Source organism: Anolis sagrei, chromosome Y (assembly GCF_037176765.1).
Source record: "Anolis sagrei isolate rAnoSag1 chromosome Y, rAnoSag1.mat, whole genome shotgun sequence".
Taxonomy (NCBI): domain Eukaryota; kingdom Metazoa; phylum Chordata; class Lepidosauria; order Squamata; family Dactyloidae; genus Anolis; species Anolis sagrei.
Window position 1 is genome coordinate 75,976,326 of NC_090035.1, and position 140,423 is coordinate 76,116,748.

The 140,423-nt window shown below is 43.6% G+C and overlaps 1 protein-coding gene and 1 long non-coding RNA gene across 4 annotated transcripts; both read right to left on the reverse strand.

Annotated features, from left to right (window-relative positions):
- Positions 1–5,263: 5,263 nt before the first annotated feature.
- Positions 5,264–13,531, reverse strand: LOC132780810 (uncharacterized). Its single transcript, XR_010908874.1, has 4 exons — positions 13,369–13,531; positions 11,860–11,893; positions 7,419–7,449; positions 5,264–5,418 (listed from the first exon to the last, which is right to left on the reverse strand). It is a non-coding gene; the product is annotated as an uncharacterized lncRNA (long non-coding RNA).
- Positions 13,532–51,857: 38,326 nt separating this feature from the next.
- LOC132782140 (RNA-binding protein Nova-2) lies at positions 51,858–120,753 on the reverse strand. 3 transcript variants are annotated; one of them, XM_060786846.2, is made up of 4 exons: positions 119,877–120,753; positions 91,232–91,375; positions 72,975–73,141; positions 51,858–62,227 (listed from the first exon to the last, which is right to left on the reverse strand). In XM_060786846.2, the coding sequence occupies exons 1-4, from the start codon at positions 120,115–120,117 to the stop codon at positions 61,211–61,213; spliced, it is 1,569 nt and encodes a 522-aa protein (XP_060642829.1). In that variant the 5' UTR covers positions 120,118–120,753; the 3' UTR covers positions 51,858–61,210. The 3 variants fall into 3 exon arrangements, with proteins under 3 accessions (XP_060642829.1, XP_060642831.1, XP_060642830.1); XM_060786848.2 differs by lacking the exon at positions 119,877–120,753 and adding an exon at positions 115,070–115,162; XM_060786847.2 differs by lacking the exon at positions 119,877–120,753 and adding an exon at positions 114,679–114,788.
- Positions 120,754–140,423: the final 19,670 nt, after the last annotated feature.

The window sequence follows — 140,423 nt, forward strand, 5'->3', positions numbered from 1 at the left end:
CTCCAGCTCCTCATGCGGGGACATGAGAGAAGCCTCCCACAAGGATGGTAAAAATAATAATAATGGGAGCCCCCAGTGGCACAGTGGGTTAAACCCCCGTGCCGGCAGGACTGAAGACCGATAGGTCACAGGTTCGAATCCGGGGAGAGCGCGGATGAGCTCCCTCTATCAGCTCCAGCTCCTCATGCGGGGACATGAGAGAAGCCTCCCACAAGGAGGGTAAAAATATCAAAACATCTGGGTGACCCCTGGGCTACGTCCTCACAGATGGCCAATTCTCTCACACCAGATGCAACTTGCAGTTTCTCAAGTCGCTCCTGACACGAAATAATAATAATAATAATAATAATAATAATAATACTGTAATGATGATGATGATGATGCAAAGGGATGGAAAATGTGGTGCTGACCATCCAAAAAGGAATTCTGCCCCAAAGGTACATTTTCCTCCAGTCTGCAAATTTCTAGCGTTTACATAACTTTTGTTTTCACAGCAGCGAAAGTGACCAGAGCAAATGCAAAAACACAAGACAGAAGAGATCTAAGTGTGAACAATTTTCAGTTTCACTCTCTGCAATGCTAGACATTTGGGGAACGAAATACAATTTTAGGGACAGAATGCCTTCTTTAGAGGAGAAATGACCTCAGTTCCATGTTGTGCTGTTGAAGGCTTTCATGGCCGGAATCTCTGGGTTGCTGTGAGTTTTCTGGGCTGTATGGCCATGGCCTCAGTTCCACCTTTTGCACACACTTTGCACATTATCTAGTTGAGATGCAATTGAGAACTAGCTAAGCTGCAGAAAATTCCAGGTTGTGAATGAAGGGAAACTGCCAAACTACAAGTCTTAGGATTCAATTGCATGGAGCATGCCAAGCTCAAGTGGTATGAAACTGCATCAATTCCTCAGTGTATATGCCCTCCTAATGCAGCACATCGCGATGCAAGATTGAAGCTGACTTACTGAGTGCAAGAGCTACGTTTTTGGAGTCATTGTTTGGAGAGGAGGAGTAGAATTTTGTATCAATTTCCAGGCTCCGTCTTGTCTTCTCCAAAAACGCCCTCCTTGGCTCGAATGGTAAACAGAGAACAGGGATCAATAGAAAAGATATGGAAAAGATACCTCTTTTCTCCCCCATGTTATACTTTGGAGCTGAAGAAAGTGAAGAAAAAACAGTTAAGTCAACAGGGAACACGACATTTAAAAAAACAACGTTTGCAAAACTAGGGCCAAGAGATAAGAATCTTTCCTCCCCAATTTGCTCTATCCAGACCTGTCATTCATGTGCAAACCTCCCTTGATATTGGAAGCATTATTGAATGGGTTAAAACATGGGCAGCCAGGGCAAAAGTTCATTCCACCCCATATATCATGTTTGAAAAGTGCCCAAACTATCTCTGAACTTCATTAACATGATTAGACATTACCCAGGAAGAACGACGCACATTCTCGGACTGGGCGCAGCAGTTTGCTTTTGCTTGAGCCAACTGGGAAGGAACCCATTCCCGTTAGCTGAGCATGGAGAGAACTGAATAATAATAATAATATTATAATAATAATAATAAACCTTTATTTGTACCCCGCTACCATCTCCCGAAGGACTCGGTGCGGCTTACAAGAGGTCGAACCCAAATACAACTGAATAGGGACGTTTTAAAACTGGGATGACAGGCAGGTAATGGGGACTATACTGGCCAAACTGGGAATGTTTAGGGCCTGCAGATTCCATGTTTACAGAGCAGGAGGTGTCATGATCATGATTCTGTAGCTTGTGAAACCATGATTCTATGACTTTTGGGACCATGAGCCAATGTTCTATGACTTCTGGGACCAAATTTATACGTATGACTTTTGGGACTAAGATCTGATGATTCGATAATTTTTGGGACCATTCGTGGGACATCTGGCTAGTATTCCAGGACAGTAAATATCACTTACAGTAGTTTTTTTTCCAACCTGGAGGTGGGTTGCAAGGCGGTTTCAGAGGGGTCACCAAAAACCATCAGGAAACACATATTTCTCATGGTGTTAGGAACTCCTTTGGCCAAGAAGGCTGAAGATCACTCTGCCTGTCCTTCTCTTCCTTTTTGGAAACAGATGGCAAATCCAACAGCCCTCCTCCGCTGTGAGTGGTAGGGGAGGGCTGTTTCTGAGACTCCCAAGTGAGGCGGGGAGAGCAGGCATGTTCAGCGCATTGCAGCATAGTGCACATCCGGGGATGAGGGAGCGCATGCACCACCAAGTCCCTTCAAGGCATGGGGGTTCTGCGTGGGAAGTTTGGCCCAATTCAGAATGCTCTTTGATTGTAGGTGAACTATAAATCCCAGCAACTACAATTCCTAAATGTCAAAGTCTATTTTCCCCAAACTCCACCAGTGTTCACATTTGGGCATATTGAGTATTCACTCCGAGTTTGGTCCAGATTCATCATTGTTTGAGTTCACAGTGCTCTGGATGCAGGCGAACTATAACTCCAAAACAGAAGGTCCTGACCTGAAACAATCAGGGCCAGCTAACACCTTCCAACAAAGGATTCCCCCAGGCAGGATGCAGCCGTGACTTGAAGCTGCAAGGCTATTAAATGCTAATCAAGGTAGCCACCTTCAATATTCAAACTTGCCACAAACAGACAAGAGTTCTTTCTCCCACCCTGGACATCATTCTACAGACCTCACAACCTCTGAGGATGCCTGCCATAGATGCAGGCAAAACGTCAGGAAAGAATGCTTCTGGAACATGGCCATACAGCCCGGAAAACACACAACAACCCAGTGGTTCAGGCCATGAAAGCCTTCGACAATACATTGAATAAGAAAGAGCTTGTGAGACTAGCATCGAGCCATGGCTGTCAAAGTGGTGTTAAACTGCATTCATTCTATACTGTATACACTGTAGACTTAATGCAGTTTAACACCACTTTGACAAATGCATACGCTTTCCCACTGCCAAGCAGCCAGAAGAGAAATGTAGCCATCCTATTAATGTAACCTTCTTGGATATTTCTTTTTCCTGGAAAAATCCTTTCCGGTTTATACTGCCGTGACTCAGCGCTATGCAGTCCTGGGATTTGCAGTTTGGCGAGGCGCAAACTCTCTTTGGTCTTGGAAAAAAAGTATAGTGGGTTGTTGTAGATTTTTTTTGGCTATATGGCCATGTTCTAGAGACATTCTCTCCTGATGTTTAGCCTGCATCTTTGGCAAGCATCCTCAGGAGAGAATGCCTCTAGAATATGGCCATATAGCCTGAAAAAACCTACAGCAACCCAGTGATTCCAGCCATGAAAGCCTTTGACAATATATAAAAAGTACAACTCCTAGGACCACATATCATTGAGCCATGGAGGTTCAAGTGGTGGCAAAGTGCATTCGTGCCACAGTACATGAAACCACTTAAGAACCAAAGAGGTTCTAGCACAGGCATGGGCAAACTTTATTTACCTGGATTTCAGGAAGGCCTTCAACAAGATCCCCCATGACCTTCTGGCAAACAAACTAGTCCAATGTGGGTTAGGTAAAATTACGGTGAGGTGGATCTGCAATTGGTTAAACGGTGATTCTCCCCAAGGCTTCCTCTTTTTCATCCTGGAAAGAAGTGATGAGCGGAGTGCCATCAACAGAGTTCCCTCCTGAGCCCGGTCCTGTTCAACATCTTTATAAATGGAGTGGTTCTCAACCTGGGGTCCCAAGATGTTTCTGGCCTACAACTCCCAGAAATCCCTGAGAACCACTGACTTAGATGAAGGGTTGGAAGGCAGGATCAACAAGTTTGCAGACGACACCAAATTGGGAGGGAGAGCCAATACTCCAGAAGACAGGAGCAGAATTCAAAACAATATTGACAAATTAGAGAGATGATAGGCCAAAACTAAGAAAATGAAGTTCAACAGGGACAAATGCAAGATACTCCACTTAGGCATAAAAAAGGAAATACAAAGAGACAGAATAGGGTAGAGCAGTACATGTGAAAAGGATCTTGGAGTCCTCGTGGGCAACAAGTTAAACATGAGCCAACAATGTGATGCGGCGGCAAAAAAAGCCAATGGGATTTTGACCTGCATCAATAGGAGCATAGTGTCTAGATCGAGGGAAGTCATGTTCCCCATGCTCTATTTTGCCTTGATTAGACCACACCTGGAATACTGTGTCCAATTCTGGGCACCGCAATTTAAGAGAGAGATTGACAAGCTGGAATGTGTCCAGAGGAGGGTCTGGAGAACAAGCCCTATGAGGAGCGGCTTAAAGAGCTAGGCATGTTTAGCCTGAAGAAGAGAAGGCTGAGAGGCTGAGAGGAGACATGACGAGTATAAATGTATAAATATGTGAGAGAGGAAGTCACAGGGAGGAGGGAGCAAGCTTGTTTTCTGCTTCCCTGGAGACTAGGACGTGGAACAGTGGCTTCAAACTACAAGAAAGTAGATTCCACCTGAACATTAGGAAGAACTTCCTGACTGTGAAAGCCATTCAGCAGTGGAACTCTCTGCCTCGGAGTGTGGTGGAGGCTCCTTCTTTGGAAGCTTTTAAACAGAGGCTGGATGGCCATCTGTCGAGGGTGGTTTGAATGCAATTTTCCTGCTTCTTGGAAGAAAGGGGTTGGACTGGATGGCCCATGAGGTCTCTTCCAACTCTATGATTCTATGAAACTTTGGTCATCCAGGTGTTTTGTACTTCAACTCCCACAATTCTTTACAGCCGGTAAGTTGGACCAGAGCCATTGAGAGCTTTATAGGCCAAAGCCACCACTTTGAATTGTGCTCGGTAGCAGATTGGCAGCCAGTGGAGCTGACACAACAGGGGGCTTGTATGCTCCGTATACATTGCTCCAGTGAGCAACCTGGTTGCCGCTCGTTGGACTATTTGAAGCTTCTGAACAGTCTTCAAAGTCAGCCCCATGTAGAGTGCATTGCAGTAGTCTATTCAAGATGCAACCAGAGCATGGATTACTGTGGCCAAGTCTGACTTTCCAAGGTATGGGCGCAACTGGAGCCCATAGTGTCCCAGGCTCAGCGACGAATTCAGCATCACTCCCAAGCTGCGAACCTGTGTCTTCAGGGGGAGCATTACCCCATCCAGCACAGGCTGTAACCTTATACCTTGTTCGGCCTTTCGACTGACCAGGAGTACCTCTGACTTGTTTGGATTCAATTTCAATTTGTTCTCCCTCATCCAGATCATCACAGCCGCCAAGCACCGGTTCAGGACCTGAATATGGACCTAAATAATATGAAAGGATTCCAGATCTTTAAAAAAAAAAGGGTAGCAAAAGGATTCTGGAGAAGGCAAAAGGGGCATTTATTCCAGATGCTGAAGCTTGGTGCTCTAGAGATCCCGAAGGCACTATCTTCCTCCAAAGGAGTGCTATTGATCTCTCATTTCATGGCTTCGATCCACTTTGCAGCGGGGTCGGCTCTATATTTTCTTTTCTAGGAAGGGAGAAATGAAAAGGAAGAGATAAACATCAAAGATGGAAGAATCCCATCCTTACATTCCTTTCCTGTCTGTTGCACCCGAGGGAGGAGAATTCGTACTTGTTAAGGTTGGATCTACACTGTCATATAACTCAGTTTGAGACTGTGTTATATGGTCAGGTGTTTTGGACTTCAACTCCCATCATTCCTAACAGTCTTGGGCCCTTTCCTTTTCCCCCTCAGCCGCTTAAGCGTGGACCCATATAATGCTGCTCAATGCCACTAAACTGCATTATATGGGTCTATAAGGTAAAGATATAAGGTAAAGCGCCATTACCTTTCCACCTATTGATCTACTCACATTTGCATGTTTTCGAACTGCTAGGTTGGCAGAAGCTAGGGCTGACAGCGGAAGCTTGCGCCGCTCCCTGGATTTGAACCTGAGACCTTTCGATCAACAAGTTTAGCAGGTCAAGGTTTAACCCACTGCGCCCACTCCTATATGGGCCTATACTGACTGTATAATATACTTTCAGCCCCAAAGTAGGTCCACCCAGAAGTAATAGGAACCTCAAAAGTCATGGACTGCTTTCACATTGTAGTTTGTTGAGTCACTAGAACTCTCTGGCTGAGATGCATACGTACTTTATGGAGCCGCACAAACCAAGATCCCATAGGATGTTAAAGTGGGATCATATGTTGCATCTGCATTGCATAATTAATGCAATTTGACATCACTGGAACTGCCCTGGTGCAATGCTATGGAATCCTGGGATTTGTAGTTTGGTGTGGCACCAGCAGAGAGAAAAAAAGGAAGATGTCGTGAATCTTCAGTTCTCACGTTTACATAGTATATGAACTGTTCAGCAGTGGAACTCTCTGCATGAACCAAGACAAGAGATTCCATCTGAACATGAGAAAGATCTTTCTGACTGTGAGAGATGTCCAGCAGTGGAACTCTGTACCTCGGAGTGTGGTGGAAACTCCTTCTTTGAAACAGAAGCTGGATGGCCATCTGTCAGGGGTGCTTTGAATGCGGTTTTCCTGCTTCTTGGCAGAATGGGGTTGGACTGGATAGTCCACGAGGTCTCTTCATAGAATCCTAGAGTTGGAAGAGATCTCATGGGCCATCCAGTCCAACCCCTTGCCAAGAATCAGGAAAATTGCATTAAAGCACCCCCGACAGATGGCCATCCAGCCTCTGCTTAAAAGCATCCAAAGAAGGAGCATCATAGAATCATAGAATCCTAGAGTTGGAAGAGACCTCATGTGCCATCCAGTCCAACCCCTTGCCAAGAAGCAGGAAAATTGCATTCAAAGCACTCCTGACAGATAGCCATCCAGCCTCTGTTTAAAAGCTTCCAAAGAAGGAGCCTCCACCACACTCTGGGGCAGAGAGTTCCACTGCTGAACAGCTCTCACAGTCAGGAAGTTCTTCCTCATGTTCAGGTGGAATCTCCTCTCTTGTAGTTTGAAGCCCTTGCTCTGCGTCCTATTCTCCAGGGAAGCAGAAAACAGGCTTGCTCCCTCCTCCCTGTGACTTCCCCTCACATATTTATACATGGCTATCATGTCTCCTTCTCTTCTTCAGGCTAAACATGCCCAGCCCTTTAAGCCGCTCCTCATAGGGCTTGTTCTCCAGACCCTTGATCATTTTAGTCGCCCTCCTCTGGACACATTCCAGCTTGTCAATATCTCTTCCAACTCTAGGATTCTATGATTGTAACTATATTGTTTGTATGTGTGTCGCACAGACGGAGTCGGAAACCTCTGAGCCTTTGTGAAATAGGTAATAAATATTATATTTTTAAAAACAGAAATGAAAAGTGTTCACGAAATATGTCGTGTTCCCACATATTTCGTTATTACAGTTTGTATCTCTTATACGGGGTTGGTTTTCACCTCTGTTTTGGTAGCAAAACCGTATGTATTGCAAAGTGTGTCACTACACAAAATGTTTGGAAAGTCCTGCTATATTGGATGCAGAGAAGAGAAAATTATTGGGAGCTGCTTACTTTTTGTTCTCTCCTTGGCAGGTACAGGCACCTGTAAACAAACAGCCAGAAAGGACAGAAGTCAAGAAAATATACCTTTTGCTGTATTTTTGGTGTATTCTTCCCAATGTCAACATCCAGAAATGTCACCTTGCTCGTATATGTGTGCAAAGACACATGCTCTGTGGTTTCGGACACGAAAACATGGCCACAATATATCAGAACGTCACCAAGACCGCAAAAGTTATTCCTAGGGAAGAGCACAGAAACTAGGAGAGTCTGCAGCAGTTTGTTATTGCCTTAGTCTCTTGGAAAGGGCAAATATTGGTTTTGGATCCTATCTGGAGCCAAGCTCTCCATTGAATAAATACAGAAATATTCATTATTATGAAAGGTATACATTTAACAGGACAACGGTGTGCATTTAATGAATAAATACATAAATAAACACCTTTGCGGAAGCATACGAGAAGCTCGGCCTGTCATTAAACATCGAGAAAACCAAAGTCCTCTTCCAGCAGTCACCTGCCAAAACCTCTCCAATGCCAGAGATACAGCTTAATGGTGTAACACTAGAAAATGTTGACCATTTCTGATCCCTTGGCAGCCACCTCTCCACAAAATTTATTATTATTTATTTACTGTATTTGTATACCACCTTTCTCAGCCAATTGGCGACTCAAGGCGGTTTCCAACAAATCAGTATACATAAAAGATAATAGACAAAAAACATTTAGTATAATACATCATAAAAGCGACATCATCAGCATCTCATTAGTCAACATTGACACTGAAATTCAACACTGCCTGAGCTCTGCGAGTGCAGCATTTTTCCGAATGAAGCAGAGAGTGTTTGAGGACCGGGACATCCGTAGGGATACCAAGGTGCTTGTTTATAGAGCTATTGTCCTCCCAACGCTGCTATACACTGCGAAACGTGGTCTGCCTACAGACGTCACATGCAACTTCTGGAACGATTCCATCAGCGCTGCCTCCGGGAAATCCTGCAAATCTCTTGGGAAGACAAGCGGACAAATGTCAGCGGGCTGGAAGAAGCAAAGACCACCAGCATTGAAGCTCCTCTGCCATCAACTCCGCTGGACCGGCCACATTGTCCGGATGCCCTACCACCGTCTCCCAAAGCAGTTGCTCTACTCCAAACTCAAGAACGGAAACCGGAATGTTGGAAGACAGGAAAAGAGGTTTAAAGATGGGCTCAAAGCCAACCTTAAAAACTCTGGCATAGACACTGAGAATTGGGAAGCCCTGGCCCTTGAGCGCTCCAGCTGGAGGTCGGCTGTGACCAGCAGTGCTGTAGAATTTGAAGAGGCACGAATAGGTGAAAGAGAGAAATGTGCCAAGAGGAAGGTGTGTCAAGCCAACCCTGACCGGGACTGCCTTCCATCTGGAAACTGATGCCCTCACTGTGGGAGAAGATGCAGATCAAGAATAGGGCTCCACAGCCACCTACGGACCCACTCCCAGGATACTACTCTTGGAGGACCATCATCCTCAGACTACGAAGGATCACCTAAGTAAGTAACATAAATAAATACTCTGCCCTCTCCTCACTCGTCCGCTCATACTGCAGGTGCATCTAATGCATATGGAATCCTGAAAGTTGTGGTTTTAGTCTTCTCTGCCTTACCAAACTACAACTCCCAGGACTCTATAGCATTGAGCTGAAAGTGGTACCAAGCTGCATTCATTCTGCAGTGTAGATGTGCCCTCCAAGTTAGTGGAGCGCAAATGAATTCAGGTTGCAGCAACAGAAGCAAATGGGGGACAAAGGTAGGAGGAGGAGAAAAAACCCGGGACGTTCTAAAAGCAGCTGGAAAAATGGGCAGCAATGGAATAATGAGGACTAGGTCTCTGCTAAATCAGAGCAGTTTAATGGTGTGGCGCTCACTGAGATATTCAAAAGCTTCAGACAAGATGCTCGTTGTTTTGGCTCATGTCGCTAGGCAGCTTTCCTTTGACTCCAGGGAGTTTTTACAGACACATATGTCTCCTTCTCTCTCCGTGTCTGTGCTCAGCACATGTTAACCCATGCATAAAGAAAGGAAGATCTTCAAGTCGCATGCAACTTCCCTTCCTCCCCTGAAGGCCTGGGTTGTGTTTACGGAAGCCGTGTCAGTCTGCATTAGATCCCCCAAACTAGGTCTTTTGAGGAGAAAACATTTTATAGCATTGCTGTTGAACTGTTTTAGAAATTAAGACGTAAGATTTTTCAGGCATCGGTTAATTTTTCCATCTTTTGCCAAGGAATCCCATTGAAACAAAAGGGAACTCTGTGCATGCCCTTGGAAATCATGGATCAGGTTTGCTCTTAGACAGAGGAATTTTCCCCATTGCTTAACAAGTCTGCTCTCAACACAATATTGAGGAAAAAGGAAAGAAGGAAGGAAGAGAAAGGGAAGGTGAAAAGTATGAGAAAAGGAAAGAGAGAGAAAGAGAAAGACAGGAAGAAGTAAGGGAGGGAAAGAAAGAGAAAGAAGGGAAGGGAAGGAAGGAAAACGAAGGAAGAGAAAGGAAAGATGGAAGGAAGAGAAAGGGAAGGTGAAAGGTATGAGAAAAGGAAAGAGAGAGAGAAAAACAGGAAGAAGTAAGGGAAGGAAAGAAAGAGAGAAGGGAATTTAAAGAAGGGAAGAAAGAAAGAAAGAAAGAAAGAAAGAAAGAAAGACAGGATGAAGAAAGAAGAAAATGAATGAAGAGAAAGGAAATATGGAAGGAGGAGAAAGAGGTGAAAGGGATGAGAACAGAGAGAAAGACGGGAAGAAGTAAGGGAAGGAAAGAAAGAGAGAAGGGAATTTAAAGAAGGGAAGAAAGAAAGAAAGAAAGAAAGAAAGAAAGAAAGAAAGAAAGAAGAAAATGAAGGAAGAGATAGGAAAGATGGAAGGAAGACAAAGGGAAGGTGAAAGGTATGAGAAGAGGGAAGAGAGAGAAAGAGAAAGATGGGAAGAAGTAACAGAAGGGAAAAAGAGAGAAAGAAGGGGAGAAAGAAAGAAGGAATGAAGAAAGAAGGAAACAAAGGAAGAGAAAGGAAATATGGAAGGAGGAGAAAGAGAAGGTGAAAGGTATGAGAAGAGAGAGAAAGACAGGAAGAAGTAAGGGAAGGGAAGAAAAAGAGAAGGGAAGGTAAGGAAGGGAAGAAAGAAATACATGATGAAGAAAGAGGAAAACAAATGAAGAGAAAGGAAAGATGGAAGGAAGAGAAAGGGAAGGTGAAAGGTATGAGAAAAGGAAAGAGAGAGAGAAAAACAGGAAGAAGTATGGGAGGAAAGAAAGAGAGAAGGGAATTTAAAGAAGGGAAGAAAGAAAGAAAGAAAGAAAGAAAGAAAGAAAGAAAGAAAGGAAAATGAAGGAAGAGAATGGTAAGATTGAAGGAAGAGAAAGGGAAGAGAAGGAAAGAGAAAGACGGGAAGAAGTAAGGGAGGGAAAGAAAGGGAAAGAAGGGAAGGGAAGGGGGAAAAGAAAGAAAGGATGAAGAAAGGAAAATGAAGGAAGAGAAAGGAAAGATCGAAGGAAGAGAAAGGAAGGTGAAAAGTATGAGAAAGGAGAAGAGAGAGAGAGAAAGACAGGAAGAAGTAAGGGAAGGAAAGAAAGAAGGGAAGGTAAAGAAGGGAAGGAAGGAAGATAGGATGAAGAAAGGAAAACGAAGAGAAAGGGAAGATGGAAGGAAGAAAAAGAGGTGGAAGGTATGAGAAACAGAAGACAGAGAAAGAGAAAGACGAGAAGAAGTAAGGGGAAAGAATGAGAGAAGGGAAGGTAAAGAAGGGAAGAAAGAAAGACAGGATGAAGAAAGAGGAAAACAGGAAGAGAAAGGAAATATGGAAGGAAGAGAAAGGAAGGTGAAAGTATGAGAAAAGAGAAAAGAGAGAAAGAGAAAGACAGGAAGAAGTAACAGAAGGAAAGAGAAAGAAGGGAAGGGGAGGGAGGAAAGAAACAAAGAAAGAAAGGATGAAGAAAGAGGAAAACGAAGGAAGAGAAAGATGGAAGGAAGAGAAAGGGAAGGAGAGAAAGAGAAATAAGGAAAGAGAAAAGGAGGGATGAAAGAAGGGATGAAGAAAGGGATAGAAGAAAAAAAGAAGAAAACACCAAGAAAGGAAGAGAAAGGAAAGAAGGGACAAGAAAAAAGGGAGGAAGGGAAGGGGAAAAAAGATAAAGAAGAGAGGGAATAAAAAGAACGGAAAGAGAAGAAAAAAGGAAGAAAGAAGAGGAGGAAAAACATATGAGGGAAAGCAAGGAAGAAAAGAGCAAGGAAAGAAAGAAAGAGCCACCAATATCCAGGCAATGCTGGTTTGAAATAAAACCCTCACCCAGTATGAAATGGTTATTTGGGAGAATAATTTCAAAACAGATTGAAAATAGTCATAACACAAATAGCAAATGGCGTCATGGAGAATTCTCCCTGTGTTTCGCACTCGTGCGGTCGCAAGCCAAAGGGTTTGGGGTGACTTACACAGCTGTTCTTCCAGAACGTAAATATCATCTTGCTGGAAGGAAAAGAGAGAGAAAGAAAGATGTTATTCGGGTAATTATAGACACTGGCATTTCCTAAACACCTTGGCAGAGACGGCGCCCATCTGGAGGAAAGGGCTGGTTTCAGCTAGCAAGGGGGGGCCAGGCCATTTCTTCATGTTTTCTCTACCCAAATGCCTGTAAAATCAGTTTAAAAAGGCAGCATATTTAGGCTCCCTGGTGGGTCTTTTTCCTTGCCAGATTGAAAACTAGGGGAAACTGAGTCGCTCGTAGTTTGGTAGACGATGACACTTCGGCCATTGTTCACCTTTTTACCTTTTTTGCACAGGAAGAAATGCCTGGTGCAATTACTTCTGTTGCAACACCACTGAAAATACAGGAGTCCTTTCATAGAACCCTAGAGTTGGAAGAGACCCCAAAGGCCATCTAGTCCAACCCCCTTTGGTCAGACAGGAAGGCATCATCCAAGTCCTCCTGACAGATGGCCAGCCACTCTCTAGTGAATCACAGAATCCTGAATCACAGAATCCTACAGTTGGATGAGACTCCAAAGGCCAACTAGTCCAGCCCCCTTTTGCCAGGCAGGAAGGCACCCCCAAGCCCTCCCAACAGATGGCCAGCCCGCCTCTACTGAATCATAGAACCCCGAAACACAAAATCCTAGAGTTGGAAGACACCCCAAGGGCATCTAGTCCAACCCCCTTTTGCCACACAGGAAGGCAACATCCAAGCCCTCCCGACAGATGGCCAGCCAGCCTCTACTGAATCATAGAACCCCGAATCACAAAATCCTAGAGTTGGAAGACACCCCAAGGGCCATCTAGTCCAACTCCCTTTTGCCAGACAGGAAGGTATATACCATCCAAGCCCTCTTGACAGATGGCCAGCCACACTCTAATGAATCACAGAATCCTGAATCACAGAATCCTACAGTTGGATGAGACACCAAAGGCCATCTCATCCAACCTCCTTTTTCTAGGCAGGAAGGCACCATCCAAGCCTTCCTGACAGATGGCCAGCCTGTCTCTACTGAATCATAGAATCCTGAATCACAAAATCCTACAGTTGGAAGAGACCCAAAAGGCCACCTAGATGAACCTCCTTATGCCAGGCAGGAAGACACCACCCAAGCCTTCCTGACAGATGGCCAGCCAGTCTCTACAGAATTGTAGAATCCTGAATCACAGAATCCTAGAGTTGGAAGAGACGCCAAAGGCCATCTAGTCCAACCCCCTTTTGCCAGACAGGAAGGGACCACCCAAGCCCTCCTGACAGATGGCTATCCAGTCTCTAGTGAATAATAGAATCCTGAATTGCAGAATCCTACAGTTGGAAGAGACCCCAAGGGCCATCTAATCCAACCCCCTTCTGTCTGATAGGTAGACCCCATCAAAGCCCTCCCAACAGATGGCCATCCTGCCTCTGCTTTTAAAATCTATGAGACAAGGGGACTCCAAGGCCATGTGTTCTACCATCACACGGCCCTTACCAACAGGAAGTTCTTCCTAAACTTTGGGTGGAATCCCTCGTGTGGCATTTGAAGCCATTACTCCCTTAAACCGCATGGAAACGAGCTTCCTCAATGTGACATCCTTCCCAAGATTTAAACATGGCTCTCATGTCCCTCTTCGCTTTCTCTTCTCCAAGCTGAACCCCCCTTATCTCCTTTAAGCCACTCCACAGAGGGCTCGGCTTCCACAACCTGGACCATTTTCATCATCCTTCTCTGGACATGTTCGAACTTGTCCATCTCCTCCTTGAATTGCTTTTCCCAGACTTGTTGTTGTTGTTCATTCGTTCAGTCGTCTCCGACTCTTCGTGACCTCATGGACCAGCCCACGCCAGAGCTCCCTGTCGGCCGTTACCACCCCCAGCTCCCTCAAGGTCAGTCCAGTCACTTCAAGGATGCCATCCATCCATCTTGCCCTTGGTCGGCCCCTCTTCCTTTTGCCTTCCACTTTCCCCAGCATAATTGTCTTCTCTAGGCTTTCCTGTCTCCTCATGATGTGGCCAAAGTACTTCAACTTTGTTTCTAGTATCTTTCCCTCCAGTGAGCAGTTGGGCTTTATTTCCTGGAGGATGGACTGGTTGGATCTTCTCGCAGTCCAAGGCACTCTCAGCACTTTCCTCCAACACCACAGCTCAAAAGCATCGATCTTCCTTCGCTCAGCCTTCCCTAAGGTCCAGCTCTCACATCCATAGGTTACTACAGGGAATACCATGGCTTTGACTAGGCGGATCTTTGTTGCCAGTCTGATGTCTCTACTCTTTACTATTTTATCGAGACTGGACATTGCTCTCCTCCCAAGAAGTAAGCGTCTTCTGATTTCCTGGCCACAGTCTGCATCTGCAGTAATCTTTGCACCTAGAAATACAAAGTCTGTCACGGCCTCCACGGTTTCTCCCTCTATTTTCCAGTTGTCAATCATTCTTGTTGCCATAATCTTGGTTTTTTTGACGTTTAGCTGCAATCCGGCTTTTGCGCTTTCTTCTTTCACCTTGATTAGAAGGCTCCTCAGCTCCTCCTCGCTTTCGGCCATCAGAGTGGTGTCATCTGCATATCTGAGGTTGTTAATGTTTCTTCCCGCAGTTTTCACCCCAGCTTTGCATTCATCCAGCCCCGCACATCGTATGATGTGTTCTGCATACAAGTTAAAAAGGTTGGGTGAGAGGATGCAGCCTTGCCGTACGCCTTTCCCAATCTTGAACCAGTCTGTTGTTCCGTGGTCAGTTCTGACTGTTGCTCCCAGACTTGGAGAGAGTCTTATTGCAAGCGACTAAAGCGGAATAGAGTGGCTTCAATCTGCCAAGCCTAAGCCAGAGAGCCTCCAAATGCCTTTATTGCAGTGATTGCATGGTCTCTTTTCTCTCCAGCATTGTGATACAATTTATAAATCTGTTTTTAAAAAGATAACTTCAAGGATACTATTACTCTGAGTTTTTTTTCTCTTTCAAAACCTCTCTAGATCTGACACTAGAGGATTTAGAGTGTATCAACATCTTTATTAATGACTTAGACGAAGGGTTAGAAGGCAGGATCATCAAGTTTGCAGACGACACCAAATTGGGAGGGAGAGCCAAGACTCCAGAGGACAGGAGCAGGATTCAAAACGATCTTGACAGATTAGAGAGATGAAGAGCCAAAACTAACAAAATGAAGTTCAACATGGACAAATGCAAGATACTCCACTTTGGCAGGAAAAACGAAATGCAAAGATACAGAATGGGGGACGACGCCTGGCTTGAGAGCAGTACGTGTGGAAAAGATCTTGGAGTCCTCGTGGACAACAAGTTAAACATGAGCCAACAATGTGATGTAGCGGCAAAAAAAGCCAATGGGATTTTGGCCTGCATTAATAGGAGCATAGTGTCTAGATCTAGGGAAGTCATGCTACCCCTCTATTCTGCCTTGGTTAGACCACACCTGGAATATTGTGTCCAATTCTGGGCACCACAATTCAAGAGAGATATTGACAAGCAGGAATATGTCCAGAAGAGGGCGACTAAAATGATCAAGGGTATGGTGAACAAGCTCTATGAGGAGCGGCTTAAAGAGCTGGGCATGTTTAGCCTGAAGAAGAGAAGGATGAGAGGAGATACGATAGCCATGTATAAATATGTGAAAGGAAGCCACAGGGAGGAGGGAGCAAGCTTGTTTTCTGCTTCTCTGGAGACTAGGACACCGAACAATGGCTTCAAACTACAAGAGAGAAGATTCCATCTGAACATGAGGAATCACAGAATCACAGAATCAAAGAGTTGGAAGAGACCTCATGGCCCATCCAGTCCAACCCCCTGCCAAAGCAGGAATGTTGCATTCAAATCACCCCTGACAGATGGCCATCCAGCCTCTGTTTAAAAGCTTCCAAAGAAGGAGCCTCCACCACACTCCAGGGCAGAGAGTTCCACTGCTGAAGAACTCTCACAGTCAGGAAGTTCTTCCTCATGTTCAGATGGAATCTCTTCTCTTGTAGTTTGAAGCCATTGTTCCGCGTCCTAGTCTCCAGGAAGAACTTCCTGACTGTGAGAGCTGTTCAGCAGTGGAACTCTCTGCCCCAGAGTGTGGTGGAGGCTCCTTCTTTGGAAGCTTTTAAACAGAGGCTGGATGGCCATCTGTCAGGGGTGGTTTGAATGCAATATTCCTGCTTCTTGCTAGAATGGGGTTGGACTGGATGGGCCATGAGGTCTCTTCCAACTCTTTGATTCTATGATTCTACACTGTAGAATTAATACAGTTTCACACCACTTGGACTACAGTGGCTCAAGATGACGGAATGATGGTCCCTAGCCTTAAACTCCCAGGTCGCATCTACATCTATATAAATAAAAATATAATGTTAGTTTGTCGGATTAACATAACTCAAAAACCACTGGATGAATTGCCACCAAATTTGGCCACAACACACCTACTAACCCAAGGAGTGACTATTCCGTCTCCCAGGAGCCTGGTTTGCCCTACCTTTCAGCTGTTTGAGGTTGCTTTCTCTTGCATTTTGTCCCAGGGCTGCTGCAGTTTGCAAGAGCCCTAAAGGTTAATAGTAGCAGGTTTGCAAGGCCAGTCTTCAGGCCTCCTTTGCAGTTATTGGCCCAGAGAGTAACTTTTGAGCCCACCCCTTTTACCAGGCCAGACCTCCATTTTGGAGTCCTCCCCGCCTGTTCAGTTCTGAAGAAGGAATCGGATGTGTTGGAGGAGGCCAGAAAGGTAGGTCTGACAAAACCACCGCAAAAACAATTGAGAACTATTGAAAACAATTGAGAATAAGCTTAATTGAGTTACAGATAGGAATTGAGAAGTTTATTGAGAAGAATTGAGCTATAGTTAGATAGAGTTATAGAGTGTAAAGAAGAATAGATATTGAGATTTGAGTTTTATAGTCTTATAGAGCGAGAGACTGCATTGCCTTATCTCCAAGGCTAATCTGGAACTTAGATAGATAGGGAAAGATTTGTTCTTTCTAAAAGACAACAGCTCTGGATTCGGGTGAAGGATTCCCGGATCCCTTTGCCACTTGGGGAAAGGCTGACTCAGTAACTGGTGGAGAAGAGAAAGAAGAAATATCTATTTGGTTTATCAATTGACCAAGGCAGAGACATCTCCAGATCATCCCCTGTTTGGGTATCAGCCAGCACGTCAACGACTTAAATCTAGACATAGTTTCTAAGATCTACAGAGACACTCGCTGGAACACCTCAGCAAGCGAGAGTCCAAAAGTGGCAGGCTCAAACCCAGAACCTCAACCAATGGCTGATACCAAATGACTCTCTGCTGGGCACACAGAGGACTGGGCGACTTGGAAGGTACTGAACAGACTGCGCTCTGGCACCACGAGATGCAGAACCAACCTTCAGAAATGGGGCTACAAAGTGGAATCCTCGACATGTGAATGTGGAGAGGAGCAAACCACTGACCACCTGCTGCAATGCAACCTGATCCCTGCCACATGCACAATGGAGGACCTTCTTTCACCAACACCAGAAGCACTCCAAGTGGCCAGATACTGGTCAAAGGTCATTTAAACTCACAAATTTTGTATTTTGTCTGTTTGCTTTGTTCTGTTAGAAATGTAATATAATTGACTGGTTGCCCTGACACGACAAATAAATCAATTGACTGATCTGTTTGCAACTTTCAGAAATAAATATCCTTTTTTGATATTCAGAACTTGTAATAGACTCAGTTACTGAGAATCTCAATCTTCTCAAGAAAAGCACCAGCAGTTCGCCCAGACATAGGGAACAGCACATCATAGTTTTGTTTTTATAAAAGTGTCTGGATGTAACGGCACAGTGACCATCATACACACAAAAAAATATTAAATTTGTCATTTGGGAGTTGTAGTTGCTGGGATTTATAGTTAACCTACAATCAAAGAGGATTCTGAACTCCACCAATGATGGAATTGAACCAAATATGGCACACAGGACACATGCTGATGACAATGTCATCTGTGCGCATTCAGAAGAAGATCTACAAGCCACTCTAAACACCTTCGCAGAAGCATACACGAAGCTTGGCCTGTCACTGAACATTGAGAAAGCCAAAGTGCTCCTCCAGCAGTCACCAGCCATCCCCTCCCCAATGCCAGAGATACAGCTTAATGGTGTAACATTAGAAAATGTTGACCATTTCCGCTCCCTTGGCAGCCACCTCTCCACCAAAGTCAACATCGACACCGAAATACAACACCGCCTGAGCTCTGCGAGTGCAGCATTTTCCCAAATGAAGCAGAGAGTGTTTGAGGACCGAGACATCCATAGGGATACCAAGGTGCATGTCTACAAAGCTATTGTCCTCCCAACCCTGCTCTACGCCTGTGAGACGTAGACTGTCTACAGACGTCACATGCAACTCCTGGAATGATTCCATCAGCGCTGCCTCCGGAAAATCCTGCAAATATCCTGGGAAGACAAGCGGACAAATGTCAGCGTGCTGGAAGAAGCAAAGACCACCAGCATTGAAGCGATGGTCCTCTGCCATCAACTCTGTTGGGCCGGCCACATTGTCCAGATGCCTGACCACCGTCTCCCAAAGCAGTTGCTCTACTTTCGACTTAAGAACAGAAAACGGAATGTTGGTGGACAGGAAAAGAGATTTAAAGATGGCCTCAAAGCCAACCTTAAAATCTCTGGCGTAGACACTGAGAACTGGGAAGCCCTGGCCCTTGAACGCTCCAGCTGGAGGTCAGCTGTGACCAGCAGTGCTACAGAATTCAAGGAGGCACGAGTGGAGGGCTAAAGAGAGAAACGTGCCAGGAGGAAGGCACGTCAAGCCAACCCCGACTGGGACCGCCTTCCACCTGGAAACCAATGCCTTCACTCTGGGAGAAGATGCGGGTCAAGAATAGGGCTCCACAGCCACCTACGCACCCACAAGGAAACGCATAATGGAAGACCATCTTACTCGTCCAACGAAGGATCGCCTAAGAAGAAGAATGAGTCCACAATAACATATAATCCAGTTCAAAGCAGATAATCTGGATTTTATATGGCAGTGTAGAAAGGGCCTCACAGTTCAAAGCAGATAATGTGGATTATCTGCTTTGATAATCTAGATTATATGGCAGTGCAGATCCAGCCTCAGGATCCCACAGAAATGAACCATGGCGGTTAAAATGGAATCAAGCTGCATTAATTTTGCTGTGTAAATGCACTCCAAAACTAGCTGCTGCCTCTGGAAAGAGATAGTTTTGGATTTTTTTCCATCCCAAAAGGAAAGGGAAACTCACCAGAGATTCTTGAAGTTCCTTCAGTTGATGGACTTTCTTCTTGATTTTGTCGTTGTCCCTAGAAATGCAAAAGATGGAGTTGTTCAATTCTGCTGCTTCCAAAGAATTTACATTAGTATTGTAAAAGGCTTTAATGGCCAGAATCACTGGGATGCTGTGAGTATTCCAGGCTGTCTGGCCATGTTCCAGAAGCATTCTCTCCTGATGTTTCACCCACATCTACGGCAGGCATCCTCAGAGGTTGTGAGGTCTGTTGGAAACTAAGGAAGTGAGGTTTATATATCTGTATATAAGAACTCTGGTCTGCTTGAGACAAGTGTGAATCTTGCAATTGGCCCCCTTGATCAGCATTGAATAGCCTTGCAGCTTCAAGGCTTGGTTGCTTCCTGCCTGGGGGAAGCAAGGCCATTAAATGCTAATCAAGGTGACCAGTTGCAACATTCACACCGGCCTCCAACAGACAAGAGATCTTCCTTTCTCCCACCCTGGACACCTCCTTTGTTGGGAGGTGTCAGCTGGCCTTGATCGTTTCCTGTCTGGAGTTCCCCTATTTTGGAGTGTTGTTCTTTATTTACTGTCACTTGGAACACTCAGAAAAAAGGGGAATTCCAGACAGGAAACAATTAGGACCAGCTGACACCTTTCAACAAAGGATCCCCCAGGCAGGAAGCAGCCAGGCCTTGAAGCTGCAAGGCCATTCAGTGCTAATCAAGGTGGCCAATTGCAACATTCACACTTGCCTCAAGGAGACAGGAGTTTTTTCTCCCACCCTGGACATTATTCCACAGATATATAAACCTCACTGGCTTAGCTTCCAACAGACCTCACAACCTCTGAGGATGCCTGCCATAGATGTGGGCGAAACGTCAGGTGAGAATGCTTCAGGTACATACAGCCATAATCCGGAAAACTCTCAGCAACCTAATTTACATTAGGATTGCCTTGTTCATGGTCACCAAGGGTGCATCCACACTGCAGAATTAATGCAGTTTGATACCACTTTGACTCAATACTATGGAACCACAAGATTAGTAGTTTATGGAGCTCCTATTAACCCCCCTTTAAAAGTATTGGATAAACTAACACATCGATGTTTTAAAAAGCCAGTTACCTAAGTAAGATTTCTTCTGTTGACTTGAAGACTGTTAAGGAGGAAAAGAGAGGGAGAAAATTGTGATTCTTTTTGGGGAAAGAAACAAAACAGGTGGCTGTTGAATGAAACTTTCACCTTGTGCTGGTTTGGGTTATAATGCCAGGTGGCAAAATATGTTATTTTTTATATTCTTTTAATATTTTTCTTATTTTAATTTTTTATTTTGTGTGCTTTATTTGTTAGCTGCATTGAGTCCTTAAGGAGCAGAAAGGCAGAGTAGAAATAAAGTTATGGTAATAATAATAATAATAATAATAATAATAAAATACATCACATAGTCCTAGACGCTTGGGAAGTGTTCAACTTGTGATTTTGTGATACAAAATCCAGCATATAGATCTCGTTTGCTGTGACATACTGTGCTTTTGGGTCAATAATAATAATAATAATAATAATAATAATAAGGCAACTAGTTGTGATCAGTAGTAGCAATGGGACTGTCAACATGAAATATGAGGTCTTTAGGACAGGTTTAAATCTAGTATGGGTTTGAGCATAGTATGGGTTTGAGTTTAAATCTAGTATGGGTTTGAAGTGTTGGGATTTTGGAAGTATTTTCCCAAGTAGAACAGTGTTTCTTAACGTGGGGGTCGGGATCACTGGGGAGAGGGTCACGAGGGGGTGTCAGAGGGGTCACCAAAGACCATCAGAAAACACAGTATTTTCTCATGGGGGTTCTGTGTGGGAAGTTTGGCCTAATTGCATTGTTGGTGAAGTTCAGAATGGTCTTTGATTGTAGGTGAACCATAAATCCCAGCAACTACAACTCCCAAATGTCAAGATCTGTTTTCCCCAAACTTCACCACTGTTCACATTTGGGCATGTTGAGTATCCGTGCCAGATCCGTCATTTGAGTACACAGTGCTCTCTGGAGGTAGGTGAGCTACAGCTCCCAAACTCAAGGTCAATGCCTACCAAACCCTTCCAGTATTTTCTGTTAGTCATGGGAGTCCTGTGTGCCAAGATTGGTTCAATTCCATCATTGGTGGAGTTCAGAATGCTCTTTGATTGTAGGTGAACTATAAATTCCAGCAACTCCCAAATGACTAAATCAATCACCTCCCCAACCCCACCAGTATTCAAGTTTGGCTGTATCACGTATTTGTGCTAAATTTGGTCCAGTGAATGAAAATACATCGCATATCAGATATTTATGTTACAATTCATAACAGTAGCAAAATTGCAGTTATGAAGTAGCAACAGAAATAATTTTAAGGTTGGGGGTCAACATAATATGAGGAACTGTATTAAGGGGTTGCGGCATTAGGAAGGTTGAGAACCACCACCCTAGGAATTGAAAGTTGGAGTAGAAATAAAGTTATAATAATAATAATAATAATAATAATAATGCAATAATAATAATAGTCCTAGACACTTGGGAAGTGTCCGATGTGTGATCTAATACAACAGCCAGCAGAATGTCTGCTGTGTACTCATCTTGTTGTGTTTCTAATAATAATAATAGGTTTTAAAGATGATAATAATAATAATAATATGAGGATTTAAAGATCGAACTGCAAAGACTCTAGCACAAGCCAGTAAAGGTGGTCCCAGTGGTGATCGGCACACTGGGTGCAGTGCCTGAAGACCCTGGCCTGCACTTGAACACAGTAAGCACTGACAAAATTACCACCTGCCAGCTGCAAAAGGCCACCTTACCGGGATCTGCATGGATTATTTGCCGATACATCACACAGTCCTAGATACTTGTGAAGTGTCCGACGTGTGATCCAATTCAACAGCCAGCAGAGTGATCTTGTCTGCTGTGGACTCATCTTTTTGTGTTTCAAATAATAATAATAATAATAATAATAATAATAATAATAATAATAATAATGGCTTTTAGTTGTGATCAGCAGTAGCAATGGTAACCCTTGACATGAAATATGAGATCTTTAGGACAGGCTTAAATCTAGTATGGGTTTGAGCATCCCTTATTCGAAGTGTTTGGAATTTGGGATTTGCCCCCAATTTGGGCAGGATCCGAGTAGTATAACCAGTTCAAGCTAAACTAGCAATCTTCCCAGTAACTGCAGTGTTTCCCACCTTCGTTTTCTTCCTTCAGCCTTGAATTCTGTGGAGACCAGCAAAAGATGGAACTAGATTAGACTATGAAGCAATGTTTGCTTATTTTTGCTACCCTTTTTTGGACTGTGAAGCTGCAACAAGTGGAAGAACTTATTGTGAAAGGCTTTCATGGCCGGAATCACTGGGTTGTTGTAGGTTTTTTTGGGCTATATGGCCATGGTCTAGAGGCATTCTCTCCTGACGTTTTCGCCTGCATCTATGGCAAGCATCCTCAGAGGTAGTGAGGTTCTCACTACCTCTGAGGATGCTTGCCATAGATGCAGGCGAAACGTCAGGAGAGAATGCCTCTAGACCATGGCCATATAGCCTGATAAAACCTACAACAACCCAAGTTGAAGAACGTCCATTACTAAATAGAGATTCTTGGTCTAAAGTTGCTTGGCTTTGTTCATTCCTGTTCTTCATTTAGTATAACTATGGCAATTTCCCATAAATTGGGGATTTCATTCGATCCTAGAATTGAGATAAATAACTCCCACATTAAACAATCAGGGCCAGTGAACAACTCCCAACAATGGATTCCCCCAGGCAGGAAGCAGTCAGGCTTTGAAAATGCAAGGCCATTCAATGCTAACCAAGGTGGCCAGTTGCAACACAATTGCTTCAAGCAGACAAGAATTTTTTCTCCCACCCTGGACATTATTCCACAGATACTTAACTAGTTTCCAACAGACCTCACAGCCTCTGAGAATGCCTGGCATAGATGTGGGTGAAGCGTCAGGAGAAAATGCTTCTGGAGCATGGCCAGACCACCCGGAAAACTCACAGGAATCCAGTGTGTTTTTCGGTGTTTTTATGAGTGATGGTCACTCGTTGGCTTGATAGGATAATCGTGTCCAAATCTGGTGTCAATTCGTTCAGTGGTTTTTGAGTTATGTCAATCCCACAAATTTTTATTTATATAGATATCACGTTGCCTTTGCCACCCAATTTCTTTTTTAAAAAACCAGGAGCGGAAAAGATATAATGTAGTCCAATACTTACCATTTGGCGTAAATTTGTATTCGCCTTCTGAAGCGATCTGATTTTCTCCATCTGAAAGGAAGAAAAAAGTTTATAGATGCCTGCAGAAAACACCAAGATCATGTGCTTGATAGGAGGTGTTTTAAAAACAGGTGGCACATAAGTACTTGGATTTATTCCATGTGTAGCCGAATGGCGTTGGATTGGATACACCTTGGAGTCTCTTCCAAAGCTATGATTGTGGGATTCTGACCAAAATACCCACTGATTTGTCACAGATGGTGGAATCTGAACTACTGAGGCGGTGAATCTTTTCCAGGTTTCATCCAGGCTTTAAATCAGTTCTTTGTACTTTACGAGGGTTGAATGAAAAGTAATGCCTACACCTTCGTTACTTGGGTTTGGATGAGAATATTTTAATAAATCAAACACAAAATAATCCTTAGAATGTGCTCTTTAACGACCACTATTCACTTTTCCACACAATCACCAGACAATTGGATACATTTCTGCCAACGATGAACAAGTTTTCTGAAGCCGTCACGAAAGAAGTCGAAACTGTTTCCACAACCAGTGTCTCACAATTATCTCATCCTGGGTACCCATCGTGCACAGATCTCCCGATAGCCAAACAGAGCAATAATGTGACCCACATGTTTTTGTGAAATGCCTATTATGCTTGAAATTTCTCTCTAAGTGATATGACGATTGTCCTGCCTCAATCTGTCAACCTGCTTGTGAAACGTGGTGGTTGCTGTCACAGGACGTCCAACTCTTTGTTTGTCACGCAAGTCAGATGTTTCCACCTCAACATCTTTAAACTTACTCATCCAACAACTCACAGTATTCACGTCAACACAATCACCATAACAGCTTGCATTTTCTGGTGAATCTCCTTTGGGTGACACCTGCTGTGATAATTGTTTTAACTATGGTTTTGTACATTATGTGTAATTTGTATAGGCATCGAATTGTGCCTTTTTTGTAAGCCACCCTGAGTCCCCCCCTTGGGGGTTGAGAAGGGCGGGGTAAAAGTACCCAAAATTAATAAATAAATAAATAAATAAATAAGAATTCAATGACTGCACATTGCTTAAGTCACATTGACCGACTGTTTGTGCTTGGTTCCATACTTTGCACTTTAACAACACAACCGTTCAATGCTAAGGCTTCCCACCAAAATGGAACTGTAGAGGAGAGTCTACTGAACAAGCCAGTACCTGCTGCATACCAGTACTGCCATCTGTTGAGGAGTTACAAAGGTGGAGGCATAACTTTTCATTCAACCCTCATATTGCTGAATCCTGTTCCTGCACACATTCCGCACCTTGGGGGATTAATTTAAAGGGAGACTGTGTCTTGAACATATTCGGTGCTCACTTTGGTTGGATCTACGCTGCCAAATAATGCAGTTTGAATTGCATTAGATGGTCAGTATACCAAGTATGGGCCAACTTCAGCCCTCCAGGTGTTTTGGACTTCCACAGTTCCACAAATAGGAATTGTGGGAGTTGAAGTCAAAAACACCCGGAGGGCCGAAGTTTGCCCATGCCTGATTGCGACGCTCAAATGCACTCACCAGAGTTTGATTCCGTTGTTCCAGCGAACGCAGCCTCCGCTCTCGTTCTGCCATGTTGGGCAGCTACACATACATAGAAAGGATTATGATGATGACAATGCTACTACGTTTCCCCACTTCTGCCCCAAATCCATACCATCTAAATGTCCCAATTTGGTCAGGAAGGGGCCCTATCCATCCCCTGACATCCTACTTGTCCAGTTGCCTTTGGCCCCTTCTACACTGCCATATAAAATGCTGATTATCTGCTTTGAACTGGATTATATGGCAGTGTAAACTCATATAATCCAGTTCGAAGCAGATAATGTGAGTTATCTGCTTTGCTAATCTGGGTTATATTGCAGTGTAGAAGTCATCCCTAAAACATTCAGTTTTCTCCCACCTTTGTCCTCAGGTTCCTTCAGTGGATGAAAACTGGAGTTCAAAGTGCTTTTAGGCCCCAACTACACTGTCTCATATCTGCTTTGAACTGGATTATATGGCAGTGTAGACATAGGCTGGATCTACACTGAATGATGCTCCACATGACCTTGGAGGTATCTACGGACAATGCCGGCTCTTTGGCTTAGAAATGTAGATGAGCACCCCCCCCCCCCCCCGAATCAGATACAATTAGACTTAACATCAACCCTAACCCTTTCCCTTTTTACACTGCCATATAATTCAGATTATAAAAGCAGATAATCAGGATCATCTGCTTTGAACTTGATTATATTAGGATGGATCTACACTGCCCTACATCCCAGGATATGATCTCAGTTCTTCTGCTTTGAACTGCCAGATAATCTGAGTCTTAATATACATTGCCATATAATCCAGATTATTAAATCAAATAATCCATATTATCTGCTTTCAATTGGATTATATTAGGATGGATCTACACTGTTCTACATCTCAGGATATGATCCCAGTTTTTCCAGCTTTGAAGTGGATTAGATGAAACTGCACTGCCATATAATCTGAGTCTTGATATACATTGCCATATAATCCAGATTATTAAATCAAATAATCCATACTATCTGCTTTCAATTGGATTATATTAGGATGGATCTACACTGTCCTACATCCCAGGATATGATCCCAGTTTTTCCTGCTTTGAACTGGATTATATGAAACTACACTGCCAGATAGTCCGAGTCTTGATCTACACTGCCATATAATCCAGATTATTACATCAAATAATCCATATTATCTGCGTCGAACTGGATTATATGGGTCTACATTGCCATATAATCCAGTTCAAAGCAGATAATCTGGTTTTTATATGGCAGTGTAGCTCCAGTCTGGGATAAACAGATAATCTGGGATCAGATCCTGGGCAGTATGGATCCATCCTGAGTCTACACTGCCATATAATCCAGTTCAAAGCAAATATTTTTATATGGCAGTGTAGATGGGGCCTCATATAGTCCAGTCCAAAACTGGTAATTTGGATTATCTACTTTGATAATTGGATTATCTGGCAGTGCAGATCCAGCCACTGCCATATAATCCAGTTCAAAGATAATCTGGATTTTATATGGCAGAGTAGACGGGGCCCCCAGTGGGTTCCCAGGCTGAGCTCTAAGTCTTTCAAAATCCTACTACATCACTCTACACAATTTATGACACCAGCCAACGATGTACCTCATTCAATCGCTGTTGTGGCTTCTGTTGTCTCCAATCCACTGTGGGTTCATTCAGCACCTGGTGTCCCCACACATCTTTCCTTATGGCATCAGCTATGACCTCACAGGGCACCTGTATTTGTATCCCTGCAGGACTTTAGCCAAAATACTGATAATATAAAATAAAAGGTTTGGAGAAGTTCAACAAAGTGCTCCTGGTGGGGAAGGTAAGGCAATGGTGACCATTTTCATTCCTTCTTTCCCCGTGGAGAGGCATAAAGAAAGTGATACCTGGTGCCAGGTATACATCTCAAGTTTTGGCTGTGGCCAGGGGAGCATTCACACAATTAAAACTTGGGAAGTCAAACTTGGCCACGGTGGTCCACACTCTTGTTACATCTTGCATAGACTACTGCAATGCATTCTACATGGGGTTGCCTTTGAAGACTGTTCAGAAGCTTAAAGTAGTCCAAGGGGCGGCAGCCAGATTTCTAACTGGAGCGACACACAGGGAGCATACATCCCCCTGTTCAGGTCCGTAGCCAGGATTTTGATTCGGGGGGTGCTGAGGAGCGGCACTCAGGGAGCATACTACTCCTCTGTTGCGCCAGCTCCACTGGCTGCCAGTTTGCTACCGGGCACAATTCAAAGTGCTGCCGTTAGCCTATAAAGCCCTAAACCAGCGTTTCTCAACCTGGGGGTTGGGACCCTCATGGGGGTCGCGAGGGGGTGTCAGAGGGGTCGCCAAAGCCCATCAGAAAACATAGTATTTTCTGTTGGTCATGGTGCTTCTGTGTGGAAAGTTTGGTCCAATTCTATCGGTGGGGTTCAGAATGCTATTTTATTGCGGGTGAACTATAAATCCCAACAATTACAACTCCCAAATGGCAAGGTCTATTTTCTCCAAACTCTACCAGTGTTCACATTTGGGCATATTGAGTATTTGTGCCAAGTTTGATCCAGATCCATCATTGCTTTAGTCCACAGTGTTCTCTGGATGTAGGTGAACTACAACTCCAAAAAACTCAAGGTCAATGTCCACCAGACCTTCCCAGTATTTTCTCTTGGTCATGGGGCTTCTGTGTGGAAAGTTTGGTCCAATTCTATCGGTAGGGTTCAGAATGCTATTTTATTGCGGGTGAACTATAAATCCCAACAATTACAACTCCCAAATGGCAAGGTGTATTTTCTCCAAACTCTACCAGTGTTCACATTTGGGCATATTGAGTATTTGTGCCAAGTTTGATCCAGATCCATCATTGCTTTAGTCCACAGTGTTCTCTGGATGTAGGTGAACTACAACTCCAAAAAACTCAAGGTCAATGTCCACCAGACCTTCCCAGTATTTTCTCTTGGTCATGGGAATTCTGTGTGCCCAGTTTGATTCAATTCCATCATTGGTGGAATTCAGAAGGGTCTTTGATTTTAGGTGAACTATAAATCCCAGCAACTCCAGCATTACCAAATGACAAAATCAATCACCCCCAACCTCACCAGTATTCAAATTTGGGAGTTTTGGGTATTTGTGCCAAATTTGAGAATACATCCTGCATATCAGATATTTAGATTACCATTCATAACAGTAGCAAAATTACAGTTGTGAAGTAGCAACGAAAATAATATTATGGTTGGGGGTCACCACAACATGAGGACCTGTACTAAGGGGTCGCGGCATTAGGAAGGTTGAGAACCACTGCCCTAAACGGTTCTGGCCCTACTTACCTCTCCGAACGCATCTCCTATGAACGGGCTAGGACACTAAAATGATCTGGGGAGGCCCTGCTCTCTGTCCCGCCTGCATCACAGGCGCGCTTTGTGGGGACGAGAGACAGGGTCTTCTCAGTGGTGGCCCCTCGTCTGTGGAACGCCCTGCCTGGAAATATCAGATCGGCCCCCTCCCTGCTGGCGTTTCGGAGGAACTGGCTGTTTGAACAAGCATTTGATTAAACAGTGTAATTGAACATAGGAATACGGAATAATGGATGATGAGACTGGATTCTGATTTTACTGTTGAGGCGCTAATGATTGTTATACGGATGTTGAATGATTTATGTTGCCATTGTTTTTAATTGCCCTACACTTGTCTCGTGATGTTTTGTATTGATGTTGTTCACCGCTTTGAGTCACCTGAGGGCTGAGAAAAAGCGGTATAGAAATAAAGTAAGTAAGTAAGTAAGTAAATAAATAATAAACAAAAGCAATAACAATAATCAATACAAAACAGTTAAAACTCAAAAAATACACAATAAGCCATAGACAATAACAATATCAAAACATACAGCATTTAAATAATAATGTTGTTGTTCATTCGTTCAGTCGTCTCCGACTCTTCGTGACCTCATGGACCAGCCCACGCCAGAGCTCCCTGTCGGCCGTCACCACCCCCAGCTCCTTCAAGGTCAGTCCAGTCACTTCAAGGATGCCATCCATCCATCTTGCCCTTGGTCGGCCCCTCTTCCTTTTGCCTTCCACTTTCCCCAGCATCATTCCCTTCTCTAGGCTTTGCTGTCTCCTCATGATGTGGCCAAAGGACTTCAAATAATAATAATAATAATAATAATAATAATAATTCTCATTAGGAGGCACCTAATTCCATTATAACAAAAATTAATCCTGTTTTTTTTAGTGGAAGGAGATAACACAGGTCCCATGATACTTATATTAAATGTATCGCAATATTCTATATATTTTGAGGGGAAGTTCTAGTATCCTTGAGGAAGGAGAAGCTTCTCAGGAATGGAAATAAAAGTTAACCCTCTTTAAAAAAAAAAATGGGGGGAAAAACTCAAGGAACAAAGGATTTGGAAAAAGGCCCAAAAAGGGGGCAGAGGCCATGTTTGCCTCTGGAAGGATGCTCCACGGTCACCATAGCAACCGCCTTTGCTCCTTGTTGCCATGGCAACAAGAAGGGCCTTCTTCGCCTCATGAGGAGAATTGGAAGTGTCTCCTTTGGTGGACGAAAAAGCGGGATGATAATAACATTAATAATAATAATAATAATAATAATAATGTATTGTCGAAGGCTTTCATGGCTGGAATCACTAGGTTTTTGTGGGTTTTTTCGGGCTATAGAACCATGTTCTAGAGGCATTTCTCCTGACGTTTCGCCTGCATCTATGGCAAGCATCCTCAGAGGTAGTGAGGTCTGACCTCACTACCTCTGAGGATGCTTGCCATAGATGCAGGCGAAACGTCAGGAGAAATGCCTCTAGAACATGGCTCTATAGCCCGAAAAAACCCACAAGAACCTAATAATAATAATAATAATAATAACAATAATAATTTATTTATCGTGTCATCAGCAACCATACCATTGTATTACAATTCTAACAGAGCAAAACAAACACACAGATTAAAAAGAAAAAGAAAAAGAAAACACACACAGATTTTGCAAATTTGGTATTTGGTTAGATGTCCTTTGACCAGTATCTGGCCATTTGGAGTGCCTCTGGGGTTGCCGCAAGAAGGTCCTCCCTTGTGCATGTGGCAGGGCTCAGGGTGCATCGCAGCAAATGGTCAGTGGTTTGCTCTTCTTCACACTCGCATGTCGAGGATTCCACCCTGTAGTCCCATTTCTTGAGGTTGGCTCTGCATCTCGTGGTGCCAGAGCGCAGTCTGTTCAGCGGCTTCCAAGTCGCCCCATCTTCTGTGTGCCCAGCGGGGAGTCTCTCATTTGGTATCAGCCATTGGTTGAGGTTCTGGGTTTGAGCCTGCCACTTTTGGACTCTCGCTTGCTGGGGTGTTCCAGCGAGTGTCTCTGTAGATCTAAGAAAACTATTTCTTGATTTAAGTCGTTGACTTGCTGGCTTATACCCAAACAAGGGATGAGCTGGAGATGTCTCTGCCTTGGTCGTTTCATTATTGGCTGCTACTTCCTGGCGGATGTCAGGTGGTGCAATACTGGCTAAACAGTGCAATTTCTCCAGTGGTGTAGGGCATAGACATCCCGTGATAATGCGGCATGTCTCATTAAGAGCCATATCTACTGTTTTAGCGTGGTGAGATGTGTTCCACACTGGACATGCATACTCAGCAGCAGAGTAGCATAGCGCAAGGGCAGATGTCTTCACTGTGTCTGGTTGTGATCCCCAGGTTGTGCCAGTCAGCTTTCGTATGATATTGTTTCTAGCACCCACTTTTTGCTTGATGTTCAGGCAGTGCTTCTTGTGGGTCAGAGCACGGTCCAGAGTGACTCCCAGGTATTTGGGTGCGCTGCAATGCTCCAGTGGGATTCCTTCCCAGGTGATCTTCAGAGCTCGGGATGCTTGTCTGTTCTTAAGGTGAAAGGCGCATGTCTGCGTTTTAGATGGATTAGGGATCAGCTGGTTTTCCCTGTAATAGGCAGTAAGAGCACCTAGAGCTTCGGAGAGCTTCTGTTCAACCACCTCAAAACTCCCTGCTTGAGTGGTGATGGCACGATCATCAGCATAGATGAAGCTCTCTGTCCCTTCTGGCAGTGGCGGTCATTTGTGTAAATGTTGGATGGAGCAAGCACGCTCTCCTGAGTCAGGCCGTTCTTCTGTTTCCGCCATCTGCTTCTCTGGCCCTGGAACTCAATAATGATGATGATGATGATGATGATGATGATGATGATAATTCAACAAGGCAACATGGCTTCATTTCCAATTCTCCAGGCCTTTTTTGAACTCTCGAAGGCAGAGAGTGTTTCCTTGTGCTGCCAAAGGCCTAGTGTTTTTGCGGGTTGTCGAAGGCCCACTGTTTTTGGGTTATTTTAAGTAGGTTTTAATAGCTTTCAGTACTCATTTTTAAAATAATTTAATTCTAGATTTCATTCTATTTTAATTGTTTATAGCCTTTAGGTTTTAAAGGGTGTTTTGTATTGTTTTTTTAATGTTCTTAGGAATGTTCACTGCTTTGAGATCCTATAAGAGAGGAAATTATATAATAATAATAATTATAATAATAATATTCTGGACTTTTTAATATTCTGGACTCAGATGAAGAAATTAATGTCAGTGGATTTCATACATAGTCAGTTCACTATAAGAGAGGAAAAAGTGGCATAATAATAATAATAATAATAATCTGGACTTTTAATATTCTGGACTCAGATGTGGATTTCATATATAGTTCTCTGTAAGAGAGAAAAAGTGGCATAATAATAATAATAATAATAATAATAATAATAATAAACCCTATAAGAGAGAAAATGACATAATAATAATAATAATATTCTGGACTTTTAATATTCTGGACTCAGATGTGGATTTCATATATAGTCAGTTCTCTATAAGAGAGAAAAAGTGGCATAATAATAATAATAATAATAATAATAATAATAATATATCCTATAAGAGACAAAATGACATAATAATAATAATAATAATAATAATAATAATAATAATATTCTGGACTTTTAATATTCTGGACTCAGATGTGGATTTCATATATTGTCAGTTTTTCATAAGAGAAAAAAAGTTGCATAATAATAATAATAATAATCTGGAGTTTTAATATTCTGGACTCAGAAGAAGAAATCAATGTCAGTGGATTTCATACATAGTCAGTTCTTCATAAGAGAGAAAAAGTGGCATATAAATAATAATAATAATAATAATAATAATAATATTATGCTGGGCTTAGGCATTAATGTCAATGGATTTGATATATCCATTGACATTAATGGATAAGAATGAAAAAGTGGCATATAAATAATAGTAATAATAATCAAACTTTATTTATACTCCGCTACCATCTCCCCATGGGACTCGGAGCGGCTTACATGAGGCCGAGCCCACAATACAATAATACAAGCAATACAAACAATAACAGATACAATACAAAGCAATTAAAATAAATCTCACACACAAAAAGCATAAACATTAAACAGAATACAGTGCACATTTAAAATCTATGGCTGGCCCAAATGTAATTAAAGTTTAAAAAATAGTGCTAGGCATGAACAAGATACAGGAGGTGGGGCGTTGATAGAAACATACAAGCAGTCTTAAATCGATATAAAGTGTTTTTTGGGGGGACATAATGCTAAGGGTTCGTTATTCTGGGAAGGCACACTGGAACAACCACATTTTCAAGCTCCTCCTGAAGACTGCCAGAGTTGGGGCATACCTGATGTCCTTAGGGAGCGAGTTCCAGAGTCGAGGGACCACCACCGAGAAGGCCCTCTCTCTCGTCCCCATCAATCATGCTTGTGATGCAGGTGAGTAAGACCTCTCCAGATGATCGAAGAGATCGTGTGGGTTTGTATACAGAAATGCGGTCACGCAGGTAGTCAGGTCCCAAACCGTTCAGGGCTTTTTAGGTAAGAACCTGCACCTTGAATTAGGTCCGGAAGATTAATGGTAGCCAGTGGAGCTCCTTAAACAGGAGGGTTGACCTCTCCCTGTAAGGAGCACCAGTTAACAACCAGGCTGCCGCCCGTTGGACCAATTGAAATTTCCAAGCCATTTTCAAGGGCAGCCCCACGTAGAGCGCATTACAGTAGTCCAATCTGGAGGTGACTAAGGCATGGACCACCCTGGCCAGATCCGCCTTCGTGAGGTATGGTCGCAGTTGGCGCACAAGTCTTAATTGTGCAAAGGCCCTCCTGGCCACCGCCGACGCCTGAGCCTCAAGCGTAAGTGATGAGTCCAGAAGGACACCCAAACTGTAGACCTGTGACTTTAGGGGGAGTGCAACCCCGTCCAACACAGGTTGCCACCCTATACCCCGATCCGGTTTACGATCGACCAGAAGAATCTCTGTCTTGTCGGAATTAATCTTCAGCCTGTTCCGGCTCATCCAGATAGCCACAGCGGCCAGACACTCGTCCAGCACCCAAGGGGCTTCCTTGGAGTTAGATCGGAAAGAGTAGTAGAGTTGCATGTCAGCTGCATAGAGATGGCACCCAACTCCAAAACTCTGGATGATCTCTCCTAGCGGTTTCATGTAGATGTTGAAAAGCATGGCAGACAGAATGGAACCTTGCGGGACCCCACGGGTCAAAGGCCAGGGGTCTGAGCAGGTGTCTCCCAGCTTTACCATCTGGGATCGACCAGGAAGGACTGGAGCCACGACAAAACCATGCCCCCAAGGCCCATAATAATAACTACAGATCCCTAGTGTAGACTCTGCAAGGAAGCAGACAAAATGATGGATCACATCTTCAGCTGCTGCAAGAAGATCGCACAGACGAACTACAAGCAGAGGCACAACACTGTTGCTCAGATGATTCTTTGTAGACGGTAGATTTTCTCACACCGGAAGTGACTTGCAGTAGAAATAATAATAATAATAATTATTATTATTATTATTATATGTAGAGTAAGATGTAGTCATTTCATATATATTCAGTCTCCATAAGAGAGAAAAAAGTGGCATATAAATGATAATAATCATTAATTGTTTTTGGGTTTAGACAGTCCTCCATAAGAGAGAAAAAGCAGCATATAAATAATAATAATAATAATAATAATAATAATAACAATAATAACAATAATAATAATTTGATGAGCATAGGGTAAAATGTAGCCATTATTGTCAATGGATTTCATATGTAGTTCTCTGTAAGAGAGAAAAAGTGGCATATTAATAATAATAATTTGCTGGAATTATATCCAATCACAGCCGCATTCAGTAGCCTATAATTATTGGGAATCTGGACCCAGAATGATCGACATTACACTCCATGGAGACTCCAACTATAATTCTATGTTCCTAAAATACAAAAATACAGCTTTCTGGCACTGTGTTGTTTTCTAGCAATACCACTAGAGAGCACTAAAACTCCTTAAACATGGGTGGAGTGATAGGGTAAAAGAGGCATGAAGGACGTTGATCTCAATGTCTTCTGCTTCTTTCTATGTTTCTTGTAAAAACATATGCCTAAATTTGGTATTTTAATCAATTCAAAGTTATTTTTATCATGACTATTCCATTATTCCTTTCTGGCAGGTCTTCCCAGGCAATATTAAGCTACATATGTTAAATTTACATTTTGTTAGTATTGGTGTTTTCATCTTTGTGTTGCTGTGTGTTTTCCAAGCTGTATGGCCATGTTCCAGAAGTATTCTCTCCTGACATTTCTCCCACATCAATGGCAAGCATCCTCAGAGGTTGTGAGGTCTGTTAGAAACTAGGCAAGTGAGGTTTATATATCTGTTGAATGTCCAAAGTGAGAGAAAGAACTCTTGTCTGCTTGAGGCAGGTGTGAATGTTGCACTTGGCCACCTTGCTTACCATTGAATGCCTTTGCAGCTTCAAAGACTGGCTGCTTCCTGCCTGGGGGAAGCAAGGCCATTCAGTGCTAATCAAGGTGACCAATTGCAACATTCACACCTGCTTCCAACAGACTTTCTCCCATCCTGGACATTATTCTATAGATATATAAACCCCATCTTACCCGCTTCATAGGAAATCTGCTACAAAACAGAAGCTTTTTTGTTGAGTTCCAGGGCCAGAGAAGCAGATGGCGAAAAGAGAAGAATGGCTTGCCTCAGGAAAGCATGCCTGCTCCATCAATGTTTAACATTTACACAAATGACCAGCCACTGCCAGAAGGGACAGGGAGTTTCATCTATGCTGATGATCGTGCCATCACCTCCCAAGCAGGGAGTTTTGAGATAGTTGAACATAAGTTCTCCGAAGGTTTAGGTGCTCTTACTGCCTACTCCAGGGAAAAAGCTGATTCTTAACCCATCAAAAACACAGACATGGGTTCTTCATCTTAAGAACAGACAAGCATCTCGAGCTCTGTGGATGACCTGGGAAGGAACCACACTGGAGCATTGCAGCACACCCAAATACCTGGGGGTTACCCTGAACCATTCTCTGGCCTACAAAAAGCACTGTTTGCATAACATGCAAAAAGTGGGTGCTAGAAACAATATCATACAAAAGCTAACTGGCACAACTTGCAGATCACAACCAGATACACTGAAGACATCTGCCCTTGCACTTTGCTACTCTGCTGCTGAGTCCACATGCCCAGTGTGGAACACATCGCACCATGCTAAAACAGTGGATGTGGCTCTTGAGACATGCTGCATTATCACACAATGTTTGCGCCCTACACCACTGGAAAAATTACTCTGTTTAGCAGTATTGCACCATCTGACATCCACTGGGAAGTAACAGCCAATAGTGAAAAGACCAAGGCAGTGACATCTCTGGCTCATCCTCTGTTCAGATATCAGCCAGCAGCCAACGCCTTAAATCAAGATCTACAAAGATACTCGCAGGAACACTTCAGCAAAAGAGAATCCAAAAGTGGCAGGATAAAACCCAGAACCTCAATCCATGGCTGATACCAGATGAGAATTCTAAATTTACATTTTGTTAGTATTGGTGTTTTCATCTACTGCTACTTCTGAATGGATGTTAGGTGGTGCAATACCGGCTAAACAGGATAATTTTTGTAATCCTCAGAGCTCGAGATGCTTGTCTGTTCTTAAGATGAAAACAACATGTCTGTATTTTAGATGGATTAGGAATCAGCTGGTTTTCCTTGTAATAGGCAGTAAGAGCACCTAAAGCTTCGGAGAGCTTCTGTTCAACCATTTCAAAGCTCCCTGCTTGAGCGGTGATGGCACCATCGTCAGCATAGATGAAACTCTCTGTCCCTTCTGGCAGTGGCTGGTCATTTGTGTAAATGTGAAACATTGATCATGCAACCTGGAACCCCAGGTCTCAGCGGTGACCAGGGGAGCATTCGCACAGTTAAAACTAGTGCGCCAGCTGCGCCCGTACCTTGGAAAGTTTGACTTGGCCACGGTAGTCCATGCTCTAGTCACATCCCATTTAGACTACTGCAACGCTCTCTACGTGGGGTTGCCTCTGAAGACTGCTCGGAAGCTTCAAATGGTCCAACGATTGGCAGCCAGGATGCTAACAGGAGCGGCACTCAGGGAGCATACCACTCCTCTGCTGTGCCAGCTCCACTGGCTGCCAATTTGCTACCGGGCACAATTCAAAGTGCTGGCTTTAGCCTTTAAAGCCCTAAACGGTTCTGGCCTGACCTACCTGTCCGAACGCGTCTCCTATGAACCAGTTAGGACATTAAAATCGTCTGGGGAGGCCCTGCTCTTGATCCCGCCGGCTTCACAAGCACACCTGGCTGGGACGAGAGACAGGGCCTTCTCAGTGGTGGCCCCTCGGCTGTGGAACGCCCTTCCTGCAGATATTAGATCGACCCCCTCCTTGCTGGCATTCCGGAGGAAAGTAAAGACCTGGCTGTTTGAACAGGCATTCGACTAAGCAGTGTGATTGATTGACTGTCTATTCAATGATTGATTGACTGTCTATTCTTCTCCAGGCACCCTTGCCTGCTCCGCTCTCCCGCCGGCCAGCAGAGGTGCGGAGCAAGCGAGGGCTCTTCGTTGCAGGTGAACTATAAATCCCAGCAACTGCATATCCCAAATGTCAAGGTCTATTTTCCCCAAACTCCACCAGTGTTCACATTGGGGCATATTGAGTATCTGTGCCAAGTGTGGTCCAGATCCATCATTGTGTGAGTCTGCAATGCTCTCTGGATGCAGGTGAACTACATCTCCCAAACTCAAGGTCCGTGCTCATCAGACCATTCCAGTATTTTTCGTTGGTTGTGGGAGTTCTGTGTGCCAGGTTTGGTCCAATTCCATCATTGGTGGAGTTCAAAATGCTCTTTAATTGTAGGTGAACTATAAATCCCAGCAACTACAACTCCCAAATGACATAATCAATTTTCCCTCCAACCCCACCAGTATTCAAATTTGGGCATATTGGATAACGTAAGGTAAAAGTTTTCCCCTGACATTAAGTCCAGTCGTGTCCAACTCTGGGAGTTGGTGCTCAATTTCTAGGCCAAAGAGCCGGTGTTGTTCATAGACACCTCCAAGGTCATGTGGCTGACATGACGGCATGGAGTGCTGTTTTTGGGTATTTGTGCCAAATTTGGTCCAGTGAATGAAAATACATCCTGCATTTCAGATTTTTACATTATGATTCATAACAGTAACACAATTATAATTAGGAAGTAGCAATAATAATAATTTTATGGTTGGGGGTCACCACAACGTCAGGCACTGTATTAAGGGGTCGCGGCATTACGAAGGTTGAGAACCAGTGGTCTATTGGAACACGGAATATCGGATAACGAGTTTGGATTCTGATTTCATTGACGAGACCTGATGGATTTGTTATATTGATGTAGTGATGTACTGATATTGATGTTTAATGATTTGTGATGCTATTGCTTTTAAATGCTTAATGATTTTGTATTGTGTATACCTAAATTGTTGTAAACCGCTCTGAGTTACCTAAGGGCTGAGAAGAGCGGTATACAAATAAAGTAAATAAATAATAAATAAATCTGGTTTTCCCTGTAATCGGCAGTAAGAGTGCCTAAAGCTTCAGAGAGCTTCTGTTCAACCATTTCAAAGCTCCCTGCTTGAGCGGTGATGGCATGATCGTCAGCATGGATGAAACTCTCAGTCTCTTCTGGCAATGGCTGATCATTTGTGTAAATGCTAAATATTGATGGAGCAAGCACGCTTCCCTGAGTCAGGCATCAAACTGTATTAATTCTACAGTGTGGATGCATTGTCTCCCCATGTTTTACCCTGTTCCCTCTCTAGCAAATTTGGGCTATTTTAGGGTTTCTTGGGGGAGGCAGGGAAGGGATATCATGAAGATTTTGATACAATGCAAACTGCACCTTGCTCCAATAGAACTAGCACTCGGATCAGGGGGAGAAGAGAATGAATAGAGCAAAACGCTTCAAAAAATGTTCCTTTATTAGGTCACTGTCAGGAAGAAAGCCGCAGAGAGGGGAAAGGGAGGGGGTTCCTGCCTCTCTGTTAAAAACGGCCCTATATTGTCTCATCCTAAATAGCCTCGGCATGAATCGGCACAGCTGCCTCTCTCTTTCTCTGTCTCGGCTTCCTTTCGCAGCAGCATCCCCCCGTCCAAAGCGATCCAGCCTGCATCCCGTCGCCATGGTAACGCGGTCCAGCTGAAAACCCTCCAGTCTCCTTGAAATCAAGGAACACTGCTGGAGTGTGAAGGAAGGTGAAGAAAGGAGAAAGGGAAGATGGAGGGGAAGAAGGGGGGAGGGTGGGGAAGAGGAAGAAAATGGGCATCATTGACCAATTTTACCCATCCGTTGACCACATCTGCTTGGTTCTATATGATGTCTAGCTTGGCCCTACTATGTAAAGGAGGCGATTGCTTCCGAGGATGGACTCTGGGTGTCTTTCAAGGGTGATAATTCAGGAATTTAGAGTTCATAGGATCCAATTTTATGTCATACCCTCCAACTGACCTTATTTGTCAGTTATGTGGTCCCAGCTGCTTTTAATATATCCAGCTAACTTGGGTACCCGGTGTTGCCCGGATTAATTGGAAAAGTTGGTTTTTCATTGTACAAAACTCATAAGGTTATGGGTGAACTGCAGCTCACATCATGCCATGTTAACCCTGAAAAACCCCTTCTACAATGCCATGTAATCCAGATTATCAAAGTAGATAATCCAGATTATTTGCTTTGAACTGGATTATATGAGTCTGTACTGCCATATAATCCAGTTCAAAGCAGATAATCTGGATTTTATACGAAAATGTAGACGAAGCCTTAGACCCCCTTCTACAATGACATGTAACCCAGATTATCAAAGTAGATAATCCAGATTATCTGCTTTGAACTGGATTATATGAGTCTGTACTGCCATATAATCCAGTTCAAAGCAGATAATCTGGATTTTATATGAAAATGTAGATGAAGCCTTAGACCCCCTTCTACAATGACATGTAACCCATATTATCAAAGTAGATAATCCAGATTATCTGCTTTGAACTGGATTATATGAGTCTGTACTGCCATATAATCCAGTTCAAAGCAGATAATCTGGATTTTATATGAAAATGTAGATGAAGCCTTAGACCCCCTTCTACAATGACATGTAACCCATATTATCAAAGTAGATAATCCACATTATCTGCTTTGAACTGGATTATATGAGTCTGTACTGCCATATAATCCAGTTCAAAGCAGATAATCTGGATTTTATATGAAAATGTAGATGAAGCCTTAGACCCCCTTCTACAATGACATGTAACCCAGATTATCAAAGTAGATAATCCACATTATCTGCTTTGAACTGGATTATATGAGTCTACACTGCCATATAATCCACTTCAGATAATCTGGATTTTATATGGCAGTGTAGAAAGGACCTTAGGGTGCATATACATTATGGAATTAATGTAGTTTGACACCATAGTTCAATGCTATGCAATCCCGAGAGCTGTAGTTTTATGGATTTGTTAGCTTTCTTTGCCTAAGAGGGTTGTGATGCCTCACCAAATTACAATTCCTAAAATCCCTCAGGATTAAACCATGGCAGTTAAAGTGGTGTCAAACTGCATTAATTCCGCAGTGCAGATGCACCCTTTGGTGTCTTTTGTCCTCTTTCTTCCCACCTTCCCATCAATGCCTTATCAGGTTTTCACCTCTTTCCTTCATCCATCTCTTGACAACTTTCCAATTAAGGTCTGATTCATATTTTCCCATTCCTTCCTATATTCCTCTCTTCCCAATTCCTATTAAAGTATGTCAAGATTTTGAAGTCTTTTGTCCTGTTGCTACCTTTCCCATTTTCCTATCAAGGCCACTTTCAGTTTTCAAGCCCTTCCTCCATCCATCTCCCAGTACATCCCAGCTTCCTTTGACAATGGGAAAAGAGAGAGAAATCTATACACATAATAAAAGTAAAATATGTATGTGTTTGTGGCTGGGGCGTCCACTTACACAGAAAAGCTCCTGCCTCCACGAACAGCTTTAGCTTCCACTATGGAATTGGACCATACAAAGCCCCCTTGACCAGCAAAAAATACTGGAGGTTTTTTTGGGGAAATTCACCTTGATTTGAAGGAGTTGTAGTTCACCTACATCCAGAGAGAACTGTAAACCCAAACACCAATGGATCTGGACCAAACTTGGCACACATATCTGATATGCCAAAATTTGGTGACCAGAGGGGTTTGAGGGGAACTGACCTTTTTCTTTCTGGGAGTTGTAGTTCACCCAAAACCAGAGAGCAGACTTAACCCTACCGATGATGCATCTAGAGCAAACTTACCCAACATAACAAACTTTAAGTACTGATGGAGTTTTTCAGATTATTGAAGCAGATAATCACCATTATCTGATTTTAACTGGATTATATGAGTCTACACTGCCATATAATCCAGTTCAAAGCAGATAATCTGGATTTTATATGAAAATGTAGATGGAGCCTTAGACCCATCTACTGGATTATCTACTTTGATAATCTGGATTACATGGCATTGTAGAAGGGGTCTAAGGCTCCATCTACATTTTCATATAAAATCCAGATTATCTGCTTTGAACTGGATTATATGGCAGTGTAGACTCATATAATCCAGTTAAAATCAGATAATGGTGATTATCTGCTTCAATAATCTGGATTATATGACAGTGTATAAGGGTCTAATTAGCCCAAAGGCACCAAATCATGGAAGGGTCAACATTGGCTAGTACTTGGATGGGAGACTGCTAATGAATATCAAGTGCCGTTGGCTATATTTCAGTGGAAGGAAGTGGCATAAACTACCTCTGAGGAAACTTAATGGCAAAATGTATTGGTAGTGTCAAAGGCTGTCATGGCTGGAATCACTGAGTCGTTGTGAATTTTCCGGGCTGTATGGCCATGTTCCAGAAGCATTCTCTCCTGGTGTTTCACCCTCATCGATGGCAGGCATCCCCAGAAGTTGTGAGGTCTGTTGGAACAACCTCTGGAACAACAGACCTCACAATGGGTTGTTGTAGGTTTTTTCGGGCTATATGGCCATGTTCTAGAGGCATTCTCTCCTGACGTTTTGCCTGCATCTATGGCAAGCATCCTCAGAGTAGTGAGGTCTGTTGGAACTAGGAAATAGACCTCACTACCTCTAAGGATGCTTGCCATAGATGCAGGCGAAACGTCAGGAGAAAATGCCTCTAGAACATGGCCATATAGCCCGAAAAAAACTATAACAACCCAGTGATTCTGGCCATGAAAACCTTCGACAATACATTAGACCTCACAACCTCTGTCAAAGATGCAGGCAAAGCATCAGGAGAGGATGCTTCTGGAACATGGCCATACAGCCCGGAAAACTCACAACAACCTGAAATGTATTGGGATGACATAATAAATCATCAGTCAACATACAAAAAGTTTGGTCAATGATCGGAGCAAATTGAATGGTGTGAAAGGCAGAAAGATGGGAAGAGGATAGAAATGGGAACGATTACTTCCACTCTCAGCAAGAAATATTTTTGAGTCCTGAGGAAGTGGAGCATTGCAGCAGGAAAATCTTGATGCTGTTTTGTTTTCACCCATTAATTTGTCTTTTATTTACCAGCTTGCCGTCACCAGCGCATGAGCCACTTTGCCGAGGTTGTTTCAACAATCAAAAGGATGCCAGCTGCAAAGCCGCTTCCTATATCTGGAGAAGTGAAAGGAAGTGCAAGAAGAGCCCTGGAAACAAAAGGATGAATGTAAGGGCTCAATGGTCTTTTTTTGGAAGTGATAACAGCTAACAGTCCAAGGCTGGCTCCATCAGCAATGTATCGGACACCTCCCACCATCCCCAGCTACTGTGTTGGAGCACATTTCTGGGAGTTAAAAGAGTCCAATCTATTTGAAAGAGGCCATAGAATTGGGAAATCTGGAGTAACGCCTTGCGTTTAATAGGGGAATTGGAGAATGGGGACAAGGCTCAGTGGAATAGAGATCGGGAAAGTGTTTTCGGCGTGAAGAGCAAGATGAGTAAGAACACGAATCAGGAAATGGTACGTGTGGGATATAGTTGAGGCAGCACGGGATCATGGTTATGATTCTGCTCCTCGTTCACAAATAATGTTTCCAGATTCGAATCCGGGGAGCAGGGTGAGCTCCCGCTGTTAGCCCCAGCTTCTGCCAACCCAGCAATTTGAAAACAGTAGATCATTAGGCACTGCTTCTGCAGGAAAGTAATGGTGCTTCATGCAGTCATGCTGGCCACATGACCTTGGAGGTGTCTACGGACAACGCCGGATTTTCGGCGTAGAAATGGAGAAGAGCACCACCTTCCAGAGTCCAGCATGACTAGACTTAATGTCAGGGGAAACCTCCACCTTTATATGTGTGTGTGTAATATGCTCGTACCACAAAAGCTCCTCTATGGCTTGATATATCTAGGTCAAGCCTGGCATACAGACCCTTCATTATCCAACTTGAAATAATTGAAGGATTTAAAGTTATTATTATTTTTTAAAACCCATCTCTTTCAGGCCCAAATTTGGCTGTTGCTAGGTGAAGTGGCCCTTTGTGATGTCACTGGGAGAGAAAGGGAATGAAGGGGATTGGTTTTTGCTAGATGACATGTATATGAGGGGAAGGGAGGAAAGAAGAGAAGGAAGAAAAGGAGGGAAGGAAGGAAGAAAGAGGAAAGGGGAGGAAAGAAAGAAGGAATGGAAGAGAAAGGAAAGGAAGAAGGGAGGGAGGGAGGGAGGAAAGAAGGAATGAAAGGAGGGAGGGAGAAAGAGGAAGGGAAGAAAGAAAAAGAAGGAAGAGAAAGGAAAGGAAGAAAGAAGGAACAAAGGAAGGAAGGAAGGAAGGAAGGAAGGAAGGAAGGAAGGAAGGAAAGGATGGAGGGAGGGAGGGGAAAGGAAGGAAGGGAAGGAAAAAAAGAAGGGAAGAGAAAAAAAGAGAAAGAAGGGATGAAGAGAGAAGGAAAGAAGGAAGGGAGGAAGGAAGGAAGGAAGGAGAAAGGAAGGGAGAGAAAGAAGAAAGAAAAAGAAGGGAAGAGAAAGAAAGGAAGAAAGAAGGGACAAAGAAAGGGAGGGAGGGAGGGAAGAAAGAAAAAGAAGGGAAGAGAAAGGAAAGGAAGGGAAGAAATAAGGGAAGGAAGAGAAAGGAAAGGAAGGAAGAAGAGACAAAGGAAGGAAGGAAAGAAGGAAGGAAAGGATGGAGGGAGGGAGGGGAAAGGAAGGAAGGGAAGGAAAAAAAGAAGGGAAGAGGAACAAAGAGAAAGAAGGGATGAAGGAGGGAAGGAAAGAAGGAAGGGAGGGAGAGAGGGAAGAAAGGAAGGAAGAGAGGGAAGAAAGAAAAAGAAAGAGAAAGAAAGGAAGGAAGAAAGAAGGGACAAAGAAAAGAAGGAAGGGAGGGAGGGAAGAAAGAAAAAGAAGGAAGAGAAAGGAAAGGAAGGGAAGAAAGAAGGGACAAAGGAAGGAAGGGAAGAAATAAGGGAAGGAAGGAGAAAGGAAGGGAGGGAAGAAAGAAAGAAAAAAGAAGAAGAGAAAGGGAGGGAAAATTGAAGAGCTAAAGGAAGGAAGAAAGGAAGGAAGGAAGGACAAAGGAAGGATGAGATGAAAGAAAAAGAAGGGAAGAGAAAGGAAGCAGCAGTCCCAATGACACCTGGGCAATGCTAGGTATCTATGTTAGTAGTCAGTATAGGTGACATGGGGTGCAGCTATACTGTGGAATCAATGCAGCTTGACACCACTTGAACTGCCATGGTTCAGTGCTATGGAATCCATAGAGTGCCATTTAGGTGACTGGCACTCAATGGCAGAGAAGACAAAAGACTTTCTAAAACTGTCGCATGGTTCCATACCATTGAGCCATGAAAGTTAAAAGTGGTGTCAAAATGAACTAATTCGACATCGGAGATTCGCCTCTCATCTTCTTCTATTTTCATGACTTCAGTCTCCATTTGGATTCAGTTTGTTTCCTGCTCTTCCAAGGCAGCGGCCTTCTCCTCCAGTTCCAGCTAGAACAGGTTTTTCTGAACCGATGCTCCTCTCTCCCCATTGCGCGTCTTTCCTCTCTGAGGACATCTTGGTGAATAATTCAGGGCCCGGGCTGGTTCTGACAGCGCCCTGTCTTCTCCTTGGATGGGGCTTGTCATCTTCCATCCTGTCTCCGAGCCTCTGAGCACAGAAAAAGTGGCGGAGACCTGGCCCGACCTTCTCCCTTAAAGGAGGAGGGGGCAGGACTGTGTCTCGCTGGAGCCTGAACATACAATAAGCAGAGAAAGGACATCCCGGTCTATGGAGTGGCAAAATTCGGACTTCGTATCCACTCAATATTGGGGGGGAAAAGAGGGGGAAACAAGCAATACACAGTCGGCCCTCCACATTTTGGGATTTGATGAAGACCTTCTAGGAATCACTAGGTCCTCAAAAGTGAATCTAGATCAGGCATGGGCAAACTTGGGCCCTCCAGGTGTTTTGGACTTCAACTCCCACAATTCCTAACAGCCTACCGGCTGTTAGGAATTGTGGGAGTTGAAGTCCAAAACACCTGGAGGGCCCAAGTTTGCCCATACCTGATCTAGCTAGTGCTAGAGGTCTAGATGTTTACAAAATATAGCAACAGTTGAGGTAGAGAGAAGAGAAACTGGAAGCCCCTTTGTCCTAAAGTAGTCTCCTTTGTCCACACAACGGAGGTGTTGGACTTACCCTATTCCAGTGGTTCTCAACCTGTGGTCCCCAGGTGTTTCGGCCTACAACTCCCTGAAATCCTAACAGCTGGTAAACTGGCTGGGATTTCTGGGAGTTGTAGGCCAAAAACACCTGGGGACCCCAGGTTGAGAACCACTGCCCTATTCCAAACAAGCCAGCGTGATGGAAGACATAGTCAAATGCAAAGTTGTCAAACTCATTTCCATAGAGGGCCACATCAGCCTTTGGTTGCCTTCAAAGGACCTTTGAATCCATGGGTGGAAAATCCACGGATACAGAGGGCCAACTATATAGATAAGATAGATAGATAGATAGATAGATATGTGAGGGGAAGCCACAGGGAGGAGGGAGCAAGCTTGTTTTCTGCTTCCTTGGAGACTAGGACGCGGAACAATGGCTTCAAACTACAAGAGAGGAGATTCCATCTGAACATGAGGAAGAACTTCCTGACTGTGAGAGCCGTTCAGTAGTGGAACTCTCTGCCCCAGAGTGTGGTGGAGGCTCCTTCTTTGGAAGCTTTTAAACAGAGGCTGGATGGCCATCTGTCAGGGGTGATTTGAATGCAACATTCCTGCTTCTTGGCAGAATGCGGTTGGACTTGATGGCCCATGAGGTCTCTTCCAACTCTTTGATTCTATGATTCTATACTCTTTAGTTTTTGCCCAGTCTGGGTCCCCAGAAGTTACTGAATGACAACTTCCATTGTTTTGATTATCCACCACGAAGACTGGGGATAATGGGCACTGCAACCCAACAGCACTTGTGGCTCTGAGGTTGGGGAAAGGCTAAAGGACATTTTAAACTCAAGACAAGCCTTGTATCGAAATTCAAACCCCACTCTCCTGATTAAACAGAGCAAACAGCAGCCTTCCAGGTGTTACTGGACCACAACTCCCATCAGCTCTGGTCATGATGTCTAATAGTGAGGAATACAGGAGTTGGAGCTTCCAGTGGCACAGTGGGTTAAACCGCTGTGCCAGCAGGACTGAAGACTGACAGGTCACAGGTTCGAATCTGGGGAGAGTGAAGGTGAGCTCCCTCTATCAGCTCCAGCTCCTCATGTGGTGATGTGAGGGAAGCCTCCCACAAAGATGGTAAAAACATCAAAACATCCGGACGTTCGCTGGGCAACGTCCTTGCAGATGGCCAATTCTCTCACACCAGAAGCGACTTGCAGTTTCTCCAGTCACTCCTGACACGACAAAAAAAAAAAAAAAGTCCAGCATCTGAAGGAGAGCCACATAAGATTACACAGAGGGTTAAATTCAGCCCGTTGGCCTTGAGTTTGACACATGTACTCTTATGCATCCAAAGGCTTTCAGAGTGAAAAGGTTTTGAACCCAAACACGTTGGCATGATAAAGGCAAGGACTGCAGTCATTGGGGACACACAGAGAGGGTTCAGGTGAAACAGGTGAGATGTGGTCAATGAAGGTGTGATGGAAGCGATGACGGGCCAAATGGGACTCCATTTTTTTGTGACGGGCTTTCTGTCCTTGTGCCTTCAAGTGGTTTAAGGGCTGGATTGTGACTCCAGAATCTGGGATTCAAATTCCCACTTGGCCAAGGAAAACAATTGGGAGACCTCTGGCAAATTGCATACTCTCAGCTTCAAAGGAAGGTGAGGAGACCTCAGTGGCATAATGGGTTAAAGCCTTGTGTCGGCTGAATTGCTGACCGAAAGATCGGCAGTTTGAATCTGGGGAGTGGGTGAGCTCCTGTCTGTCAACTCTACCTTCCCATGCAGGAGCACGAGAGAAGCCTCCCACAGGATAGTTTAACATCCGGCTGTCCTCTGGGCAACTTCCTTGCAGATGGCGAATTCTCTCACACTAGAAGCGACTTGCAGTTTCTCAAGTCGCTCCTGACACGAAAAAACAGAGAGGAAGCTCTACTGAACAAACCTTGGTTTTGTTAGGTTTTACCTTGGGTTTCCCATAATTTGGAAACATCTTGAAGGCACTCAACAATAAAACAATGTGTGATCATTCTTCCCTCTCCGCAAAGCAAATGGCAGTATATCCGTATCGTAAATGATGCCCAAAAAGTGGGTTAATTGGGTGTCAGGGGAGAGAGGGGGCTTTATCCTTTTGCAAACACCATTGCTGCATTATTCCATCAATATATTCCTTGCATCAAGAGGAAATCTCTAATTGACACCCACAAGTAATGAGAATCTCTTGTATCTTAAGCACTATGTCTTTATGGAAAACTACTTTTTGAAATCCAATCCTTAAGTTAGTGGCAATGCTCTCTGGGTTTCTGTAGGTTAAAGGTAAAGGTTTTCTCCTGACATTAAGTCCAGTCATGGGGGTTGGTGCTCATCTCCATTTCTAAGCCGAAGAACCGGCATTGTCCATAGACACCTCCAAAGTCATGTGACCAGCATGACTGCATGGAGCGCTATTACCTTTCCGCCGGAATGGTACCTATTGATCTACTCACATTTGCATTTTTTCAAACTGCTAGGTTGGCAGAAGCTGGGGCCAACAGCGGGAGCTCATTCCACTCCCAAGATTCAAACCTGTGACCTTTCAGTCAGCAAGTTCAGCAGCTTAGAGCTTTAACTCACTGCACCACCAGGCCTTCATGGGAAATGTAGTTCATGAAGGCAACTACCCTAAGTTCAAAGCACACTTTGCAAAGGAAGAGAACACAAACCCTTTATTCTTTCTTTTTGTGGTTCCTCATCTCCCTGCAGGGAAAAATTAGGAGAAACATATTGGGAATAAGAAAAAAAAAAGGGAAACACACACTTGAAATATAAATAAATCATTCTTTTAAAAATGGCACTTTGTTGTTTTTGTTTTTACAGTTCTGATGCATTCACATGTGGTTGCAGGAGGAGACAGCTTGGAAGAGACATTCTTTTGGTAAGAAAAGTTGTGGAAACTCCCTTTGCCAAGATGCCGGGAACTACATGTATCCCCCCCCCCCCCAAGGTACTTCTTTTGTAATTATTTTTGACTTTATGATACTCTAGACAAGGTATGGGCAAACTTTGGCCTTCCAGGTGTTTTGGACTTCAACTCCCAGAATTCCTAACAGCCTCAGGCCCCTTCCTTCCTCAGGTAAGGGCCTGAGGCTGTTAGGAATTCTGGGAGTTGAAGTCCAAAACATCCAGAAGGCCAAAGTTTGCCCATGCCTGCTCTAGACTGAGTTATTTTTTTCCCCATTCAGTTCCTAAATGAAATTTTCCTCCCATTCCCAAATTTCCAGCATTGCAGAGAGTGAGACTCTGAAAGCCATCTTACTGCAGCGTTTCTCAACCTGGGGGTTGGGACCCCTGGAAGGGTCACGAGGAGGTGTCAGAGGGGTCTCCAAAGACCATCAGAAAACACAGTATTTTCTGTTGGTCATGGGGGTTCTGTGTGGGAAGTTTGGCCCAATTCTATCATTGGTGGGCTTCGGAATGCTCTTTGATTGTAGGTGAGCTGTAAATCCCCACAACTACAACTCCCAAATGTCAAGGTCTATTTCCCCCGAACTCCCATCTGTGTTCGTATTTGGGCATATGGAATATTCATGCCATGGACATTCTAACGCAAAGATTATCTCAACACAATAACAGGTCTAAAACAACAGACTGGACTAACTTACTTCCTCCAATACCTAGACTATTCTCCCCAAACTCCACCAATGTTCACATTTGGGCATATTGAGTATCAGTGCCAAGTTTGATCCAGATCCATCATTGTTTGAGTCCATAGTGCTCTCTGGATGTAGGTGAACTATAACTCCAAAACTCAAGGTTGATACCCACCAAACCCTTCCAGGATTTTCTGTTGGTTGCGTGAGTTCTTTGTTCCAGGTTTGGTTCCATTCCATCATTGGTGGAGTTCAAAATGCTCTTTGATTGTAGGTGAACTATAAATCCCAGCAACTACAACTTCCAAATGACAAAATCAATCTTCTCTCAATCCCACCGATATTCAAATTTGGGGCGTATCGAGTATTTGTGCCTAAATTTGTTCCTGTGAATGAAAATACATCCTGCATATCAGATATTTACATTATGATTCATAACAGTAGCAATGTTACGGTTATGAAGGAGTGACGAAAATAATTTTATGGTTGGGGGTCACCACAACATCAGGAACAGTATTAAGGGGTCGCGGCATTGGGAAGGTTGAGAAACACTGACGTACTGTATTTGCATCCCCTTGTTCACGTCTCCTTTTTCTTTGGACACCTAAGCAATATTTCTAAAAGCCCAGGCTTTTTGATAGTGCTGCAATGCTAGAAATTTGGGGACTGAAGGAATATTTAATTTTTCTTTAAGAATTAAATTGTCGTCATTTTGCCGACCCTATAACTTCCCCCTTACTCCCCAATCTTTTAATAACACTAAACCTTGCTGTCCTTTTCTATTTCACGCCTGAACCCGGCATCCACCATTCCAGCCTGTTTCCCCCAGTTCCTGCTACTGCAGTGGATAATCTGACATTAAGACACACATAAAAGGCACTTTTCGATGTTCCTAGTGATATTCTTGAAACTGGGGTAGTATTTTGAGGTAGCTCATAAAGTTCGGTCTAAAACCCAGAGCGTATTCTCCACCCTATTAGAGCCACAAGTATGTTTCCTTCTTCCATTTCCCCATAAACATTTAGCTTATGAAAGTTGTCACTCAACATTGTTGGGGATGATAGTGGAGGGTAGGTGACGGTGAACATGTTAGCTGTTCCAGGTCAAAAACTTAGCCTTTTGTTATGTGTGATAAAAATGTGGCTATTAAGGGCAACATTATGACAAAATCAGATGATTTCCTATTCTAGATTGTCTTGTATTTAGTTTTTGTCAAGATACTTAGACCAGTATGATCCTTAGTAGACCATACCCATATTCTCTAAAGAAAATGATTGTGTTCCTGTTTCCCCCACAGTTCCTTATTTGTACCAAATGTTTTTAGTCATGTCTAAGATATCAAGGAAGGACTGTTTTTGTCGTACCGCAGTGGCTGTTCATAGTTTCCTTAACATATTTAAATTTGGGTTCAGCTGGAAGGCACTACTATGATGGCGCTAGAACAGTGGTTCTCAACCTGTGGGTCCCCAGGTGTTTTGGCCTACAACTCTCAGAAATCCCAGCCAGTTTACCAGATGTTAGGATTTCTGGGAGTTGAAGGCCAAAACATCTGGGGACCCACAGGTTGAGAACCACTGCACTAGAAGATAATGCTGAGGGTTAAGGCACCATACTGACCCTAGTGACAGAACAATGCTTTTACAGCATCAACAATAAAAAGGTAAAGGTAGTCCCCTGACATTAAGTCCAGTCATGTCTGACTGGGGTGTGGTGCTCATCTCCATTTCTAAGCCGAAGAGCCAGCGTTGTCCGTAGACACCTCCAAGGTCATGTGGCCGGCATGACTGCATGGAGCGCCGTTACCTTCCCGCCGGAGCGGTACCTATTGATCTACTCACATTTGCATGTTTTCAAACTGCTAGGTTGGCAGAAGCTAGGGCTGCATCAACAATAAGGGAGTGGAAATGCAACTGTCCTAAAATTGAGTGGGGGCATCGGTTTTAGCTGAAAACCTATCATTTGTCCCCCATAATCCAATTAATAAATTAATCACAAAGCCACCTCGGCTATTTTGAATCACTTAGGTTTGGATTCAAGAAACTCCATTTCTTCTTTCTCTTCAAACCTCAAAGCCAGACAGGACGAAAGAGAAACTCACAATGCTGACTCCCCCAAATTCAATCCCATCTGCTTCTCCCCGAATCAAAGCAATGCTTTCCAAATGGATTTTCTCTTCCAGTTGTAAGAATGCCTCGATCCTTTAGACTAGTGGTTCTCAACCTGGGGTCCCCAGATGTTTTTGACCTTCAACTCCCAGAAATCCTAACAGCTGGTAAACTGGCTGGGATTTCTGGGAGTTGTAGGCCAAAAACACCTGGGGACCCACAGGTTGAAAACCACTGCTTTAGAGCAGTGGCGTCCATCCTTTGGCCCTCTGGGTGCTTGGGACTCCAACTCCCAGAAGCTTTGGTCCAAAATACATGGAGGACCAAAGGTTGGACACCACTGCTTTAGAGAAAAGGAAGGCTTTAGTGTATGTCAAGATAGGGGAACTTATGGCATTCCAGATGTTGTTGGCCATGACTCTCCTTATCATCATCTCATCATTGGCCATGCTGGCTGGAGCAGAAGCAAACTGAACCCAATCTGCACCTGGAAGATCTTTCAGACAAGAGAAGTTTTAATGCATGCTATGGTGGGGGAACCTTTGGCATTCCAGATGTTGGGCCACAACTCTCATTATATCCCATCATTGGTCATATTGGATGGGGCAGAAGAGCACTGAATCCAATTTGCATCTGGTAACTCATATCTTCCCCATATTAATATAAAGAGTGTTGGCTCTCCACCCATTGTGTCCCTGATATATTTTGGGCAACTGGTATCTCTGCTGCATCTTACATTAGAAGATCCAGGCGATCGTATGCAGAGATGTGTCCAAGCTGACCTTGCATCCAAATGGAAGGCAAGATGAAGCTTGCCTTCTTGAAGGAAGGAGCCTTTCTGTCACGTGTCTTTCCCAGCAGGTGAGGTAGGTCCATTCCACAGACGCCATGGAACAGTGCCTGATTTAGTGAGGTAGCAAGAAACCTCGCCATTGTGGACAAGGACCTGGGGCTCAAGGGTTCAGCCACGATGATCGACCACATGTTCCAACAAGACACAGATGGGCCTGCCCTCTCGGTCCGAGGAGGACCCTCTCAGGCCCTTCTAAGCTGACCCCGTGCCTGGTTCATGGGACAAGGAAGGGGTGGGTGAGTGGAAAGGAAATGATGAGGCCTAGATGTCGCTTCCTTGCTGTGACACCTCCCTCCCAGCTCCATTAGTAAAAATGGGTTAAGAGATTGTCGTGAAATGTAAAGAAAAAACGACAACGGAAGACGGAAGTGATGTCGTGAATGGACATTTATCATGACAGAAATGAGTTAATAGTATTAGCACTAAAAAAAATGCTGACTTCACTGAGCACAAAATCAATACACAACTTTACACTAAAACACACAAACCTACCAAGACATTCAGGTTTTTTTTTTGTTGGTTTTGCTATGTAGCCATGATGATGGAGTTGGTTACTTGTTTGCTCTTTTTTTTCTCCTTTTCTCTCTTTCTGTCTCTCTCTCTATTTTTTTTTATTTTACAATAAAACATTTTCAATCATATCTCTCTTGGATTTCCCTTCCCACCCCCTTTGGCACCATCCCACGCAAATAAATAAGATTGCTGTTAAAAGGAGAGGTTGGATGGAGAACAAAAATCCAGAATGATTGGAGACAGTTGCATAAAAGATATTGGAGGTTTGTGCATTGATCAATGGATGCTGAAAAAGCCTCACCCCAAATCAGACTGTTGGCCCATTGAAGCCAATCTTAGGGCCCTTCTACACCGCTATGTAATCCAGAATATCAAGGGAGATAGTTCACATTACCTGCTTTGGATTGCCTGAGTCTACACTGCCAAATAATCCAGTCCAAAGCAGATAATCTGGATTTTATACAGCTGTGTAGAAAAGGCCTTGGTGACTCTTACTGGCAGCCAACTTTATGGAACCTCAAACATCCTTTGAGGTCCTTTGTGAAAATTTGTAGGATTTCAACACAGATTTGAATCCAGAACTGTCTGGCCACAAAGCCTCTGTTAAGGAACTAAAGGAAGGAAGAGATGGGCATTCCCAAGACATGAGACAAAAGGGGTATTAAGCTGGCATTGCTGTTCTGGTTTGAAACAGAAAAGCACTCCCTTGGAGGGAGACACAAATAATGTGAATGCAGCAACATTTAAATTGTCCTCCTCTAATTTTGCTTTTCTCATTCATAGCAAATACGGTTTCAGAACCAAGCTCTATCCTAATGTTTCCAATTCCAAAATGTTCCTAAGTAGCAGGAATTGCTGCATTGCCATTTCCCAAAGCTACACATTTTCATTTGCACATTTTCCTAACAAACTATACAGTCACCTCTCAACTTTCATGGGCTATGTATCCACACATTTGATTATTGACAGATTTGATGGATATGTTTTCTCTAGACACTTGTAGGTCCTCCAGAGTGACAATACAATAAACTTCCATTGGAGTCTGGAGGGTGAAAAGATACTTAGAGCGGTGCCCTTTCATGTTAAAAAATATATTGGTAATATATTTTCCACTTTCACGGGGCTCATAACCCCTGCAAATGTTGTGGGCCAAATGTTTTCCCTTTGGACTGCAAAGATTAAATTGAAATATCAGACCTTTTAAAGGTGACAAGGCTTTCTCTCCTTTATCAGAATCTTAGGATGGGAAGTTAAACTTGGCCGTAGTGGACCAAATCTTGCAAATCTCATATCCTGAAAATAAACTTCAGACACCACACCTATCTGAGAAAAAAATCTTACATTTATGTTTTTTAAAGGAGAGGAAATATATTACGGCACTTCTTATTGCCTGCTATATTTACGTAGTGTGTGGGAAGGTGGGAGTATTTAGGTGCAACACCTGATCTCTGCAGCCAAAGTGGTCTGGTACAGACCAAAGAAAAACTTTAAATTATTCCTGATAACACCATAACTCTTTCTGCTACCTCCCAAAACATTTTGGAATATATTGAGCGATTCTGTCCACCCCCAAAACCTCCAGCACTTTTATGCACCGACACGTCTCTGATGTTTGAGAACACAAAATCAATGGCCTCCCTCTTTTTCCCTTCCCCTCCCGCACCCCGCAAACATGTTCAAACAGAAACAGAGTATTTACAATGAAGCGATGGTGGAGAAACATTTTGCTGTTGTTGTTGTTCACAGTTAAAAGAGAAAAAAATATGACATCAAATCATCTCATTCAGTAGACTAAATTGTAAGAATTTGACAGTCTGTTGCACTTGTCTTTTCCCCTAATATTTATATATTTATATATATAATTTTAATTTGTTTTTCTGTTTTGTTTTTTTTGTTTTTTGTTATTTTTTTTGTAATATGGAAGATGAGGAAAAAATCCAAAAAACACAGGTTTTGATGAACACAGAAGGAGGGAGGTTATAAGTTCAAAATGATGGAAGGGTGAAGCTTGAAAGTTCAGAAGACGGGTTGAAACAAGGTGGAAACTGTCCCCGGCAGCGAGAGAATTCGAGATGGAATCCCCCAAAATTCGGATGAAGCAAAGGTTTGACATTTTTTTTAAAAACAAACAAACAAACAAACGTTTTGAAAGGTGAGTGCTGTATTCCCCCTGGAAAAAAAAAAACCAACACGCTAGAAATGTTCTCGATGCTGAGAATGATGAAAGTGGATTTGGAAAAAAAAAAGCAGTCCGGAGGTAGCCAACCATGGTATAAATAGTCCCAATGCTGCTTTAGGTAAGTGTTTTTTTAAAAAATAATAATATATATATGTACTTATATATATATTTATATATAGAAGTTTTGTGGCGTGCGAACTTGTTCAAAATGCTGGATGGAAAGGATGCTCCAGAGGATGAGTGTGTCCTGACACAAATTAAAAAAAAAAGGGCTTTTGGGGAAAAGGGGAGAGCGGCAAAAGGGAAGAATGAGGGCTTGGCACTCAACAACTGGGATGTACACACATGTGGAGGAGGAGAGGACTTTTCGCCCGGAATAGGATCCCATTCAATCTTATCAAATGCATTTCCTTCCTCTTCCTTGTCTTGCTTTGTCTTTTTCTCACCTTGCCACCAAACCCCTTTTTTATTTTAAACATGGCTGCCTAAAAAACTTGAAAAGAAAAGAGAAGAAAAACAAGAACAGTGATATGGTAAATGCAAAGGGGGTACAGTAAGTGGAGAGGAGATGATAACAAGACGATTCTCGCTCCCCCTCCCCAACTGCTGGGCAAATGTATATGTTTCTTATGCGATATATAGGTGCATATTAGCCCTATGGGACGCTGAATATGTAATAATCCTTTGATTAAGTTACAGCCCCATTCCTGTCTTGCCTTCCAAAGCTTTAATTCGGAAACACTCTTTGAACACACCTTGGATTGGCAGGAGGAGCCTGGAGGGCACGCCTCAAAAGGAGAAAGTTTCCCTTTCGTATAGAGAGTGGAGTGCCAGCAGCAAAGTCCAGCTAGACCATCTCCACGGCTGATTATTATTATTATTTCATTATTTGATTCATAAAAATCTGGCTCATATTTGGCACATTGAGAGCTCATAAAGTCCCGGCTGTCACCAAAGCAGGTTTCGCTGCCACTTCGCTGGAGCAACAGCGTCTCTGTGTGAAGAGGGCAGGAGGTTCAAAGCACCCAGGAATTGCTGCTTTTGAAACTTATTTAAAATGGAGGGAAAGGGGAGGCAGGATATACCAAGACAATCCAGAAGAGAGAGGGGAGGCAATTGGAAAACTCACCCGTTCAAAAACGTGCCCACCGATCTCCAAGGTTCACCATGCATGTCACTCAATACAATATCATTCCCTCCACTTCCCATCTGGGCACCAAGATCGTAAACTGAGATTATTTTTTCTCAAGGAGGTCAGAGTTTAAAGAGCATCAGGTGAAGAAGGGAGAATGTGCCTTGATCCTTTTCCCTCAAGACTCAACATTGTTGCATCTCATCATGGAAAACAGCCAGAGAGAAACCATGGCTACAAACCAACAAGATGATAATTCTGGTGGTAACCTCATGGGTAAGTCCAAATGGAATCAGTAAAGCCTAATTTGGACAAAACTGCTTCAGGTTTAAGATGTAACTCCACTGGAAATCAATGAAATGGGCCTTAGGGCTGCTCTAAAATCCCATCAAAAGCCATGTAAAAGAACTTTTGCTGGATTGAGCATTGGGTTTCCAAGCAGAGGCATGTTCTCCTCCCTTCTATTCAACAGTCCAGTTTGGTGGAGGAAATATATCAGCTCAGAAAACACTGGACATGAATCTACAGCATAGGAGTGACTTTAAAATGCCTTCTCCATGGTGTCTGCTTTCCTCTTTTGCACCTTTGCTCCAAAACCAGCATATGTGCAAGGTGATAGTTTTCCCACCAAAGCAAGATTGGGCTTTTCAACATATAGAAATTGGACATGGTTTCACAAAGCAGATTCCCCCTCCCAAAAGGAGTTGGTATACAATCACATGCTCCCTGCCTCCTCGAGTTACGGGGCAAAAGACCCGTGCCTCCATCACCACCATTCAGCATCAAGACAGCTCCAGAGAAAGACAGCTGAGAACAGAACTGAAGGTCTCCCTTTTTTAATAGAAAAAAGTATTATATTTATTTAAAAGCCACTAAAGATCCTGACGTCAGATCCACTAACAAGTCCTAAGCTTCACTTTTTTTTAAAGAACTTTTGTTTTTAAATATCAAAATGCCCCTGCGGTCCCCATTCCCCCAGCCCACCCTCCCCACCCCAACCCTTTTCCTTGTTAAAAATCTGTTTAAATAGCTGCATGTCATCTATAAATAATAGTTTGGCACTTCAAAAATGAGGGAGGGAAAGTGCGTCTTTTTAAACAGGATATGTCAATAATATTCTCGAAACCTGACTGTTCCAAGTTACAGTAATGGCTCCCAAAGTGCAGTGGATACAAACAACTTTACAATGCTGCTCTCATCCCGCCCTACTCTGTTCAGCAAGTTTGGTTTCTTCAAAGAGAGGAAAGAGGAAATAGTTTTGTGGGATTTGAAAGAGGGAAATGGAAGAGGGGCTAAGAAATAAGGTATAAGGGGCAGTTCTCCTGCCCAGCTCACATTTCAGTGGCTCTGGCCTCCTGGATGTTGTCCTTAGCCCTGATGTCTTTTGGATGAAGGGCAAAGAAGATGACCAGATCCAGAAGTGCTTTACCAAAGCTCCTTTTCGCTCAGGAAAGGAACTTGGCACAAAAGAAACCTATTTAAAATATCCTCAGCAAGGAACTCCATGTGGAAATCCCATCATCCAAAGAGATCCTGCTGCTTTCTAACACAGTGGCAGGTGAGGTTACCCAGCATGATCTCACCCAAGGTTTGGAGCACCAATAATTAGTCCTCACCATCATCATCTTGCTGCCCATCATCCTTTTCAGTGGAGGTAACAGGAGTTTGAATCTGGGCAAAGTAATGAAGCTATGGGCCGACTGACAAGTTTACGGTATTTCACCAACAAAGCAGAAAAGAAAGGTTTCTGGGGAGTGGCATGCCAGCTAGTCACCAGAATGCCTATCTGATATGAGAAGCGCTATTCCTCACTTAAAAGCCAGAATTTTGACTTCTGCCAGTTTTTTTAAAAAGTCTAAAGCGTTCTGCAGAATTGCACACGATCCTGCAATCCAAAGTGTCATCAGCAGGGAGCTGCATTAGTGAAAGCGGCATGCTCACAAACTGTTAAATTGCATTATGTGTCTTCAGGGGTATGAAATTTACAGCACAAACTAGAATTATAAAGGGCTTGGTATCTTTACCATGAATCCTATCTCTTGCCCAACCTGTCCAAAAGGCTATCAGTGGCTCCTGGATGTTTTATGCCAATTTTATGTAAGCCATAACCAGACCTCTGTGAGATATCATGGCAATTAACGGCAGAACTCAGTTTTATAGTTTCATATCTTACAGTTGGGGAGAAAAAAAGGTGAAAAGACTGCAACTGTCTGATCTTTTTGGTTTCAAAAATATACTTGAAAGTATATGAGTGAAAGCATCTCATTTCTACTCCTCATGACTTTCAGGAGGAGCCAAGATTATTCAAAATTACTAAGAAGTTGCAGAAGTCTGCAAACGAGGAGGAAGGTTTTTTGGAAAAATGGTTTCTTAACATAATTGACCAGGTGGCAGAGTCCGCGTGTGCCTTGGCATGAAACCATGATTCTGAGATCCCAAAGGAAGAAGAGGAGGGCAAAGCAGAGCTGACGGGAAAAAGCAGGAAGGACAGGCTGGGAAAATACTGTTAAAATATCTGCAGCATTTCAGAGAAGGCAGGGAACTGGGTAAGGAATATCCCTCTATGTCGTAAGCATCCACAATATTTAAAAAGACGCAGACTGAAGAATTTGGCACATTTTTTCCCTTTTATATCCCTCTCCCACCCTCCTGCCCCTAACACAAAAGCCTGATATGCGAGACACACATCTAAAACAGCAGCAATATTTTGTTCATCATTTAAAAAAAACCAAAACCCCAGGAGGCCTGGAATCTCCGCCAGTGTAAACAGAGGCCACCATTCCTTGCTGCCTGTCTCCCCTCTGCTTTAGTTAGCAAGCAAACCTTCCATAGATAAAATGCTGGCTTCAGCAGCTCTCCTCACTCTGTAGGATCAGTGCAAGATGCTATAGAGATATTGCTTCCTTTACATTTTTAATAGTATATAAGATTCACATTTGAGATTTTGCTCCCTAGTGGTTTTAGAGTCTTAAGACTCTCCCCTTCAGTCTAAGAAGGAAAAAAACAGAACAAAGATACATGCTACCACGTAATAAGATATTAATTCTCTGCCCCCCTTCCCCATCCCCTTATGCACCCCCAGAGCCTCACTCACATCCAGACACAGAATTGTCCTAAGAACTAGCCTAGCAGTTGGTCAAGCTAACCTAAAAGAAGGATGGAGGGGTGTGTGCAGCTATCTCCCATCCCACCCTCCACCCCAAACACACCCCATCCACCTCCATGCTTCAGAAGGAGTCAGGAAGGAATTAAAATATTGCACAAGTCCACACGCCTTGAAGCAAGTTGGACATTGACACAGCAAGATAGGAGCTACTGAAGCAGCTGAGGAGTGAAACAGCCCCATAACTCCCTCAGTATCTTTCCCCACCCTAACCCCAAATCTTGGAGCATTGTATGCTCCATTTCCCCCCTATTTGAAACACTTCTGAATGGGATTATCTCAATCTTGGCTCTTCCAAACAGAGAAGTTTCCTATCACCAAACCAACCTACCTATGAAGATAGATGTGTAGTCTAACAGAGATGCCTCACTGCCTTATGCTGGCGAGGGTCTGTATGCACACAGCCTGAAATGTGCCACAGGAAGTTATAGGATGTATCGCAATGAGATTTGGGGCGACGAGGTAGACATCCACTTGGCAATCCAGCATTGGGAGAACTCCATTCTGCCTTGGCTCCTCTGTAGCCATTTAGTTAAAAGGAAAGGGAGAAAGAAAAACAGAGGCAACCCAGTGCTTCACATTGCAATGCAGTGCTATATGTTTTTGGCCTCTGGGCCAATCCTGAACTCTATGTTCTTATTAAAGAGGGAAAACAATATCAGTGCAGCAAGAAAGCTAGGCTCTTATTAAAATGCTGGCACCTTCAAGAGCAAAAAAGAATTAAATACTCTTCATGCCTTAAGAGAAGCTGCATTTATGTAAACATTGCAGGGAGGAACTTTGATTTATTTAATGTTCCTCCTTTCAAGGGTGATGGTTGCATGGGATAGGGGTCACACAGTGTTGATCAATAGAAGGCTAGCAAATAGAGAAAGCTCAGATAAGCGAACAGCAACACACAGCTCTATGCTTGGACCGTCAACCCAAAAATCCCATGCACCTCGCACTAGTCACCTTCTTCCACTGGAAATTGAAAGTGCTGCTCAAATGACCCTGGGGCAGAAACCTATAGCGCAAACCTTCATCAAGGAGGAGGCAAGAAAATGAACACGGTAGTAGGATCCCTGCTGCATAATCACTGGGGTAAAGGCTTTCACTCCAGTGCGGGATAATAATACTGCTTAATTACATGGAGAATGTGGATCAAAAAGGGATTCAAAGATGCAATTTTCATGGATTTGAATTATCTTTGCCAATGTTCAGTCCCACTCAAAGCACTAATACTGATAACAAGATGGTTTAGTGGTTTTCTAATGTCGATAGAGGGTCAGGCTGGGAAAGGGATGCTGTGCAACTTTGGGTATCTTACAGAAAGCATCAAGTTTGGCCCCCAGCAAGATAAGAGCATCAATAGCCAGCATTTCCTGTCCAGCTGTACCATACGGATTTTACTGAAAGGATGGCACTCGTAAGTGAAATGATGGTTGGGTTTGGCTGTTGTTCTTGTCTTTCAAGAAAACAGGCCTCCACTTTAGATGATAACCCCTGAAAAAAAACATGGAGAGCTTTCTTCTTGTGAGGATATGTGAAGTTTGGTGAAGGAACTTATCTATTCAGGGAGAGGCAAAACAGGAAGTAGCCAAACAGACCTCAGGAAGGAGATCATGACTTCATGGCACCATGTGAAGTCACCTCAACTACATCACAGCCATTTCTCACATGTCAGGAGGATCACTGCTTATTTCAGTATTCTCTCTGGGACTATGATGCTCTTACGCTCACTTGGAATCCAGATTCCCATCAACTCCTGACTTGCCAATATCAAAACTTCCCCAATGTGAACATTCTGATCTCGCCCCCTTGCCTTTGCAAAGTGACTTCTCTATCATGCAGGAAAACTCTTCAGCTACAAACCTTCAATCCAAGCACCTCACTTTTTCTGTTATCATAAATAAAGCTGGGAAATGGGGGAAAGAATGCCCACAGACACACTGTTTTTCCCTCCCACATGAAAATATGTGTGGAAGAACCATGCCTTTTTAAATGCCCATCATCTCAAACAAACCTGTGTTCCTGTTTCAAAGCCCTTCCCAGTCCAACCCCTCCTTCTTCGAGGCATTCCTTCTCCCAGAATACCCAAATTAGGATACCAAGAGGAAGAAAATCCACACTCAGCTTCACTACAAACAGTGGGCCTCTCAGATAACACACAAAGTGGTGTCATTTTCAAGAACTGAAGGTCCTTAGGCAAAGAAACCACCTCCTTGCAAACTCAACCCACGTCTTCCCTCCCCACAAATATGTCTAAACTCAGTTTGAGCATCTGCGGGTGACAATACTCTGCGTGGGCATGAAGGGGGAGTACCAATAGCCTATCAAGAAATCCTGAACTTGATCTATCGACTCGGGGGTGGGGAACAAAGCATGAAGAGATAGACCTTCCTCTGCCAAGATTGTTGAGAAAGAAAACTGGAAAGAAAAGAGGGAAAGAAAGAGGACTTCTTTTTCTTAAAAAAAATGTTTTTCTATTAAAATCCATCAACTCAAAAAAGAAAAGAAAATGTTGCCATATATATAGATATATAGATATATATACACACACACACACATAAATCGCACCATCAGCGAAATAAAGTTCCAGTAGAACAAACGCTGGGCTGCTGCCCAGAGCAGGGGAGTGCATGTGTGAGAGATGGACACTGGACAGGGGCTGGTGTCGGGTAGGTTACCATTTTAATGATTAAAGGACTGATTTCAACTCTACTCCTTCCCCCAGCCTTCTCTCCAGCCTCCTCTTAACCCACTTTCTGTGGGTTGGTGGCCCGGACACCTTGCTCGTATGTTACTCGCTGGCTAATAAGATACTGCGCTGCTTGGGTCGCAGCCGGAGTGCCTGTGATGGTGACTTTTCGGTTCCTAGTACCCGGAATAAACTCCCCCTTTTTGGAAATCTGGATGCGGGCGCCTGTCAGCTCTTGGTACTCAACCAACGTCTTGCCGCCTTTCCCCAAAATGGCGCCCACTAGGTTCTCCGGCACGGCAATCTCCACCATATCTTTGGTGCTTTCCACAAGCTTCTCTGTGGCTAAGAAGGAGCTAGCCACCAAAGGGGAGGCTGTCCCTAGATAGCCATTGGCTGCCCCGGTGGCGGCAGCTAAGGAACCTAAGGTGAAGGCTCCGACTGCACCGGCTGGGGTAGTGGTGCTAGTGGATGCTTCATTGGCGTAGGAAGCAAGGAGGTTAGCGGCGGCAGCTGCAGCTGGGTTGGCGCCAGCGGCTACGGCGGCCAGCACTCCAGAGGCGGCTGCAGAGTTGAGGCCGAGCCCTAAAGAACTGGTGTTGTATCCGTAGCTGGCTAAGGTGTTGAGGGCTGTGCTGATGGCCAAAAGGTCACTGCCGGAGAAACCCGGCAGGGCGGCTGGGAAGGCCCCTACTCCAGCCAGGCTGGTGTGGCCCAGGAGGCCCGATGCTGTGGCAGCGGCGGCGGCAGCTGGCAGGACGTCCGTGGAGTTGGCATAGGGTGATCCAGTTGGGTTGGAGTTGGCCACCGGGCCAGTAATGTTGGCGTAGCTAATGTTGAGGCAGCTGCTGCTCTGGGGATCTTCCTGGATCTTCTGGACAATGATATCCACGGCTTTGTGGATCTGTTCAGGCTCACCACTGATGGTCACCACTCGTTCCTGAAGGTTGATGCCCTCAGGCTTCTGGCTCAGCTGCACCCATGCTCCAGACTGCTCCATAATGGCCTTCACGGTGGCCCCTCCTTTGCCTATGATCAACCCCGCCGTGCTGTTGGGAACGATCACTTTAGCCTGCATGGAGAGAAATGAGAGAAGCCGTTTTTATTTGCCATTCCACTTACCTTTAAATGGCTGTCTACTTGTACACCTACATGGCTTTCAAAATGACTAAGCTGACCTCAACTACAAGTTGGCCTTTGCTTAACGTCACAGCGAGAAGATGATTAAATCACAGGAGTAAGAGAGGAAGTTGATCTCAAGTGAAGGGCATGGAGCAGAATTATTTCTCATAGCTGTAATTTTCCACCCTCCACAAAGTCCTGCTATGCAGCCTGTTTGTGTTGTAGGTTCTTGAAGACTTTGCCAGTGGAGTGAAAATGGACAGGTCCTATCAAGCTGGGAAAGCTTTGAGTATGGCTCCATCATCAGAGTCTGTTAACTATGGAGAAAGTCATTATCAGAAGGTCACCCACCATGTAACAAATTGTTTACAACAACTGCAAACACAACAGAGATGCCAAATAATTCTCTTTGCATCAATAAAACCCCAAATCTCCAAACTATTCCAATTAGGTTGGTATGTACACATAATGGCTTTCTTTGTAGCAGCACAAGGTCAAGGAAATTAGGCTGTCCTCATCCCTTTTAAGCTTCCAGCAGGCAGCCTAGACAGTGCTATTTCGTGTGGCTTTTAATGTCTGAAATGGTTGTGTTTTAAGTATGTATAAAAACAGTATACTAACGTTTTAACATATTATTTACTGTGTTTTTAATTGATATTTTTTGCTTTTGATTGCTTTTCTTTGTTCATCACCTTGAGAGTCCCCTTGGGTTAGGAGGCAATATAGTAACACCTCAAATAAATAAATAAAATCAGGCAAAATTGTTTTCCATGTCTAAAATGTATATCAGTGGTTCTCAACCTGGGTTCCCCAGATGTTTTTGGCCTACAACTCCCAGAAATCCCAGCCAGTTTACCAGCTGTTAGGATTTCTGGGAGTTGAAGGCCAAAAACATCTGGGGACCTCAGGTTGAGAACCACTGATGTATATTGTCAAAACTGATGAAATGACAATGCAGTTGTATAACGCCGTAAAAAAAAAAGTTTCAAAATTGTGATTAGTTTTCATAGGTAACTATTCTGAATTGTCAAACATGTATTTCACACTAGGAAGCACTTCCTAAAACTAGTAAAATGAACTCTGATCCCAGACAATATGTCCATAGAGAAGATGATGAAATAGAGTGACTTTCTCCATATGCATCCTTGCCGTCAAGTGAGTCTTCTTCTTCAGAATATATGTCTATCAAAATTAGGACAATGGTAAAGCAGAGCAATTTCAAACATTATGCTTTTTGCTGTTTTTTGGCTGAGATATGCTCTAGAACAGTGTTTCTCAACCTGGACCCCGGGAGTGGGGGGGGAATTGTGAGGGGGGTGTCAGAGGTGTCACCAAAGACCAGTATTTTCTGTTGGTCATGGGTGTTCTGTGTGGGAAGTTTAGCCCAATTCTATCATTGGTGGGGTTCAGAATGCTCTTCGACTGTAGGTATACTGTAAATCCCAGCAACTACAACTCCAAAATCTCAAGGTCTACTTCCCCCAGACTCCACCAGTGTCCACATTTTGACATATTGAATATTTATGCCAAGTTTGGTCCCAATCCATCACTGTTTCAGTCCACAGTACTCTCTAGTTGTAGGTGAACTACAACTCCCAAACTCAAGGTCAATGCCCGCTAAAACCTTCCAGTATTTTCTGTTGGTGTTGGGAGTTCTGTGTGCAAGTTTGGTTCAATTCCATCACTGGTGAAGTTCAGAATGCTATTTGATTGTAGGTGAACTATACATCCCAGTAACTACAACACCCAAGTGACAAAAGCAACCCCCTGCACCCAACTACACCAGTATTCCAATCTGGGCATATCAGGTATTTGTGCCAAATTTGGTCCAGTGAATAAAAATCCATCTTGTATATCAGATATTTATGTTATGATTCATAACAGCAGCAAAATTCCAGCTATGAAGTAGCAATGAAAATAATGTTATGGTTGGGGGTCACCACAACATGAGGAACTTATTAAAGGGTAATGGCATTAGAAAGGTTGAGAGCCACTGCTCTAGAAGGCTAGAAATGGTGCCCAGGCTTCGAATGATTTACTTTGCTACTGCTTGAGATCCTTACAGTTTGTGGTTATCACAGCCTCCTTAGAAACTCGGCCCTTAACTCCCCTGCCTGTTAGTCATTCCATAAATGCCACCTACTCTTTTCTTTTGTTTTTCTGTTGCCCATTATTACCTTTTTCACCGACTAGACTTAATGCATCAGTCTGGAGCAAATAATATAATGGAAGAAACCACTTCAGCACCGTGGAGAGCAACACACTTCTTACATTCAAGGCCCCAGACTTCATCTCTTTGTAGTTAAGTTTGAATAGGTAACTTGGTATAATGGTGTCAGCATCCTCTCAATAACATCCAAGTTGGGATTTCTCATGGTGGATGATGCAGCCTGTAAACCAGGGCACTGTGTTGGGGTGGGAGATGATCTTTGGGAGACAAACCTTCTAGCCCAGTTGTTCTCAACCTGTGTTTTGGCCTACAACTCCCAGAAATCCCACCCAGTTTGCCAACTGTTAGGATTTCTGGGAGTTGAAGGCCAATGCATCTGGGGACCCACAAGTTGAGAACCACTGTTCTAGCCAAACCATGATGGAAATCACAGCTTTGAATAGTTAGATCTTGGGCTACAATCCAGAGAACCCACCAACCAGCTGCATAACTCTCTGAAGCTCTAGGTGCTCTTATTGCCTACTACAGGGAAAACCAGCTTATCCCTAACCCATCTAAAACACAGACATGTGCCTTTCATCTCAAGAACAGAGAAGCATCCCAAGCTCTGAAGATCACCTGGGAAGGAATCCCACTGGAGCATTGCAGCGCACCCAAATACCTGGGAGTCACTCTGGACCGTGCCCTGACCTACAAGAAGCACTGCCTGAACATCAAGCAAAAAGTGGGTGCCAGAAACAATATCATACGAAAGCTGACTGGCACAACCTGGGGATTACAACCAGATACAGCGAAGACATCTGCCCTTGCGCTGTGCTACTCTGCTGCTGAGTATGCATGCCCAGTGTGGAACACATCTCACCACACTAAAACAGTGGATGTGGCTCTGAATGAGACATGCCGCATTATCACGGGGTGTCTGCGCCCTACACCATTGGAGAAATTACACTGCTTAGCAGGTATTGCACCACCTGACATCCGCTGGGAAGTAGCAGCCAATAGTGAAAGGACCAAGGCAGAGACATCTCCAGCTCATCCCCTGTTTGGGTATCAGCCAGCACGTCAACGACTTAAATCTAGAAATAGTTTTCTAAGATCTACAGAGACAATCGCCAGAACACCTTAGCAAGCGGGAGTCCAAAAGTGGCAGGCTCAAACCCAGCACCTCAACCAATGGCGGATACCAAATGAGAGACTCCCTCCTGGGCACACAGAAGACTGGGCGACTTGGAAGGCACTGAACAGACTGCGCTCTGGCACCACGAGATGCAGAGCCAACCTTCAGAAATGGGGCTACAAAGTGGAATCCTCGACATGCGAGTGTGGAGAAGAGCACACCACTGACCACCTGCTGCAATGCAACCTGAGCCCTGCCACATGCACAATGGAGGACCTCCTTGCAGCAACACCGGAAGCACTCCAAGTGGCCAGATACTGGTCAAAGGACATTTAACCAACTACCAAACTCACAAGTTTTGTATTTGTCTGTTTGTTTGCTTTGTTCTGTTAGAAATGTAATATAAAGTGCCGGTTGCTCTGACACAACAAATAAATAAAGCTGCAGTAAAAAAAAAAAGAAGTCATTTCTCCAGACTTTTAACATGCAAACACACAAGTAATTGAACACGCAAATTTTTCCAAACTTTGGGCACAGAGTGGGGAATAAAAAAACATCTCTCTTTATAGTTCTGTGCTATAAAGGGATAGAAATGGATAAAAATTCTGCTTCAAGAGCCAAATCCTGCAGTTTGCATAAGTATATGCAAATGAAGTCCGTTCACCTGATTTCTTCCCTTTATTCACAAGGAAGAACTCTGCTAGGCATGCAAGCCACACACACTTCCAGCCACTAGAAATCTTCGGAAATCTCAGCAGGCATTTCTCACCTACTTCTAATAAGCCAAGTATATTTTGCACAACCCCGAGGAGCAGAAACTTGATTTCTTTTTAAGGCAACAACTACAACATGAAAGAAGGAGGTTCTGAGGTGGTACAATTTCCATAGGCAACCTTACATTTTGTTCATTTTCTCTCCTACACTGCTCTATTTACAGCATGCTCAGCTTATACGAGGAAAGAGTGTGTGGCAAGGGAGAGAGATGTGATTGAAAGTGATGAGGGGACTTTGTGTATGGAGTAGATCTGTAGGGTGTATCTGAAGCAATTCCTCCAGTGTCTGAGATTTCAGCAGATATTGGCCATTTTTAGGAGCTCTTCTAAGACAACCAAATAGGAGGATGAGAGGGAGGGAGAAGAAAGGGAGATGGCTTCAGGGGCTTCGTAATGAAGAGGGAGGGGGCTGCTCCACCCTGCCTTTATATAACCACGGAGAAAGAGAGAGCGATACAGATTTAGCAAGAAAATGCTCTTATGTAATCAAGTCGGAGGCACCTCCCGAAACCCATCACCTCGACCAACCCACAGCGATGGTGCTGGATTAGTGGGAAGGGGGGCAAAAACCAAATAGGAGAGCAGGAGAAAGTCCTTCCGTGCTGGCAGAATGGGTGCTGCATCCCAGATTTAATCTGAGAATTAGCTGTTTCCTCCAAGCTGGCGGAATCGCAACTAAAATCAAGAAATACACTTCTGAGAGAAGGAAGGCCCACGGAAGACAACAGCCTGGCACAGCAGGGGAGCATCCACAGTTTTGCCCATCACATTCACCTCCACAGCAAGAGCTTCCCGCAGTTTTGGGCAAGAAAATCATAAATACAAATTTGGAGGTGGGGAATGGCTTCTCTTCATGTTGTCAAAGGCTTTCATGGCCAGAATCACTGGGTTGCTGTGAGTTTTCCAGAGTGTATGGCCAAGTTCCAGAAGCATTCTCTCCTGACATTTCACCTACATCTACAGCAGGCACCCTCAGAGGTTAAGGGGTCTGTTGGAAACTAGGCAAGTGAGGTTTACTGTATATACTCGAGTATAAGCCTAGTTTTTCAGGCCTTTTTTTAGGCTGAAAAAGCTCCCCTCGGCTTATACTCGAGTCAGGGTTATTTATTATTTTACTCTATTATTATTATTATTATTATTATTATTATTATTATTACATTTATAGGTTAACTTTATTATTTTATTATTATTGCAATTATTATTTTACTCTATTATTATTGGAAGGATACGTAAACACATGTACATTGAAGAAGGTTAGAGTAATGGTTTTTGTCAGAGTTGGACAGTCTTATCTTACAGTTTTATGTAAATATTAATAAACATTTAACCTACTGATGCTTCAATTAATATAATTTTATTGGTATCTATTTTTATTTTGAAATTGACCAGTAGCTGCTGCATTTCCCACCCTCAGCTTATACTCGAATCAATACGTTTTCCCAGTTTTAGGCACCTAAAATTAGGTGCCTCGGCTTATATTCGGGTCGGCTTATACTCGAGTATATATGGTATATATCTTTGGAATGTTCAGGGTGATAAATACTAATCAAGGTGGCCATTTGCAACATTCACAGGAACAGCTCATCACTTCTCAACAAAGAATTCCCCCAGGCAGTAAGAAGCCACACCTTGAAAACCGCTAGGTCATTAAATGCTAATCAAGGTGGCCAACTGAAACACTGACACCTACCTCCAACAGGTAAGAGTTCTTTCTCCCACCTTGGACATTCACAGATATAGAAACCTCACTTGTTTAGTTTCCAGCAGACCTTGCAACCTCTGAGGATGCCTGCCATAGATGTGGGTGAAACGTCAGGAGAGAATGCTTCTGGAACATGGCCAGACAGCCTGGAAAATTCACAGCAACCCACATTCTCTCTATGTTGAGCAGTGATTCAAACAAACTGAAGCATCACCAGAGCAACGCTGGTATTATTTCTCTCCTTTCCAGATCCAGTTGGCACTTGCACTGTGTTTCTGAGTAGAGCTAGGAAAACATTATTTTCGTTCGACTATAACTCCCATGATGCTGAAAACCAGTAAAAACACTGGTTGGGAGAGAAAATGGAAGTACCTTCCCATGCTGTTTTTGGAGTGGTGCTAAAATGGGTCAATACTTTGTCCATCTAGGACGGGATAAGAGGTACATCTTTCTTTATCAATATCGTCTTGGAAACGATCTTCCCTTTTCCTTCTCCTTAATAAAAACAGAAGTGTCACATAAAACCAGGGACCAGCTCCTTTTGCCTTGGCAACCAGGCATTAATCTGTGTTGGCTGCCAAGCCCAGGCAAAATTTGTTGACACTTCTTCTGTCCTTTAAAAAAAAGATATATAATATCAGGTTGCTCACCTTATAAGTATCTCGCATCACCTGTCCCAATTTGTGTTCCATTTCTGATTATTTTAGTACTAAAATTAGTCTTTCACCTTGCTAAGATGTCCTTTAGGCCACTGATTTGGACAAATACCTCACCTTTTTTTCTCAAATACTATTTTATCCCTTTGTAAGAACCTGTTTCACAGTACAGCTTATATACTGCATGTCTCAGAACTAAGAAAATATATTTGTTTAGACTGTAATTCCCTGAATCCTCCAGCCACCATGGCTACTGGGAGTGTCTCTGGGTCTAGTCCAAGGAAGGGATTTTTCCTCGTTTTCTGCTTCTCCAGAGTTTTGTGTGTTTATGCGTGTGCCTTCAAGTAATCTGTCGACTTATGGCAGCTACATTAATTTCATAGGGTTTTCCTAGGTATGACATACTCAGAGGTGGTTTTGTCATTTTCTTCCTCTGAAGAAGAACCTATTTCAGCACCAGGTACTGTATTAGTTAATGATCTCTCATCCAAGTCCTAACTAATGCTGACTTTGTTTAGTGTCCGAGATCAGGCAGAATCTGGTGCTTTTAGCTATTCTTACTTGTGTTATGCTTTGTGAAAAAGATCTGAGATAAAATCAGAATACAAATCAAATAGACAAACTTCCTATATTCATATGGACATTTCGGAATACAAGCAGTCCTCAAGTTACGAATGCAGGTTTGTTCTTAAGTTGATTTTCTATGTAAACTGGAACATTTTTAAAGTGTTGCTCAAGGTTGTATGCAGAACACATCATGAGATGTGCGGGGCTTGAGGAATGCAAGGCTGGGGTGAAAATTGCTGGAAGAAACATTAACAACCTTAGATATGCAGATGACACCACTTTGATGGCCGAAAGCGAGGAGGAGCTAAGGAGCTTTCTAACCAAGGTGAAAGAAGAAAGCGCAAAAGCTGGGTTGCAGTTAAACATTAAAAAAACCCAAGATTATGGCAACAAGAATAATTGACAACTGGGAGATAGAGGGAGAAAACGTGGAGGCAGAGACAGACTTTGTATTTCTAGGTGCAAAGATTACTGCAGACGCAGACTGCGGCCAGGAAATCAGGAGACGCTTACTTCTTGAGAGGAGAGCAATGACCAATCTTGATAAAATAGTGAAGAGCAGACACATCACACTGGCAACAAAGATCTGCATAGTCAAAGCAATGGTATTCCCCATAGTCACCTACGGATGTGAGAGCTGGACCATAGGGAAGGCTGAGTGAAGGAAGAGAGATGCTTTTGAACTATGATGTTGGAGGAAAGTTCTGAGAGTGCCCTGGACAGCGAGAAGATCCAACCTGTCCATACTTCAAGAAATAAAGCCTGACTGCTTATTGGAGGGAAGAGTAGTAGAGGCCAAGATGAAGTCCTTTGGCCACATCATGAGAAGAAAGGAAAGCTTAGAGAAGAAAATGATGCTGGGGAAAATGGAACAAAAAAGGAAGAGGGGCCGACCAAGGGCAAGATGGATGGATGGCATCCTTGAAGTGACTGGATTGACCTTGAAGGAGCTGGGGGTGGTGACGACCGACAGGGAGCTCTGGCGTGGGCTGGTCCATGAAGTCACAAAGAGTCGGAAACGACTGAATGAATGAACAACAACAACAAGGTTTCCCCTTGACATTAAGTCTAGTCATGTCTGATTCTAAGGGGTGGTGTTCATCTCTATTCCTAAGCCAAAGAGTCGGTGTTGTCCGTAGACACCTCCAAGGTCATGTGTCTGGCATGACTGCACGGAGCACCGTTACCTTCCTACTGGAGTGGTACCTACTGATCTACTCACATTTGCATGTTTTCAAACTGCTAGGTTGGCAAAAGCTGGGGCTAACATCGGGAGTTCACCCCGCTCCCCAGATTCGAACCACCGACCTTTCAGTCAGCAAGTTCAACAATTCCAAGGTTTAACCCACTGTGCCACCGGGGGCTCCATATATATATACACACATACACACAATGTATGTGCGTATGTAACTTTGTTTAGCACAGGGATGGGCGAACACCCCTGTGGTGTTTGTTTTGCTGTTTGTGCACCTGTTCAGAAGATTTCACCTCACTTTCTGTCCCTGTAAAAAAATTTTGCAGATTCGGCTTGTTGTGGAAACAAGGATTTAGTGAGAAAGTTTTGGTGGAAACACCTTTTCCCCATGATAACTCTTCCAGGAGTGAATTTCTCTTCTGAGGGGTAGATTTCTCTCACTTCCTATTGTCTCATCCACCCGCCCCCCAATTCTTAACTAGGAGTCATTTATAAATTGGATGTTTGTAACTCAGGGACTGTCCTTCCCCCAAAAGAAGGAAAAGCCCTCCTTCAACTGGCAGGGGGCAGGAATGCACTCTCCATTCATTTCCCTTCACCCTTGCAGCCATGTAAATTCCTCTTCCATACACACTTCCTGACCCACACTCAAAGGTGGCCCTGCCAAGATCCTTGTTTTCGGCTTCCAACCCATAGCTGGCTTTCTTCTGCGCTGCCATAGCGACGGCACAACCGACAGACAATGAGAAAACCTGCCGGCTGGCCCCTTCTTCTGCACACAGCAACCTTGAGTGGAGGAATAGGCAGGCACACCCCTCCGCATTTAGCCATCTTTCCTTTGCAATGGAAAAGCAACGCCAGAGAACAGAAACACCACATAGTCCAAACAGTCACCAATCCCTTTGCAAAACAACTGGCATTTTAATAGATATTTCAAGGTTTGCAAAAATATGTTTGCATTGATATAGGTCTTTTATTAGTTTCTATTCTACTGGTGGAATGTCTGAAGGGAAAATGGAGCTAGCTTTCTTTCTGCTGTTCTGGAGGCTAGAACATGAACCAATAGATTCATGTAATGGGAATAGAGATTCAACCTAAACATTAGGAAGGAATTCATTACTGTAAGAGCTGTATGGGAGTGAAATAGATTGCCTTGGAGAGTGGTTGACTCTCATTCTTTAAAGACTGTTTTAGCTCTACATAGCAGGGAGTGGAATAGATGTTCTGTGCAACCCCTTCCAATTCTGCAATTTAATTTGATTGTCAGTTTGTGCCAAAGAAGAGGCTTGCTACAGACACTTGAACAAGCTTATATTGTTAGAGATGTCCTTTCAAATGGAAACATGAGATTCAAATTAGACAATCTCTCCTTCTACCAAAACATTCAACTATCCATTTGATGTTGGTTGAGGTTTACCAAATGTGGAATTCTTTCCGAATATCACACTTAGTGATACGCTTTCACAGTTTTTGTTTGCTTATTTATCTGATTTCTATACCGCATCTTCCCAAAGTTTGAGTAACTACTGACTGACCCATCCAGTGTTTTCTTCTGTTGGTATTGAATTATCAGAGAGAAATGCAAGATTTAATTATCAGAGAGAAACACCACCAAAAAACCACGAAAACCATAAGAACACATGGAATGCCTGTGTTCGGAAGCATATAAAATGTCAGAGGGCTGGACGGGTTCATTTAGGGAGATATGATCTGCCAGACAGAATCATAACCTCATAGTATCGGACAAGCTGGAAGGGGTTCTGGGGTCATCCAGGCCAACTCCATTCTGTCATGCTGGAATACACAACAAAAGCACCCCTTAAAGATGCCCACTCAACCTCAATTTAAAGACGTCCAAAGAAAAAAAGACTAGGGATTCTGGAAGTTGTGGTGCAAAAAATATGGCTTTCATGCACTCTGGACTAGACCAGAATTCAGGCCTCTTCTACACTGCCAGATTACCAAAGTATACAATCTATATTATTTTATTTGAAAAGGGTTACATAACTTTACACTGCTTTATAATCCAGTTCAAAGCAGATAATCTGGATTTTCTACGGCATCAGCAACCAGGTTTCCTCCAGATGGCTTTGTAATAACCCATATCCTAGCTGAGAGTGGTGTAGAATTGCAATCAAATGAGTGCATTTACACTGTAGAATAAATTCAGTTCCACACCACATGTCTCAATGCGAATGATAGTTTGGTGGGGCACAGGTACTATTTAGCAGAGAAGCTTCAAGACAATGTAAATCTACAACTGCCATATTTTAGTGTTGAGCCATCCTGAGTACCTCTGCAGAGGTTGAGATAGGATGGGGTATAAATAAATAATACATTAATTCTGCAGTGTAGATGCAATCTAATAGCAAAGGCCACCAGGTTGCGAGAGGCTGGATTTGATTGACCTTTCGTCTGATCCAACGATCTTACTTTCTTTTAAAGGGCACTCCAAACTGTACCCTCCTCCTGGGAACCCCCAAAAGAATGAAACACCACGATTCTGAAGCCATTCACCTGCTTAGCACGGTCTGGGTTCATCGTCGTCTGCGGCTGGAGGATGTTGACCGACTCCGGCTTCACTACGGACTGAGGGATCTCTCGGACCTTTTCGGCAATGAAGTTGTGGACCGCATTGAGGGCTTCCGCCGTGCCTTGGACCAGGCAGACCCGCTCCGTGGTTCCTGAAGGGTGCCAAAAAATAAAAGAAGGAGAGTTGGCCATGATGAAGGTGATGATTAATAACTTTTCTCTTGTTCAAGGTCCAAAGTGTTTAAAAAGAGGCTCTGGATGTTTGCCTCCTTTAAATTCTCCCCAGCTATTCTTCCCAGCTGCTTTGAGTCTCCTTGTGGAGAGAAAAATCAGGCCATAAATAAACCTTATTATTATTATTATTATTATTATTATTATTATTATTTTAATTATTATTATTATTATTTTAATTATTATTATTGTTACTATTATTATTTTATTATTATGCAAAGGCTCTGGCATAAACCAGTACAGGTGGTCCCAGTGGTAATCGGCATACTGGGTGCCATGCCAAAAGATCTCAGCCGGCATTTGGAAACAATAAACATTGACAAAATCACGATCTGTCAACAGCAAAAGGCCATATCATTGGATCTGCACGCATCATTCGAAAATACATAACACAGTCCTAGATGCTTAGGAAGTGTTCGACTGTAACAACAACAACAACAACAACAACAATTGTGAGGAGACCCTATATACCTCCATTGCCATCTTTCTCCTCAAATGATACAATGATAATATTTATGTTCTTGTACTTCTTAAAAGTTATTATTATGTTTATAATGTCTATTATGTTTACTTGAGCCTAGTGTCTAGATCCAGCGAAGTCATGCTCCCCCTCACACCTGGACACAGTATTCCAGGTGTGGCCTGACTAAGGTAGAATAGTCAGGCCACACCTGGAATACTGTGTCCAATTTTGGGCACCGCAATGGAAAGGAGATGTTGACAAGCTGGAATGTGTCCAGAGGAGGGTGACTCATGATCAAGGGTCTGGAGAACAAGCCCCATGAGGAGAGGCTTAAAGAGCTGGCCATGCTTTGAATTGGGGTATATGGCATATGGCAACATGGCAGATGGCCCTTACTTCCACACAGCCCTATATCCCAGAATATCAAGGCAGAACATCCCCCATTATCTGAGTATGAACTCCGATAACCCAGTTCAAAGCAGATATTGTGGGATTTTCTGTCTTGATATTCTGGGATATAGGGCTATGTGGAAGGGCTCTGAGTGTGGGCTCAGATAACCCAGTTCAGAGGAGAAAATGTGGGATTTTCTGTCTTGATATTCTGGGATATAGGGCTGTGTGGAAGGAACCTCAGCCATCTGCCATGCTGCCATATATCCTAGTTCAAAGCAGATAATATGGATTAGTTTGCAGACGACACCAAATTGGGAGGGATAGCCAATACTCCAGAGGACAGGAGCAGGATTCAAAACGATCTTGACAGATTAGAGAGATGGGCCAAAACTAACAAAATGAAGTTCAACAGGGACAAATGCAAGATACTCCACTTAAGCAGAAAAAATGAAATGCAAAGATACAAAATGGGGGACGCCTGGCTCGAGAGCAGTACGTGTGAAAAAGATCTTGGAGTCCTCGTGGACAACAAGTTAAACATGAGCCAACAATGTGATGTGGTGGCAAAAAAAGCCAATGGGATTTTGGCCTGCATCAATAGGAGCATAGTGTCTAGATCTAGGAAAGTCATGCTCCCCATGCTCTATTCCACTTTGGTTAGACCACACCTGGAATATTGTGTCCAATTCTGGGCATCACAATTCAAGAGAGATATTGACAAGCTGGAATGTGTCCAGAGGAGAGCGACTAAAATGATCAAGGGTCTGGAGAACAAGCCCTATGAGGAGCGGCTTAAGGAGCTGGGCATGTTTAGCCTGAAGAAGAGAAGGCTGAGAGGGGATATGATAGCCATGTATAAATATGTGAGAGGAAGCCACAGGGAGGAGGGAGCAAGCTTGTTTTCTGCTTCCCTGGAGAATAGGACGCAATGGAACAATGGCTTCAAACTACAAGAAAGGAGATTCCATCTGAACATGAGGAAGAACTTCCTGACTGTGAGAGCCGTTCAGCAGTGGAACTCTCTGCCCTGGAGTGTGGTGGAGGCTCCTTTTTTGGAAGCTTTTAAACAGGGGCTGGATGGCCATCTGTCAGGGGTGATTTGAATGCAATATTCCTGCTTCTTGGCAGGGGGTTGGACTGGATGGCCCATGAGGTCTCTTCCAACTCTTTGATTCTATGATTATTCTGTCTTGTTATTTTCGGATATAGGGCTGTGTGGAAGGGCCCCCAGAATGTCAAGGCAGAATAATCCATAATATCTGCTTTGAACTGGGTTATTTGAGTCCGCACTGCCATAAATATAATAACAACAACAACTGTGGAGTGTGGAGGTGTGTTTAAGTACAATCCACCGGGGTTCCTTCCACACAGCCATATAACTGTGCTGTTGTTTGAACGCCAACAAACAACAGCACAGCTAATAGCCGCTGCAGTGATGACATGAAAACAAAGTATATTGAAGAATAGAAGTCATAACAATGATTTATTAACCCGAGCTATAAACGATATGTCTTCACATTGCCATCCCTGCACAACAATGCACTAGTTACATTGTGGAATCACAGCTTCTTGGGCTATTTATTTATTTATCGTGTCATCAGCAACCATACCATTGGATTACATTTCTAACAGAACAAAACAAACAAACAGATTTAAAAAACCCACAGATTTTGCAAACTTGGTAGTTGTTTAAATGTCCTTTGACCAGTATCTGGCCACTTGGAGTGCCTCTGGTGTTGCCGCAAGAAGGTCCTCCATTGTGCATGTGGCAGGGCTCAGGGTGCATTGCAGCAGGTGGTCAGTGGGTTGCTCTTCACACTCGCATGTCGTGGATTCCACTTTGTGGCCCCATTTCTTAAGATTGTCTCTGCATCTCGTGGTGCCAGAGCACAGTCTGTTCAGCGCCTTCCAAGTCGCTCAGTCTTCTGTGTGCCCGGGGGGGGGGGGGGGAGTCTCTCATCTGGTATCACCCACGGATTGAGGTGATGGGTTTGGGCCTGCCACTTTTGGACTCTCGCTTGCTGAGGTGTTCCAGCGAGTGTCTCTGTAGATCTAAGAAAACTATGTCTTGATTTAAGTCGTTGACGTGCTGGCTGATACCCAAACAAGGGATGAGCTGGAGATGTCTCTGCCTTGGTCCTTTCACTATTGGCTGCTACTTCCCGGCGGATGTCAGGTGGTGCAATACCAGATAAGCAGTGCAATTTCTCCAGTAGTGTAGGGCGCAGTCACCCTGTGATAATGCGGCATGTCTCATTAAGAGCTACATCCACTGTTTTAGTGTGGTGAGATGTGTTCCACACTGGGCATGCATACTCAGCAGCAGAGTAGCATAGCGCAAGGGCAGATGTCTTCACTGTGTCTGGTTGTGATCCCCAGGTTGTGCCAGTCAGCTTTCGTATGATGTTGTTTCTAGCGCCCACTTTTTGCTTGATGTTCAGGCAGTGCTTCTTGTAGGTCAGAGCACGGTCCAGAGTGACTCCCAGGTATTTGGGTGCGCTGCAATGCTCCAGTAGGATTCCTTCTCAGGTGATAATCCTCAGAGCTCAGGATGCTTGTTCATGAGGCCTGTGTAAAATGTTTTTTTAAGAAGCAAAACCAAGGATACTGGGAGACGGAGTGCTCCTGTTCTCCATCTTCCCCCCCAAGTGAGGTTTCTCCATCTTCTCCTTCTCCTTCCTGCCTTCCCCATCAGCTGCGGCTTCAACAATACCCCTCTCTGGCTCCGGGTTGCCATGGCAACACACGGAGGCCTTCCCTTCTTCTCCTCTAGCCTCACTACTACCAGTAGGCCTCAAGGGGTCCGTCGCCGTGGCAACCGCCACCTAGGCAACAGGACGATGCAGGATGGAGGAGGAAGGGGGTCTCCATTGTGCCTATTTGTGATGCTGGAATGTGTGGGAAGTCCAACCTCATTAAAGGACGGGATCAAAAGGGGGGATAATCAGGCGTGGGCAAACTTGGGCCCTCCAGGTGTTTTGGACTTCAACTCCCACAATTCCTAACAGCCGGTAGGCTGTTAGGAATTGTGGGAGTTGGAGTCCAAAACACCTGGAGGGCCCAAGTTTGCCCACACCTGAGCTACACCTTGTGATCTTTGCAGACGTGTGGCTGGTAGCAGGCATTCTCATATTCATATGTCGCACCCCATGGGTGCTATGAAGCCGGCCGAGCCTTTTGTTTGTTGTTTCTGTTTTGTTTGGTGTTTTTTGCAGCACTCAACATCCAGCACCGCTGGGGATATGACTCTTCCGACTGCAGAATAACAACCGAAACAAAAAAAGCCACTGCATGCTACTCCAAGGAACAAGCCGGACATGAGCCAGCACTGTGATGCGGCAGCTCAAAAAGCCAATGCGATTCTAGGCTGTAGAAGGTGCCGAAGAAGGAGACGAACAACGTAGAAGGTGATTGCATCACAACATGTGCAAAACCACATATATACACACATATATGCGTATACACACACAAAACACATACACAGACGGGGGAAGGAAGGAAGGAAGGAAGGAAGGAAGGAAGGAAGGAAGGAAGGAAGGAAGGAGGAAAAGAAGGGAAGGAGAGAAGGAAGGAAGGTGACTAAGGGCCCTTCCACACAGCCCTGTATCCCACAATTTAAAGGCAGAAAATGCCACATTATCTGAGTGTGCAGATAATCCAGATTATCTGCTTTGAACTGAATTATATGGTAGTGTAGATAATGTGGGATTATATGGTAGTGTAGATAATGTGGGACCCTAAGGGTCCTTTTACACAGCTATATAACCCAGAATATCAAGGCAGATAATTCACAATATCTGCTTTGAACTTGGTTATCTAGGGCTCCTTACACAGAGCTGTATAAAATACACACTGAACTGGATCATATGGCAGTGGGGGCTCAGATAACCCAGCTCAAAGCAGATATTGTGGAATATTTGCCTTGATATTCTGGGCTATATGGCTGTGTGGAAGGGCCTTGAGGCCCCATCTACATTGCCATATAATCCAGATTATCCTCCCACCTTGAGCCGTGAGAAGAGGTGGGCAAGAAATAAAAATTATTATTATTATTATTACTAGCTGTACCCACCACACGTTGCTGTGGCCAACCTTCCCTCCCTCTTTCTCTCCTTCTTTCAGATAATCTAGCTCAAAGTAGATATTGTGGATTTTCTGCCTTGATATTCTGGGTTATATGGCTGTGTGGAAGAGCCTTGAGGCCCCATCTACATTGCCATATAATCCAGATTATCCTCCCACTTTGAGCCGTGAGAAGAGGTGGGCAAGAAATAAAAATAATTATTACTAGCTGTACCCACCACGCGTTGCTGTGGCCAACCTTCCTCTTTCTTTCTTTCTTTCTTTCTGTCTTTCTTTCTCTCTTTCCTTCCCTCCATCTTTCCTTCCTTCCCTCTTTTTCTTTCCCTTCTTTCTTCCTTCTCTACCTGTTTCTTTTCTTGCTTTCTTTGCTCTTTAGTTCCATCCTTTCTTGCTTCTTTCCTTCCTTTCTTCCCTCCCTCTTTTTTTCATTTCTTTCCTCCTTCCTTCCCTTTTTTACTTTTTTATTCCCTACTCTTCTTCCTTCTTCCTCTACCTTTCTTACTTTCCTTCTCTCCTTCCCTTCTCCTTCCCTCTTTTTCTCCCTCCTTCTCTCCTTCCTTCCTTCTCTACCCTTCTTTCTTTCTTTCCTTCCTTCTTTCCTTCCCTTCTTTTCCTCTTTCTCTCCCTCCTTTTCTCCTTCCTTCCTTCCTTCCTTCCTTCCTTCCTTCCTTCCTTCTGTGTATGTGTTTTGTGTGTATATATTAATATATGTGTGTATATGTGTGTGATTGTGTATATATGTGGTTTTGGTATGTTGTAATATATTTTTGGTGTTTTTTTTGCTTTTTAAGTCTATTTTGCTGTGTTTTTCAGTGTTTTTATGAGTGATGGTCACTTGTTGGCCTGATAGGTGTCATGTGTCCAAATTTGGTGTCAGTTCGTCCATATGTTTTTGAGTTATGTTAATCTCACAAATGAACATTACATTTTTATTTATATAGATTATTATTATTATTATTATTATTATTATTATTATTTTACTGAAACAAAAACACAGTAAGTCACAGCAAACGAGATCTCTATGCTGGATTTCGTATCACAAAATCACAAGTTGAACACTTCCCAAACATCTAGGACTGTGTGATGTATTTCCGAATGATGCACGCAGATCAAAGTCAGGTGGCCTTTTGCAGTTGACAAATTATGATTTTGTCAATGTTTATTGTTTCCAAATGCCGGCTTACACTTCTATATAATCCACTTCAAAGCAGATAATCTGGATTTTATATGCCAGCGTAGAAGGGGCCTCATATAATCCAGTTCAAAGCAGATAATGCAGATTACCTGACTTCATAATCTGGATTTTATGGCAATGTAGAAGGAGCCTAATGTCCCCTCCACACAGCTGTATGAAATCCACATTGAACTGAATTATCTAGCAGTGTGGACTCAGATAATCCAGTTGAAAGAAGATATTGTGGATTATCTGCCTTGTTATTCTGGGTTAGATGGCTGTGTGGAAGGGCTCCAAGGGCCCTTCCACACAACCCTATATCTCAGAATATCAAGGCAGAAAATCCCACAATATCTGATTTGAGCTGGGTTATCTGACTCCACACTCAGAAAATGTGGGATTTTCTGCCTTGATATTCTGGGATATAGGGTTGTGTGGAAGGGCCCTAAGAGACCATTTCAAATTCCACATCATAATCATCATTCTCAATCCTGCATTTCTTTTTTCTTTTTGATAGGACGACGTTTCCCTGTTTCTCAAAGTAAAGATATTTATAGAAGTCGGCTGCTTGTTAATGCAAATCAATTCTGTAATTCTAGGGCAACTTTGGAAGCAGGTCACTCAACCATGGTGAGTTCAGAATTGCCTTTAGGCAACCAGGTGTTGCTAAAATGGAAGGCGGTTGCATCCACCTTATATTCCTTTTTCAAATTGTTCATGTGTCCCAAGTGACTTTGGGTGCATCTACACTGTAGAATTAATCCGGTTTGATACCTCTTTAACTGCCATGTCTCAATACAATTGAATCCTGGCAGTTGCAATTTGGCGAGGGAGGCACCAGCTGTTTTTGGCAGAGAAGGCAAAAGACCTGGTAAAACTACAAACTACATTGAGCCATGTCATTTAAAGTGGTGTCAAACTGGTTTAATTCTACAGTGTAGATGCAACCTCAATCTCCAAACAGGATTACAAACCACAACGCCTGTTTGAGTTGGGCCTTGTTATTTGGAAGGAAAAGCAGCAACATGGAAAGCACCTGATCCAGATTGTGACACACGCCCATTTCCTCTCCAAACAATTTCCATCCTCAAATGCTGAGAGTACAATCTGGATCAGGATTCTTTGTGGCTGCTTTCCTTTCAAAATAAAATCCGCCAAAATAAAAGCTGCCAAAATTCTTTCCAACCTGTAGTTGGCTTCTAATGCAGCTGTTGAGCTAGTTAACTTGCTTGAGGACTAGAAACTTGTTAGATCTTTGTGGCAAATCTGGAATAGGAGCCATCTGCATCCTTCAATTGGGATTTAGGATTTTTGTCCTTGTTATTATGTTTATTTATACACTGTTAATCTGGATTTAGAAACTGGATTATATGGCTGTGTAGAGCCATCCTGAGTGCAAGCTACTTTTGCAGTTGGTCTCAGGCTTGATCTACATTGTCATAGAATCCAGTTTCAAACGACATTAGATACTGTTCATTGCAGACCAATTATATATGCATTATATATAATTAGTATACACCAGGAGCCCCCGGTGGTGCAGTGGGTTAAAGCACTGAGCTGCTGAGCTTGTTGATCGAAAGGTCGCAGGTTCGATTCCGGGGAGCGGCGTGAGCTTCGGCTGTCAGCCCTAGCTTCTGCCAACCTAGCAGTTCAAAAACATGCAAATGTGAGTAGATCAATAGGTACCGCTCAGGTGGGAAGGTAATGGCGCTCCATGCAGTCATGCTGGCCACATGACCTTGGAGGTGTCTACGGACAACGCCAGCTCTTCGGCTTAGAAATGGAGATGAGCACCACACCCCAGAGTCAGACATGACTGGACTTAATGTCAGGGGACAACCTTTACCTTTTACCTATATGGGTACACATTGACCATGTTTGGGAGTCACCACAACATAAGGAACTGTATTAAGGGGTCGCGGCATTAGTAAGGTTGAGAAACACTGGTGTAGACTTATATAATGTATGAGGAACAGTGACTTCAAACTACAAGAGAGGAGATTCCATCTGAACATGAGGAAGAACTTCCTGACGGTGAGAGCCGTTCAGCAGTGGAACTCTCTGCCTCAGAATGTGGTGGAGGCTCCCTCTTTGGAAGCTTTTAAACAGAGGCTGGATGGCCATCTGTCAGGGATGCTTTGAATGCAGTATTCCTGCTTCTTAGCCGGGGGTTGGACTGGATGGCCCATGAGGTCTCCTCCAACTCCAGGATTCTATGATTCTATGAAATTGAACTGCATTATGTAGTCTGTGTAGACCAGGCATGGGCAAATTTTGGCCCTCCAGGTGTTTTGGACTTCAACTCCCACAATTCCTAACAGCCGGTAGGCTGTTAGGAATTGTGGGAGTTGAAGTCCAAAACACCTGGAGGGCCAAAGTTTGCCCATGCCTGGTATAGATCCATATAATGCACTTTGAACTGCATTATATGAGTCTACACCAGTGTTTCTCAACCTTCGTAATGCCGCGACCCCTTAATACAGTTCCTTATGTTGTGGTGACCCCCAACCATAACATTATTTTTGTTGCTACTTAATAACTGTAATTTTGCTACTGTTATCAATCGTAATGTAAATATCTGATATGCAGGATGGATTTTCATTCACTGGACCAAAATTGTTACAAATATCCAATAAACCCAAATTTGAATACTGATAGGGTGGAGGGGGGGATTGATTTTGCCATTTGGGAGTTGTAGTTGCTGGGATTTATAGTTCACCAATAATCAAAGAGCATTCTGAACTCCACCAACTATAGAATTGAACCACATTTGGTACACAGTGCTCCCATGATCAACAGAAAATACTGGAAGAGTTTGGTGGGCATTGACCTTGAATTTTGGAGTTGTAGTTCACCTACATCCAGAAAGCACTATGGGCGCAAATAATGATGGATCTAGAGGAAACGTGGCATAGATACTCAGTATGCCCAAATGTGAACACTGGTGGAGTTTGATGAAAATATACCTTGACATTTGAGAGTCGTAGTTGCAGGGATTTATAGTTCACCTACAATCAAAGAGCATTCTGAACTCCACCAACGATAGAATGGGCCAAACTTCCCACACAGAAACCCCATGACCAACAGAAAATACTGGAAGGGTTTGGTGGGCATTGACCTTGAATTTTGGAGTTGTAGTTCGCCTACATCCAGAGAGCACTGTGGACTCAAACAGTGATGGATCTGGAGAAAACTTGGCACAGATACTCAATATGCCCAAATGTGAACACTGGTGAAGTTTGGGGGAAATAGACCTTGACATTTGGGAATTGTAGTTGCTGGGATTTATAGTTCACCTACAATCAAAGAGCATTCTGGACTCCACCAATGATAGAATTGGGCCAAACTTCCCACACAGAACCCCCATGACCAACAGAAAATACTATGCTTTCTGATGGTCTTTGGCGACCCCTCTGATACCCCCTTGTGACCCCCTCAGATTGAGAAACGCTGGTCTACACTGACCCTATAATGGTAGTGTAGATCCAGTCTAAGGTGAGTAAAATGGGGGCAGCAAGAAGAGGAAAAAGAAACTGGGACATTTCCAAATAAACTGAAAAAGTGGGACGATAATGGATTAACTGGGTCTGTCTACGAAATCAGGACAGTTGGAGGATATGGCACCCCATGCCAGACTTTTTTATAGGACGCATCAGTGATGACACAGATAGGCTTCTTCCGTTCCTATTTCCTCTCTACATTGATGCGAAACATCGCTCCATCCATCCCATTTCCAAACATATTTCCAAGAACCTTAGGGCCAAATTTACACTCTAGAAGGGATTCCTTTTGCCTACAGGAGCATTCTCCTTCCTGTTGGGTGCTTCGTGCTTTCCTGCCCCCTTTTTTTGAAGAAAAGGGGGGGGGGGAGAATTCCAGACGTCAGCTCCCAAATCTGGAGTAGGGACAATGCGCACACAAACGGAGCCCCTTTGGCCTGCGTCCTTCTGCTCACCTTATCAGAAAAAGAGTATTTCCTGCCATTCAATTCATTTCCCTTGCTGGCCAGCCCTGGCTGCCTTTCCTGTTTCCTTTCCTTTCCTTGCACCCAACCCCCAGCCAAAATTTGCAGCCGCAGAACTGAACCAGAATTATTCTCGCATTGCTTTCTGTGAGTAAATCCTGGAGCTCTAGGACATACTTTCCAATATTTCACAGATTTAGACTTGGAACATATGTGACCCAGTAACATCAGAGCGTGGTCCAGAAGGCAAAAGTTATTAATGAGGAAGAACACATAAGACAGGAGAAGCTGCAGCGGTTTGTTTTTGCCTGAAGGTGGATCTACACTGCCGTATAATCCAGATTATCAAAGCAGATAATCCACATTATATGCTTTGAACTGGATTATATGAGTCTACGCTGCCCTATAATCTAGCTCAAAGCAAATAATCTGGATTTTATATGGCAGTGTAGAAGGGATCTGAAGACCGGGTTGTTGTAGGTTTTTTCGGGTTATATGGCCATGTTCTAGAGGCATTCTCTCCTGACGTTTCGCCTGCATCTATGGCAAGCATCCTCAGAGGTAGTGAGGATGCTTGCCATAGATGCAGGCGAAACGTCAGGAGAAAATGCCTCTAGAACATGGCCATATAGCCTGAAAAAAACTTACAACAGCCCAGTGATTCTGGCCATGAAAGCCTTCGACAATACATTGAGACAAGGAAGGATGGAACTAAAGAGCAAAGGAAGCGAGAAAAGAAACAGGCATTCTCTCCTGACCGGGTTGTTGTAGGTTTTTTCGGGCTATATGGCCATGTTCTAGAGGCATTCTCTCCTGACGTTTCGCCTGCATCTATGGCAAGCATCCTCAGAGGTAGAGAGGATGCTTGCCATAGATGCAGGCGAAACATCAGGAGAGAATGCCTCTAGAACATGGCCATATAGCCCGAAAAAACCTACAACAACCCAGTGATTCCGGCCATGAAAGCCTTCGACAATAGATCTGAAGACCCTTCCACACAGCTGGATAAAATCCCACATTGTCAAAGGCTTTCATCGCCAGAATCACTGGGTTGCTGTAAGTTTTTCGGGCTGTATGGCCATGTTCCAGAAACATTCTCTCCTGACGTTTCACCTGCGTCTCACAACCTCTGAGGATGCCTGCCATAGATGCAGGCGAAATGTCAGAAGAGAATGCATATGGAACAGGACCATAAAGCCCAAAAAATTTACAGCAACCTAAATCCCACATTATCTGCTTTGAACTGGGATATATGGCAGTGTGGACTCAGAAAGCCCAGTTCAAAGCAGATATTGTGGGATTGTCTGCCTTCATATTCTGGGATATAAGGCTGTGTGGAAGGGTCCTAAGATAACCCAGTTCAAAGCAGATATTGTGGGTTATTCTGCTTTAATAATCTGGGTTATATGGCTGTGTGTAAGGGTAGAAAGCAAGACTACAGGATAGAGAGCAAGATTTTGCCTCTCTTCTGCCACTAAATCTACACTGCACTACATTGCTACATTGGCTGATCTGGATCAATGCTATCAAATCCTAGGAATGATACGGTAGCACTGTATCAAGTCCAAAGATCTTGTAAAACTACAACTCCCACGATGCCATGTTGCTGAGCCATCGCAGTTAAATTGGCATCGAACTGCATTAATTCTACAGTGTAGCTGTATCCTGAGTTGAGTCCACTTTGAGCTTTTTTTTCAGCAATTGAACTCGGGGAACTTCCACATAGCTAAATAAAATCCCACATTATCTGCTTTGAACTGGAATATATGGCAGTGTGGACTCAGATAACCCAGTTCAAAGCAGATATTGTGGGATTTTCTGCCTCAATATTCTGGGATATAGGATTGTGTGGAAGGACCCTCAGTCCAAAAGGGAAAGCGGAAGGAGGGGAAAGAAACTGGGGCTGGATCTACACTGTCATATAATCCAGATTATCAAAATAGATAATCCACATGATCTAGATTTGAACTAGATTGCATGAGTGTACACTGCCATATAGTCTCGTTTAAAGCAGATAATCTGGATTTTATATGGCAGTGTAGAAGGAGCCGTAGTATGAGATACAGATCTCTAAAATATGGGAAAAAAACAATGCATCAGGCCCTTGAGTCTCGATTTCACTCCTGCTTGCAGCTGCACCGTGACCCAAGCTGGCCTTTCAGCCCAGAAATCCTGCATCTTCAGGCTCAGCAAAGCAACCAATAGCATCCTGCTTCTCCAGAATAAAGCCTCATTGAATGCTCCAGCCGTCCTTCTGTGTAAACATGCATACAGTCTTTGAGAGCTGCATAGTACTTGAACTTGCATTCTCAAAGACAATGCATTTCCCCCACCTTTTTGAAAGAAAGGATGTTAATTTCTGAAGGAGGGTTGAGAAAAATTGACTTTTTTTGGACTGGAAGTCCCAGAATTCCCTCACCAAGATGGACCCCAAGTGATATAATCTGCTTTAATAATCTGGATTATATTGCAGTGTAGAAGGGACCACTATCACAGAGATAAAGGTGGAATAAATAACAATAATGATGGCAAGATTACCATCTGCCAGCTGCAAAAGGCCACCCTACTGGGATCTGCACGCATTATTCACTGATACATCACACAGTCCTAGATACTTGGGAAGTGTCTGACGTGTGATCCAATACAACAGCCAGCAGAGTGATCTTGTTTGCTGTGGACTCATCTTGTTGTGTTTCTAATAATAATAATAATAATAATAATAATTATTATTATTATTATTATTTGTGTGTCAGGAGCAACTTGAGAAACTGCAAGTCGCTTCTGTTGTGAGAGAATTGGTCATCAGCAAGGACCTTGCCCAGGGGACACCTGGATGTTTTACCATCCTGTGGGAGGCTTTTCTCATGTCCCTGAATGGGAAGCTGGAGCTGCACACAGGAGCTCACCCTGCTCCCCGAATCTGAACCACTGACCTTTCAGTCAGCAGTCTTGTTGTCATGAGGGTATAATTCTTTGCGCCACTGGGAGCTCATAGTAGTAGTAATGGTAGTAGTAGTAGTAGTAGTAATAATACTTTGATTACCCGCCTCTCCTTGCGGTTTGAGGCAGCGTACAACAGACTTAAAACCAAACTATAAAACATAACATTATTAAAATACATATACCATAACTCAAGACCACCATTAAAATATGGTTCCAAATCTCCCCTTTGTTGGTGTGTATATGTACCTGTCAAGTTGCCTATTGGCAACCCCATACATTTTATAGGGGTTTTTTTTAGGTAGGGAAGACACAGGCCCTTCTACACTGCCATATAATCCAGATTATCAAAGCAGATAATCCTCGTTATCTGCTTTGAACTGGATTATCTGAGTCTAACACTGCCAGATAATCCAGTTCAACACAGATAATCTGGATTTTATATGGCAATATAGAAGGGGCCTCAAAAGAGAGTTTGCTAGTCCCTTTCAGTTTACCAGCTGTTAGGATTTCTGGAAGTTGAAGGCCAAAATATCTGGGGACCCAAAGGTTGAGAACCACTGCTCTAAAATACAGTCAACAGGGTCTATTGTTAAATGGGAGCCTCTCATCCAAATACTAACCAGGGCTGACCCTTCTGTCTTCCTAAATCAGAAGTATCTGGTTCATTCCTTTTACATTAAGATGATAGGATCCCTCTCCAGTTTTCACTATGGTGATGCTAACGTCTATAAAGCTCTCTCTAATGCTCACACAGATATACTGTACACACATATTGTCATCCAATTGGATCAGGGTATCTTAATTCATAGAGGACACAAGGATGTGTTTGTCTAGGTGCCTCAACCAATAACCCCTCCATCAATAGAAAGACGGCTCCATTCGAAAGGCATTTCCATCAGACCACCAAACCCCACCATAAATACAAAGGGTTTCCTTTCCCTTGGAGGAGGAGAAGGGGGAGCCAAGCACAGGGAGGGAGAGAAGGGGGGGTCCCTTCCCGGAAGCCACAAACAAACAAGGCACCTGCTCCCCAGTTGCCACAGCAACACAATTCAGGCCGATTTCTCCTTCTTTTTCCTTCTCCTCCCTCCCCCTCTCCATCATTTTGCATCCTCGGCGGGGGATTTGCTGTCCCAGCCCATAATCCCGCAATCAAGACCGCAGGATGTGGATGGGGAAAGCGGCTTAGCCTGGGCCGGTCCCATCGGGGCTTTGTCTGCCCTTCAATCACGGCCAGGATTACGGGGGAAGAGGGGCAAGGCGGTGTTGGAGAGACCCATCCTCCCTTCGCCAGGCTGCAATGGCCACAGGATGTGCCACCAAGTCATGGTTTAAGCTTGAACACCTTTGTCTAGAGAGCCGGCAAGGTGTGATGATGCTTTGCTCATTGGATTACATTCTGGAGACCCGGGTTCAAATCCCTCCTCGACTGTTAAAGCCCACCTTAGCCTCAGGCAAACTTGCAAAAATATATAATGGAGGACACTTGGCTTGAAAAGGGATCTAGAAATCATAACAGACCACAAGAAAAACATGAGCCAACAGTGTGATGTGTCAGCGAAAAAGGCCAATGCAATTCTAGGCTACATCAATAGAACTATAGAGATATAGCATGGGAGACACTTGGTTGGAAAACAGTTCATGTGACGGTGATCTAGGAGTTGCAATAGACTGCAGACTGAATGTGAGCCAACAGTGTGATGTGGCAGTGAAAAAGGCCAATGTGATTCTAGGCTACATCATCATAAGTATAGTGATATAGGATGGGGGACACTTGGCTGGAAAACCGTCCATGTGAAAGGGATTTTGGGAGTTGTAACAGACCACAAGAAGAACATAAGCCAACAGTGTGATGCGGCAGCGAAAAAGGCCAATGTGATTCTAGGCTACATCAACATAAGTATAGTGATATAGGATGAGAGACACTTGGCTGCAAAACATGTGACATGTCATGTGACTGTCATGTGACAGTGATCTAGGAGTTGTAGCACTGCAAACTGAATGTGAGCCAACAGTGTGATGTGGCAGCAAAAAAGGCTAGTGCAATTCTAGGCTATATCAATAGAAGTATAGAGATATAGGATGGGAGACACTTGGCTGCAAAACAGTCCATGTGAAAGGGATCTTGGGAGTTGTAACAGACCACAAGAAGAACACAAGCCAACAGTGTGATGCGGCAGCGAAAAAGGCCAATGTGATTCTAGGCTACATCAACATAAGTATAGTGATATAGGATGGGAGACACTTGGTTGCAAAACAGTTCATGTGACAGTGATCTAGGAGTTGTAGCACTGCAAACTGAATGTGAGTCAACAATGTGATGCGGCAGCGAAAAAGGTCAATGCAATTCTAGAATAGAAGTATAGAGATATAGGATGGGAGACACTTGGTTGGAAAACAGTTCATGTGACGGTGATCTAGGAGTTGCAATAGACTGCAGACTGAATATGAGCCAACAGTGTGATGTGGCAGTGAAAAAGGCCAATGTGATTCTAGGCTACATCATCATAAGTATAGTGATACAGGATGGGGGACACTTGACTGGAAAACCGTCCATGTGAAAGGGATTTTGGGAGTTGTAACAGACCACAAGAAGAACACGAGCCAACAGTGTGATGCGGCAGCAAAAAAGGCCAATGTGATTCTAGGCTACATCAACATAAGTATAGTGATATAGGATGGGAGACACTTGGTTGCAAAACAGTTCATGTGACAGTGATCTAGGAGTTGTAGCACTGCAAACTGAATGTGAGCCAACAGTGTGATGTGGCAGCAAAAAAGGCTAGTGCAATTCTAGGCTATATCAATAGAAGTATAGAGATATAGGATGGGAGACACTTGGCTGCAAAACAGTCCATGTGAAAGGGATCTTGGGAGTTGTAACAGACCACAAGAAGAACACGAGCCAACAGTGTGATGCGGCAGCGAAAAAGGCCAATGCCATTCTACACTGCATCCATAGGATAGTGTAGATCAGTGGTTCCCAACCTTTGGGCCTCTAGGTATTTTGGACTTCAGCTCCCACAGTTCCTAACAGCTGGAAACCTGGATGGGATTTCTGGGAGTTGAAGTCCAAAACCTCTGGAGGCCCAAAGGTTGGGAACCACTGGTCTAGATTGAGGGGAACCACTCTCTTCTGCTTTGGTCTCACCTGGAAGAACCCTGTGTCCAGGTCCAATTCAAAAAGGAGATGCACAAGCTAGAACGTGTCCACCATAATGGCGAAAGGTCTGGAATCCATGAAATCCTATGAGGAGGAGGAGGAAACTCTGCCGGACTCCCAGGCAGCATGTTCCGCAAGTGACTTCTTTGAACACTGCTGTTTCCCATCCCCTTGTTTAGGATCCTCTTCTACCTTCCAACCATTCACAGTGAAATCCATGACACATGTATGACTAACTTCAGAGTGTGCTCAAGATGGCAAAAGATATTAAAGAAGTAGACAATTCTAAGTCATGCTTTGTCAACATCTCTAAAAATGGGGTGCAACTTAGAATCGCAGGTATATATTTGTTGGTGTCAATAGGACTGAAATTAGGGTGCTTCTTACAAACAATAGTGTCTTGCAGCTAAAGAAATACAGCACTGTATGTAGTTTTGCATACTGAATTTAGCTTGCAGCAGTTTAAATGAGCTAAGGGTAATATGGGTAAAAGGGGGGAAATGGGGCATTTCAAAACAACTGAAAAAACAGGCTAGTTTCATTGCTGTTGTGTGCCTTTAAATTGTTTATGACTTAAAGTAAAGGGAAAGGTTTCTCTTTGACATTAAGTCTAGACATGTCCAACTCTGGAGGGTGGTGTTCATCATCTCTATTTCTAAGCCGAAGAGCCGGCGTTGTCCATAGATACCTCCAAGACCATGTGGCGAGCATGACTACATGGAGCACCATTACCTTCCCACCAAAGCGGCCTACTGATCTACTCACATTTTGCATGTTTTTAAACTGCTAGGTTGGCAGAAGCTGGGCCTAACAACAGGAGCTCACCCTGTTCCCCAGATTCAAATTGCCAATCTTTCGGTCAGCAAGTTCAGCAGCTCAGTGGTTTAACCTGCTGCGCCATAAGGGGTACTTGGTTAATGACTTACATTGACACTAAGGTGAGATATCAGGGTAAAATTTGTTTAGAGGATGTTGTGTATGTACTTTGATGGGTAAAGGTAAAGGTTTCCCCTTGACATAAAGTCTAGTCGTGTCCAACGCTGGGGGTTGGTGCTCATCTCCATTTCTAAGCCAAAGAGCTGCCGTTGTTCGTAGACACCTCCAAGGTCATGTGGCTGGCATGACTGCATGGAGCACCATTACCTTCATTGAAGTGGTACCTATTAATCTACTCACATTGGCATGTTTTTGAACTGCTAGGTTGACAGAAGCTGGGCCTAACAGCAGGAGCTCAGCCCGTTGCCCGGATTCGAACTATCGACCTTTCAGTCAGCAAGTTCAGCAACTCAGTGGTTTGACCCACTGTGTCATCGAGGGTTCATGTACTTGGATACCAACCATCATATGTATGAAGCACCTTCTCTGGGTACATCTACATTGCAGAATTAATGTATTGTCGAAGGCTTTCATGGCCGGAATCACTGGGTTGTTGTAGGTTTTTTCGGGCTATATGGCCATGGTCTAGAGGCATTCTCTCCTGACGTTTCGCCTGCATCTATGGCAAGCATCCTCAGAGGTAGTGAGCGTCCTACAACAACCCAGAATTAATGTAGTTTGATACCACTTGAACTTCTATGGTGCAGAGCTATGGAATCCTGGGAGGTTTTTAGTCTTTATCAAAGAGTGCTGGTATCTTACCAAATTACAAAACATAGTATGCCATAACATTGAGCCCTGGTGGTCCAAATGGTGTCAAGCTGTATTAATTCTACAGTGCAGATGCACCCTCTGTTTCCAGTTTTGGATGGTCTCTCAGAAACACGAGAGTTTGGGAAAACATTTCCCCACTTTATCACTTCCCCAAACCCTTTTGCTGACTCTTTCTCACCTGGGTAGAAGTCCTTGGATTTGGAGAGCTTAATGGTGGCCCCAGTTTCCTTCTGCAGTTGGACGATGGTTTGGCCGCCTTTGCCGATGATGGACCCGGCCGCATAGCTGGGGATCAGGACCTTCAGGAAGTATTCGCCGTCCTCTGGAAAAGAAGAGGGCAGAAAAGAGATCTCGTCATCCGAATCCTTGGCCAAATGAAAGCCATGGATCACTCCCACACAGCCTTCCCAGGTTCTGCTGCATAGAGCTGGAAGGCGAAAACAGCTCCCAGAGGCACCGGATCATAAAGAGAATGTGATGGCTTCTGCAAAATGCAAACCAAATCTTGGCACAGCAACAGAGGCAGGAAGATGCTACTGGAATACAGCAAATGTAGCTTTTACCTCCATAATGGGAAATGGCAACACACTTAATTATTTTTGTCTTTGCAGACATTAATAAAAATCAGGCCACACTGTAATCCTGTGTCTCCTTGATGCACTTAATCGATTTAATCTGGATTTCTTTTGTTATTTCCAGAAAACCAGGTTTCTGGAGGTATAAAGCCTTACCTTATTCACATTCATAGTAATCAATCTGCAATCACAGTTTTGTATTTTTCCAAATAGGAAACATTCAGAGCTGTGTATTATAGAAGCAGAGAAAATAAGGATCCTAAATATTCCAGTTTAGAACCAATGACACATTGTATTGTCGAAGGCTTTCATGGCTGGAATCAACAGGTTCTTGTGGGTTTTTTCGGGCTATATGGCCATGTTCTAGAGGCATTCTCTCCTGACGTTTCGCCTGCATCTATGGCAAGCATCCTCAGAGGTAGCGAGGTCTGTTGGAGTTAGGAAAATGGGTTTATATATCTGTGGAATGATTGGGGTGGGGCAAAGAGCTCTTCTCTGCTGGAGCTAGGTGTGAATGTTTCAACTGACCACCTTCATTAGCATTTGAAGGCCTGGCTGAGCCTGGGGGAATCTTTCATTGAGAGGTTTTAAGATGTGCCTGGTTGTTTCCTCTCTGCTGTTTTGCTGTTGTAATTTTAGAGTTTTTTTTTAATACTGGAACAAAATCTGGCTACCAGTATTTAAAAAACTCTAAAATTACAACAGAAAAACAGCAGAGAGGAAACAACCAGGCACATCTTAACACCTCTCAACAAAAGATTCCCCCAGGCTCAGCCAAGCCTTCAAATGCTAATGAAAGTGGTCAGTTGAAACATTCACACCTAGCTCCAGCAGAGAAGAGCTCTTTGCCCCACCCCAGTCATTCCACAGATATATAAACCCATTTTCCTAACTCCAACAGACCTCGCTACCTCTGAGGATGCTTGCCATAGATGCAGGTGAAACGTCAGGAGAAAATGCCTCTAGAACGTGGCCATATAGCTCGAAATAACCCACAAAAACCAATGACACATTTCTAGTCTTTGTGGCTGCAGATGTAAGTTACGCTTGACAAAGGCTGGAGCTACATTGCATCCAAACTGCATCATATGGGTCTACACTGCATCACACTGCATCATATAAAGCAGTTTGGAACAGCTTTCTATAGTACCTGTAGACGAGTGTTTCTCAACCTTCCTAATGCCACAACCTCTTAATACAGTTCCTCGTGTTGTGTTGACTCCCAATCATAACATTACTTTTGTTGCTACTTCATAACTGAAATTTTGCTACTATTATGAATCGACATGTAAATATCTGATGTGCAGGATGTACTTTCATTCACTGGACCATATTTGGCACAAATTCCCGATACTGGTGGAGTTGATTTTGTCATTTGGGACTTGTAGTTTCTGGGATTTATAGTTCACCTTCAATCAAAGAGCATTCTGAACTCCACCAATGATGGAATTGAACCAAACTTGCCACACAGAACTCCTAACACCAACAGAAAAAACTGGAAGGGTTTGGTGGGCATTGACCTTGAGTTTTGGAGTTGTAATTTACCTACATCCAGAGAGCACTGTGGACTCAAATAATGATGGATCTGAACCAAACTTGGCACAAATACTCAATATGCCCAAATGTGAACACTGGTGGAGTTTGGGGAAAATAGACCTTGACCTTGACATTTGAGAGCTGTAGTTGTGGGGATTTATAGATCAGCTACAATCGAAGAGCAATCTAAACTCCACCAGCAATAGAATTGGGCCAAACCTTGACATTTGGGAGTTGTAGTTGCTGGGATTTATAGTTCACCTTCAATCAAAGAGCATTCTGAACTTCACCAACGATGGAATTGAACCACACTTGGCACACAGAACTCCTATGACTAACAGAAAATACTGGAAGGGTTTGGTGGGCATTGACCTTGAGTTTTGGAGTTGTAGTTCACCTACATTCCGAGAGCACTGTGGACTCAAACAATGATGGATCTGGACCAAACTTGGCACGAATACTCAATATGTCCAAACATGAACACTGGTGGAGTTTGAGGGGAATAGACCTTGACATCTGGGAGTTGTAGTTGCTGGGAGTTGCTGTAGTTCACCTACAATCAAAGAGCCATACTTCCCATACAGAACCCACATGATCAATAGAAAATACTATGTTTTCTGATGGTTTTTGGCAACCCCTCTAACACCCCCTTGTCACCCCCCCCCCCCCCCCCGGGGTCCCAACCCCCAGGTTGAGAAACACGGCTGTAGACCCATATTGAACTGCACTATATGAGTCTACACCAGGCACAGGTAAACTTTGGCCCTCCAGGTGTTTTGGACTTCAACTCCCACAATTCCTAACAGCTGGTAGGCTGTTAGGAATTGTGGGAGTTGAAGTCCAAAACACCTGGAGGGCCAAGGTTTGTCCATGCCTGGTCTATACTGATTTCCACAAATAAGTCATATTGCTATGCTATTTCAAAGTAGATCACCAAACCCCAACATCCAGAAAAGTATCCATGTAAAACAGTATTTTCCTTCTCAAATTACAGATTTCCTAATGTTATTAGAACTCCAAATAAACGATGGGGTTCTTAATAAGCTGTGGAAAATCTACTACATCATTTGGGGGCAAGTCTCGCACTCTCAACCCCAGAAAAAGAGCCAGAAATGACTGGAAAGAAACACACAACAACAACAACAATGCAATGAAAGGGAGACCATGTCATCATCCTTGGAGAAAGCTACATGTATAAAGCAATGTTTGTGTCCCTCGGTTGACTACGGCTTTTTGTTTGTTTATTCCAATTTGCTTTTGTCGTTCCTTTTGTTTCCTTTTTTTGTATTGATTTGTTGTTCTTTCTTGTTACAGATAATAAATGTTTACAATATATTAACATATACTTTCCACATTAGGGGGACAAGGCCTTCTCTGCAAAAGTGGAATTTTTAAAAAATGCTATTATTATTTTTCCTAAGAATCTCTAGGTCAGCGATGTCTAAACTCTGGGGGTTTTTTGGACTTCATCTCCCAGAAGCTACAGTTGCCTTTATCAGGGAATCTGGGAGTTGGAGTCCAAAACATTTGGAGGAATTAATGATAATAATAATGATGTGATGATGATTGAGAAATGCTGCTTTGGGTCTAGGGCAGTGTTTCCCAACCTTGGGGTAGGGACCCCGGGGGGGGGGGGGGGGCGCGAGGAGATATCTGAGGGGTCACCAAAGATAATCAGAAAACACAGTTGGAAAACACAGTTGATAATCAGAAAACACATTCCGTTGGTTAAGAGGATTCTGTGTGGGAGATTTGGCCCAATTCTATCCTTGGTGGGGTTCAGTATGCTCTTTGATTGTAGGTGAACTATAAATCCCAGCAATGACAACCCCCAAATGTCAAGTCTATTTTCCCCAAACTCCACCAGTGTTCACAGTTGCCTATGTTTGAGTCCACAGTGCTCTCTGGATATAGGTGAACTACAACTCCAAGACTCAAGGTCAATGAGTTCCAGTGTTTTCTATTGGTCATGGGAGTTCTATGTGCCAGGTTTGATTCAATTCCATTGTCGGTGGAATTCAGAATGCTCTTTGATTGTAGGTGAACTATAAATCCCAGCAACTATAACTCCCAAACGTCAAATCTATTTCCCCCAAACTCCACCAGTGTTCACAGTTGCCTATGTTTGAGTCCACAGTGCTCTCTGGATTTAGGTGAACTATAACTCCAAGACTCAAGGTCAATGAGTTCCAGTATTTTCTATTGGTCAAGGGAGTTCTATGTGCCAAGTTTGATTCAATTCAATTGTCGGTGGAATTCAGAATGCTCTTTGATTGTAGGTGAACTATAAATCCCAGCAAATACAACTCCCAAATGTCAAGTCTATTTTACCCAAACTCCACTAGTGTTCACAGTTGGTCATGTTCGGACTGTGGTGCCAAGTTTGATCCAGATCCATCATTGTTTGAGTCAACAGTGCTGTCTGGATGTAGGTGAACTACAACTCCAAGACTCAAGGTCAATGAGTTCCAGTATTTTCTATTGGTCGTGGGAGTTCTATGTGCCAAGTTTGATTCAATTCAATTGTTGGTGGAATTCAGAATGCTCTTTGATTGTAGGTGAACTATAAATCCCAGCAAGTACAACTCCCAAATGTCAAGTCTATTTTCCCCAAACTCCACCAGTGTTCACACTTGCCTATGTTTGAGTCCACGGTGCTTTCTGGTTGTAGGTGAACTACAACTCCAAGACTCAAGGTCAATGAGTTTCAGTATTTTCTATTGGTCATCATGGGAGTTCTATGTGCCAAGTTTGATTCAATTCCATTGTCGGTGGAATTTAGAATGCTCTTTGATTGTAGGTGAACTATAAATCTCAGCAACTACAACTCCCAAATGTCAAGTATATTTTATCCAAACTTCACTAGTGTTCACAGCTGCTCATGTTTGGACTGTGTGTCAAGTTTCATCCAGATCCATCATTGTTTGAGTCCACAGTGCTGTCTGGATGTAGGTGAACTACAACTCCAAGTCTCAAGGTCACGGAGTTTCAGTATTTTCTCTTGGTCATGGGAGTTCTGTGTGCCAAGTTTGGTTCAGTTCCATCACTGGTGGAGTTCAGAATGCTCTTTGATTGAAGGTGAGCTATAAATCCCAGAAACTACAACTCCCAAATGACAAAATCAATCCCACCCCAACCCCACCAGTATTCAAATTGGGGCGTATTGGGTATTTGTGCCAAATTTGGTCCAGTGAATGAAAATACTTCCTGCATATCAGATATTTACATGACGATTCATAACAGTAGCAAAATTACAGTTATGAAGTAGCAACGAAAATAATTTTATGCTTGGGGATCACTACAACATGAGGAACTGCATTAAGGGGTTGTAGCATTAGGAAGGTTGAGAACCACTGGTCTAGGGACTTCCCTTCGAAGTCATAATGGAGGGTTGCATCCTGGCCCTGTTGTGCATGTAGGCTGCTGTGCTTCTTTGCGCATGCTTGGTGCCATAAAGGAAGAAGGGCATTGGGAATTCAGGGTTATTTCCAGCAGTTTGATGGGTTTCTGCTCCTGAGGTTGCTGCTCCAGAGCCGCCCCGGCCTCACCGCAATTTAATAAGTGCGGCCATAAGCCACTGCTGCTGCTGCTCCTTCTCCCAACTACTCAGAATAAGAGCTTTCCCTGTTTTTCCCCCCTAAAAGCACACACCACACACATTTTACAGAGGAAAGGATAAGAGCCGGCTCACCTGGCTGCCTGAATTGCTCTGCTTCAAAATTTATTTTTAGACTGAACTGATTCGGTTAGCCTGAGCGACTCCCTTGGGTTCTCCAAAATGGCAAGCGTTTGGATGTAGTTTAAGAGAGGAACCCTTTCATCTCAGTACATGCTCACATAGACATACATTCGGTACATCCCTTGATCACAGGGCAATCAATCTTTATCTATCTATCTATCTATCTATCTACCCATCCATCAATTCGTCTATCTTTCCATACTACAAAGGATGTTGCTAGGTAGAGTGGCCCTCTGTGACGTCATTGGGAAAGAGCCATAAAGACAGCCATGTTGGCATGGAGACCTTGTGTGGTAGGCCCTCTCAGAGCTAGAGAAGGGAGAAAAGAGAGTGGAAGGAAAGGAATGAAGAGGAAAAGAAGGGAATTGAGAAGGAAGGAATAAGGGAAGGAAGAAAAAGGAGGGAGGGAGAGAAGAGAAATGAAAGGGAGAAAGGAATGATGAAAGAAAAGGAAGAGAAAGAAGAGAAGAGGAAAGAAGGGAAGAAAGAAGAGGCAAAAGAAGGAAGAGGAGAGAGAAAAAAGATGGGGAGGGAAAGGAAGGAAAAGAAAGGGAAGAAAGAAAGAAGAGGGGTGGTGTATGAGGGGAAGCAAAGGTAAAAGAAAGAAAGACAGACAGACAGACAGAAAGAAAAGAAGAGAAGGTGTATGAAAGAAAACAAAGGTAGAAGAAAGAAGAAAAGAAAGGAGTGAAAGGAAAGAAGAGGAGAAGGTGTATGAGGGAAAGCAAAGGTAGAAGAAAGAAAGAAAGAAAGAAAGAAAGGAGGAAAGGAGAAAAGCAAAGAAGAGGAGAAGGTATATGAGGGAAAGCAAAGGTAGAAGAAAGAAAGAAAGAAAGAAGAGGAGAAGGTGTATGAGGGAAAGCAAAGGTAGAAGGAAGGAAGGAAGGAAGGAAGGAAGGAAGGAAGGAAGGAAGAGGAGAAGGTGTATGGGGGGGAAAGGTAGAAGGAAGGAAGGAAGGAAGGAAGGAAGGAAGGAAGGAAGGAAGGAAGGAAAAGAAAGGAGAGGAGAAGGTGTATGAGAGAAAGCAAAGGTAGAAGAAAGAAAGAAAGAAAGAAAGAAAAGAAAGAAGAGGAGAAGGTGTATGAGGGAAAACAAAGGTAGAGGAAGGAAGGAAGGAAGGAAGGAAGGAAGGAAGAAATAAAGAAGGAAGGAAGGAAGGAAAGAGGAGAAGGTATATGAAGGAAAGCAAAGGTAAAAGAAAGGAAGGAAGGAAGGAAGGAAGGAAGGAAGGAAGGAATGAAGGAAGGAAGGAAGGGAGAGAGAAAGAAAGAAAGAAAGAAAGAAAGAAAGAGGAGAAGGTATATGAGGGCAAGCAAAGGTAGAAAAAAGGAAGGAATAAGAGGGGTAGGTATATGAGGGAAAGCAAAGGTAGAAGAAAGGAAGAAAGAGAAAAGAGGGGGAAAGGTATATAAGGGAAATGGAGGAAAGAAAGGAAAGAAAAAGTGTGTGGGAGAAAGAACCAAAAAAAGGCAAGAAGGAAGAGAAAGGGTAGGGGAAAAGATATGAGGGATAGGAGGGTGTGTGAATACAAGAGAATAAAAGTAATCCTGCTGTTTGGATGGATAGGGCATCGTTCCTTCCTTCCTCCACACCTGACTAACAAGAAGACCAAGGTGGGCTTAGATCTTGCAAGGGAGGACTTCTTCTTGTTATTGTGTACAGTCAAGACAACATCTAGCCACCTTATGATGTTTTTTGAGGCTGAGAGTGTGTCACCCAGTGAGTTTCAATGGGTGAGTCAGGAATTGCCCATGATCACCCAGTGAGTTTCAATGGGTGAGTCAGGAATTGAACCCTGGACTCCAGAGCCATCAGCTGCAAGAGAGTTTGGAGAACCAGGCCCCATCTACACTACCATATAATGCAGTTTGAGAGATGCAATGATTATAATCCATACACACAGAGCACCTATTTTTATCTGGGCCCTGGCTGGGTTGCTGCTACAGACCTGACCTACTTATGCTTTGCTACATCAAAAGGACCCTAAGAGATGGATGGATAGCAAGGCATAGAAACTAAGGCATGTATGAAAGTCTATTTGAATCGTACAATCCTAAACTCAGAAGGGACCCCAAGGGCTATCTAGTCCAACCCACTGCTCTGTGGGAAGACACCATCAAAGCCCTCTTGACAGATGCCCATCCATTCTACCTTACACACTTTATTCCTTCCAACTCATCAGCTATTAATTGGATTAATCCTCTATCACTCTACTTTTCTAGCTGCAGTTAAAATGACCCAGTTTCTCCCTTGGCTTCTTCCTTCAGCCTCTGCAAAAGTCACAGTGTCCTATGAAATTTAATAGATTTCTTTAATGCTTTTAACAATATATTTTAAAAAAATATTTCTAGGTTTAATTCTATTTTGATGTTTTTATATGCATTAGGTTTTAATTCACACATTGTTATGGTTTTTAGTGTTGGCCACTTTGAGCAATCAGCCAGGCTTTGAAGCTACAAGGCCATTAAATGCTAATCAAGGTGACCAATTGAAACATTGACACCAACCTCCAACAGGTAAGAGTTCTTTCTCCCACCCTGGATATTCCACAGATATATAAACCTCACTAGTGTAGTTTCCAACAGACCTCACAACGTCTGAGGATGCCTGCCATAGATGTGGGTGAAACGTCAGGAGAGAATGCTTCTGGAACATGGCCAGATTGCCTGGAAAACTCACAGCAACCCAAAATTGATGTAATTTGCACTCAGATAAATCAGCAGGAGCAAGAAATGGATGCAAAAAGCATTCAATATATATATATATATATATGTATATGTATATGTGTATGTGTGTGTGTGTGTATATATATATATATATATATATATATATATATATATACACATTATATGTATCATTTGTAAAAGTCATTCTTTTGAACTCGCAAAATCCTCCAGGCAACCTTAGCCATATAGTCTATATAGGATTTTGGGAGTATCAGTTCGAAAAACTAACTGTGCTGACTCTGATACCGAGAAACATTATGAAGCCTGTAAACACTGTGAGCTTCTGAGTTTAGCATATTTAATGCTGTTGTTTAATAAATAATACATGATAATAAAAGCCATATTTATGTCTGCGCTAAGTGAATCATTCATCAATATGCTTGGCATACTATACCTCTTAAAGGATGGCTTTAGCTGCATATGGGTATAGGCTGACCATATAATGCAGTTTCAAACCACATGATATGGCAATGTAGATCCAGCCATAGTTTCTTTCCGTAGCTGATGTGAATATACTGTGGGCTTTTTACCAGTTAATATGGCATCAAGGCTAACAGGTTGAGAGGGACACGTGTATCTAATGAGATATCAGATTGCAGTCAAAAAGGCAAGAAGGGGTGGACTAGATGGCTTTAGGGAGGGTCCCCTCCAACTCTAGAATTCTGTGATTCAATAGAAACTGGATGGCCATCTGTCAAGGATGTCAGATTGCGGTCAAGAAGGCAAGAAGAGGTGGACTAGATGGCCTTTGGGAGGTCTCCTCCAACTCTAGGATTCTATGATTCAACAGAAACTGGATGACCATCTGTCAAGAGGGACACATGTATCTAACAGGATATCAGATTGTGGTCAAGAAGGCAAGAAGGGGTGGACTAGATGGCCTTTGAGGGTCTCCTCCTACTCCAGGACATCAGATTGCGGTCAAGAAGGCAAAAAGACGTGGACTAGATGGCCTTTGGGAGGGTCTCCTCCAACTCTAGGATTCTATGATTCAACAGAAACTGAATGACCATCTGTCGAGAGGGACACATGTATCTAACAGGACATTAGGTTGTGGTCGAGATGGCAAGAAGGGGTGGACTAGATGGCCTTTGGGGGTCTCCTCCTACTCAAGGACATCAGATTGCGGTCAAGAAGGCAAGAAGAGGTGGACTAGATGGTCTTTGGGGGTCTACTACTCTAGGATTCTATGATTCAACAGAAACTGGATGACCATCTGTCGAGAAGGACACATGTATCTAATGGGACATCAGATTGCGATCAAGAAGGCAAGAAGAGGTGGACTAGATGGCTTTTGGGGGTCTCCTCCAACTGTAGGATTCTATGATTCAATAGAAACAGGATGACCAACTGTCAAGACAGACACATGTATCTAATGGGACATCAGATTGCGGTCAAGAAGGCAAGAAGAGGTGGACTAGATGGCCTTTGGGAGTCTCCTCCTACTCTAGGATTCTATGATTCAGCAGAAACTGGATGACCATCTGTTGAGAGGGACACGTATATCTAATGAGATATCAGATTGCAATCAAAAAGGCAAGAAGGGGTGGACTAGTTGGCCTTTGGGAGGGTCTCCAAGTTAGGATTCTATGATTCAATAGAAACTGGATGACCATCTGTCAAGACGGACATGTATCTAACAGGACATCAGATTGCGATCAAAAAGACAAGAAAGGATGGACTAGTTGGCCTTTTGGCAGGTCTCCTCCAACTCTAGGATTCTTTGTTTCAACAGAAACTGGATGACCATCTGTCGAGAGGGACACATGTATCTAACGGGACATCAGGTTGTGGTCAAGAAGGCAAGAAAGGGTTGACTAGATGGTCTTTGGGGGTCTCCTCCAACTCTAGGATTCTATGATTCAACAGAAACTGGATGACTATCTGTCAAGACGGACATGTATCTAAGAGGACATCAGATTGCGGTCAAGAAGGCAAGAAGGGGTGGACTAGATGGCCTTTGGGGGTCTCCTACTCTAGGATTCTATGATTCAACAGAAAGTGGGTGACAATCTGTCTAGACGGACATGTATCTAACAGGACATCAGATTGAGGTCAAGAAGGCAAGAAGGGGTTGACTAGATGGCTTTGGGAGGGTCTTCTCCAACTCTAGGATTCTATGATTCAACAGAAAGTGAATGTCCATCTGTCGAGAGAGACACGTGTATCTAACGGGATATCAGATTGCGGTCAAGAAGGCAAGAAGGGGTGGACTAGATGGCCTTTGGGGGTCTCCTACTCTAGGATTCTATGATTCAACAGAAAGTGGGTGACAATCTGTCAAGATGGACATGTATCTAACAGGACATCAGATTATGGTCAAGAAGGCAAGAAGGGGTGGACTAGATGGCCTTAGGGAGGGTCTCCTCCAACTCTAGAACTCTATGATTCAACAGAAACTGGATGACCATCTGTCGAGAGGCACACATATATATAATGGGATATCAGATTGTGGTCAAGAAGGCAAGAAAGGGTTGACTAGATGGCCTTTGGGAGGGTATCCTCCAACTCTAGGATTCTATGATTCAACAGAAACTGGATGACCATCTGTCGAGATGGACACATGTATCTAACGGGATATCAGATTGAGTCAAGAAGGGGTGGACTAGATGGCCTTTGGGAGGGTCTCCTCCAACTCTAGGAGTCTATGATTCAACAGAAACTCGATGACCATCTGTCGAGAGGGTTTTGTTGGTGCATCGCCTTCGACTTGGTCCTAATGCGTGGCCATAATGTCCCTAAGCTGCAGATCTTCTGTCCAAATCCACTTAAAAGAATTCCCTCTTGGTTGGATTAAACCAGTTAAGTCATTAGGCGGCTGCGATGGATTCCAAGCTGATCAAGCAATATGCTGCCCCTTCTTTTCCCATCCCTCTTGCCTTGGGAAAGGCCTTCGCCCCATTCACTTTCCCTGTCTCCTTTCCATTCATAGTATTGCGGAAGACACAGTAGACCCTGTCGTTCCTACAGATTTGTTTAATCCTTTTAGCGAGCCCTCGCACCCGCTGGCAATCCTCACACCTTGTAAATTCCATTTTAATCATAAAGCAGTGTTAATAAATATTGGATTTTTTTTCTCCCTCCTAATCAACTTGATTGGTTAACCTTGAGTTCTAAAAATAATCCCTCTTGCTTCACCTTCTTCTTGTTCTTCTTCTTCGGTGAATATTTATTAATAAAGGATGCTCAAGTCCCAATTTCAAAGCAACAACCCAACACTTCTGGAGAGCATTATTATTATTATTATTGTTATTATTGTTATTATTATTATTGACAGACACACAAAGTGATCAGCTGGTTTTCCTCATATGGTCGCTTAAGTTTAGTGGTTCTTCTTCATATACCTATGCTACATATATATTTCTAAAATAGGGCTTGCAATGCTAAGCATCTACCCATCCAGATTTGCCAGGGACAGTCCCAATTAACTCTTTGCCATCCCATTATCCCAGGTGTTTTTACATTGTCCTGGTTTCTCTTCCCACTTTCCCCCTTTGTCCATTGCGTCATTTAATTGCTGCAAAACAAGCGGTTTGGAATGAGTCCATAGAGGAGAGGAGGAAGCCGAATCTTTCCCTCCCAGTTGACTCATGCAAAAGCAAACTGCTGCAGCATTTCTTGTCTTATACTTTCTGTTGTACTGTTGTACCCCACCTAGAGCCATTAGAAGAGACAGGTAAAAAATAGTTGTTGTTGTTATTATTATTATACAACAGTATATGTAGCTTCAGGTTGCCTCGAGCCATCAGGAGAGGCAGATGAATTATTATTATTATTATTATTATTATTATTATTATTATTCTGCAGTATAAGCTTCGGGTTGACTTCAGCAAACAGGAGAGACAGATAATAAATAATTATTTATTTTTATTGTTTTTATTATACTACGGTATAAGTAGCTTAGGTTACTTTGAGCCATCAAGGGAGGCAGATAATAAATATTTATTATTATTATTATTATTATTATTATTATTATTATTATTATTATGTAGCTTCAGGTTGCCTCAAGCCATCACGCGAGGCAGATAATCAATATCTATTATTGTTGTTATTATTATTATTATTATTATTATTATACTACAGTATAAATAGATTCAGGTTGCCTCAAGTCATCATGTGAGGCAGATAATAAATATATCTTATTATTATTACTATTACTATTATAATTATACTACAATATAAGTAGCTTCAGATTGCCTCAAGCCATCATGCGAGCAGATAATAAATATATCTTATTATTATTACTATTATTATTATACTACAGTATAAGTAACTTCAGGTTGCATTGAGCCATCAGGAGAGGCAGATAGTAAATATTTATTATTGTTGTTGTTACTATTATTATTATACTACAGTATAAGTAGCTTCAGGTTACACTGAGCCATCAGGAGAGGCAGATAGTAAATATTTATTATTGCTGTTGTTACTATTATTATTATTATACTACAGTATAAGTAGCTTCAGGTTGCACTGAGTCATCATGCGAGGCAGATAATAAATATATTTTATTATTATAATATTACTATTATTATTATACTACACTATAAGTAGCCTCAGGTTTCACTGAGCCATCAGGAGAGGCACATAATAAATATCTGTTATTGTTTTGTTGTTGTTACTATTATTATTATACTACACAGTATAAGTAGCTTCAGGTTACCTCAAGCCATCAGAAGAGGCACATAGTAAATATCTATTATTATTATTATTATTATTATTATTGCCAACATAGCAGTTTGAAACATGCAAATGTGAGTAGATCAATAGGTACCTCTCCAGTGGGAAGGTAACAGCGCTCTATGCAGTCATGCTGACTACATGACCTTGGAGGTGTCTACGGACAACGCCGGCTCTTAGGCTTAGAAATGTAGATGAGCACCAACCCCCAGAGTTGGACACGACTGGACTTAATGTCAGGGGAAAACCATTATTATTATTATCATTATCATTATCATTATCATCATCATTATTATTATTATTCAACAGTATAAGTAGCTTCAGGTTGCCTCAAGCCATCGGGAGAAACAGATAAATAATAATTATTATAATAATAATTATTATTATTATTCTACAGTAAAAGTAGCTCCAGGTTGCCTCGAGCCATCGGGAGAAACAGATAAATTATTATTATCATTATCATTATCATTATGATTATTATTCTATAATATAAGTAGCTTCAGGTTGCCTCGAGCCATCGGAAGAAACAGATAAATAATAATAATAATAATAATAATAATAATAATAATAATAATAATAATTGTTGTTGTTGTTGTTGTTATTATTATTATTATTCTACAGTAAAAGTAGCTCCAGGTTGCCTCGAGCCATCAGGAGAGGCAGATAATAAATAACATTGTTTGTCTGTTTGTTTATTTATTATACTACAGTATAAGTAGCTTCAGGTTGTTGGTCAACTTATGGTGGTCTCCCATCAATTTCTTAAGGTTTTCTTAGGCAAGGAATCCACTGAAATGGTTTTGCCACCTCCTTCCTTTGAAATTATCTCCAGCAGCACTTGGCATTATTCATTGGTGATCTCCCATCCAAGCACTAACCAGGATCAACCCTGCTTAGATCCCAAAATCAGATGGGATCCAGTACCTTTTAGGGTTTTTTTAGAGAAAACATGGAATATAACTAGCAGAAAGTGCAATGCTACGGTCCCTCGATTTAGGATCAGCCACTCAGGATCCTTGATTCCCGCCATCCAATCATGTGCCTGAAATGCTGATCATTTCTATCCCTTTTGGAGCCTGAAAACACATTGTCCCAAGTAGATCAGGACACAGATTTTCAGTTCCCTGCCAGACTGGCTCAGGGCCATCTTAATGGCATACTCTATTTACGCCATTCGCTCTCAATTACAGTAGGACCTCAGTATCCACTGGGTTTGGGTCCTGGACCTCCTGTGGATACCGAAATCCATATATGTCCCATTATATATACAGTGGCATAATAAATATGGTATCCTTTATACAAAATGGCAAAATCAAGGTTTGCATTTTAGAATTTTAATTTTTAAAAATAGTTTGTATTCTTTTATTTTTGTATTTGCAAGACTTCGATGGTTGAATTTGTGGATACGGACTCCACGGAGGACGAATTGTATGCTGTCCCCTGCCATGCATTGATGTGTTTTGTGTGTATATATGTGTGGTTTTGCGCATGCGTTGTAATATATATTTTATTTTTTGGATTTTTAAGTCTCTTCTGCTGTTTTTTTCCAGTGTTTTTATGAGTGACGGTCACTTGTTGGCCTGATACATGTCTTGTGTCCAAATTTGGTGTCAATTCGTCCAGTGGTTTTTGAGTTATGTTAATCCCACAAATGAACATTAAATTTTTATTTATATTTACTAGCTGTACCCGCCACGCGTTGCTGTGGCCAATCTTGCCTCTTTCTCTCCTTCTTTCCCTCCTTCCTTCACTCCCTCTTTCCTTCCTTCCTTCCTTCCTTCCTTCCTTCCTTCCTTCCTTCCTTCCTTCCTTTCTTCCTGTCTTTCCTTCTCTTCTTCCTTCTCTATCTCTTTCCTTCCTCCCCCTTTTTCTTTCTCTACTTTCTCTCTTTTCTTCCTTCTCTCTTTCCTTCTTTCCTTTCCTCCCACTTTCTCTACGTCTTTCCCCCTTCCTTCACTCCGTCTTTCCTTCGCTCCTTCCTTCCTTCTCTAACTTTCCTTCCTTCCCTCTTTTTCTTTCCCTCCCTCTTTATCTCCTTTCTTCCTTCTCTACCTCTTTCCTTCCTTCTCTCTTTGCTTCCATGCTTCCTTCGCCCTTTCCTTCTTTCTTTCTTTCCCTCTCTCCCTCCCTTTCTTTTCTTTCCTTTCTTTCTTTCTTTCTTTCTTTCTTTTCTCCGCTTCCCTCCCTCTTTCTTCCCTTTTTTTCTGTATTATCATTTAGCTTTTCATCATTTTGGGGGCCTTTAAAGTCCCTTCTGCTGTGTTTTTGAGTGTTTATATGCATGAAGAACATCCTTTGGGTTGTTAGGTGTGTTGTGTCCAAATTTGGTGTCAATCTCCCCAGTGGTTTTTGATTTCTGCTAATCCCACAAACAAACATTACATTTTTATTTATATTTATTTATTACTAGCCATCCCCTGCCACACGTTGCTGTGGCCCACATGGGGGTTCTGTGTGGGAGGTTTGACCCAATTCAATTGTTGGTGGAGTTCAAAATTGTATGTGAACTACAAATCCCAGCAACAACAACTCCCAAATGTCAAGATTCTATTTTCCCCAAACTCCACCAGTGTTCACATTTGGGCATATTGAGTCTTCGTGCAGAGTTTGCTCCAGATCCATCATTGTTTGAGTCCACAGTGATCTCTGGATGTAGGTGAACTACAACTCCAAAACCAAAGGACACTGCCCACCAAACCCTTCCAGTATTTTCTGTTGGTTATGGGAGAACTATGTGCCAAGTTTGGCCCAATTCTATTGTTGGTGGCGTTCAGAATGCTCTTAGATTGTAGGTGAACTATACATCCCAGCAACTACAACTCCCAAATGACAAAATCAAGGACATACATTGGATTGTTAGGTGTCTTGTGTCCAAATTTGATGTCAATTCGTCCAGTGGTTTTTGAGTTATGTTAATCCCACAAACGAACATTACATTATTATTTATATTTATATAGATTTATTTACTATATTTGTATACCGCTCTTCTCAGCCCTCAGGCGACTCAGGGCGATTTACAATGGCAACGATTCAGTACCCAAAAACACCATAAAACATTTGAAAATATTAACACATAATATAAAATCATAATAAGAATATTAAAACATAGATCATTTGCGTCTCTTAATAAAAAGCATTGACCCATCTTGTCGTCCAGCCGTTCCAATTCCTTTGTCTTTTACCTTATATAGATTAATGCCTACGCCTGACCTTAAACCCTGAAAATTATTATAATTATTATTATTTCCCCATATTAATTAAATCCAAAATAAACACAGGGAAGTGTCTGCTTCGAAGGGCCAGCCTCATTTTTGACCAGGGAATCATAGAATCAAAGAGTTGGAAGAGACCTCATGGGCCATCCAGTCCAACCCCATTCTGCCAAGAAGCAGGAATATTGCATTCAAAGCACCCCTGACAGATGGCCATCCAGCCTCTGTTTCAAAGATTCCAAAGAAGGAGCCTCCACCACACTCCGGGGCAGAGAGTTCCACTGCTGAACGGCTCTCACAGTCAGGAAGTTCTTCCCCATGTTCAGATGGAATCTCCTTTCTTGTAGGTTGAAGACATTGTTCCGCGTCCTCGTCTCCAAGGAAGCAGAAAACAAGCTTGCTTCCTCCTCCCTGTGACCTCCTCTCACATATTGATCCATGGCTATCATATCACCTCTCAGCCTTCTCTTCTTCAGGCTAAATATGCCCAGCTCCTTAAGCCGCTCCTCATAGGGCTTGGTCTTCAGACCCTTGATCATTTTAGTCCTAAATAGTGCTGTATTGTTAATATAGAGGCCTAAATACCTAAAGGTACCAAATCTCATCTGTGTTTCGAAGCCAAGCAAAGTCAGTCCTGATCACCAGTGAATATCAGGTCTATTTTAGAGGAAGGAACTGTCCAAACCATCTCTGGCCTAAGAAAACCCTATAAATTAGATTTGGAAGAACTTCTGGATCATAAGAGCTGTTCAAGGGTGAAATGGACTGCTCTAGACCAGTGGTTCTCAACCTACCTAATGCCATGACCCCTTAATATGTTGTGGTGACCCCCAACCATAACATTACATATCTTTAATTTCGCTACTGTTATGAATCCTCATGTAACTATCTGATATGCAGGATGGATTTTCATTCACTGGAGCAAATTTGGCACAAATAACCAATACGTTTGAATACTGGTGAGGTTGGGGGAGATTTATGTTGTCATTTGGGAGTTGTAGTTGCTGGGATTTATAGTTCACCTACAATAAAAGAGAATTCTGAACTCCACCAAATCAGACCTGGCCACACAGAACTCCCATGACCAACAGAAAATGCTAGAACGGTTTGGTGGGCATTGACCTTGAGTTTGGGAGTTGTAGTTCACCTAAATCCAGAGAGTGCTGTGGGCTCAAACAATGATCGATCTGGACCAAACTTGGCACGAACACTCAATATGTCCAAATGTGGACTCTGGTGGAGTTTGGGAAAAATAGACCTTGACATTTTGGAGTTGTAGTTGCTGGGATTTATAGTTCTCCTACAATTGAAGAGCATTCTGAACTCCACCAACGATGGAATTGGACCAAACTTGGCACACAGAACTGCCATGACCAACAGAAAATACTGGAAAGGGTTAGTGGGCAGTGTCCTTTGGTTTTGGAGTTGTAGTTCATCTACATCCAGAGATCACTGTGGACTAAAACAATGATGGATCTGGACCAAACTCTACAAGAATACTGTGGGCTCAAACAATGATTGATGTGGACCAAACTTGGCACGAACACTCAATATGCCCAAATGTGAACACTGGTGGAGTTTGGGGAAAATAGATCTTGACATTTGGAAGTTGTAGTTGCTGGGATTTATAGTTCACCTACAATCGAAGAGCATTCTGAACCCCACCAATGATAGAATTGGGCCAAACTTCCCACACAGAACCCCCATGACCAACAGAAAATATTGTATATTCTGATCATTTTTGGTGACCCCTCTGACAGCCCCTCGCGACCCCCTCAGGTGTCCTGACCCCCAGGTTGAGAAACACTGCTCTAGACAGTGGGCAGAATTCAGATCACCATCTTTCAAAGTGCTTTAGATGCATATTCCTGCATTGGCAAGGGTTGGACTAGATGGCCTTTGGGATCCCTTCCAACATGATGGTTGTATTCTAACCAATAGACTTAACCTGTTCAGGCCCTTTTAAATGGACAATAGGCATAAGTGGGAAGAGATCAGAGCTAAGGCTCATCTTTACTGACCATTATTTAATGCGGTTTCATACCAGGATCGAAGAAAGTGGTTTTGTCGTGCAGACAATGACACAGTTTGAAGACTGCACACAAGGCAGAGGAGAACAGAGCTCAGGCTCCATCCACACTGACTATTTAATGCAGTTTCATACTTGTATTGAAGGCAGTGGTTTCATTTTGCAGGCAATGACATAAGAATCCAGATTGATGGCGATTCCACAAACCCATAGAGCACCAGTGCGCATGAAGGGCTCCCTTTTGCATTTGTGGGAGTTCATTGTCTGACCACTGCAGTATGAAATGGCCAGTGTAGATGGGGCCTAAAGACGGGTCTATACTTTCGAACCAGCACAGACCCATATAATGCAGTATAGATGGGGCCTGGGTCTACCACACTGACTCTACGATGCATACAGTGAGCAGATGGGGTGGGAAAGGCAGGTGCATAGGCGCCGGCGCATGCAACCCTTGTCTGGTTTTGTCAGGTCTCCCTCCAGCTCCTCTCCGCCCCTCTCCTTCTCCAATGCGCAAAAGTAGGTCAGGTTCAGGCCCTCGTCTTCGCCAGGCCCCCGACCGGACCCGATGACCAGCTGCGGGAACAGGGTGATGCCGCTCACGTCGCCGGCTGCGTGCGTGTGAAGGGATGTATGCGGGACAGTTTGGAACAAGACCTGTTATGTCTAAGCTGAGGCTGGATTATCAGGCTGCCTCTCCCCCCGCTTCTCCTCCCTTTCCCCCAGACAGAACAGCTGTAAACAGCTGCAAAAGCTCTGCTCCGAAATGCCAAATCCCGAGATCAAGAATTATAACCCTTTGGCCCCTTCTGCTGCCCCATTTCCATCCATCGACATGATCAAAATGCTCAATATGCACCCTCTGAATGCCCCAAATTGCCCCATTAATCCTCTGCCGTCCCATTTTCCCAGCTGCTTTTAAAACATCCCAGTTTCCTCCCACTGCCCCATCTTTGTCCTCAGCTTACTTTGATTGCTGCAAAAAGTCATTTGGATTCAATTAACTGTATATAGGAAGGGGAATACCCTTTCTCGGTGTGTATACACTGTAGAAATAACACAGCTTGGCAATGTTGAACAGCTGTGGCTCAATGCTATGGAGTCCTGGGATTTGTAGTTTGGTGAGGCACCAGCACTCTGTGGCAGAGAAAGCTATAGGTTTCCCTCTGACATTAAGTCCAGTTGTGCCCAGAGGCAGCCCTAGGTAATTTTCAATGGTAAGCAAACAGTATTTTGGTGCCCCCCCTCCAATCAATCATTGATATGTATATTTTCTGTTCATCATGGGAATTCTGTGTGCCATATTTGGTTCAATTCCATCATTGGTGGAGTTCAGAATGCTCTTTGATTTTAGGTGAACTATACATCCCAGTAACTACAACTTATATGCCAAGGTCTATTTTCCCCCAAGAGTGCCTCAAGAGCGCCCCTGGGCAAAATGAACTATACTGCAAATGCTTACTTTGCGTAATGGGTTGAGCCGCCCCTGGTTGTTCCCGACTCCAGGGTGTGGTGGTCATCTCCATTTCTAAGCCAAAGAGCCGGCGTTGTCCGTAGACACCTCCAAGGTCATGTGGCCGGCATGACTGCATGGAGCACTGTTACCTTCCCACTGGAGTGGTACCTATTGCTCTACTCACATTTACATGTTTTCGAACTGCTAGGTTGGCAGAAGCTGGGGTTGACAGCGGAAGCTTACGCCGCTCCCCGGAATCGAACCTGTGACCTTTTGGTCAACAAGCTCTGCAGCTCAGCAGCTCAGCGCTTTAACGCACTGTGCCACCGGGAGCTCCTAGAGAAAGCTATAGGCCTTGTCAAACTACCGCTTCTGTGATTCCATAGCATTGAGCAATGCAATTAAAGTGGTGTCATACTGTATTAATTCTACAGTGTAGAAATACATCCCCCAGTAGGTTTGGGCAAAAGCAAACTGCTGCAGCTGCTCCTAGTTTGCCTCTACTTTCTGTTTTGATTACTTTTTCCTGTCATCACCATACTTTCTAAAAGGCTGGAAGGCTTGAAAGGGAAGAGACAGGCGTCAAAATTAAGTCTCAGAACCCATCTTTCTGTAGGAAAACATTGGATTTCGATTACTTATCTGTCTTGACAGTCTTGGGGAGAAAAGACTTTCTGACCAGGGATGATGGGCATTATCATGCAATCACTGGAAGACTACAAACATACCCTTTGGCTTTTTATTTTATTTTTTAGCATAGGCTGGGCATAGTTAAAGGTAAAGTTTTCCCCTGACATTAAGTCCAGTCGTATCCAACTCTGGGGGTTGGTGCTCATCTCCATTTCTAAGCCGAAGAGCCGGTGTTGTCCATAGACACCTCCAAGGTCATGTGGCTGGCATGACTGCATGGAGCGCCATTACCTACCCGCCGGAGTGGTACCTATTGATCTACTCACATTTGCAATGTTTTCGAACTGCTAGGTTGGCAGAAACTGGGGCTAACAGCGGGAGCTCACACTGCTCCCCGGATTCGAACCTGCGACCTTTCGGTCAGCAAGTTCAGCAGCTCAGCGCTTTTGCTAGGTTGGCAGAAACTGGGGTTAACAGTGGGAGCTCACGTCGCTCCCTGGATTCGGACCTGCTACCTTTCGGTCAGCAAGTTCAGAAGCTCAGTGCTTTTGCTAGGTTGGCAGAAGCTGGGGTTAACAGTGGGAGCTCACGCTGCTCCCCGGATTCGAACCTGAGACCTTTCGGTCAGCAAGTTCAGCAGCTCAGAGCTTTGACCCACTATTCCAAGGTTGGACATACCTGGCCTATTTCTGCAAAGTCTATGGATCCCATGTCATCTCCAGGAATATTTTGGGATGCCAAAAAGTGTCATAGAAGGTGTTTAGGATATTTGGTAGCAAAAATATTGGGGGGGGGGGGGGGGTTGTGCAATCAATTAGGATGTAGCTTGGAATACATTTGGGGATATAGTGTGCTCCAAATCCCTAATTTTCCCAAGCTCTGCATTGTACCCAACACATCTATGGGCCACCTCACACTACACAATGGCAGGACTATTATTCCAGCCTAAGTGCTACTATTTCATCTTATAGAATCCTGGAAAATGCGGTTAGAGATTTCAAGCAAAGTGGTCCATTGCTTCAAAACCAAACAAAGCCCAGAAATGTAACCCTGGCATTAAAAGTGGAATAATAGCACTATATTAGTGTGATGTGAATGGGTCCCATGCCTTTTCCCCCTTTAGGACAATTCTAATATGCAATGCAAGTAAAATAAGAAATATCCCAAAATATTTGGAAGCTTGTCATTACCTTCCCACTATCTTAAGGTTTCTTTCCACATCTCCTGGCCAGTATCAGAACTGGAAACTCACTATACTGAGTATGTCCAAATACCCACAAGCCATAATCCTCTCCCTGCAAGCAAACAAATAAATGGCATCGCACTTCAGTGCAAAAGAGTGAGTCATTCCCATGGACTTGCTAGATTGCCCATTTTATTTGGGATCTGATCATCTGAGGTGCTTCCCTGATGCCAGGAACTATCTTTTCTCTAAGGCCTTATGCCTTTTATATGCTCTCTGCCAAGATTTGCCTGAGATAGTTCCAATGCATCCTCTGCCATCCCATTTATTCCTGCGATTTATAAAATGTCCCAGTTTTTCTCCCCTCTTCCCTCCTTTGCTCTCAGCTTACTTCAATTGCTGCAAACAGGGCTAAAAGTGCTAAAGTAGCTTGAACCCAATAAACTCTTAAGTGGGGAAGGCATAAGATGTGGAGGAATCGTGCCTTCCCAGGAGGCTCGTGCAAAAGCAAACTGCTGCAAACAGTATCAATAGCCTTTTTCTATCTTGAACATCTTCTGATGCTGCTTAAGATGGGGAAGGAGGATGAAGAAAGAGGACGAAAGAGCAACATTTGTATTAGATGTCTCAGGCCCTACATACACTGCCATATAATCCAGTTTCTGAATCATGTTTCTGTGCTTAGAACTGGATTATATGGCCGTGTAGACTCGGGGCCCTTCTACACTGACGATCAAATCAGATAATCCACATTATCTGCTTTGAACAGGATTATATGAGTCTATACTGCTATATAATCCAGATCAAGGCAGATAATCTGGATACAGAAATTGGATTATATGGCAGCATGGATCCAGGCTCAATCTGTTTCCTGACTCAGACAGGTGTGTAACTCACCTGGCTCCCTCCTTTCCTTTCCTTTCCCTCCCTCCCTTTCTTTCCTTCCTTCCTTCTTCTCTTCCTCTCTTGTGATGCTTTGTTGCAAGGTTTCCCTTGTAGCCATAAACCTGCATGAGGTTTTACTTCCTTCCCACTTGTGCCTCATTCCTCATCCATCCCATGGAGCACAAACCCTCATTTTCGGTGCTTGCAAATGGCCTACGATGGGCCTGCTTTCGCCCCCACCCGTCGAAAGGAGAGCCTAGCAAAAGAGCCGCTTTTGCAGCCATTTTGGGGGAAAAGAGGCACTCCTAAGCAGGAGAGAGGCCGTTGCAAAAGTAAAGCCAGAGGAGCGCTTTTGGGGGAAAGGAGAACGGCAATGGCTGCGCCAAGGTCACCGAAGGGAGGTCGGGAGCTGGACCTGAGCCTTTCAACCTTGACTTTGGGGCTGCCTATGCCAAGGCTGGGGAATGGAGAAGGATGTGTTTGTGTGCATCCTCTGCAACACAACCCTGACAATGGCCACCCTGGCACTGACCACTCCACGATGATGGGGATCCCACAAAAGCCGACAGTCGCGGAGGAGACAGCGGGGGGCTTTATGCTCCTCCGGCCAAGGCTCCTGCTGTCGGGTGACGTCGGCTCTTCCCACGGCCGGCCGGGAAAGGCCTGGAGCCCAAAGGGGACGTCCTGGTCTCGGTGGAAGTCCCCAAGAGGCACAACAATCTGCCCCTTTCCTTCGCCGTCACATCGGATCACACAGACGCCACGTTGGAGATGTGGCCTCCCTTGCCTCCCAGCCGTCGCCCTCCCTTTCGCCGGTCCCACCCCGTTTGACCTTCACCCGAGATATGACACAAAGGCAGACCGACTACGGCAGATGCACACATACGTATATATGGCAGAAACACACAGACGTGTATATATATATATACACCCATATGCACAAGGAGAGACTGGGACCCCCCCCCCCCCAAGCACTAACCTGCCGTGGGGCCTGCATGGTGTGTCCTCCCGGCCATTGGTGCCTCCTTTTGGGGCGACGCGCACCAGGTACCACTAAGGCGTCCCCTCCATCTCCGTCACACTCCTTCTCCCACGTCCCCCCCCTTTCTTTTCCCTCCCGCAGCACCATCAATGCTTCTTCCCCCTTCTTCTCCCTCCCCCAAATCCATCACTGGAAGCAGCCCAAAAAAAGGGCCAATCCTCCTCAACCCCAACCTGTCACCGCTGGCGAAGGAAAACAAGCCGGGGACACATGAAGGGGGATAATCGAACCATCATAAGAGGCAAAGGCAGGCAGGAGATTTCCGTACCTCTATACATACCGTACATACATACAGACACATATACATGCATAGTCTATCCACACCCACCAGATCTTCCTGCCATCTCCTTCCCAACGCAGCCAGTCTCCTAAGAAGACATGCTTAGCATATTTCTAGATCTCTCTCTCTCTCTTTCTCTCTCTCTCTCTCTTCTGCTTCGCTCCCGCCCTGCTTTCCTCAAACTATACAACCGCAGACACACTTTGGATAAAACCCCATTTTCCTCATAAATAGGGGAGACCCCCCCCCCCAAATGGATGCTCTTTCGGATGCAACATTTATGGCTTCTCCAATGCTGAGCATCCCCAAATGTTAATGACATCTGGAGGGTGAGTGTATGTGCATGAGGGACAGAGAGAGGAACCGCTCATGTGTGTCCATCTATTCTCTCATCATTCCAAGCCATGAAACCGAAAGACATCCGATAAGTATAATATGATCATAAAGATAATGAGAACTGGACAGGGACAGAGAAGGGGATGGCAATGGGCAGCAATTGCTATGTTTTCAAAGGCAACGAAGGAACCAAAATCTGGCACAAGAGAGATAGAACGTGGCACATTATAAACGCCTATCTCAGTATCAATTGGAATTCAAATGCAAGGAAGCACCAATCTGAATTTTTCATACATATACATATATACATATGCATATCTAAAGCTCGGAAATGCTTCCAAGCCCTGAGTATTTGCATTCAGCCCACTATCCACCATCTCCCACTAATCCCTGGATCTGCACAACTGCCCTTTTCAACATCCCGGCCGATCTGGCGTCCCCTTTTTCACGTTCAGCCTTTCACATCCTTCCCGTCTCCATTTCCTTAGACAGATGGGAAGGCGGGGTAGACTGCTTTTCCATAGTCTATATGTGGGGAGAGGGGGGGGGATTTTCCACCCTTCACCCCCCCCCCTCCTCGTTCCGCGAAATCGTACATTTATTCCAACCGACTCCATTTTGACAGAACAGGCAGCATAGATACAGACTATGGAAAGCTTTCGCGTCGAAGGGCTGGAGGATGGGATGGAGGCAGGATATACATTTTATCCTCCTTGGGAGAAATAAAATGGTGCATTTGATAGGAGTTGGGTTGAGCCAGATTTAGGACGGTTTGTGGGAGGAATGGTGACGAAGACATGCACTGAATCGCCGAAATCTTAAGGGACCGAACCAGAAAGGGTTTGCACCTAGCTCTTGAATCCTACAAAGGAATGGTTACATTATTTTTTGTAGGAGGATACGAAAGATAAGAAAGAGGAGTACATTCATAGGCTCTGCTCCTGACAAGAGAGTGGATGAGAGAGAGAAAAAGAACGAGAGATGGTTGCAAAGGGATGAAAGAAAGGACAGATGGAGGCAGGAGAGATACAGGGTCCACACAAGGGGTTCGGTTTTGGTGCAGAGATGGAGAAAACAGTCTCTGCTTAGCACACAAGAGGCAGGGATGGAGCCAAGGGGATATTTATGGGGTGGATAAAGGGGTCCCAATGTTCTTTGTGGTGAGATGAAAAGACCAGGCCTTCTTTCAAGGGACCAGTTTGGAGAGCCAAACAAAAAGGAACACAACTATCTGTCATTTTTGTGATTCTGTCTCCACCATAATTGAGGGATACAAAGAGGATGCTGGATAGATTTGAAGGGCCAAATTGACCCAAAGGAAACAAAGAAGAGAAATATCTCTACTTTGCAAGGGAAGCATTAGGAGGAAAGTCAACATTAAGGGAGGCCTCTCCACCATCACATTCGACCAAAGAAAAGGAAGAAAAATTGCTATCCTCGCCTTGCGATGGAGATATTTATTTGGAAGGAAGTCGGCAGCAAGGGTAGCATTTGGGAACCTATCCCCATCATCACAAAATATTTCAAATCCAGTCTTTCTCCCCTCTATGTGCCATCACTTAAAGGAGGAAATGGATATATGTGAAAGGCCAAATGTCCAGCAGGAACTAAATGGAAAGATCTACGATGCTATGCTTCCATTTCCTTGGAAGTAAGATATTAAGAGTGAGGATGACAAGGAGAAAGGAAAATCATATTTGTGAGATTCACATTCTCATGGGATGGCTTTGTGAGGGAGGTTTTGGGGAGAAGAAAGGGACAGGCCTTTGGAGAGAGGGGGGGGGACCTATTTGAAGGGTCAAAGAAAGGGAAACATCTGCCATTCTATTCTTCCACCTTGCAAGGCAAGAAAGGCGGCAGCGAGGGTGACATTTGGGACTCTTTCTCCATCCCATTATATCCAACCTGAACCCAGCCTTTCTCCTCTTGTTTGTGCTATCCATCACTCCTCTCCTTGAAAGAGGAGGATGCAATATTTGAAGGGCTCAAAGAAAAGAAACAAGAGATCTAATGCCTCTAATGCCTTCCACCTTAGAAACAGAGATCTCTACGGATCCAAGGCTTCCATCTCCAGCTTGGGAAGGAGATATTCAGAGCGAGGGTGACAGGGGCAAAAGGGGAAAGAGAGAGAATTTTTTTTTTTGGGGGGGGGGAATAAATAAAGAGAATATTTGTGGGGTGGATAAAGAGGTCCACAAGTCCATGGTCCTGGGGAGATTTTGGACAGGCCTATCTGGGTGGGGGACCTATACGAAAGGGTGAATGGAAAGAAAGAGAAATCTTGGCCATTCTTGGTAAGGAGATATTCGGAGCGAGGGTGACAGGGGCAAAAGGGGAAAGAGAAAGAATATTTTGGGGGTGGGGGATAAAGAGAGAGAATATTTGTGGGGTGGATAAAGAAGTCCACAAGTCCATGGTTTTGGAGAAATTTAGGACAGGCCTATCAGGGTGGGGGACCTATACGAAGGGCTGAAAGGAAAGAAAGAGAAATTTTGGCCATTCTTGGGAATGAGATATTCGGAGCAAAGGTGACAGGGGCAAAGGGGGAAAGAGAGAGACTATTTGTGGGGGGCATGAAGAGGTCCACAAGTCTATGTTTTTGGAAAGATTCGGGGCAGGCCTATCAGGGTGGGGGATCTATACGAAGGGCTGAAAGGAAAGAAAGAGAAATCTCTTCCATTCTTGGGAATGAGATTTTCGGAGCGAGGGTGACAGGGGCAAAAGGGGAAAGAGAGAGAATATTTGTGGGGATAAAGAGGTCCAAAAGCCCATGGTTTTGGGGAGATTTTGGACAGGCCTTTCAAGTGAGGGGGGAACCTATATGAAGAGCTAAATGGAAAGAAAAAGAAATCTCTTCCATTCTAGGGAAGGAGATACTCGGAGCGAGGGTGACACGGGCAAAGAGGGAAAGAGAGAAAATATTTGTGGGGAGGGGGGATAAAGATGTCCAAAAGCCTATGGTTTTGGATACATTTTGGACAGGCCTTTCGTGGTGAGGGGGAATCTATATGAAGGGCTGAATGGAAAGAAAAAGAAATCTTTCCCATTCTTGGGAAGGAGATATTCGGAGTGAGCGTGACAGGGACAAAAGGGGAAATAGAGAGAATATTTATGGGGAGGGGGGATGAAGAGGTCCACAAGTCCATGGTTTTGGAGAGATTTAAGACAGGCCTTTCAGAGTGGGGGACTTATGTGAAGGGCTGAATGGAAAGAAAGAGAAATCTCTGCCATTCTTGGGAAGGAGATACTCGGAGCGAGGGTGACACAGGCAAAGGGGAAAAGAGAGAATATTTGTGGGGAGGGGGATAAAGAGAGAGAATATTTGTGGGGTGGATAAAGAAGGATAATATTTGTGGGGTGGATAAAGAGGTCCACGAGTCCATGGTTTTGGAAACATTTTGGACAGACCTTTCAAGGGAAGGGGGGAACCTATATGAAAGGCTGAATGGAAAGAAAGAGAATTCTCTGCCATTCTTGGGAAGGAGATATTCCGAGCGAAGGTGACACAGGCAAAAGGGGAAAGAGAGAGAATATTTATGGGGAGGGGGATAAAGAGGTCCGCAAGTCCATGGTTTTGGGGAGAGGTTTTGGACAGGCCTTTCAAGTGAGGGGGGATCCTATGTGAAGGACTAAATGGAAAGAAAAAGAAATCTCTGCCATTCTTGGGGAGGAGATATTCGGAGCGAGGGTGACACAGGCAAAGGGGGAAAGAGAAGAGAATATTTGTGGGGAGGGGGATAAAGAGGTCCACAAGTCCATGGTTCTGGGGAGAGATTTTGGACAGGCCTTTCAAGTGAGGGGAGATCCTATGTGAAGGACTAAATGGAAAGAAAGAGAAATCTCTGCTATTCTTGGGGAGGAGATATTCGGAGCGAGGGTGACACAGGCAAAGGGGAAAAGAGAAGACAATATTTGTGGGGAGGGGGATAAAGAGGTCCACAAGTCCAGGATTTTGGGGAGAGATTTTGGACAGGCCTTTCAAGTGAGGGGGGGGGGGATCCTATGTGAAGGACTAAATGGAAAGAAAGAGAAATCTCTGCCATTCTTGGGGAGGAGATATTCGGAGCGAGGGTGACACAGGCAAAGGGGGAAAGAGAAGAGAATATTTATGGGGAGGGAGATAAAGAGGTCCACAAGTCCAGGATTTTGGGGAGAGATTTTGGACAGGCCTTTCAAGTGAGGGGGGATCCTATGTGAAGGACTAAATGGAAATCTAGTCCTTCACAAAGAGAAATCTCTGCCATTCTTGGGAAGGAGATATTCGGAGCGAGGGTGACACAGGCAAAGGGGGAAAGAGAAGAGAATATTTGTGGAGGGGAGGATAGAGGTCCACAACTCCATGGTTTTGGACTCCACCTTGCAAGGGAGGTAGATGGTGATGGTGGTGATGGTGATGGTAGTGGTGATGATGGTGTGATGTTCATGGTGGTGATGGTGATAATGATGATGATGATAATAATAACAATAACAGTATCCATATTTGGAGTGACATTTCAACCCCGGCTCGTCTTCCACTCACCGCCAGTGTTGCTCCTCTTGGTGCTGATGGCCTCGGTGGGTGTCTCCAGAGGCCTCTTCCTGGAGTCGGGGGGCTCCGAATCCATGTGGGGAGCCTGCGAAGGGGCCTGTGGGCTGGTGTGGCTCTGGGCCTGGGCCTGGGACCCTCCGGGGGCCTGCGGCGGAGGCTGCGGCGGCTGTTGCTGTGGCGCCGGAGGGAAGAGGCCGTTCTGATGCACCGATCCGCCTGCCATCATCTTCATCCCGAGGGCGCGGAGGACTTCCCCTCCGCGGTACCCGAGAAACTCCAGCAGGGGGAGGAGGGAGCCAGGAAAGAGGGAGAAAAAAACACACAGAAAGAAAGAAAGAAGGGGAAAAAAGGGGAGAAAGATGGGGAGAAAGATGCTCCAAAAGGATGCTGGTGGGTCTGGACCAAAGTGCCCTAGAGGTCAGGCCTTGGAAGGGGTCAGGCCTGGGCTCTTGTCCTGAGCATCCCTAGTTTTGAGAGGCAAGGACAACAAAGCAAGAAGGGAAGAAGAAGAGGAAGAAGCAAAGGGAGGGATGGATTGGAGGATGCTGATACCCGAAAGAAGCCAAGGGAAGGATGGAGAATGCTGATACCCAGCTTGGGTTGGGAAATGTGCAAAGAGGGTGATGGAGGGACGGCTTGGAGAGGGATCGTAGGAAGGGAAAGGGTGCAAAGGAGGGCAAGCGAGGGTCCAGGGAGAGGAAGGGGAGCTGCGGCCGGCCTCAACGCTTGCTTCTCCTCCTCCTCCTCCTTCAGCGCATCCCTCTTGTAGCCTGTCCTGGATGGCAATGGAGCCCAGAGCCCAGCCCAGCCCCTGACGTTGGAGGAAAGAGAGAAAGAGAGAGACCCACCTCCCTCCCTCCTTCCCTCCCTTTGAGCAGATTTGCAGCCCAAGCTGACAAGGGGGGGGGGAGAGAAAGGGGGAGGAAGAAGAGGAAGAGAGAGGAGCTATTCTTTGCCTTTGGGGGCTTGGCAGAGAGGAGGGGGAAGCAGGTGGGAGGGAATGAAGGAAGGAGAGAGAAAGGGAGGAAGAGGAGAGAGGCAGCTGGGCGCTTGGGGGCAAAGGAAAGGGGGTTCCCAGCCCCCTTTTTTATGGCCTAGGCACCTCTAAAACGCCTCCCCCCTTGTGACATATCATTATTCTTATTCTTCCAGAAGGGAACTCCTATTCATTCACGTGGAGGAAGCCTCAGAAAGGCCATCCGCTTGGTCTAAGGCTTCCAAAGGACACGGCAAGGGGGAAAAAGAAAAGAAAGGACAGTTAAAGTACCAAAGAAACCACTAAGACAGAAACAACAACAATAATAACAACAACAACTATAAATAAAGCTTCCAAACATATTTGAGTGTACTGCGTAGGATTCGGGAGGGTCCAACTTTGGTGTCCAACTTCATGGGCAAAGTGTCTTTTCTTTGGCGAAGTCGGCGAGAGTAATATCCTGTCGCCTGACTTTGATTTTCTCGCGGCTGATCCTCTATTTTTATTATTTTGCTTTCATTGGCAGCAGCTGGACACCGGGCACATTCTGGTTTTAATTTCCAAAATGGGCACATTGGCATATAGATAGATAGATAGATAGATAGATTGATTGATTGATTGATATATTGATATACTGTATATGACATGGTCCCTAGATCCATAGAAAATGCAAACAAACTCACTATTCAGTTCTTGTGGGTTTTTTCGGGCTATATGGCCATGTTCTAGAGGCATTTCTCCTGACGTTTCGCCTGCATCTATGGCAAGCTTCCTCAGAGGGTGAGGTCACCCTCACCCTCTGAGACCTCACCCTCTGAGGAAGCTTGCCATAGATGCAGGCGAAACGTCAGGAGAAATGCCTCTAGAACATGGCCATATAGCCCGAAAAAACCCACAAGAACTGAGTGATTCCGGCCATGAAAGCCTTCGACAATACATTGAACAAACTCACTATTGTATTGTCGAAGGCTTTCATGGCTGGAATCACTGGGTTGTTGAAGGTTTTTCGGGCTGCATGGTCATGGTCTAGAGCAGTGGTTCTCAACCTTCCTAATGCCGTGACCCCTTAATACAGTCGCTCATGTTGTGTTGACCCCCAACCATAACATTGTTTTTGTTGCTACTTCATAACAGTCATTTTACTACTGTTATAAATCATAATCTAAATATCAGATATGCAAGATGTATTTTCATTCACTGGACCAAACTGGGCACAAATACCTAATGCAACCACATGTAAATGCTAGTGGGGTTGGGGAAGGATTGATTTTGTAATTTGGGAGTTGTAGCTGCTGGGATTTATAGTTCACCTATAATCAAAGAGCATTCTGAACTCCACCAGTGATGGATTTGAACCTAATTTGCCACACAGAACTCCCATGACCAACGGAAAACACTGGAAGGGTTTGGTGGGTATTGACCTTGAATTTGGGAGTTGTAGTTCACCTATATCCAGAGAGCACTGTGGACTCACGCAATTGTGGATCTGGACCAAACTTGGCACAAATACTCAATATGTGCAAATGTGAACACTGGCGGAGCCTGGGGGAAATAGACCTTGACTTTTGGGAGTTGTAGTTGCTGGGATTTATAGTTCATTACAATCGAAGAACATTCCGAACTCCATCAATGATAAAATTGGCTCAAACTTCCTATGTAGAATCCCCATGACCATCAGAAAATACTGTGTTTTCTGATGGTCTTTGGCGACCCCTCTGACACCCCTTCGAGACCCCCTCAGGTTGAGAAACACTGGTCTAGAGGCATTCTTTCCTGACGTTTCGTCTGCATAGATGCAGGCGAAACGTCAGGAGAGAATGCCTCTAGACCATGGCCATACTGCCCGAAAAAACCTACAACAACCCAACTCACTATTAATAACTCTTTCTCGAATTGCTCCCCTTCGAATTGCCCCCTATGCTATATTAATGGATCCTGTTAATTTACTCTGTTTCCATGATATTTCCTATGCTGTTATACATTGTTATCCACCTTACTAAACCACTTATCCTTTAACCAGTTCATATAGTGGTTTTCCTTCCCCCCTCCAAAATTAGTCTGCTGTTATTGTTGTTGCTAGCTATTATTGTTATGTCATTTTATGCTGTTTTACTACTATTAGTAATATGTTTACTTATATATTACATATACAATGAAATGAAATTATTATTATGCTGTCTTAATTGTTTTTGCTTTGTTTTTAATTGTATTCTGCTTTGGGCTTGGGCCCCATGTAAGCCGGCCCGAGTCCCTTCGAGGAGATGGAGGTGGGTTAGAAAAATAAAGTTCTTCTTCTTCTTCTCTTCAAAATCAAATGGCTGGGAGCAGCGGAATAGACAGAGGATGGGAAAGGGGTGGGGGACACACACAAAGCCTATCCTTCTATCCCTGGTTTCTCAATCTGCAGTGGACTCCAGGGCATCTCATGGCAAACACACCAGATATTGCCCAGCTTCTGAATCCTACCTAAAACTAAACTAGAAGGGAATCCAAAGTCTAAAGGAGAGTGTTGGCTATGGCCTTGGAAAGATCAAGGTTTCAACCAGCTTGTTCTCCTTCTCTTTCTACTTACTTCTCCTTCTTTCCTTTTCCTTCTCCTTCTCCTCTTTGTATTTCTTCTCCTTCTCCTTGTACTCCTCCTCCTCCTCCATGTAATTCTTCTTCTCCTCCTTCTTGTACTTCTCCTTCTTGTCCTTCTACTCCTCCCCCTCTCCTTCTCTTTTTACTTTTATCCTCCTCCTCCTTGTACTTCTCCTTTTCCTCCTCCTTCTTGTACTTCTCTTCCTTCTCCTCTTTCTCTTTGTACTCCCCCCCCCCCCGCCTTCACCTTGTACTTCTCCTCCTTGTACTCCTCCTCCTCTTACTCCTCCTTGTACTTCTCTTCCTTCTCCTTGTACTTCTCCTCCTTCTCCTTCTCTTCCTCTGCCTTGTACTTCTTCTCCTTGTACTTTTCCTCCTCTTCCTCCTCCTTGTACTTCTTCTCCTTGTCCTCCTCCTCCTCCTTGTACTTCTCTTCCTTCTCCTTGTACTTCTCCTCCTTCTCCTTCTCTTCCTCTGCCTTGTACTTCTTCTCCTTGTACTTTTCCTCCTCCTTGTACTTCTTCTCCTTGTCCTCCTCCTTGTACTTCTCTTCCTTTTCCTTGTACTTCCCCCACTCCTCCTTGTATTTCTCCTCCTTCTCCTCTTCCTCCTCTTTGTGCATCTCCTCCTCCTCCTTGCACCTCTCCTCCTCCACCTTCTCCTTCTACTCCTTCTCCCCTTCCTCCTTGTACTTCTTTTCTTTCTCCTTCTCCTTCCTCCACTCCTCCTTGTATTTCTCCTCCTCCTTCTCTTCTTACTCCTCTTCCTCCTCTTTGTGCTTCTCCTCCTCCTCCTCCTCCTCCTCCTTCTCTTTGTACTCCTTCTCCCCTTCCTCCTTGTACTTCTTTTCTTCCTCCTCCTCCTCCTTCTCTTTCTACTTGTACTTCTTTTCCTTCTCCTTGTACTTCACCTCCTCCTTCTTGTACTTCTCATTCTCCTCCTCCTCCTCATACTTCTTCTTTGTCCTTTTCATCTTCCTTGTACTTCTCCTCCTCCTCCCTTCATTTTTTGACTGGTAATGTTGTTTAAATAATAATTTTTATTCAAACATACCAACAAAGAAAGAAAACATACTTGCAAAACAAAATTTAATTTAAAGTCCGTTGAAAACGACTTGGAAAGCTATACTTGGAGAACAAGGACTGGAATTATTGACTTCTCTTATAGTTTCAGTGGCACACAGTGCACCCAAGAAGCTCACTTGCTTTGTTGTTGTTATATTTCATTGTGTATGTAATGTATAGGTAATACATATTATTAATAGTAGTAGTTCGGGTAATACATTTTATTGTATATGTATGAGTAATACATATAATAATAATAATAATAATAATAAGAAGAAGAAGAAGAAGAAGAAGAATTACCATTATTATTATTATTATTATTATTGCTATTACATTTTATTTTATATGTAGAGTATGGGTAATCATACACTACATGTGTTAATATGTATTACTCGTATTGCTACTACTAATATGTGTTACCTGTACATTACATATGCAATAAAATGTAATAATAAAAATAATAATAATAATAGCAAATAACGTGAGCTTCTTGCATGCACTGTATGCCACAGAAAGGACAATAATTTCATTATTATTATTATTATTATTATTATTGCATTTTATTGTATATGCAATGTATGGATGATACATATTATTATTATTACATTTTATTGTATATGCAGCGTATGGGTGATACATATTATTATTATTACATTTTATTGTATATGCAACATATGGGTGATACATATTATTATTATTATTATTATTATTACATTTTATTGTATATGCAGCGAATGGGTGATAAAAAGGTAAAGGTTGTGCCCTGACATTAAGTCCAGTCATGTCTGACTCTGGGGTGTGGTGCTCATCTCCATTTCTAAGCTGAAGAGCCAGCGTTGTCCGTAGACACCTCCAAGGTCATGTGGCCGGCATGACTGCATGGAGCGCCATTACCTTCCCGCCGGAGCAGTACCTATTGATCTACTCACATTTGCATGTTTTCGAACTGCTAGGTTGGCAGAAGTATGGGTGATACATATTATTATTATTATTATTACATTTTATTGTATATGCAGCATATGGGTGATACATATTATTATTATGATTACATTTTATTTTATATGCAGCGTATGGGTGATACATATTATTATTATTATTATTATTATTACATTTTATTGTATATGCAACGCATGGGTGATGCATATTATGATTATTATGATTATTATTACATTTTATTGTATATGCAACGCATGGGTGATGCATATTATGATTATTATGATTATTATTACATTTTACTGTATATGCAACGCATGGGTGATGCATATTATGATGATTAGTATTATTACATTTTATTGTATATGCAATGTATGGGTGATACATATTACTATTAATAATAATATGTATCACCCATGCGTTACATATACAATAAAATGTAATAATAATAATAATAATAATAATAATAATAGCATTATTACTACATTTTATTGTATATGCAGTGTATGGTGATACATCTTACTAATAATAGTAATAGTAATATTTTTGTGTCAGGAGCAACTTGAGAAACTGCAAGTCGCTTCTGGGGTGAGAGAATTGGCAGTCTGCAAGGACGTTGTTCAGGGGATGCCCAGGTGTTTTGATGTTTTACCATCCTTGTGGGAGGCTTCTCTCATGCCCCTGCATGGGGAGCTGGAACTGACAGAGGGAGCTCATCTGTGTCAGGAGCAACTTGAGAAACTGCAAGTTGCTTCTGGGGTGAGAGAATTGGCAGTCTGCAAGGACGTTGTTCAGGGGATGCCCAGGTGTTTTTTTTTTTTTTTTTTTTTTTTTTTTTATTGATGTTTCTTTTAAAAAAAAAAAAGGGACAATTACGTACATACATCTATGGAACATTAGACAATATACAGTGTATCCAAATAGACACAGAAGAAAGAAAGAAAGGAAAGAAAGAAAGAGAAAAAAAAGAAAAAAAAAACCATCAAACAAAGAGGTAGACAATGAATAATCCAACAGACCCCGGCCACCCCCGACTTCAGACAAACAAAGAACATGAAACATGAGACAACTTTAACAAATATAGACTTCCAGATCCCCCCAGGTTGAATAAACTCTCTTTTATGATTGTTAATTTTGATATTCTTTATAAATATCTATATTTTTTCTTTTATTTCATTTGGTTGTTTTCTTTTTTCTCTCTCTTTCTTTCTTTTCTTTTATTTTTTTTCCTCCTTTCCTCCTTCTTATCCTCTTAAGTCTCCGTTTTCTTCTTGAATTTACCTTTGAGAATCTCTTAAAGGTCACTAATATAGATCTCTTTATTTTCTTCTTTAATATAATCTATAAATTTTGTCCAGTCCGTTTTTTGATAGTTCTTATCATTTTGTGTCAGTCTTTCAGTGAGCCTGTCCATATTCAGAATATCCATGACTTTCAGTTGCCATTCTTCCTTGGTGGGTATCTCTTTCGTTTTCCATACCCTGGCCAGAATGATTCTTGCCGCTGTTGTCATGTAAAAAAAAAGTTTATCTGCATTTTTTTCCATCTTGCTGTCTGTTATACCTAATAGGAAGGTCTCTGGTTTTAGTTCAATTTTTGTCCGTAGAACGGTCTCTGTTTGTTTCCTTATTTGGCGCCAATATTCTTTAACTTTTTTGCACTTCCACCACATGTGGATGAAATTCCCAGTTTTTTTCCCACACTTCCAACATTTTTCTCCTGTTTTCTCTTTGTTGATCTTTGCTAATATTTCTGGTGTTAAGTGCCATCTATAGAATAACTTGTACCAATTTTCCTTTACTTCTGCTGCATACAAGTATTTCAGTTTCTTCCGCCATATTTCTTCCCACTCTGCCATGGATATTGATCTCTCTACATCTCTAGCCCACTGCACCATGTTTCTTTTTACCTGTTCTGTTTCCGTATTCCATATTAGTAGTTGTTTGTAAATTCTACTTATCATTTTTGTGTCTGTTTTTATCATCTTGTCCCAGAATCCCTCCTTTGTTTCAAAACCTGTTTTTTTGTCTATGTTGAAGTTTTCCCTAATTTGGAAGTAATGATACCATGAGATAGTTGGATCCAGTATCCTTAGTTCTTCCAATGATTTAAGTGTCACTCCTTGTGTGTTTATTTTCAGTAATTGTTTGTATACTAACCATTTATCTCGGGGTATTTCTTTAATATGGTTAGCTTCATTGGGTGAGAACCATAGCGGTGTTCTTATATATAATCTGTCCTTGTACCTATTCCATACTTGGATTAATCCAGATCTTATCACATGGTTCTTAAAATTTCTCTCCTTTTCTGCCTTGCCCCTCCAAAGGTATCCATGCCACCCTTGGACTAAATCGAACCCTTCCAGGGTTAGTAATTTTTTCTTCTCCAGTGTTGTCCATTCTTTTATCCAGTCCAGGGCGGCCGACTCATAATATAATTGGAAGTTGGGCAGGGCAAGTCCCCCTCTAATTCTGTCGTCCGTTAGGTTAACAAAGCTTATCCTATGTTTTTTTCCCTGCCAAATAAACTTTCCTATGTCTTGGTGCCATTTTTTTATCATTGTTTTTGATTTTACTATTGGTAGGGTTTGGAATAGGAACAGGACTTCTGGTAGTATATTCATCTTTACTACGGATATTCTCCCCAGCAGTGACAAGTTTAGATGTTCCCACTTCTTCATTTTTGTTTTAATTTCTGCCCATCTTTTTTCATAATTATTTTTTATCAGCTGCGTGTTATTAGCTGTAAATATTATTCCCAGGTACTTTGTCTTGTCAACTACTTTCATTCCTGCTATCTTCTCTAGATCTTCCTGTTTCTTCTTATTCATGTTCTTAGTGATGATTTGTGTTTTGTCTTTATTTATTTTTAAACCCGCAACCTCCCCAAATTTTTCGATTTCCAACAGCCATTTATTTATCCTATCTATGGGGTTTTCCACAATGCAGACCATGTCGTCTGCATAGGCCCTAATTTTATATGAGTAATTCTTTATCTTTAAGCCTGATAGATCATTATTTTTTCTTATGTTGATTAATAGTATTTCCAACGTCAGAATAAATAATAACGGAGACAGTGGACAGCCCTGTCTAGTTCCTTTCTGTATTGGTATATTGTTAGAAGTTTGACCGTTTATTGCAATCTTTGCTGTTTGTTTTGAATATATTGCTTTTATTGCATTTGTGTATTGGTAGCCTATATCCATAGATGCCCAGGTGTTTTGATGTTTTACCATCCTTGTGGGAGGCTTCTCTCATGCCCCTGCATGGGGAGCTGGAACTGACAGAGGGAGCTCATCTGTGTCAGGAGCAACTTGAGAAACTGCAAGTTGCTTCTGGGGTGAGAGAATTGGCAGTCTGCAAGGACGTTGTCCAGGGGATGCCCAGGTGTTTTGATGTTTTACCATCCTTGTAGGAGGCTTCTCTCATGCCCCTGCATGGGGAGCTGGAGCTGACAGAGGGAGCTCATCTGTGCTCTCCCTGGATTCGAACTTTCAACTTGTTGGTCTTCTGTCCTGCCAGCACAAGGCTTTAACCCATTGCACCTCCACGGGCTCCATAATAATGATGATGATGACCTACCTCTCCTTGTTGCTTGAGGCAGGGCACAACGTTGTTACAGCAAGGAGATCAAGTACTACTGAAATACATATAACAGGATACACCACGTTAATATTCACTGATAGATGCAGATTAAAAATCACAAGTTAATTGGGCTACAGAAGGACCTCCTGATGAATTACTCCAACAGGGAAACTATGAGGACTCATCTTGGCCACCAATGTGAAAACTACAGCAAGGAGACCTTGCAAAGGTCCTTCGGGTGAGAATCCGACAGCATTAGAAGTTATCCTTTTAGCTTACCTTGTAAGTTCACCTGCCTTTGCCTATTCCTAGAGGGATCTGCTTCCTTAGTCAACCATGTATTATTTGATTGTTTTCCTCCCTTTCTGCCAGAGTGGAGGACAGCATTGCCATAGATCTATGGGGGGCCACCAAGTAATGGGATCTGCCTAGGCTTCCTCATAATATGGGCCTTAGACCTGAGTGTCCCTTACAATAAAGCCAAGCAACACAATAGTGCCACCTGCTGACTTTGAGAAAAGCCAGGAGACATCCCTTTTGTTGTTCATTTGTTCAGTCACTTCCGACTCTTCGTGACCTCCTGAACCAGCCCAGGCCAGAGCTCCCTGTTGGCCTGTCACCACCCCCAGCTCCTTCAAGGTCAAACCAGTCACTTCAAGGATGCCATCCATCCATCTTGCCCTTGGTTGGCCCCTCTTCCCTTTTCCTTCCATTTTCCCCAGCATCATTGTCTTCTCTAAGCTTTCCTGTCTCCTCATGATGTGGCCAAAGGACTTCATCTTGGCCTCTACTATCTTTCCCTCCAATGAGCCGTTGGGCTTGATTTCCTGAAGTATGGACTGGTTGGATCTTCTCGCGGTCCAAGGCGCTCTCAGAACTTTCCTCCAACACCACAGCTCAAAGCATCTCTCTTCCTTTGCTCAGCCTTCCTTATGGTCCAGCTCTCACATCCATAGGTGGCTACAGGGAATAGCATGGCTTTAACTATGTGGATCTTTGTTGCCATACTCTTCACTATTTTATCGAGATTGGACATTGCTCTCCTCCCAAGAAGTAAGCGTCTCCTGATTTCCTGGCCGCAGTCTGCATCTGCAGTCATCTTTGCACCTAGAAATACAAACCCTGTCCCTGCCTCCACATTTTCTCCCTCTATTTCCCAGTTGTCAATCATTCTTGTTGCCAGAATCTGATGTTTAACTGCAACCCGGTTTTTGCACTTTCTTCTTTCACCTTGGTTGGAAGGCTCCTCAGCTCTTCCTTGTTTTTGGCCATCAAAGTGGTATCATCTGCATATCTAAGATTGTTAATGTTTCTTACAGCAATTTTTACCCCAGCCTTGCATTCGTCAAGCCCTGCACATCGCATGATGTGTTCTTGTGCTGGTACGGCTGTCCCAGGAGCTCCAAACTCCCTTTCGTTCTTTGAGCGTTTGCATGTGCTTGTTCTGGCCATGCATTTTGCAGTTGGATGGTTCCTGCTAGGCTGCAGTCATGGGGCTAGCCACCTGTCTATCATCGCTAAGTTTTAGTTCCGCCCTTTTTCCCAGGTTCAGGAGGGAAAGGGAACCATTTTTAGTTCAGTCTTATTATAGTTGGAAGCTCAGCTACAGGACGTGAAAGTTTTCTACCTGTAGAGAAGCTTCGCTCCTTACAAAAGTCCAGGGGAAAACAGTCCCAAAAGCTCTGGCTGGGGAATTTACAGCCTCACAGCTTTAAGAACAGTCTCTAACGAAAGGCTTTGAAGAGAAACAGCTTTACAGCAACACAGCCCTTGTTGGGGTTGGAGAAACGGACTTACAACTTTTGTGGGGAAAATCCTAAGGACTCCAGCTGGAAATTCTTCAGAACCTTGGCTGGTAGGTCTACTCAGGTACCCAAGAAGCAATTTGGAGCCGGGAGTAGGGCCCACACCAGCAAAGCCTAGAAAGCAGATTTCCCAGGGAGGGGTCAAAAGGGGTTTTCCTCGTAAAGGAAAGAAATAGTTCTCCAAGCAAGTTGCCTGTCCATTGTAGACAGGCAACTTGTTTGATTTGTTGAAGATCAATGATTGTTTGTTGAAGACCTAAGCAATAATAAAGAACTTTGTTAAACTTTTAAGCTTCTAAAGTCTTTGTATAGGAAAACCCATAGGGCCTCTCATCCGAGGCACCCCGGCTTCCTGCTGGGCACAAAGAACACGTCCTGTTCAAAAGTCAATTGCTATAGGCCCAACTTGTTCTGCATACAAGTTGAATAGGTTGGCTGAGAGTAGACAACCCTGCTGTACGCCTTTCCCAATCTTGAACCAGTCTGTTGTTCCGTGGTCAATCGTTCCTGTTGCGACTTGGTCCTTGTACAGATTCCTCAGGAGAGAGGGAAGGGGGCTTGGTATGCCCATCCCACCAAGAAAGTGCCACAATTTATTATGATCCACACAATCCAAGGCTTTAGAATAGTCAATAAAACAGAAATAGATGTTTTTCTGAAACTCCCTGCATCTCTACATCCTCAAAAAGGGCCTTAGCGAAAGGTAGGAGGGATTCGCCACTATTTCTATACGTAGGGATATAAATAGGGTTGTAAACGTGGGAAGGAGACCTGTGTGTTTGGATGCATCACAGTTGCAGAATTTGCCTTCCTAAAGATTTTTATTTATCGTGTCAGAAGCAAATTGAGACTACAGTAATAATGCATACCAAAACCACAGACAAAGTTAAACGCTTGGCATTGTACTAAATGCCCTTTGACTCTGGAAGAGGTGAAAGCATCCCGTTCGAAGTGCAAGGCTTGTGGTGTGCTTGTGGTGTCGCTGTGAGGAGGTTCTCCTTTGTGCATTTGGCAGAGCTCAGGCTGCATTGTAGTAGGTGGTCTGTGGTTTACTCTTCTGTGCACTTGCATGTCGTGGACTCCACTTTGTGGTCCCATTTCTTAAGGTTGGCTTGACATCTTCTGTGTGCTTAGGAGGGAGTCTCTCATTCGGTCTCAGCCACTGATTGAGGTTCCAAGTTTGAGCCTGCCACTTTTGGACTCTTGCTTGCTGAGATGTTCCTGTGAGTATTTCTGTAGATATTAGGAAACTGTTTCTTGATTTAAGGCATTGGTTTACTGGCCGATATCCAAAGGATGGGCTGGAGATGTCACTGCCTTGTACCTTTCATTATTCGATGCTACTTCCCAATGGATGTCAAGTGGTGCAATACCAGTTGACCAGTATAGTTTCTCCAGCAGTGTTGGGCGTAAATATCCTGTAATAATGCGGCATGTCTCATTAAGAGCCATATTCACTGTTTTAACATGGTGAGATGTATTCCACACTGAGCCTGCGTACTTAGCAGCAGAATTAAGCGCAAGGGCAGATGTCTTCACTGTGTCTGGTTGTGATCCCCAGGTTGTGCCAGTCAACTTTTGGATGATATTATTTCTAGCAACCACTTTTTGCTTAATATTCAAGCAGTGCTTCTTGTAGGTAAGAGCACGATCCAGAGTGAGTCCCAGGTGTTTGGGTGCACTGCAATGCTCCAGTGGGATTCCTTCCCAGGTCATCGTCAGAGCTCGAGATGCTTGTCTGTTCTTAAGGTGAGGGAGTTTCCCATCTGGTATCTGCCACTGTTTGAGGTTCTGGGGTTTAACCTGCCAATTTTGGACTCTTGCATGCTAAGATGTTCCTATGACCCTCCAGTCCATTACTGTTTACTGTTCATCATACAGCTATTTACATTCAATTACTACTGTATTTTAATCTTTGTACCATATGTTTTGATATATACTCTTTATAGTAATCCTTTAATTTATGTATTTTGTTGTACCTACTGTATCTTGTTGTGTTTTGAATGCGCTGCCTCCCCTTCTGCAGCCACATTTATACTTGACGCAGCAAAGGGCGTTTTGCAAGCCTTTCAGAACCATCCGTGGAATTCTGCCTCTTTTCCACGCTTCGTGGATCTTGTCTCCCACAGAAACAAATGAATTGACTTCCTGAGGAGCTCAGCATCTTGTGAAACAGAGCCTGGAAAATGGGATTGCTGAGCTCTTCTGAAAAATCCTGGCTGGGCGCAAACTTGGCCCTGATTTTTGCTAATGCTAATAGACTTTTCCAGTACAAGGAACTGGTTACAAATGCCTCCCAAATTATTGTATATAATAAAACTAGTGTATATACCTACCATTGTCTAGGTATGCATTTTCTTTATGCCCCTTCCTTTCTTCTTTCCCTCCCTCCCTCTTTCTTTCTCTCCTTCCCTTCTTTTCTCCCTTTCCCACATAAAAGTCCCTCCCTCACTTCCTCCCTCCCTTCCTTCCTTCCTTCCTTCCTTCCTTCCTTCCTTCCTTCCTTCCTTCCTTCCCTCCCTCTCTTTCCTTCATAAACATTCTTCCTTCCTTCTTTCCCTCCCGTTCCTTCATAAACTTCCTTCCTTCCTTCCCTCTCTTTCCTTCATAAACGTCCTCCCTCCCTCCCTCCCTTCCTTCCCTCTCTTTCCTTCATAAACGTGTTTCCTTCCTTCCTTCCCTCTCTTTCCTTTATAAATCTTCTTCCTTCCTTCCTTCCTTCCTTCCTTCCTTCCTTCCTTCCTTCCTTCCTTTCCTCTCTTCGTAAACCTTCTTCCTTCCTTCCTTCCCTCTCTTTCCTTCATAAACTTCCTTCTTTCCTTCCTTCCTTCCTTCCTTTCTTCTCTTTTCTTCATAAACCTTCTTCCTCCCTCCCTTCTTTCCTCTTTTTCCTTCATAAACCTTCTTCCTTCATTCCCTCCTTCCTTTTCCTCATATTCCTTTCTCTTTCCTTCTCTTTCTTTATTTCATCTCTTTCCCTCATTCTTTTTTCCTTCCTTCCTTCCTTCCTTCCTTCCTTCCTTCTTTCTTTCCTCCCTTTCTCTCACAAACCTCCTTCCTTCCTTCTTTCCCTTCCCTTTCCTCATAAACCTCTTTCTTTCTTTCTTTTCTTCCCCCTCTTTCTTTCTTTCCTCCCTTTTCCTCATTAACCAATCTTCTTTCCTTCCTTTCCTCCTTCCTTTTACTCATATTTCTTCCTACCTCTATCCTTTTCTTTCTTTATTTCATCCCCTTTCCTGATAAAACTTCCTCATTCTTTCTTTCTTTCTTTCTTTCCTTCCTTCTTTTCTTTCTTATTTTCTTCCTCCCTTTCCCTCATAAACCTCCTTCCTTCCTGCCTATTTTTTTTCATTCTTCCCATTTCCTCAAAAACTTTCCTTTTTCCTTCCTTCCTTTCACTCCTTCCTTTTCCTCATAAGCCTTCCTACCTTTCTGTCTGTCTGTCTTTCTTTCTCCCCTTTTCCTCATACACCTTCCTTCCTTCCTCCTTTCTTCCCTCCCTTTCCCTCATAAACCTTCCTCTTATTTCTTTCTTTCCTCCATTTTCCTCATAAACCTTCTTCCTTCCTTTCCTTCCTTCCTTCCTTCCTTCCTTCCTTCCTTCCTTCCTTCCTTTTTCTTTCTTCCTTTCCACATAAACCTTCCCCTCCCTCCCTCCCCTTTCTCCTTATAAACCAACTTCCTTCCTTCCTCTTTCTCCTTCTTTCTTTACTCCCTTTCCTCATAAACCTCCTTCTTTCTTTCTTTCTTTCTCTCTCTCTCTCTCTCTCTCTCTCTTTCTTCCTTTCCTCCCTTTTCCTTATAAAGCTTCCTGCTTCTTTCCTTTCTTCTCTTCCTTTTCCTCATAAACCTTCTTCCTTCCTTCCTTCTTTCCTTTCCTCCCTTCCTTTCTCCCTTTCCCACGTAAACTTCCTTCGTTCCTTCCATCCTTCCTTCCTTCCTTCCTCCCTCTTTCCTTCCTTTCTGCATTATATGGCAGTGCAGACCCAGACAACAATGCCAGCCATAATAAAGGCTCCTGTATCTTCCACAGAAGCAATGCACTAAAGTATAACTCCCAGGATCCCATATCTATGAACCATGGTGGTTAAAGTGGTGTCAACCTGCATTAATTCCTCCGTGCAGATTCACCCCTAGTAACCAAAGTGGATCTGTGGATAGTGAAAGGCTGGACGTTTCCAAATTAGGGAGCATCTGGCTTCTACACACCCAGAAATACCCCATAATTTTTGTTTTGCTTTAAAGAAAAGAAGAAATGACTCTCCCAAAAACCCATTTTTAAAATATTTTTAAAAAGAGGTTGGCTGGCCATCTGTCGGGAGGGCTTGGGTTGTGCCTTTTTGCCTGCAGAAAGGGGGGGGGCTGGATTGAACGATTTCTCTTCTTTCATGTCTACTTCTCATTTTACTGATATTCTTAAGCAGAGGCTAGCTGGCCATCTGTCGGGAGGGCTTGTGGATTGTGCCTTCTTGCATGCAGAAGGGGGATGGACTGGATTGAATGATTCTATCAACGTCCTCCCTTGCAGGAGTTGGAAGACAATGAAAATAAATACAATTTCTCTTCTTTCATGTCTTCTGTTAATTTTACAGATATTATTAAACAAGAGATTGGCTGTCCATCTGTCAGGAGGGCTTCAATGGTGGCCATCTGTCGGGAGGGCTTGGATTGTGCCTTCTTGCCTGCAGAAGGGGAACAGACTGGATTGAATGATTCTATCAACGTCCTCCCTTGCAGGAGATGGAAGAAAAGGAAAAGAAACACAAATTCTCTTCTTTCGTGTCTGCTGCTACATTTACGGATATTCGTAAACAAGAGGCTGGCTGGCCATCTGTCAGGAGGGCTTCAATTGTGGCCATCTGTCGGGAGGGCTTGGATTGTGCCTTCTTGCCTGCAGAAGGGGGACAGACTGGATTGAATGATTCTATCAACGTCCTCCCTTGCAGGAGATGGAAGGAAATGAAAAGAAACACAATTTCTCTTCTTTCGTGCCTGCTGCTACATTTACGGATATTCGTAAACAAGAGGCTGGCTGGCCATCTGTCGGGAGGGCTTGGATTGTGCCTTCTTGTCTGCAGAAGGGGGACAGAGTGGATTGAATGATTCAACGTCCTCCCTTGCATGAGATGGAAGGAAATGAAAATAAATACAAGTTATCTTCTTTCGTGTCTGCTGCTACATTTATGGATATTCTTAAACAAGAGGCTGGCTGGCCATCTGTCAGGAGGGCTTGTATGGTGCATGCAGAAAAAGTGCTTCCAGTGCTTTCCTCATTTGGAAGGAACAGATCAGAAAGGCAGCCTTGGCTTCTCTGTGGCAAGCAAGGCCGGGCTTCCCAGTGGTGGCAGTGGGTGTAGTGGGGGAGGCCGTGGGGAGCGTGGGCCGGGAGCAGATGGGCTTGGGCAAGCAGGAGGAGGAGGAGGAGGAGGAGGAGGAGGAGGCCCTTTCATCCGGGCAGGCAGCCTTGGGCCCGGCTCAATGGCAGGGGGAAGGGTGGCTCTGAGTCGGCCGCGCACGGCTCCTGCATGCTAAGCGGGCGGCCCATTGTGTCCGCGGCCCATCTGTCTGCCCTCTCCCTCCCCACCGCCCGCTTAGGGTTCGCTATTAGGATTATTATGGGCCAAGGCGGGCACATCTGGCCCTTCGCCACCCCTTTCCCTTCGCCAACACTCGGGTTGCCTCCTGGCCCCACAAAGGGAAGGCCCACACACCCCATTGGGGGACGAAAGGCCACCCCAAAGGGGAAGAAGCTGGCCCATTAGTTGTATGACTATGTTCCGGTAGCATTCTCTCCTGACGTTTCGCCTGAATCTGTGGCTCATGCAGGCATGGGCAAAGTTTGGCCCTCCTGGTGTTTTGGACTTCAACTCCAATAATTTCTAACAGCCTCAGGCTCCTTCCTTTTCCCCCTCAGCCACTGTACGGCAATATTCCCGTAGCATTCTCTCCTGACATTTCGCCCGAATCTGTGACTAATGCAAGCATGGGCAAACTTGGGCTCTTCCCAGTAGTATTCTCTACCAACATTTCGCCTGAATTCCTAACAGCCTCAGCACCCTTCCTTTTCCCCCTCAGCCACTGTATTGCAATGTTCGAGTAGCATTCTCTCCTGACATTTTGCCTGAACTTGTGGCTAATGCAGGTATGGGCAAACTTGGGCCCTCCCAGTGTTTTGGACTTCAACTCCCATAATTTCTAACAGTCTCAGGCCCCTTCATTTCCCCCTCAACCACTGTATGGCTATGTTCCGGAAGCATTCTCTCCTGACATTTCACCTGAATCAGTGATTAGTGGAGGCATGGGCATACTTGGGCCCTCCCAGTGTTTTGGACTTCAACTCCCACCATTCCTAACAGCCTCAGGACCCTTCCTTTCCTCCTCAGCCTCTGTATGGCAATGTTTCGGTAGCATTCTCTCCTGACGTTTCACCTCAATCTGTGACTAATGCAAGCATGGGCATACTGGGGCCCTCCCAGTGTTTTGGACTTCAACTCACATAATTTCTAACAGTTTCAGGCCCCTTCATTTTCTCCCTCAGTTGCTGTATGGCTATGTTCCGGTAGCATTCTCTCCTGACGTTTCGCCTGAATCTGTGGCTCATGCAAGCATGGGCATACTTGGGCCCTCCTGGTGTTTTGGACTTCAACTTCCATAATTTCTAACAGCCACAGGTCACTTCCTTTCCCCCCTCAGCCGCTGTATGGCAATGTTCCAGTAGCATTCCCTCCTGACATTTCGCCTGAATTCCTAACAGCCTCAGCACCCTTCCTTTCACCCCTCAGCTGCTGTATGGCTATGTTCCAGTAGCATTCTTTCCCGACGTTTTGCCTGAATCTGTGGCTAATGTAGGCATGGGCAAACTTGGGCTCTCCCAGTGACTTCAACTCCCACCATTCCTCACAGCCTCAGCACCCTTCATTTTCCCCCTCAGCTGCTGTATGGCTATGTTCCGGTAGCATTCTCTCCTGACGTTTTGCCTGAATTTGTGGCTAATGTAGGTATGGGCAAACTTGGGCCCTCCCGGTGTTTTGAACTTCCACAATTCCTAACAGCCTCAGGCCCTTTCCTTTTACCCCTCAGCTGCCGTATGTCAATGTTCTGGTAGCATTCTCTCCTGACATTTCGCCTGAATCTGTGAAGGGACCTGAGACTGTTAGGAATTGTGGGAGCTGAAGTCCAAAACAATGGTAGGGCCCAAGTTTGCTCATGCCTGGGCTAATGTCATCTTCAGAGAAAAGCAAGAGGAGTGTATATATAATATAATATAATATAATATAATATAATATAATATAATATAATATATAATATAATAGTATTTGTGGAATGAAGTCCAGGGTGGGAGAAAGAACCCGTGTCTGTTTGAAGCAAGTGTGAATGCAAACTTGATCAGCATGGAGTAGCCTTGCAGCCGCAAAGTCAACCAGTGAGGACATTTGCATTGAGGGAGCCTGGCTGTTGTTGCCTGGAGGCATCCTCTCTTTGGGAGGTGTGATTTGGCAGCACTTGATTTGTGCTGTCGAAGGCTTACATGGCCAGAATCTCCGGGCCGCTGTGAGTTTTCTGGGCTGCCTGTCCATGTTCCAGAAGCATTCTCTCCTGACGTTTCTCCCACATCTATGGCAGGCATCCTCAGAGGTTGTGAGGTGTTTTGGAAATTAGGTAAGCTGGGTTTTATATATCTGTGGAATGATGTCCAGGATGGTTGAGGCTATTGTGAATGTTGCAATTGAATAGCCTTGCAGTTTCAAAGCCTAGCTGCTTCCTGCCTAGGGGAATCCTTTGTTCATTTTCATGGTTTCCTCCTTTCTGTTGGAATTTGTTGTTAACCCTTCATTATGCTATCTTGAGCAACCTTTAAGGAGCACTAGACGAGCAAAACAGGCCCCAAACAACCCTAAACTGGGGCTGAACAACACTTAAAAGGGACCAAATGGTCCAAACTGGTCCTAAACTACCCAAAACAGGGCCCTAAACAAGCCCTAATGGCCAATCTCTTTGGTGCCCTCTTGTGGATATCGGAATATTGCACTTGCCTTGATATTCTGCTCTATAGCGCTTTGCTGCCATCAAGTGGCCAAATAGGGAAGTGCACCCTTGAGCAGTAGAGGGCGCCTCTATGCTGCCATCATGTGGACAGTGTGGAAATTGCACCTCTGTATTATATTTTCCTCCAAAGTCACCCAAATACAGGAAAGCTAAAAAAATCAATCAAGCAGGAGCCTTTGACAATATAGTTTTGCTCTTTGATCCTGGAAGGTCTAGTTTTTCAAAGGTTCGAAGCAGATAGTGCTGGTGCCATGCCAAACTACAAGTCCCAAGGATCCCACAATTTAGACAGACATGACTTTGGTTCGGATAGTTTTCCTTTGCTGCCTAGGACTCATGGCTCAGTGCTACGAAATCCTGGGAATTATAGTTTTGCAAGGCCTTCTCTGCTTAATCATGTTGGTGACTCACCCGACTGTAATGCTACGATGAAGGCATACTTTGGGTCCACTTCAAGTTGCCATCGTTCCATGCTGTGGACCCCTGGGATTTATAGTTTGCCATGGTCCCATGTTTCTCTGATAGGGGGAATGCAGTGTAACCTCACTTGAACTTCCATAACTCATTCCGATGGAATAATATTAATAATAATAATAATAATAATAATTGTCTTTCACCTCATCTTCCCAAGAGTGCAGATAACTCGCCAAACTACAACTCCCAGCATCCCATACTGTAACTAAAGTGCACCTCTACCACAGCTCAATGCTGTGGGAGCCTGGGAGGTGTAGTTTTGCAAGGCCTTTGACCTCCTCTGCCAAACTACAGCTCCCAGGATTACATAGCATTGAACTATGGAAGTTCGAGTGGGGTCGCACTGCATTTCCCCTATCAGAGAACAATGGGACCACAGCAAACTATAGATCCCAGGGGCCCACAGCACAGAGTGACGGTAATTGGAAGTGGGGCCAAAATATGACTTCATTGTGCAATTTCATTGGGGTGAGTCGCTGACAGGATTCAGCACAGAAGACCTTGCAAAACTATAATTCCCAGGATTCCATCGCATTCAGCTATGGTTCCTAGAGGATTCAGCACAGAAGGCCTTGCAAAACTATAATTCCCAGGATTCTGTCGCATTCAGCTATGATTCCTAGAGGATTCAGCACAGAAGACCTTGCAAAACTATAATTTCCAGGATTCCGTCGCATTCAGCTATGGTTCCTAGAGGATTCAGCACAGAAGGCCTTGCAAAACTATAATTCCCAGGATTCTGTCGCATTCAGCTATGGTTCCTAGAGGATTCAGCACAGAAGGCCTTGCAAAACTATCCCATGATTCCGTAGCATTCAGCTATGGTTCCTAGAGGATTCAGCACAGAAGGCCTTGCAAAACTATAATTCCCATGATTCTGTAGCATTGAGCTATGGATCCTAGGCAGCAAAGGAAAACTATCTGAACCAAAGTCATGTCTGTTTACATTGTGAGATGCTGGGATTTGTAGTTTGACATGGCACCAGAATTAACTGCTTTGAACCCTTGTAAAACTAGACCTCCCAGTGTTCCATAGCAAAAGTATATTTTCCAAGGCGGTGGGACAGACTGGGTTT

Bases quoted from the DNA above. Each gene is read 5' to 3' on its own strand.
- LOC132782140 (XM_060786846.2), bottom strand. From the start codon at position 120,117: ATGAAGATGATGGCAGGCGGATCGGTGCATCAGAACGGCCTCTTCCCT. The intron at 73,142-91,231 runs GTGAGAAAGAGT...GGCACCCTTCAG, and splicing joins ATCCAAGGACTTCTACCCAG to GAACCACGGAGCGGGTCTGC. The intron at 62,228-72,974 runs GTGAATGGCTTC...CTCTCCATGCAG, and splicing joins ACCCAGACCGTGCTAAGCAG to GCTAAAGTGATCGTTCCCAA.